Below are 144,179 nucleotides of genomic sequence, written 5' to 3'. Positions count from 1 at the left end.
TGTATGTGTGGCCACTCCCAGCCTTGGGAGTACACCGGAGCCATTCAAGACTAGTGCACTCCTGAGGCTGGGAGCCCCAGGCAGCTGATCTGTGCTCTGTTGGGATCATGTCTTTGTTATAATGCCTTTTGCTATAATCCCATCATGCCTTTACCATGATGTCTGTCAGTGGCCTTACTGAACCTGATCTAAAGCATGTTCATGGAAACAGGAGCCTCTCTATTGACTCCAGTGGGATTTGGCTGAGGAGCGCAGTGAATTTATGCCTTGAAAAAGAACATGATATAAGGACATTAGTGTAGTCAGTACATGGGGGTTCCTCATTTTGCCTCATTAGTGTGTGCACTGGACCACAAGTAGGCAAGGCATTCTTTTTAAGAGTAGAGTAGACATGAAATTACATTTGAAGATTTCAGGATCTGCCCACTTAGATTTACAAAATGGTTCTGCTGGAAGCCAGGTCTTTTCTCATGTGTCAAGCTTCCCAAGGACACTGCACTTCCCATAAGGCTAGATTTTCAGACATTTTGGAAATTCCTTCTGTCCCAAGTGAGAATTAAAGTAAAAATTTCATGCAAAATGAAACTACTTAGCATTTTTGTTATGGAAATGTCCAAATTATGTTATCAAAGCACATTTTTAGTCAGGGTTCACACAGTTCCTTTCAGCACTATCATTTTGACTTGTACAGTACAGTAACACATACTACATAATACACAAAATGACAAACTTGAGCTTATGAAACCAAATGTTTAAGCATTTTTTCTATTCAGACATCAATGGAGTCAATGCATGCTTGTGAAACACATTGATTTACTTGAATTGGCATCTTCTAATCACAAGCTACCCCATCATAAAATGACTGCTTCTTCCAACTGCACCTTTCCACACTAATGTCCAGTGTGTACTCTCTCTGGTAAAGAAGCCAAGGGGCCAAATCCAGCTCCTGAGTGTATGCAGCAGATCCTCTCTTCTGCACTGAGCCAGATCCTCAGCTCCTCCCTGCTCACCATGTGCTGCTCATGCAGAAAGAGCAGGGATTGCTTCTTCCTCCTCAGGCTGCTCTCACCTGCTTCCAGGGTTGGGTCCAGGCAGAGATCCTGAGACCTGTAACAGGTGTCCTGTCGGCTCTCTGCTCTACTTCACCCAGGATAAGCCACATGCAGCAGATTATTTGGGCCAATATTTTCTGAACATGGGTGGATGTGCCATGGACACAGAGAGGAGCTCTTGAGATCTTGTCAGGTGCTGCAGGGAGAAAGGAAGACTGGAACTGGCATCCATGCATCAGAATGAGAGATGAAATCCACCCTCCCTGTTGATAAATCACCAAGACGTGTGTGTGTGTGTGTGTGTGTGTGCGCGCGCGCGCACACATGTAAACTTATATAAGAGTGAGTTATAGTCCAGTGTGCCCAACCTTGTTCCCTTTTCAATCCATGGAGAGAGTTCATTCAGCACGAACTCGCACCAGTCCTTAGAAGCTATTTATAACATGCCTGTTTAGCCACATACCTTCAGCTTGCCTGCTTTCAAAAGGCTCAGGTATAGCATATCAAAAATGCTATCAAATCACACCATTTTTCCTGAATTCTTGATGGTGGGATTACATAGTGCCAATCTCAGCATTGTTCATACTTCAGAAACAATTCTTGACGTTTCTCTCTGTAGCTGAGCCGCTTTCAATATGGGTTTGCTCTACCACTCTAGAATCTGGTGTGTTTTATCAGCATTATTCACATAACAGGCTCACCTCTGGAAGTGGTAAAACCCAGGCAGCCACTCCCAGAGCTTCGGGGCCCGGATTTTGAAATTCCCCGGTAGACAGCTCTGGGCTGTCTGCAGTCTGCTGCAAAATAGTGGCACAGATTAATACTCCCTTTTGTAATGGCCACAGACATTTGTGGGCATTTGTGGTGTGACAAAGGGTACAGGTGTCTGTTTGCTTTTGTTTTGTGCCACCATGACCATTTTTATGGTGGCGAAAAGGTGACACGTGTCTACAGCAGTGGTGGCCCAAACTCAGACTGAAGTCTGATTTTCCTCGGCATTGTAATAAAGACTGTTCCTGCCCCACAATTTCAGTGTATAACGAGATAAGAGGGACAAAGGACAGGCAAAAGAGAAGATTTTTATCCTGTTTATAGCTAGGACCCGGAGGCCTAGATAGTTTAACTCCCTGATCCTCAAAGGTATTTAATGTCTGGCCACCTTTGAAGATCTGGGCCTAAGGAACTTGTCTGAGGTTGGACACCCGTTCTGCAGCAGACTCAGGGGTTGAAACCAGGTGTCCCAGGTGAGTGTATAGCAAATTGTTTATATGTCAATAATACACTGTGCTGTATACTGACACCTATTAGACAGACACCAAAGATAAAACAGGCAGATAACCTGACCCCGCATGGAACAACACTGCTCTCCTGGGTATCAGATTGGCTCTGTGGGTTCTTGCCTTTTGAATCTAAACACTAGGGTATCTTGGCAGCTATCAAAGGTAGCACTGAAGGTTGTGGGGGTATGATGTAATGCAACATTTGAAGAGAAGCAGAGAGACGTTTTCACTGGTGGCCTGGGGTGGCAAGGGCCAAGCTGATGCTTCAGATCAGGGGAAAATGGTCTTAGAGACGGTGGGTTGATAACCAAAAACATGATGGAGGTACTTCAGGCTCAACGTGAAGGCCTTAGTGTGGCTTACAGAGGTAGTCAAGTTGTCACAGAGTTTTAGGTCAGTGGGGCCGTCTTAAAAGAGAGGCTCTGATAGCCACTGAAAGCCTTTTGGTTTAAGAAAGAGCCTTCAAGATAGGAGATGCTCTCAGGTTGTTCAGTCCTGGACAGGCAGAAAGTAAGGGGTGTTGAAGGGGCATTCAGTGGATAGCACAGCATTTTAGAGAGGGGATAGGAAACACTTGGCCAGGAAAATTGATCTCAGGGCTGTTGATTTCACCTTGTCTTGTGAATACATGATATAGAGATATAAACTGTCACCTGGTTCTCCCCTCCCCCCCCCTTCTGCCTGCATTGCCTCAGTAGTAATTTGGAGTTAGTTTGCATTTGCTGTATTTTCTCACTGTTTAAATTACATCTTTCTTCAGCAAGAAGCATTTGGGCATCATGAGGCAGTGCAACTAACTACTACCCCATCAAGGTGTTCCTTTGTACATCCATACATCCTCTTCTGCTAGTTGCAGATCAGTCAAGAAAAGTGCTGGGGTGGACTACATCTAAGGTAGAAGTGCCTTTTAATATTGCCTTAAATAGAAAGAGATTGGCTTTGAAAGAACTACATGAGGATTTAGCAGTGGAGGCAGAGAGGAAAGGTACTGTAGTTATGGATCGTGTGCACATTACAGAGCGGAGACATTAACAGCAACCCAGTAATGGAGAGTTTACTGCTCTGCCCCCATCTAGCTTCATTAAAAAATGATAGACTTTCCTTAAACCTTTTCTATCCACTGTGCCAGCTTCTAAATGGATCACTCCTAAGACTGCAAGCTACGCGTTCTGCAATTCTGGCTTTTATAGCTTCACTGAAAGTGTATAAGCAATACGGGGTCAGTTCATGAAAAATAGGATTTTATACTCTGCCTATTTAGAACACATGCTCAGCAGTTGCGGTAAGTGACGAGGCATCTTCTGCAATTAAACTCTGATGTTTTTCAACAGCGTCTCATCTGACTCTGGTTGGCTCTATTACCAGTACTGTGTGTGCTGCACGGGTCTAGCCAAGGGGTTTGGAACAGGTTGCATGTCTAGCCAGGCTTTCTATAGCTCTTCTCTCAAACTATGTCTTGAATCCCCAAGGGTCTGCATAACTTTTCCTGGTAGGTCACAAGCAGTGGTTCTCAAGGCACCTTTTGTTAGATTTGAGACACCCCTCAGAAAATGCCAGCTCTTAGCTTTTACTTGTTTCTTGATTATGGAGAAATAATAGAGCAATTCTTTTATTGCAAACAATTCAGAACTTAGCTGGATTCCTATTTGAAATCTCTGGGTTTGTCTTGTGAACCAGGTGTAGGTGTTGGCTGCGGCACCCTGACTGAGCATCTTTGGTGCAGACGATAGAGATTAACCCATCCTGCACTGGCAGCTGGAGGAAGAGTACGACAGACAGGAGATCTCTCATACAGAAATCCAAGGGATTGGAATGAATGGCAAGGAGAGCCAATGATATTCAGGTGCTTCTGGTTAACTCTCATTCATCCTAGAATAAGATGAGTTTGCACTTCTTGAGAGGAAGGAGGCTCTTGTGGATAAAGTACTCTATGGATGTTTGCAAAATCTGGGCTCGATGCCTACCTTTGTTTCATGTGACCCTGGCATGTCAGTCAACCGCTCTTTGCCTCAGTTCCCCATCTGTAAGATAAGGTGAGCAGTATTTTTTCCCCCTGTGCATCTGATTCTCCATTTTATGCTGGAATAAATTAGGAAGAACACAACTGGAGTTAATGGAGGTACACTGGCAAAAGTATGTATAAGGGTGGGAAGCATAAACTCTGTTAGCCCCTTGGGAATCTATGTAGATTGTAAGACCCTCAAGGCATGGAGTGCCTCTTCCTAAAGCACGTGTGTACAGCATCTAGCATGGTGGCATGCTGGATTACAACGGTATCACTAGACGTTACCATGCTGTAATAATAGTTGTCCTGCTCAATGTTGTCTAAGGATAAGATCCAAGGAGGCAACTGAGGAGGCTCCAACTGAGGCAGTACAATGTCTGTCTTCAGCTTACTGATTCAGGGGGACAAAGTTAGGACCCTAGGATCAACTGTACAGTCGATGGGGAGAGTTGAGGATCTCAGAGAGCTGATCTGTTAAGTGCCATGTGCTGAGCGGGGAGCTGCCTACAGTTATACTGAGAGGAAATGCTGAGCTCAGAAGCATGCTGCAACTCCTGTGCTTCTGGAGCTCAGACTAGGACTGCACATTAAGTGCAATGTCTGCTTGGGACTCAGAGGCTGGAGCCTTCTCCGGAGAGTAAGTACCTAACTGAGCAGCATTTTCTGTTTGTGCAATATTTGATGGGGCCCCTATTGTCACTTCCCAATGTATTGCAGTCTAGTGGTTGGAGTACTCCCCAGGAAATGGGAGATTTGTGTTCTCCTGCCCTGAGAGGATTTGAACCCACGCCTCTCATGAGCCTGGTTTAACCCCCAGGATGTTGAAGGAGGCTCCCCCTGTCCTTCCTGTTTAAGCTGGGGCAGCGCGTGGCCATGAATGCAAGATTCTTGGGGAGACTTTATACACAGAGCATTAGACAATCATTAGATAAAAGCAGACACACTCAAGGCTGGGCATCTAACGTGGTTTGCAGTCACCAGAGTAGAAGTTTCCTGGCCCCCTTTTTTTTTTCAAACTTAGGCAACTACATATGCTATCTACAACTTATTTTTAAGCATATAACTCACCTCTCTGGATCTCATCCTAAAAACTTGACATGCAGATTCATTATGGGATATGTTTTGAGACATTAAGTATCATCTCAATTAACACCTGTGCTACACTCATACTTAAAAGGCCACGTGCTCCCAGCATAATGTCTGTAGACTGAAAACACTTTCCCGTGTGTTGTCTTTCATGCAAGAGAATGAGAAAACATTGACAGTTGTCTGTGAATTCCTGCCCAAGGCATTGTTAAAACCTTTAATATTTGAGCATTTTGAAGTGAGTCACCAAAACCTGCATTTCATCTGAGCATCTATTTTTCCCATAATTTGCTTTTGTTGGGGCTTTTAGATGTCTCTTTCCCTGGAGACTGCTATTTGGATGGCTGGAAAGGAGCACGGTCAGTCAGCTTAATTTTTCAGCTTCCACAGTAAATGTCTGTGGCAAAGGTCTGGGGTGTTATTCAGTTATAACAGTGATGTCCTCTGGCCTGGTAATACATGCTAAAAGGGCAGAATTCTTCTATTGGAGGATTTTTAATGTTCATCAAATTCTATTTCAAAACCAGAGAGGAAAAATTAGGCTTGGAGTCACGCATCAAAATGCCAGGGCCTGTGATATCCAAAGAGGGTTCAACTTTTACAGAAACGGTTGTACCACTGAGGTGTTTTTAGGGATTTTTTCCACTTATTTTTGCATTTATCTTACTGGATGCATGACTAGACTGCAAAACCTTGCTTCTTAGCAGTATATTAAATATAGCTGCCATCACCTGAATACTAACACTGGTGCTACATGAATGCTGCGGGCAGATACTGACCTATAAATAAGCATCCAAAATAACTGCACATGGGGGCTAATGTCCCAGCAGAGTGCATTTGAAGAATACTAAGCTTTTAGATCAACTTTAGTTGGTGACCTAATTAAGAAGGAGCAGGATGAAGTTACTCTTCTCTTTTAATATTGTATTTCATCGTTACTTCACAGTGTCCATAATTAATTCATCTTTTAAAAAGATGTGAGCAATGAATCTTTACCAAAAAGAAATCTCCCTCTGAACAAACTTGCTTCCCAGCCATTAGTCTCTGCTGTGATTGTCAACATGTTGCATCACACCAAAAGCATTCTGGAGACCACTGCTGATGTGTGGTCCCCAGCCTGGGAAGCACTGTTACAACAATATTTCTTCCTTACAGCAAATATCACTTTACAGCTTCAGAGCCTTGGTTAAATGTTAGCTCATGATCCCCATGATGTAGCTGAACACTGTTATTCCTATTTTAAAAGAGCAGGAAAGAGATATGTCTGCCTGGGGCATGGAGAATAAGTACTACAAACAATCACATTATGTGCTAAGTTATTGTACCAGTTAAAAAATGTAAATCTGACTTAAAACGAACATAACATCAGTTTCACTCCTATATTTGAAACTGTTGAGAAGTTTCAGGGCTGTTGCATGCTGTATCCTTTACACATCTGCTTCAAGAGCTCTATTTAAACAGTAGGGACCTGATAAAGAATCCACATAACAACAATGCTGAGAATGCATTACTTCCCACCCATTTTATTCCAAAAAGTACAAAATAAACTTGCCTGGAAGCCTGGTTCAGAGCCACAAGCTTTTGTAGGCAATAATCTATTTCCTCAAATGACACAGCAAAATGTTACTATGGTTTAGGACAGCCTGGGCCTTGCTTTTAAAAGTGCTGGACACCAGCATCTCCAAATGAAGTCAGAGGGATCTGCAAATGCACTGGCCCTCTGCTTCTCAAACTGGTGCAGCAGATTTACTTCTTGAGTTCTGAATGAGTCCTGGGCTTGAGATTCTGCAATTCCGATTGGTGGAGCCCATCCACCAATCGGAAGCAAGCCAGGAAAAGCAAGGCCGTGCCCTTTCCCCAAAGGGAGGGAGCGAGGAGCAGTTTGGACCTGGTTTGAGACTGCGCCCAGCCAGGTCCAGCGAACTTTGGGGGTGGAGCCCCTGAAGCATAGAAAAGGGGAGCGTGCTCGGCATGCAGGAGAGAGAGACACGATAAGGGATGGCGAGGAGAGACGAACTCCGGAGACGACCGTCCTCGGGACCCCACCTGAGCCTTGACGGTGTGCGCATCAGTGCATGGTGATCAGGCTCTAGGAGCCGCTCGAGGCGGCTTGAGCCTGCGAACTCGGCGAGCAGCTGGGTAGTCGGTGTGTGGATCAGCACATGGAGAGTCAGCCCTGGGAGCAGCTCAAGGCTACTCAGGGCCCAACAGTGTGCAGATTGGCACACGGAGAGCCAGTCCTTGGGAGCAGCTCGAGGCTGCTTGGGTCCCACCTGGTGTATGGATCGGCACATGGGGAGCCAGCCCTGGGAGCAGCTCGAGGCCGAGTAACAGGAGCCCCACAGTGTGGCTCCACATTAAACTAAAAGAGCCCCGGTGCCCAGAGCAGGGCCCGGGAAAGGGAAGGACCCCTGGTGTGAGGCCGGGTACCGGAGCCAGTAAGGGCTCAGCTCCCGTGGGAGTGCCCTGGGTGCCCAACGCAGGGCACCAGGCCATTGAGAGGAGCCAGAGAGAGGCCCTTGCAGGACTGGCCACCAGGGGATGAGCCTTGGCTGCTTCAGAGCGGGAGTGTGAGTTACTGAGGAAACGGGTCCCGCGGGGGAGGTGGGCTCGGGAAAGGAGGGCCTCCATTGTGGGAGGCGACGCGTCCACATCCCGGGGCCCTAAAGGGGAGGGGCTCCAAGAAACACCCCATGAGGTGCTGAGTGCACCCCACATTTTGTGATCGTTGTTGTTTCATATTGTAGAGGTTAATATAGTTATGGGTACTCCTTAGGGGAATTTATATGGGTTTATCTGTTTATATTGTCTATACGTGTCTATTGCCTATTATTGGAACATACCTGTCTCGTTGCCTATGTACGTTTATGGTGTTGCTATCTCAACTTACCTGGGTTATTTAAGTTGATCCTCATATGTGTTTATTGTGTTGATGCCTTGATTACCTGTTCCAATGCGTTAATGCTTGTTTCGTGCAGGAGGGGTTAATTATTGTAGATGCTGTGAGCCACCCGGTTTATGGTTTTATAGTCCCTAAAAGTGGTACAATATGTTGATTGCAGGTTATTATATATGGTGTCGCATGTTAATTTTACTGTAAATATTTAATGTTCCTTATTTATATTTTAGCAATACATTTGTATATAGTTAAATGCTTGGTCCTGGCCTGGCTCTGTAGAGAAGAGAGGGAACTGCTCCCAGGTGGCAGGCCCCTCTGTGTACCCGTACTCCACTGGGCATCCAGAACCAGTGGCTGCTTGGCAAGTCACCTCTGTGTGCCCTGGTTGCCTCCTATCTAAACTGGGATCTGCCACAGGAGTAGTATGAAGCTTAATCCACTGTTGTGTGCAACCTATTTAAAATCCTTGGGGTGAAGGTGCTGTGAGAATGATCAGCTGAGGAGAGGCTGCCAGGCAGGAGGTAAAACAAGGATCTCAAGGATGCTGTTCATAAAGCTCATGGTTTGTATTAGTCCATATCACCTATCCACTATAAAGAGAAACAACCTCTATGATAAAACAGACTGAACAGAAGAAAAAATGACCTTTGTACATACTTTAATTAATAGGAAATAATGCTTAATAAAACCACAAATATTAATTTTTGCAGAAGAATCCATGCAACCATTAATAATAGGTCAACTAGCAATAGCCACAAAGGAAGATATAGGGATCTGCTTCTCCTCTGTCTTATGCTATGGTATATCAGGAGTAACTCAGGCTGTGGACAGACATAAAATTGCATCCTGTGGACAGACAGACAAAAGCCTGCATCAACAGAACTGATGGAACGTTGTTGGTCTCTTCCTACACCTGTAGAAGTAGAGCTAAGCCCTCATACTGCTAAACGTGAATTTATACTGGTATAAGAGTGGACAAATGAAACAGGTGAGAGTGAGCTCAGTGAACATGCTTAATTTAAAGCTGGTATTATTGTTTTTTCTGTCCAGACCTGCAGTAGGAATCACCAGTGTTGTAGTGGTGCAAAGGACATGTAAATGAGCAGAGAAACAGGTGCAATAAACTATTAGTCTCCAGCAAAGCACAGCACTCGATTCCTAGCCCTGCCTATATGCTGTGTTCTGCATGTGCCATTAAGCCTGACAGGATGTAATGCTCTATTTGTTACAAGGAAAGTTTCGATAATTTCCCACCTGCTTTGCCTGCATCTTCCTCTATCACAGCCTAACCTGAGGGAACCCAGAAAGCTGGGCTGGAAGCACCCACAAATGAGTTTGGCACTGAACTTTTACTTGTGTTGAGATACAGGAGACTTGGGTTCTGTTCTTGGGTACCAGGGGACCTTGGGCAAAGCACATCCCTACTCTGTGCTTCCCTGTTGGGCAGGGAGTGCGTGCGTGGACTGGGGAGGAGGGGTATGGACAGCGTCTAACACAAGGGGGCCACAATCCCAACTGAAGCTAGTAAAAACTCCCGAAAACAAACACACGCTTGTGCAACTTCCCTCTGTTTCTTTGTTCTCAGTCCTGTCCCCTCTGAAATCAATGGCAGAACTCCAGAGCAGTTCCATTGTCTTGGATGTTTTAAATAAAAAGTCCTGCTCTGATGTTTATGTATTCAGATGTGAGGTGTGACCTTCCAGAGGGGGAAATGGAGGGCAGGAAGAGTGGAGCTTGCAGAGCTGCAAGCCTTTTTCTCACTCCTCAGGCCCATTAGCCATGTCATTTGTAGGCCTAATTAATCAATTAAGCCAAGACATTCAAGCCACAGTCAGATTTTCCAGCTGTGCACAATAACTGTGGATACTCTGCTAATCTCTCCAGCCGGGACTGTGTTTTCAGCAAGCTTTTCCTTTTAAAGGCTTTGAAACTTTAAAGTTGGCAGGTGAAAAGAACAGTCCTTACAACAGTCCTGCAGCAAAAAGAATTCTTCACTGGACCTGGTGCTGGATCCAGCCCATATTATCCTCCTTCAGCAGCTCAAGCCTGTCAAAGAGGCCTCCCAAAGTCAGCTGCCACCGCACACGAGTCCAAACATGTGCTTGGATGAATCAGTTTGCTGCTGAGGTTTTCATTCAGTTCCAAGCCTCCTGAGTGAGAGTCAAGCAGGGCTTAATGGCTCGGGGGTCCAGACAGTAGGAATGCTAGTTGTAGGGGAGCAACTTCAAAAGGTGACATGTGCTGGCAGGGCAGAGGTGTGGCTGGGGTAGGCTGGGAGTGTGCCAATACAACCAGACCATGCTCAGTATAGTAGGTCTGGAGCACTTTGGGTAAATCTGATATCTTTTATCAGACCAACTCAAATAGTTGGAAAAATTCTTTGAGAGCTTTTGGGTACAAATACCGTTCATCAGGCTGAGGAAGCACCTGCAGTCGGTCTGTGCTCTTCCTGGACGGAGCGAATAGTAAAGAAGACAGAGGCTAGTATGCATGCAAGAAAGCCCCAGCATGGTGGCACCTGCAAAGGATACTCAGTACTGGGTGCCCTCTAGGATGACTACCAGCCCCTTTGGCATAGAGAGGTGAAAATGACACCAGCCAGAACCAGCTTTGCCAAGTTTGGCCTGACACGCTGTACTTATTGTTAAGGAAAGAATTCCAGGATCTCCGGCTTTTCACAATCCTTTGGCCACAAAATTATTCCTTGCACAAAGAAACTGTTCAGTGCTGCCTCTGCTTTGAATTTGACAGCGGGGCAGGACTTGCAAAACCACAGCTAGGTGTGGCTCTGTGTGTGGTATGCAGAGGAGGGCAGCTCAGGGAGAGCACCAGCAGTCCAGGAGGCTTTTGCACTGTAACTTGTGGAAATACAATGGCCAGGGGAGGAAAAAAACATGCAGGCAGCATATGCTGCAAGGAGTTCAAGGGCACCGGGGCTGAAAGCAGAACTACAATGCTCTGTGGTTAAGTCAGGGGTGAGAGAGGGAAGACAGCCGTGGGGTGGAGTGTATGAACAGCAATCGCAGACAACTGGGCTGGCAGAACTAGGTTCCCAGTTAGCTGACACTTCTGTTCTCGTTCATTTTCCTGTGCTGGGGGATTAGCTTTAAGTAGTCAAACAGACAAGCTCTGGCATATACACTGACTTATATTTTTGCTGGGAGGAGACTAAGATATGGAAAGCTTTACACATTTCAGGTGACAGTCCTCTACCTAAGGTGGGGGACAGGGTACTCGGGCCCCCACATACTCGGCACCTCTGATTTCTGGGCACCTCTGTTCTCCGGGTGCTGCTGTTTGTAACCTAGAGGTGGGATGCTTTTTTTTGGCTCAACCTGATATGGTATCACCTGTCCAGGACATTCCTGCCTTCTGGCTCATGCATTCGCTTGCATGGTGAGAGCACCTTGCTTTCCTACCTGACGGGGTTTAGTGCCAAGCTAAGTTTAGGGTTTAATAATAGGGAGGAATGAGAATCTGTGTATAATATTATACGTGTAATTACAAGTGGGATGCAGGGACACAGCTGTTTTTAATATGCTATGGCTTTCTAAAGCCTAAGCAACACTAAGGGAGGATCCAATTCTGGCAATCTCCCGTCTGTATTTCGAACCAGCAAGCCAGTTCCTGCACTGTAGCCATGTTGTGCCAGGGCAGAATGACCCCACAGCCAATATCACTGCTGCTAGGGGAAAGACAAGACCCCCAAATAAAAGAAATTATATTGATGGGAGTGTGAAAGAGGGTGAATGTTACAAGTGATTTGCAAGTACCAAAATCAACACTCTACTGAAGTGGGGAGTTGGGGGATATTGGTGCTGATCTCTGGCAAATAGGCTAAGAGGGGTTCCCATGACACAGCAGCTAAGAATGACTCAATAATTCATATTGTGTCTTATAACTTTTGGGGGAGCTGGTTTCTGTACCAGTGTGTGCCCAGCATGCTGTGACATCACAGCCCAGACATCACTGGGGCCTGTCCCCAAGGTTCATATAGGGGCCACTTTGCAAATGTTGCCATATGTGGCTATGGTGGAGCACCTTTGGGGTGCTCGCCACGTGGCAGGGGGCTGCAGTAGGCTGGGGCCGAGCCCAGGAGGGAAGGCAGCCAAGCGAAGCCCCCAAATCTCATTCTAAGGGGGGAGGTGTGTGGCAGAGCACCTTTGGGGTGCTCACCACTTGAGGGCTCTCATGGGCTCCGAGGAGAGCCTGCTTTGGAGGAGCAGCAGGGGAAACCTCCACCAGGTACCATTTTAGGGGGGGAAGATGTGTGGCAGGACACTAGGTGCCTGCCACTTTAAGACTGGAGCTAAGCAGCCAGCAGGTGCTTGATTAAGGCAGCAGTTTTAGATCTCTGGCTGTCTATATAAAGAGCTCAGTTCCCTGCTGGCTAGGCAGGTAGTAACATTGTCTGGCTATACAGCTCTATAACATCCTGGAAGGTAAGGGAGGAGCTGCAGGGGATGGATTGGAGGCTCCTGGTCCTGGGCATGACCTAAAACTGCACCCTGCTGGGAGTGGGTGGCCTGGTGGGGCTCCCAGTGGTGTGGGAGCCCCCAGGAAATGCCAGGCCAGTTATCACCCCAGTGAAAGGTGGGTAGGGGTGCCTTAACCCCAGCCCTTACCTTTGGGTGGGTTAAGCAACACCGGAGGTAGTTGAGGGCCAGGCACGGTTGAGGCCACCTGAGCCCTGTGGGGTGTGAGACCCCCGAGGAGGGAGAGTGGGGCCAAGCATGGCTACAGCCACCTGAGCCCACTGGGGAGTGAGTCCCTGTGGAGCCTCAGTGAGGGGCTGGTGTGGAGCCCCAGTGAGGGGGGCAGAGATGAGTAGCCCCAAGAGGGGGTGGTGTGGAGCCCCAGTGAGGGGATAAGAATGCCCTGGTGAGGGGTGGCCCCAGAAAGGGGTGGAGGTGAAGAGCCCCAGTGGAGGGGGAAGGAAAACCAGAGGGCTGAATGCCCAGTGTGTTTAGGTATATAGAGTTGCGCCTGGAAGGGGCTAGAGCAAGCTTAGACCCAGTTGGGTAATTGGCTGGCCACTAACCTGGTGAGGGTTGCGGGACAGGCCCAAAAGATGGTACGTCTGCCACCCAAGGGATGGACTAGCTAAGCCTATGGCCTAAGGGGCCCGCTCCAAGAGGGAGCAAGGCAGGATGAGTTATTGATGTATGAAAGAGACCCTGTGAGAGAGGCCCTAGTGAGAGGAGAGCGGTATGAATGTGTGTGTAACTGAGGCCTGATGGTGCGGCCTAAGCTTGGTACAGCTGTAGGCCTGGAGCACTATAACATCTGGATGCCATCTGCGAGGCATGGGCTGTGGTTTAGGGGAGGTACGGAGCCGCAGATAGTGCCCCCTGGCATCGGGGCATGAATGGGCAGCCTCCTGCCTCAATTAACATTAATTAATTAAGAACAAGGCATGGCAGGTGAGTCAGGTGGGGAGCGTGCCCAAAAGCAAGTGGGGAACCTGAGCACTGTGGCTAGGCGAGGAGTCCCACTTCGCCACAGTGGCCAAGCACCTTTACAAACCAGCACAATGATGTGCTGGTCCTCCAGGAGAGCTAAAACATGATAGCAGAGTAATCTGGAGACCCCAAAGCAGAATGGAAACAAGAACACTGACTGTGCCAGCCCCTAAAAAAAATATAAGGTAGCTTCTAATCCTGGTGGTAATCACCCAGCAAATCCATAATACACTCCTACAGTCACTTGCAAATTTGAGTGCCAAAAACTGGACTTCTCATTGGATTCAAACCCCAGAATAAGTGGCTGGATTTTCATAGATACTAGGCAGCCAGTTTCCACTGGAGTCAATAGAATAGGTGCTTAAATTTAAGTTATCAGTGGCCTTAGGATCATAGGAAAGTAAGGCTATGTGGGTCCTCACAAGGTCATGTAGCCCAGTCTCCTTGGATCAAGGCAGGATCATCCCTGACTAAACCACTCCAGCCAAGTGTCTGTGTAACCTGCTTTTGAAAGCTTCCAGGGGTAGAGATTCCATAATTTCTCCAAGTAGCCTGAACACCCTCATAGTCAGAAAGTTTCTCCTAGACTCCAGCCTAAATTTCCCCTGCTGCAATTTGAAGCTGTTGCTCCTAGCCCTGCCCTCTGCAGTGTGTGTGTGTGTGTGTGTGTGTGTGTGTGTGTGTGTACACGCTGATATAATTTTGTTTTAATTCACCGCTTACCTTTGCAATTATCCAGCTCTTCCAAATTAGCTCCCAACTGCAGTAATGTAATCCTGATGGTAGACCCACCCCTCTGCTTTTGAATTTCCAAGTGGTAAAGGAGCATAAAGGCTGTTGGAAAGAAATCAATTGCTTGAGGACAGGAGGGATATAGAAAGATAAGAACAACAAGCTCATACTAGTATGAGCTTCTGCAAGGAGGGGGGTGGTCAACTTGTCTCACTACACAAGTGTTGCTTTATGATACCGCCCTAATTCGGAATGTTAATTTAGCACTCACTCCCTTTTATCCAGTTCCTGTTTCTGCGAGACTCTCTTTCACACAGCCAAAAGGGACTCCCATTACTGCATTTCTGTTTCTCCAGGCACTTTCACATCATTTCTTCCTCCAAAGATGTCATTTATTATTGGATTTAATATCACTTCTTTAGCATACCTCACCCTCGAGATATGAACTGCATTCAAAATTATTTTCCCCTAGAGAAAAGTAAGGCAACTGAAGAAATAATGGTAATAATACCTTACCTTGACTGAGCTCCTTTGATCCTGAAAGATCTCAAGGAGTTTTTAAATTGCCGGCTCCCAAAGCAATCAAATGATGGGAGCAGTCCTATCCAAGTCATGGCACCAACCTTGCAAGTCAGGTTCCAAGGACTAGGTTGAATGTTTCTTGGGAATTTCCTTCCACAAAAATGATATTAGCTCTTTAACATTGCACGGCTTTCCTGCCTGATACTTTCACAGAGGAAGGGGGGAACATAAGCGGACAGAATATAGCTATGAGACCTGGAATTCAGCCAGGACAACAGGACATTTGTGAAGAGTCATCTAGAGTCTAAAGGGCTTCATCCTGCAAGGTTTTGGGCCAGTGGAGTGCTTTAGCCTATGTTTAACTGTAAGTGTATGAGCAGGTCCTCAGACACTGGTGATAGCTGTGGTTTAAGCCCACTGGTCTTCATTTACTGGGCAAGAATGAGAAGTAGTCTGTATCCTGCTGGTTGGGGCACTCAGCTGGGAGTAGGGAGACCTGGGTTCTCTTGGCTATCTATGTTAGTGTTTTATAGAGAGTGGAATGGCTTCAGCAGGAGAGGCCGCACATACTTCCCCGCAGCCTGCTGGTTAGGGCACAGGGGATCTGGGTTCCACCAGGAAGCGGGATTTGAACCTAAGTCTTCCACATCTCGGGTAACTGCTCTAACTTTTGGCCCATTGGATAAATGTGGGGGCGGGAGACATTAGGAAGAACTTCTTCAGTTATTAGACTAGACATCAGGAAGAACTTCTTCACCGTTAGAGTGGCCAAGGTCTGGAATGGGCTACCAAGGGAGGTGGTGCTCTCCCTTACCCTGGGGGTCTTCAAGAGGAGGTTAGATAGGCATCTAGCTGGGGTCATCTAGACCCAGCGCTCTTTCCTGCCTATGCAGGGGGTCGGACTTGATGAACTATTGGGGTCCCTTCCAACCCTAGCATCTATGAATCTTTTGTGTAGGGTTCAGAAAATATCTCCACACATGAACATCGTGTGCCCCCGGAGGCTGGGGGGGCATGGCGACTGCCTGCAGGCAGTGGCAGCAGTGTTGGTGGCAGGGGCATGGCGGCAGCAAGCAGGGAGCTCCTGCAGGTGGTGGCAGCGGTGCGAGGGGAGAGGGGTGGCGAGCACCAACCAGCGGTTGGCAACCACCCACAGATGCTGCCGGTAGTGTCAGTAGCAGCCAGTGGCGATTTGGGGACTGCCTGCAGACACTGCCAGGGGTATTGGCAGTTGCGGGGCGGAGGGGTGAGCAGGGACCACAATGGTTTTTGCAGGGGTTGTGCCCGCATGCACCCCCTATGTGTCACTAATGTCTCCATAGGACGTGCTATTAAATACCAGCAGTATGAATGTCCAAGGTGCAGGCATCAGCTAAATGTCTTGCTGCTCAAGGCTGTCAAGATTTAGACAGCTGCACACAAGCCCAGTGCCTGAAGTGTGTCTGCTTATGCTTAGGGCTATATAGGGCTACAAGGTGAGTTGCCCTAAATGTACAAGGTGGTGCCAAAGTTTTAGGCTTGAGTGCCTAAGGTAAGTCTACATAACACAACACACTACTGTCCAAGCTATTGGCAAACACACTAGCTCACACATTGATGTCTACACAGCATAAGGCAGTGTTGTGCAGAGATACCCACATAAGCTTTCTTCTCACTAGCTCTAGAGCTGGTAGTGCAATGCCACACCCAGGCTAATAATCCCTGCCTTTCAGATGAGCTAATTATCTGGCATGCAACACTCGACTATGACTACACTGCTTTGGGTTCTGGAGATGGTGTGTGCAGTGAGCTCAAGCATCTGTCTTGTGCAGACTCATACTACATGCACAGACCCTAAAATTCCCTTCTGAATCTGGCTCTGTCTTCTCTAAAGGATGATGGATACCTGCTTTCTAACCTAGTAATATGAGCACAGAAAGCCGGTTCTAACCGTAATGCTTCTCAGATGAGTCTAGGAAGTGCCTGCTAGATTGGTCCATCCACAAAACAGAATGTCTCCCTTTTAGGAGGGTGAAATATAACACACAGGGGGGTGGTTAGTACAAAAACGTGAAGGTATCTGCCTTTTCTTACCAAATGAAATGAATACATCAAGCCTGTGTGTGTACAACACAGCCCACACCGACATAAGCATCTTTGGTAGACTCCATAACAGTCTTGTTTATTGGAAAAGGTAAGTGATAATGTCTATGTTACTAGACTTAAAAAAAAGGAATGCTGTATAAAAACCTCTGCCCTTCGGAGAACCGTAGCCCTAAGCTGTTCCTCTCCTCTTACACTGTTTGCATGGAAAATTTTACTTCTCATTCCAAACTTCCAGCCAATTTTCTTTCTTTTTTTAAACCCCTTTACTATATTGCTCCTAGGTAGTTCTAATTGCTGCAGCACCATTTCCTGAACAGGCTGGCTCCTGGGTGGAAATTCAAGTGCAAAAGGAACTACAAGTAAATAAGGCTGTCTGTTCAGTTTGTGCTTTTTAGATGCTAGCAATTTATTTCACAGGCTCTAATAGAGGCATCTTTCTGAAAATCTGTTTTCATAAGTGGCCTGACTCTCAAATCAGCCATCCTCCGAGTCCAAGAGGTTGGGCTGGCAGTGTGACAGGCTCTTATAACTGAGGCTTCTGTAAATCAGATGACTCTCCAAGTCATTTGATGCTTACAGCCAGAGTCTGCTGAGTCACACGGATGGAGGTTACATAGCGTCAAGTTAATCAGGCAAAATGAATTACAGATGAAATGTGACACAGGCACGGATAGGGAAGGAGTGCTCATCAGCTCTCAGAAAGGAAACATACCTTTAAAACAAAATAACCTGGGTGTTAATGGGGTTGCACTAGTAAGAAGAGTCGTAGCCCTCCCCTGTGCTACTGTCTGTACCAGTTCACTCCATATATGCATTGCTTCAGGCAACCTATTATTACTAGTATTATTATTTGTACTGTCACCAGACAAATAGGCCTGGACTGAGTTTGGGACTCTATTTTGCTAGTGATGATTCAGAAACTAAGACTGGAAGGGAGCATTGTGAGCATCAGGTCTGAGCCTCTGCCAAACGCGTGGACCCAGTGATTCCTGCATCAAGCCCAATCACTGATGGCTGAGTGAGAGCAGATCACGCCAAAGATTTCCAGGCTAGATTTCAGGATTTCAAGGAATGGAGAATCTGCCACATCCCTTGCTCAGCTGCCCCAATACTTAATTCCCCTCACTGGAAACACACTGTACTTTATTTCTAGTTGAAGTTACCTAGTTACTTCCTCTCACCATCCTGGATCCTGCTATGAGAACAAATTAAAGAGCTCTTCAGTAACACACAGTACCTGCCCCATAGGGCACCTATACCTGTGCCAGATCTCTGCTCACATGGGTACTAATTTGCATGCCTTGGAGCAGACTCAATTAATCAAGTTTGCTGGAGCATGCTAATTAGCATGCTTCAGCAGCCTCTGCAGCCCATGTATTCAGTGTCCGCACGCTTCAAAATGGTGGTGAGGCACTTTAACTAAAGCTCGTTGAACCAGCTTTAGGTAAAGTGCCCCACTGCCATTTTGAAGCGCAGGATGCTGAATACATGTGATGCTCTTACAGCCGCTCTAATTAAAGTGCCCCCCGCTCCACCCCGGAGCACGTGTAAAGACGTCCATAGAATTTACAGTATAAAATACAGAGGGAGTAGGTTTTCCCCTACAAAAGCTTATGGCTCTCTCACCCAGTTAGTCTCTAAGACTGTGATTTTCAACCCTATAGTGCCAAGAGATCCCTTTAAGAGTGCTCGGAGGTGCCAGACACTGTCAGCCCTGCAAACGCCTACACACAATTCACAAAATAAACCCAGAGATTTCAAATAGGAATCCAGAGTGTCAAAACCATTCAGACCTGTTGTAATCTTCCTGAGTTATATGCAATAGAAAAACTTCTCTATTATTTTTCTATAATCAAGAAATGAGTGAAAGCTAGGAGCTGGCATTTTCCAAGGAGTGCCTTGAGCCTAATGAGGGATGACTTGGGTCTAGCAAGGGGAGCCACCAGTCCTGCCTTCTGCCAATATAAAACAGGCAAGACAGGCAGAGTGGAGGAACAGCCATATTATTAGCACTGTTTAGAGCATTTTAGAGTTCAGGAATGAGATCATTCATTCCAACCTTTGTCTTGTACTGTAACAAAGTCAAAGTAAAACAGAGAAAGTCAAAATGAAATGGTTCAACCTCCTAGGAAAAAAAAATTGATATGATCATTTTGGAACCATCATAGTGAATTATTTAGTAACTTGCATTTCACAGTACAGTTTGAAACTTCAACTTTGAGGTGAAAAGAAAATTGGAAGAGAAGGAATTGCTGGTAGAAAAAGAATTCTATTTTCCAGCTGGCGTAAGTTACTAAGGCCCTCTCTACACATTACAGGTATTGCACAATTAACTGGTTAATTGCACAGTTACCTTATGACCAGCTATAGGTGCAAATACCTATCAAATGATTAAACACCTTTGATTCTGTTTCCCACAAGATTCTGTCAACTAAACTGGAGGGTTCTGGGCTGGACCAGTCTACAGTGAGGTGGGTGGACAACTGGCTTAAAAGCCAATCTTAGAGAGTTGTAATTGATGGGATGGCCTTATCTGTCTCCAGTGGTGTCCCCCAGGGATCAGTGCTTGGACCCGTGCTCTTTAACATATTTTTCAATGACTTGGATGAGGGGGTGGGAAGCTCAATGATTAAGTTTGCAGATGATACTAAGCTGTGGGGAAATGTGAGCACATCAGAGGATAGGGTAAAGATCCAGGATGACTTTGACAGACTGGTTTTGTGGGTGGAACAGAATCGGATGAGGTTTAACAGGGAGAAGTGCAAGGTTCTTCACCTGAGTAGGAGGAACCTTCATTATAACTACATGATAGCTGGTGGTACGCTGGCTGGCACAGCATCTGAACAGGACCTGGGGGTCACCATCTATCAGAAGATGAACATGAGCCAACAGTGCGATGAGGTTGCCAGTAGGGCAAATAGAACTGCTCCCTCTGGGGGCAAACAACCCTCAGCATACGTATAGGCTTGGTGGCAACAACTTGACTTGCACCACAGCCAAATGGGACCTAGGGGTAATGATTGACCACTATATGAATATGAGCCGTCAGTGTGAGGCAGTGATCAGCAGGGCAAAAAACACTCTGGCATGCATCAACTGATTTCTTTGCATCGGTGTTCCTGGACACGGATACAAGCATGCATCCCAATGGGACTTTAGGTAAGCGCAAGATAGATACCAACCCACCAACTAGTAGCGCTTACCTAGCAAAGTGACACTTAGTTGGATGTATTTAAGTCAACAGGCCCTGATGATCTTCATTGTAGGGTACTTGGGGAATTAGCTGGAGTCATAACAGGACCACTGGTGCAACCATTTGAGCACTTGTGGTGCTCAGGTCCTGGAGGACTGAAAAAGGGCTAATGTGATCCCTATTTTCAAGAAGGGGAGAAAGGAGAAACCAGGTAACTACAGGCTGGTTAGCCTCACCTGTATCCTTGGCAAGACCTTTGAGAAAATTGTTAAGGATTACATTTGTGGGGGACCAGTGGGTAAAATAATGCTAAGCGGCAACCAATACGGGTTCATAACAGGTAGGTCCTGCCTGACTAACCTGGTTTCTTTTTACAACCGGGTCACAAAATGCTTGGATGAAGGAATTAGAGGTAGATGTTATTTACCTAGATTTTAAAAAGGGTGCGACATTGTGTCAAAGGCTAATTCTTATAAATAAACTAAACAGTTGCAGTGTAAATTATTACACAGTCTGGTGGGTGGAAAATTGGCTTATGGGATGCACCTAGAGAGTGGTGGTGGATGGGTTGGTTTCTGCCTGGAGAAATGTGGACAGCGGAGTCCCCCAAGACTCTGTCCTGGGACTGGTACTGTTCAATATCTTCATTAGTGACTTGGATGAGGGAGTAGAAAGTAGGGGTGTGCGAAGTGGGTCCTATTTGATTTGGATTCAGCCTGAATCAGGGACAGTGATTTGATTTGTTTATTCGGGTCACTGTCCCTGATTCGATTCAGCCAAATCCGAATCTGAAGATTCGATGCTGATTCGGACATAGACACAGCTTTAAAACATTTTTCTACATACCTTGAGGTAGCAGGCATGGCTAATGATCGCTGTGATGCTTGGCACATGGAGCATCCCACAGGAGTGCAGGGGGGCCCTCCATGTGCTCGGAGGTGAACCCAGAAGCGCACCGAAAGTACTTCTGGTCCACTTCTGGGTCTGCCGGGGAGCATACTGGAGGGCACCCCACACCTCCACAGCTTGGCGATCAGCCACAGGAGGATCCTGGGTGCCCCCCTCCAGACCCAGGAGGCACCAGTCACTGAGCTGGAGGGGGTGTGGGGGGGGATCCCCCCTGGTGCACTCCCCAGCGGACCCAGAAGTGGACTGGAAGTGCTTCTGGTCCACTTCTGGGTCTGCTGCTGAGCGCTCTGGGGAGCCCCCGAGCTTCTGTGGGACATTCCATGCACCCCAGTATCGCAGCGTTCATGAGCCACCTGCTACCTAGAGATATATAGAAAAAACATTTAAAGCTGTCTCGATGTCTGAGTCAACAAATCTATTTGGAGAGATTAAAGGGTCCTCTGATTTGATTCAGATTCAGAGATTCAATCAGCTAATCGGACCGAATCTCTGCTGAATCAAATCAGGGACCAAAGCTTCACACAGCCCTAGTAGAAAGAACTCTGTCCAAATTTTCAGATGACAGCAAACTATGGAGTGAGGTAAACAAACTAGACGGCAGGGAGCAAATCCAGGTGGGTTTGGACAGGTTGCGGAAGTGGGTGTAACATAATAGGTTGCAGTTTAACAAAGGTCCCTCTGCATCCTAGACCTACCCCCTAGTGTATCTACTACTCCCTCAAGCTTGGTGTCATCTGCAGACTTTCTGAGGGTGCACTCTGTGCCATCTTCCAAGTTATTGATGAAGACATTGAACAAAACTGGCCCCAGGAGCAACCCCTGGGGCCCTAGACTGACCCCTGGGGCACTCCACTTGATACTGGCTGCCAACTAGACATTGAGCCATTGATTACTACCTATTCAGCCCAACAATCCAGTCAGCTTTTTGTCCACCATATAGTCTATTCATCCAACCCATACTTCCTCAGCTTGCTTGCAAGAATGCTGTGGGAGACCATATCAAAAGCTTTGCTAAAGTCAAGGGGCATGTGTAGATTAAATGGGGGCCCTAAACTGAAGTGGTGGGTTCATAAACCTACCGCTTCAATTTAGGATGAAGTAAGGTGATCCTCCCCCTCTATGCAACACTGGTCAGGCCGCAGTTGGAGTACTGCGTCCAGTTCTGGGCGCCGCACTTCAGGAGGGATGTGGACAACATGGAGAGGGCCCAGAGGAGGGCCACTCACATGATCAGGGGGCAGCAGGGCAGGCCCTACGAGGAGAGGCTACAGGACCTGAACCTGTTCAGCCTTCACAAGAGAAGGCTGAGAGTGGATCTGGTGGCCATCTACAAACTGGACAAGGGAGACCAGCAGGCAACGGGAGAGTTCCTGTTCCCCCGAGCACTACTGGGAGTAACAAGGAATAATGGCCATAAGTTGACAGAGAGTAGATTCAAGCTAGATATCAGGAGGCGCTACTTCACTGTCAGGGCAGCTAGGATCTGGAACCAACTTCCAAGGGAAGTGGTGCTCGCTGCTACCCTGGGGGTCTTCAAAAGGGGACTAGACAGACACCTTGTTGGGGTCGCTTGACCCCAGCATCCTTTCCTGCCATACCAGGGGGTTGGACTTGATCTGCTCAGGTCCCTTCCGACCCTACCAACTATGAAACTATGACAGATAAGTGCCATGTGTTGCACCTAGGGAGAAAGAATCATCAACGCACCTATAGCCTGGGAGGTACCATTCTAAGTAGCACAACTGCGGAAAGGGATCTTGGAGTTGCAGTTGACTCCAAAATAAACATGAGTCGCCAATGTGATGAAGTAATAATTAAAGTTAACTGCACTTTTTCTTGCATAAATAGGTGTATCACGAACAGGTCTAGGAAAATGATACTTTCTCCCTATGCAGCATTGGTCAGGCCACAGCTGGAGTACTGTGTCCAGTTCTGGGCGTAGTACTTCAAGAGGGATGCGGATAATCTGGAAAGGGTTCAGAGGAAGGCCACCCATCTGGTTAAAGGCCTACAGGAAAAACCCTATGAGGACCGACTGAGGGAACTGAATCTCTTCAGCCTCCGCAAGAGAAGGCTGAGAGGTAACCTTGTGACCATCTACAAACTCATCGGCGGGGAAGCAGGATATAGGGGATATGATGTTTACCAGGGTGCCCATCGGGGTAGCTAGAAATAATGGCCACAGACTGAAGGAGAACAAATTTAGATTGGACATCAGGAAAAAATTCTTTACAGTGAGGATTTCCAAAATATGGAATACGCTTCCAAGGGAGGTGGTGCTGTCCCCTGCCTTGGAGGTTTTAAAGAAGAGACTGAATAAACACCTGACTGGGGTCATTTGACCCCAGCACTATTTCCTGTCCAGGGCAGAGGGTCGGACTCGATGATCTAATAGGCCCCTTCTGACTCTAAAATTTATGAAATCTAGATGACCTCCTGAGGTCCCTTCCAACCCTCATTTTATGATTCTACAATTGCAAATTAGATCCCATCACCCTTTTACCTGCACATGTAGGGCATGTGTAGATGAAACAGGGGCCCTAAACTGAAGCGGTGGTTTTCAAAAAACACCACTTCAATTTAGGGCTGATTAAACCCCTGTGTCATGCACACACCCCACTGACTTACCTGCCTCTCTGGCGGGGAGGGGAGGGTGAGCCGCCGGTGGGCAGAGCAGTCCCTGGGCTGTGGGGGTGGGGCTGGTGCTTCCTTCCATGGCACCTGCGGCCCCCGGCAGCACCCGTCCGCAGGCACTTGGCTTGGGCAGTCCCGGGGGACATGGCAGTTCCAGAGCGAAGCACCAGGTCCCCATGCAGCTCAGCCAGGCAGGTAGTCTCTGGGGGGGTGGAGATTGAGCTTGCCACTTTTCTTGGGTGAAACTGCTTTCCCAGGCTGCTGCCAGGCTGCCTGCAGGGCTTCCTACAGAGCTGCGGAGCTGCACGGAGCCCGGTGCTTCATTCCACGGCTGTAGGGGCAGCAAACTAAAACTCTTTCAGTTTTAGTTTGCCGCGCCCCAAGTCATTTAAGGCTCATTACACCACCAAATTTCCTACAGCAGCTGGAATTAATACGCAATACGCCGCCAAGGCGTGCAAATGTCAACACTGTTAAAGCAGTGCAAAAGCATTTAGCCTGCTTTAAAGTGTCATGCACACACGACTCTTGTTTCATCTACACACAGCCGTTGAGGGGGATTAAGTATTTCAGATTAGTTTTATATAGAACTGCATCAAGATTGGAAAACTGAATGATCATGGTGTCTAACCTGGTTAAAAAAATCTCAACGAACACAAAGGAAATACTAAATACTAATATTATGTGTAACAAGCTTAAAAAACATTGGAGAGGCAGACTGGTAAATCTCCCACGCATAGAGGGTTCTCAGCAGTCTCTGTGTCTATTAAAAGCGCGTGTGTAACCAGTCTTTATAGGCAACATTGGCTAAAGCACATTTGTCACAGAGCCCGATTCTGATTCACTGAAGTGCTGTCAAGGGTCTTTGATTCCGTCTGTTCCAGCATGTCCTCATTCAGAATCATCCATTAACATTTGATTTGTGAAACCTACATTATGCAGTTGGTTCCAATAAAGGGTAGATGATAATCCTGAGCACTCAGTGCCTCCCCTGTGCCATCAGCAAGCATATACAACAGCTGATGGGAAGTTATGGAGAATTATTTCAAGATGGATGTCTCTTATTTGCTGGGGGCAAGTGCATGTGACCTAGCTTTGAGCTGCAATGCAGGTGAGGAGATTACGTGCTGGGGTCAAAGTGCTGATGAATCGCCATATGCTAGACTGACTGTGACAGCCATAGGGGAGCCTAGTACGGACCTCACCCCTGGACCAGGATGGAAGGTTTATTTCTGGTGGGGAGGTATGCCCAAGCAAATGCCATGTTCTTGTGAGTGACATTACACTCCCCAGATTTCCCAAGTGCCTGGGCCCTAAAGCATACACAGTTCCTCCTCTAATTTGCTGCTGCCCAGCTACTCTGGGCAAGGTGGGAGAATGGGCTGCCCTCAGGAGCAGACACAGGCCCAGGGATCAGCAATCAGTGAAAGAGCAGCAGGCCTCCTCTGAGGCATCTCTGGAAATAATGGACACTTATAGACATGCTTCGGGTGGGGGCGGGGGTTAAATTAATTCTGTCCTTAGCATTTCCTGCTCATTCGGCCAATCCGGAGGCGCACGTCTCCCTACACACAGTGGTGGGAGCAGGGCATCTATTACAGAGCTCTGGATTCAAGCGGGGGGGAGGAGGCACCTGAGTCTTTTAGCCCTGAATACCTGAGGGCAGGTGTCCAGCAGTCTCAAAGGGTGAACCATGCCTGAGTAGGCAATGGGCATGGGGGACATCGTCCACATTCCTGGCTGCGAGGACTAACTTACCTTTCAATTCATGTAGCGGTCTTGTAAAGGTAGGAAAGCAACGCCTTTTTTATCTCTCTCTTACTGGAATCCAGGATCATGTCACCAGGCAGCTCTTCACAGACCACCAGTTCATGTGCCACGCTCTGCTTTAGGGCTTCATAATCTCTCAGACATGGGCCTGCATGTGAGGCGGTGCAAAAATGCAGTGTCTGGTGGGGGGCTCCAGGAAGGATGATTTCTTCAGCCGGCCCCTGGAGCTCCCTAGCACGCAGGTGCTGTATCTGCCTCTCCTTGCCTGCTCAGCCCTCCCACAGCCAGAGACGTATCATGATGATCTGGCTGTTTTGGTGTCAAGAATGGTTTGCTAGCTGTGGGCTTGCTGCCACGTGCAGCGTTGCTGTAGGGAATTGGTGAAGTGAATGAAATGCACTTTGTTGTTTTGTCCCCTTCCCTTGGAAAGTGGCACTGGCAGCCTGGAAAAATTTGTCCAGCTCAGAGGAACATCCAAGGCAGGAGGACTGCATACAGCAGGCCCCAGCAGAGAAAAAGCCTTCTGTTCCCAGCGGGGCTGGAAGTCTCCCAAAGGTTTATGGCAGGCATTGAATAATAGCTTCAGCTGACTCTGCACTCATATGTTCTAGCAAAATTAATGTTCTTTTCCTTGTTCCTGCTTTAAGTGGTGGATTTCTTGGGGCACTTACCAGGTCTCTGGCTGTGTGGGTACAGCTTGTACAACACCATTGGCACTGAGCATATAATGACAGGGCTATTCCCTCCACATGGTAATAGTTGCATCGGAGGGTAAAAACCTGATGTACCTACTATGGACCAGACCCTGGCAGATGACACCCACCTTTTTAGGGGGAAAATAAACTGTTAGGTTCCTTTCATGACATTCCCTCCAGTATCACCTGTTTGAGAGGAAGGGCTTGCCTTCCTCCTGGAAAAAGCAGCATCTCTGGTCCCCAGCAAGCCCCACTGATACCCCCCCAAAGTTTAGACAGAGGTCAGAGTTTGTCAGAGGCCAGGGCCATCCATATGCACACCCTATGATGTTTTGCTGTCTTCCAGATATCTTTAAGCAGCTGCTCCCGGGTCCTCGACAGTGTGTCACCATAGAGATAATGCTTCAGGCCTCTTCCCACTGTTGGGTGTCCCTGATATCTCCCTCCGGAGGATGCTTACACTGAATGTGGGCTGTATCACCTCAGTGGCTAAGCACCTACTGGATCTGAGGCTGGTAAGAAATGCCTGTTCTCCTTGGTCCCCACTTTTTTTCTATCCACTCTCCACTGGTGAAGCTGTAGGACCTGCAGGGGTGCTCTACTGGGTTTAAGGAAATGGAAAGTGGTCCTGGCTCCTACCCTGGGGGTCTTTAAGAGGAGGCTAGATGAACACCTTGCTGGGGTCGTTTGACCCCAGTACTCTTTCCTGCCATGGCAGGGGGTTGGACTTGATGATCTGCTCAGGCCCCTTCTGACTGTACAAACTATGAACTATGAGAGGGTCAAGTCCACAACAAACAGCTCTGGTTTGTCTGCAGGAATGCTGAGCTGCATGCATAGAGGGTCCTTTCTATGCATAGATCTACAAAAGGGATTTTGCTTTCCTAGCTGCTGAAGGAGGGCAAACGCTCATAAATAGCAAGTAGCGTAATGCCAGAGATAAGGCTGAGTAAAACAATGTAAAGACTTCAGGGCTTTGACCCACATCCTTTTATGGGTCTAACAATAAGAATTACATTGTTCACACTTTGCAGGGCACTTTCCAAACATTCAAGAGGGGCATTACCTTTCCCAGAGAGTGAGAGACAATACTGTGGATCCCCAAGTCAATAAACTCTAAGCGGGTAAGTCTGGTAATATAGAAAAGCACTACAATGAAAATATATGGACACATGCACATGTACGTGTACACACACACACACACAGTCTGAAATCAGTCACAAAACTCCTCTGCAGCAAAAATTCTGGTGGGAAGCCAGCAAAAGGTGCACCGTGCTTTGAATATCTGATGCCAGGTGAGTCATCGCCCTCACCAGCATGAAATGGAATATGCAAAAAGCACCACACAAGATGAATTTGCAACTGCTCCTCAGATAACTTCATCTAATGAGAACAAACAACAGTTTCTCACTCTGATGTAGCCCCAAAGAGGCATGGGGCATGGACAGCTATTGTACAACTCAACTGTGTTCAGGTTTGGGGTAAACACCTTGTGAAACGTGATCTCTTGAGGATAACTAATTATAATGTCTTCTGCCTTTGTCTTTTGGGACCAGAGATACATTTCTTGGCAGCAATTACATGTTTTTCAAGACAGATTTCCTGCATAGATTCAGGCATAGGCTGTCAGCCACGAATGTGGTGGAGATAAATTTACTTATTCAGGAAATGATAAAAAGGACAAAGCAAATGATTTTGTTCGTGGAGCAGAATACCGTAGGGAGCTGTACAACCCAACCGAAAGATAAGGTAAGTTTCAGTTCTGTAATAAAGAGGGGAGGAACATGGTAACGAGGCCAACTTTTCCCCAGTATTATAAGCAGCTCCCACGGGAGTCGCTAGGCATTTGAGTGCATGTGCAGAATTACTGTGAAAAGCTCTAGGTGTGGCGGCAGCAGTATTGACTTACATGAGACTGGAGGATTAAGCAGCTCCACCTCCCTCTTATACTATCCCCAACTTTCCTAGGTCAAAACTCAGTGCTGACAGCATCCTCCCATTGCCTTCAGTCAGAGATACCCACTCTCCACAGGTCAAGACTGACGTTGATGCCAAAAAGACACGCCTGGGCCTATGTTGTTACAGCTCTTGGTTGGCAGATTAGTGCAATTGCATTTTGCTGCTCTAACAGCATGAACTGTCAGTAGAGCAGTGGTTCTCAACCCTTTTAGACTTGAGATCTCCTCCATAACTTTTCAAATTGAGCAGCACCCCACTGGGAAAACAAATTCATTTATTATAACGCTTCCCTGCTTGAATAGGGGCTCGGAAGAAGGATGAGCAGTCGGCAGGGAAAAGCCTACCCTGCTGTGAGTGGGGGTGGAGAAGGAGAAACTGGAAGCACAGAGCCTGCACCTGTCTCCTCACTGGAGCCTGCCCTTATCTTGTCCCTCCTCATGGCACCCTTCAAAGACTGTCACGGCACCCCAGGGTGCTGCAGCACCCTGCCCTGATTAAGAATCACCGCAGTAGAGACTGAGACCAGAACCAAAGCCCACTGGAGTGAATAGAAAAAACCCAAATGACTTCTGTAAGCTTACAACCAACCCCCCAAAAATCAGAGTGAAGGTCTAGCACTATAAGATGGTAGCAGTAGCAGAGGCTTCTCCTCTCAATCAGTGGTCACCAACCTGTGGATCTTGATCCACCGGTAGAGCCTCTTGGAGTCGATCCAAGGCTGGGGGTGAGGGGCTGAGTGCCATGTGCATGCACACGCATGCCCCAGCGCAGCATGTCAGTCCATGGGGGAGGAAAGGGGTGGGTGCTAGATCAAGGCCCCCATGGCGAGGGGACAGTGCTGCGGAGGCAGAAGCAGGGGTAAGTTGAGTGGGGCCCCGGCTGGGTGGGACTTACCTTCTAGAGAGATACGCCCCCAAATAATTTTTTCTCCCTCTGCCTTGATCTGCTCCCCCCACCTTTCCTCCCCACAGACTTACCTACGGGGGGGGGCAGAGGGGGTGTCAGTGGCACATGGTAGATCTTGGGTTACTTTTAAATGCCTTAAAAAAGGTTGGAGACCACTGCTCCAAATAGACTAACCTATAGGTAGGGACATCATGCACTAGCAGTCATGTGAGAAGGAATTCACTTCTGGTAATTTGCAACAAAGAAAACTGGTGTTAGATATTGAGAGACTCTTTCAAACCAGGAGCACAGTAGAGCAATGGAACAGGCTGCCTAGGGAGCTAGTAAAAACTCATCACTGGAGGTTTCTATCGACAGGTTAGGCACATACTGGGCAGGGATAGTCTAGTTATCCTTGCATCATCTTAGTGCTTGGAGACAGACTATTGTTCTCTTGACATCCTACCAGCCCTGTCCTGTGATATATCGGAGACCTATATCCACTTAGCTCTGTTTTCTCATTCACCCAAAACCATAGCTTATACCGCCATTTATTTCACTGCAGACTTGTGGAGAGTTGTTTTTCCCCTATATGAGTCTCACTTTAAAAGGGAAACCATTAACCCCTGGGGTGGTTTATGGGATTGACAGTTTACATACGCTTTCTAGCATTTTGTTCTAGCTTTCTTTATTGTGCTGTCCTGACACAAACTTGTCAGCCTATTGATAGCTCCACTCCCTGCCTCCTGTCACCTGATAGGCCTGCACCAGGCATACAATTAAAGCAAAGCAAAACAAAACTATCAGTCTTTCCTGTCTGGTCACTGAGGAATTACCAAGCTGCACAAACTCGGCACACACAGCAGGCCCTGGAAGTGCAGCCATCCGGCAGCATTCGGCAGGGTTGTAGCCCATTATCTCATGCTTAGCTATACCCCGGGGGTTCAGATTGATGGGAAAAGGGGGAGAGAAGAGGCATGATCTATGGTTGTGGATTCACTAGCAATAAAAATATAGCATGTTTACATTAAAAAACCACCCTCAGCAGATAAGATGAATGAGGCTGGGGGGAAGAAGGGTGGGAGAGAGGACTGGTTAGCATTAAAAAACATGACAGGCAAAACTGAGGAATACCTGGCAGTACTTGGGGAGGAGAGGCCCCAGTATCAAACACATGGGATAGGGGCAGACATTCAAAAAGCCTGAGCCTGAATTGATTTAATCTTTGAAGGTTAGTCTGACCTGCCTAGGTTGAACCAGTTTGCAACTGTCCAGGCATTCCCTCTGGACTAAAGAAATGCAGGCCTGCAGTGGCTCATGCTAGAAGTTGGGGGGCGCTAGAGCAGTCCTTCCTTCCCTTCCATAATGCTGAGCTGAGGGCGGGGGGTGTGGCTGGGCCCCGGCAGGATGCTCTGATTAGGGAGGGTTGTAAACCCCCACCCTGCCTGCATGGTCCCAGGCTTTTCCCCGCTTGCTGCTCAAGGGGTGGGAGTGTTGCCAAACCCCAGCCCCAGGCTAGCACTCTGAGGCAAAGTGGGAGTGTGCAGTGCATGCATCTGTTGATGATACTGAGCTTTTCAATCTCCCTCTCCCTGCTTCTTCATACTGTCTGTAACCTGATTGGAGAGGGAGCCAGCAGGGAGCTGATAATACAGCATTTATCAGCCCATCATCAAAACAAAAACCTCTCTCATTAGTTTAAGCTCTTCTTAAACAGCTCTTTCCAAGGAAGGAATGGAGGAACGTACCCAGCTGACCTGCTGATTAGCTTCAAAAAGCCCTAAGTGGACACTGTTCTGTCTGCCTGTCTCAGTGAAATTGGAGACACACAGACACTTCTCAGCATTAGCTAGCATACCACATTCCTGAGCTACATGGGGCTGGAGTCCATGCTGTGGGATATGGGAGCAGGGCAGGGGGCATCTCTGCTTCAGAAGCAAGCAGCAAGGTGGGGGGAGCCAGCTAGACCCTGTTGTGTCTGCAGTCTTCGCTGGAGCTCTGGCTAGGGAGCAGAGGGGTAGGGCCAGCCCTGTTCTCTGGAGCACAGAGCCCAGCCCAACCCAGTCCAGGGCTGAAAAGCATCTGGGATGCTGGGGCACTCTGGTTTAACTGAAACCAAGAAGGGGTCTGGGACAGACATTGCATAAACCGCTTTGACCCAAATCAGTTAAGTCTGATACAACATTCAACCAGGTTTATCTTAAACCAGTTTCAGCCATTTTGAAACTGCTTGATGTGCACTGAACTTATGTTCTGTTTCAGGTTTAAACCAGTTTTTGATCACTTAAATCAGTTTATGTGTAACTTCTGTCCCTAGCCTTATAGAGCAGAGCAAGCCATGCAAATATCCTGTGGGACCTACAGCCTAAGAGGTCTACCTCAAACCTGGGCCCTGCTGAATTCACAAGCCACTTACCACCTCTGTGGAGCCCAATCCAAAGCAGGCCACTCTCAAAACACAAGCAGATGAGGGGGAGATGCATCACTTCATACCACATAGCGTGGTGAATAGAGCACTCACTCCGGATGTGGGGAGCCCTCATTCACATCCCTCCACTGCCTCAGTGGACTTGAATTCACATGTCCCAGGTGAATATCCTAAGTATCAGCTATCAAGATTCTAGTGTAGGACACTCAATCTCGCCTGTGGAAGCTGGAAACTATCCATTGGGCCACAGGGAGACAGAATGGGAGAAAGACTGTGTAGCCTTACCGTTATGGCATTCACTTGGAAAGTAGAAGATGTGTCTTCAAGTCTCCTCAAGAAGACTCAGGGGGAGGTGAACACAACCCCTGCACACCCAAGATGATCGCTGTAACCACTGGCTGTTGGAAATAAGTGGAGGAAAGCTACTTTCTCAAGCTGTGTTGTGTGAGAAAAAGCTGCCTTGAACACGTAACTCCAGGACAGAGTCCTTGGCTGTGAAACCAAAAATGAAAGAAGAGCCTCCTCATTGGAACATAAGTCTCTTTGAATGTCCTTGCCCCTCTCCTTGGCATTTTGTAGCTTCCACTGGCTAGTGTAAGTGGCTCCCTGCTCAGCTTGCTGGCTTCTGGATATCCTGTTCCTAAGTGACTAGTTCTCCCTGGCACTGAATGGGAAGCCTGGAGTCTGAATTCAGGGCTGAAGGTGCCATGGAACAGCAGGACACCAGCTGTGTCCGGTATTCAAGTGCTCAACAAAGTAGCACTTAATTCTTTATTTTTGGAGGCAACGCCTTATCTCCTGTTTGAGGGATGTTGCCTGTGACACCAATTGATCTGTTTTTATTGGCTGATTAATGGAGAACCACTAATATTACAATTAGAAAAGGGAAGGAGTGTCTGTGATAGTATTTGCTCTGCCACTGAGAAGAGGAGTTTGGCTGTGGAAAACTGGCTGGCATCAAAACAACAGTGCAGGCTTTTCCCAGGCTCAGCACCCCTCTCCAGCACCCTAAGCAACATGGTAATTAAGCATTCTGCCTAATGAGGAGGAAGTAGGTTTATGTAATTGATTTTTCTGGTGAGCAAAGAGGTGAAGTAGAAAGAGAAAGGCAGATTCTGTATGTAAGCAGGCAGAACAGGTCAGTGCATACTAGTAGTTCTTTTGAAACTGAACCAAAATGGGTTTGATCTGTTTTTCTTAAGACTCTGAGAAACCTGTTAATGAAGCAGTCTGAGGTTTTTTAATTGAATGATGCCAATCCTGACTTCAGGATTACAGGTTGTCTAATCTACATTTGAAAATATGATTAGGATTTTTTCCAGTTGTTTCTATTATTATTATTATTATTTCATGGGGATCCAAGAAAATAAACCCAAGGACTGGATTAATCAATTAGTCTAAGGCTTTTCTGAGAGTTAGTATGGTAAAACGTTGTCCTTGCACAAGTCTCAGGCTCTGCCTAGCATGGCTGATAATGAGGCAGGTACATCACAAGGAATGGAGGGGGGTGCTTCTGGTCACTGGACATAGTCACCAAGCCAGGAGTAGAGCAGGGAATCTGCACAATGATATTATGAGTGATTCTAGAAATGCCCTACATTTCTATGTACAGGCTGTTCATGTACAGCAGGCCCAGTTGTATCTCCTGCATTACACTCACACATTACATGCACATGCATACACACGCACTTCCACTTGTACATACACGCATAGAGTTTGTATGTGTATGTGCACACACAGACACGTGTGTGTGTATATGTGTGTGTGTATACATATATATATATGTGTCTATATATATACACACACACACACACAAAATGTATGCATAAGTGTGTGAATATTATCCATAGATTGGAAGGGACCTCAGAAGATCATTGTGTTCAGCCCCCTGCACCAGGCAGGAAAGACAGCTGGGGTCAGATGACCCTAGTGAGGTGACCGTCCAGTCTTCTCTTGAAGATTTCCAGAATAGGTGATTGTACCACCTCTGGAAGGAGTTTAGTCCACAGTCTGGACACCCTGACTGTGAAGAAGTTGTTCCTAATGTTAAGCCTGAAATGGTCTTCCAGAAGTTTGTGGCCATTACTCCTGGTTTTACCCAAGGGTGCGCTGGTGAGCAGTTGCTCACAGAGCCCTTGATGTACTCCCCTGATGTAGCAGTAAGCAGCTACCAAGTCCCCTCTCAGCCTTCTCTTTTTCAAACTGAAGAGTCCCAGGTCCCTCAGCCTTCCCTCCTATGGCTTGCCTTGCAAGTCTGTCATGATATAGGTGTCCCTTCTCTGGATTCTCTCAAGCTTTATTACATCCTTGTTAAAGTGTGATGCCCAAAACTGGATGCAGTACTCCAGCTGCGGTTTCACCAATGTTGAGTAGAGTGGAAGAATCACTTTCTTGGTTTTGCTGAAGATGCATTGATTGATGCATGCCAGAGTATTATTTGCCCTGCTGGCTACAGTGTTGCACTGCCAACTCATATTCATACTGTAGTCAATTATTACCCCCAGGTCCCTTTCATTTGTGGCACTGGTTAGTTTGGCACCGCCAGGCCTGTAGGTGTATAGGGGATTGTTCATCCCCAGGCGGAGCACTTTACATTTCTCGATGTTGAGCTTCATCTGGTTCCGATCCACCCAACTTGCTAGCCTGTCTAAGTTATATAATATAATATAATATAATATAATATAATATAATATAATATAATATATCACAAACTTGCACATTCTTGGCCCAAGGAGATAGATTAGATTAGATGACCTCTTGAGAAAACTTCTAGCCTTGTATTCCTGTGTTATCTATGATCTACATCCACTGGCTGAATAGTGAATTCAGAATATGGGTTATATCCTTATCTATTTCACTCACACATTATATACACATACGTACACACACATCCACTTGCACATAAGCACATGCATGTACACACACACATACATACATACATTTATATATATATATATATATATTAGTAAAAGCCATGTTATCCGGCTCCTTACAAACCAGTATGCTCTACTAACTGGCTTTCCAGTCGACGTGGGAAAAGCGAAACCGGAAGTGCCCACTGTGGCACTTCCAGTTTCGCCGAGCCCCCACGGCCCGGGGCAAAGCAGCCTGTGCTGCTGAGCCCCCATGTCCCAGGGCATATCAGCCTTTCCCCAGTGTGCCCAGGGCCCCCCTCCCTGTCCCCCGGCACACTGACATGGTGGGAGGGGTGGTGGCGCACCGGACGGGACAGGAGGGGCAGCGGCCTGAACAGGCAAAGACACCTGTTTGGGCCTTTCAGGTAACTAGCATAATTGGTTATCTGGCACCCCCCATTTCCCATGGGTGCCAGATAACAAAGCTTTTGCTGTATATAGATACATATATATCTCTATATACAGATATATATATATATATTTTTTTATTAATACAATGTATATCTTTTTATTAACAGATGTAGCTTGCCCAGCTAATCCCAGGTATGTATGTGTATATTATAAGTGCTATGAACAGTTGGATGGCAAACATAAATGTATGTGCTAGCCCCCAAACTGGCATACTATATAATGCACATGCACAGGTCACGTATTTGGAGAAGGGCACCTGCACTTTAAAAAATCTGGGACATATTAGAAACCATGTTGAATGAATCTCTTTAACTGCCACCAAACAAAAGTAGTTAGCCTCTAAGGACACATCCCAATGAGCATATATGTGCAGAGGTGTGTGTTTCCCATGGGACAAATATCAATGGCACATAGTCGTGCCACTGCTATTTGTCCCTGGGCATGCCCTTGCATGTGTGCTCCAGTGTGCAGCAAAGTGACCTGGTGGGAAGGGGAGGCTGGAGGCAGCAGCCTTACCTGGGGTCGTGGGAGGTCTCCTGGGGTAGCAGTGGGGCTCAAAATATAGTGTAGTCATTTCTGCATCTAGATTTGCATGCAGAAGTATCTGCTGGGCATGCCGGTAAATATTGGAGGTGCATTTTCAGAGAGGTGTGGAAAACTTGCTTCTAAATTTTCCATTCATTTTCACACTAAAGCTCTAAACACTCACAGTAGGATTGAAATGCAAGACGTCCACTTGGCTCCAATGGACTCTATTGCTTCTACTGTGAAAAGGAATTTGTGCCAGAACAGGATGGTGCATATGCTTTCCAGAATAGCAATCGGAGCAGATTCTACCTGAGGAATGCTACTGGCTTGATATTACCTACGTAGGAAAATGTGCAAGGAAGCAAATCCCAAATCACAGCATGGATGACAGCTGGAGTCTTTGTAAGAAAATGAATCTGTCCATGACACATGGAAAATGGAATAAAACTACCTTAAAAAACTGAGAACAAGGGTAGCAAAGCATCAGTCCCAATTCAATCAATTCATAATCCAGTGGGCATTACAGCACCAGTCATAATGCCTGCCAATAATTTTGGAAATTGAGTAGCTGAATTCTTAATACTTGCCAGAACACAAGTCTAAGCAAAAATGAGGATGCTGATCATAAAGAAAAAGATTCACAAGCAGAAAGATACAGGCAAACTGAAGAAAATTCAGAGAAGGGCAAGAAATGTGATTAAGGGACTGGCCAGTTTGATTTACATAGAAGAGGGATTAAACTACAAAGCACCGCTGGGTACCTTGGGTTTGGCCTTTTGTAGTGAGGGATGAAGGGTGCTGAGAAGATGCAAGAGGCAGTCCTGTTTTTGTCCTCCTCTGGGAAGTGTCTGGGCACTGCTGCAGTCGCCACTGCTCTCCCAACTGCAAGGGCTGCTTCCTGCTAGCACCCTGGTTTTTCCTCAGTTTTCAAATTCCCCCAGAATGTGGGGGCACCACAGGAAAGCTGCAAGGCTGATGAGGGGGTGTACATTGTACCCAGCTTACCTAAGGCAGCGCAGCTCCACACTGTCCTTCAGGGGCTTTAATGGCACAATATGACTCCACACATTCAGCTTGGCCAAGAGACAATAAAAACTACAGCCTTGTCTACACTAGCCTGCTTCAGCCGCTGGAAATTCTGGCAGCCTGTTTGTGACAAAGTTTCCTTCAAGACCCACTATGTCTGACATAGGCAAGCAGCACGCTGACACATAAACTGGGAAATTGAAGACACGAACAGTGTACCCAAACAGAGATATGGGACTCTGCAGCATTGGCACCAGGTCACAGTGCCCACTGCAGAGCCCTTGGGATTTCCAGTTTTGGGAAACAGATCAAATGAGGAGGACACCAGAGAGAACCAAATTAAGATGTGTGCCTTGGTGGGTTTGTGAAACAAAGGAATACATTGACGGGACAGAATGTGGACAACTATGACGACCACGGGGAAACCAATCAACGATGCCCAGGTTTGAAGAGTCATCAGAAGGGAAAAAGAATACAAAAAACGGGATTTCAGAGCAGCAAAGAGTCCCCAAGAGGGGTAACTAGGGCTGCCATGGACAGAGGGCACATCACCAGCCCATTTCACCCACCGCACTGGGGGCAGGGAGCATGTGGGCCTCAGCTTCTAACCTCCAGGGTGTTTACATCTGATGACAGCCTTAGTACTGGTAGATATAGAACTGTTTGCATTATTCTTATCTGCTATCACTGTGTATCAATAAAGTTTGCCTATTATTGAATAGAGAGGTCATGGTTGGTCTGAGGGTTTGGGTCCACCCAGAACAGGGTATCTGGGTTATAAATCAAATGCCAGCACAGAGTAGCTGCTCTTAGAAAACAAAACTTTAAAAACTGATTTGAACGTGAAATTGCAGAATAAGAAATCACCAACAGATTGGACTGTGCTAAACATGGGCTCCACAGGGATGCTGGATTCTTGTTTCATTACCTGGACCAGTTGTTAACTCCAGCTGTTCCCACTAATGTCCTTGAAGGTATTAACTGCCTGGTTTATCCCTATAGATCTAATCTACCCATGGTTTGCCTCTCTCAGCAATGTCCCCTCCCCCTGGCCCTGTCCATTTTATTTAATCACCTTCCTTTCTGCAAGTCTATTCATAGTACCTGATGAAGTATTCTGTTGCCTACAAAATTTCATTCCTCTCTGAACCAGCTTGTCTCTAAGGTGTCAACCTGCCCTGCCTTCTGCCAGCAAAAGGAAGGGATTGTGTCACCACGGAGCATCTCTGACTGCAGACATTGACAGTGCTGCGGGCAGAAATTGAGTGTAGCACAAACCAGGCCTATGAAGGAAGAAGAATGGTTCAAGGTAGTAAAAGTGAGTCTAACTGGAGCTACTTATGGAATTGCTTGAAGGAAAATGTAGAGAGTTTCAGAACAAGCTTGGCAGAAGTGACATCCATTAGATCGGGGTGTCAAACTCACTCCAGGCTCCGTGTCAGATCCAGACCACTTGTCTCCTTTCAAGACAGATCCATGGGGTAAGTAGTGGCTTTGGCAGGGTCAGGGGTGGAGGCCATGGTTGTGGGCCAAGCAGCAGTGGAGAAAGAGGCAGTGGTGGTGGAGCAAGAGCCTACAGGCCAAGCAGAAGGGTAAACAGTAGTAGGTCAATTAGATGCAGGCCCTAGCTTGCTCCCCGCCCCCCCGTTCACTGCCAACAGCCATGTCCAATGGGGCCCCATAGTCCTGGATGCTGTGCCAGGCTCCTTCCTCACCAGCTATGTCTTCAAATCCCTGGTCCACCAACAGGAGCCCTGTTGGCTGGCTGGAGTGCCTCTCTGGGCTTGAGCTAGCCTGTAGGCCTTATGTTTGACATCCCTGCCTTAAATAGTAAAGTGGTGAAATCCCTTAAATAGTGAAAGGGATTTCCTCAATTCTCCAGAAAAAAATTAAGACTAGAGTATATAAAGAACTAAAAAAATATCCTGCAAGAGTCAATCTGCACAGACATATTGGGAGTGGACTAAAGTAGCCTTTCAGTTCTCTTTCATCTCTGAATTTAACATACTATATCCATTCCCACGTCATTCCAGGTACTGCAATGACATTATGTCGGAGACAGATCTGTGATGCGAGTCTTTTCAGTTGTAGGAAAGTGACAAGGTAAGGTAATTGTTGGACTACATTTTCTCTACAGCACAGTTAACATGCTGTGCCATGGGAAAGATAACATTCAGACACAGTCATCAGTTCAAGTAAATATAGTTAGGACACAGTGAGGTCCGACCCAGCTGAAATCACAGCCCGTGAAGAGGTCAGTTGTAACACTTCCAGGAAGCAGATTTCTAGCCCCAACACTGCACTGGTATTTTTATTTTAAATAGGAGTTTGGCATCACTGATAAACTTTGCAGCCACTGGCTTCAATACAAAATTGTGTGTGTTACACCTGTATACAACGAAGCTGACATTCTTTGCTGTGATCTCACCCTGCCATTGTGCTACTGCATATGGTGCCCTGTTGAAAACAATGTGGACAGAACACGGTGTGCAGGGACAAAGCTATAAATCAGAATGGAAGAGCCGTGCCTCCCAAAGAACGACATAGGGCAAGTGGCTTTAGAAATAGGTGTCTACCAAGGACATACAGTTAATACCACCATCTGAGACCTGGATAAAGCATATATATTTATGTTGTAGCTTTCTAGCATCACCAGATACCCTGTTCCGGGTGGATCCAAACCCTCAGACCAGCCACGATCTCTCCGTTCCTTTTGTCTTCTCTCTCTATCCACCAGACGTTCCATCTAGCCTTCCACCATCAGAGTACAACCCACTAATCTGTACACTGGACAAGAAGGAAGCCCTTAATATCAAATGGGAGATGGAAGAGAGATTAAAATTCCTCTGTAAATATAGGTAGAAACTGAGGGACTTGGATTTGGATCCAAACTTCCACAAAGAGCAAGGTGCAAATGCTATTTTGTGTTCTAGTTTTGCACCTGTTACTATCTGCAATAGGTGGTAACCCTTTTGCCAGGTGCCAGTAGCAGGAACAAGGACTGGGGTCTGTCTGCCTAAGGGTCTCTTTCAAAGTAAAGAAAACAGTGGTTTGAGCTTGCATCTAGAGCCCTGTTCTCACTTCTGGCTCCAGGAAATTAAAATAGAGACTCCCTTTACAAGTCACTTTTACACATGGTTCTTTCTATTTGCAGGCCCTCAGCAGTGTTGAGTAATATGGAACTATAAGTATTTCTTGTTTCAGAAAAAGGGAAAACAAATTAGAAGTAAAACAATAGCTCAGTTCTTTCTATACATACATATTAGGAATCAGGAATGTGGCCAACATTGCAATTCAAATGTATTGATTGTCCAACTTGATGTGAGCAAGAGCCCTTAGTCACCCACCCATCTACCTAACTTCACTCATGGATCCTGTTAGACTTACCCTGTTGGAGACTGTCCTGAGAATGCCACGTCACTGGGCCCTCCCTGATGTGCAGCTGCTTGGACCAACTCTATGACACTATTTCAGCTGATCTGGTCAGGTCTGGCTGGAAGTCAGCTTTGTGCCACCTTCCTGCCAATTCAGTCTAGCCTGGTGAAATCACTGGATCAAGTTCAGACTCTCCAGGTAAGGAATCCAGAACAAGTCAGAGCAGAGTCCTAGAAGAGACCTCCCTGTCTTTTTGAACCAATCCTCTGCCCTTCTCCCAAAACAGAGTCCACTACCTGTGACTCATTCATTCCAGGGTATATTTTGCAGAATGCAGAAGCAGAGTCACAGCAGTGGTCTGTTAGTATTATATAAACAGAGCATAAACAAATTCCAGCCAAAGTAGCAGAAGGTAACCTGAGGAGTGGAGAGTTGGCAATATGTAACACACACAGGCAAGGCTGGGCCAAGCTGGCTTTTCCCCTTTTCCTCTATGGCTAGGGACAGACATTACACATAAACTGGTTTAAGTTATCAGAAACTGGTTTAAACCTATAACAGAACAGAAGTTGAGTGCACATAAATCAGTTTCAAAATGTCCGAAACTGGTTTAAGATAAACCTGGTTGAATGTAGTATCAGACTAAACTGATTTGGGTCAAAACAGTTTATGCAATGTCTGTCCCAGACCCCTTGCTGATATAAGATAAATCACACTTCCCCAGCATCCTGGCATGCTCTCTGGGCTGGGCTGGGCGGGGCTCTCTGCTCCACACCAGGGCTGGACCCTCCCCTTTGCTCCGTGGCTGCAGCTCCAGCAGGGACCACAGGCTGCTCCCCCTCCTTCCCCCGATAAGTAAGAATTCCCCACTCCCTCTGCCTTGCTGAGGAGGTGTCTGTATATTAGCTAGCAGACCACATGCTAGCTATAATTAGTACTGAATCAACAGGCAGAATCAACAGATAGCTGGTAATGTCCCTTTGTTGTTTTCTTAATAGGGTGATAAACACTGAGTTAGGGGTGATAAACAATGTTATCAATTCCCTGCTGGGCTAATCAGAGCCAGGGCCAGGGCCTGGCCACCTCCCCCCCGCTCTCTGCTCAGTAGTGTGCAAGGGAAGGGAGGGCTGCTCTAATGCCCTGCAGCTTGTAGCCTGAGCCACTGCAGGCATGTGCTGGCATTTCTGGGATGTCTTTGCAGTTACAAAGTGATTTAGCCTAGCCAGGTTAGACTAACCTGCAAAGATTGAATCAATTCAGGCTCAGGTTTTTTGAATGTTTGTCCTTAGGCCATAGGAGCAGAGTTTCATCCCTCTAAGTAACCTTCCCCTTCCTACACCTCCCAAAACACACATCTCTTTGGGGTCTACAACAGATTGAAGAATTGCTGGTAGTGCCACCTTTGTTGTATTCTTGTAAGGAAGCCTGACCAAATATTGACATGTCTTTTCCCTGCTCATTTGTCCTCTGTCAATTTTGGCATGATGCAGGTGCTCCAAAGGCTTCAGAACCCAAGGGTTCTTCTGGGTCTGCTCCCCAGCTGAGGATGCGAGTGCGTAGGGCTGATAGGAAAGGGAGGTTCTCAGAGGGGATGGCAAGCTGAGATCTCAGAGGAAGTGGGGTGCTCATGTTATTACAAAATTAATTCTGTATCTTTGTTCACAGGTCAAGTGTTCCCTTGATAATGGAGGACTGTAGAAAGGCCAGAATGGACTAGAAAACAGCAGCTCTATTTATAGGACCTGTGTAGCTCAGCTACTGAATCTTCCTCTCCTGTTCTGTAGGAACCCTGAGCACATTACTAACAATCTGGCTGCGAATTGCTGGCAAATACAAATGTAATGCCCCTGTGTCCTGTACATGCAGTGCTGTATGTGCAAGGCTGTTTCCAAGTCCAGCTCCCCTTCATCATTACCTCAGCTGAGTGCATATTCCAGCAACTGCTGCCACTATCCCATGCAGTGACTTTGCACTGGCTCAAAGCATTGTCTCCAGCTGCAGTGGTTCCCCACTGCCTCTTATGGCCACATTTTCAAAAGCACTGCACCTAACATACTGGATGCTTTCAAAGTCCTGCTCATGTAAGTAAGTGCTTCATTGGGAGAACTCAACCTTTTGAAAAGCTGGCCTTAATCATGGGTGTTGAACCTCTACAGTTAGTTCTTTCCCCCCATCCCACCAAAGATAAGCCTTTACCAAATCTCTAGATCTCAACTTGCTCTGAATTCAGGGGAAGTTTAGTCCCTGATTTAGTTTTGAGCACTGGGGCTGGAGCTCCAGAATTTTTATCCTACCTCTGCCACTGACATACAATATAGCCTTGGGCAGATCATCTGGCTTTCTGTTTTAGTGTCTTCATCTCTAAAGGGAGAAAATAGTAGTCTTCTTCCTCTGGATCTGGTTGTCCAGATCTATAACCCGTGACATGCTCAAGGCATTGAGTTCTGTTGCTATCAGAACTCCCTCAAACTGAAGAAACTCGGATCTGTCGAAGAACATTGCATCTTGGGCCCATCTGGAATATATGCTTGTGCATTGACAGGTAGTAACTGCTTAGTCACTCCAGCCCTAGAACCTTTAAGTTCCAGTCTCATTATCTTTTTGTATTGGATGGTTATATAGTGGGTCATTATATCTCAAACTTGTCATGCTCTATTTAGAGCTATTTGGGATCCTGAGACACAAAAATGAAAAAAACTAAAAGGAGCTTCCACCAAACCAATAATTCAGTGCTGGGATTAAAAGATGTGGTTGAAATGAGTAAATAAGGAGAGCCTTTCACCAGAGTGGCCTTCCTGCCTGCACTTGTTCTGCAACAGTTGCCACCTTTGCTAAATGTTTTAGCCTGTTAAGCTCAAAAGCAAATTTTGTGAATATTGTTCACAATAGGAAACAGCACGTGGATTCCTCTTCCCCTTCTGAACTAAGAATAGCTCAGTTGTCAAATGCCACGTGCCTGATGCTCACACTCTTTCTAATCAGCCAACTCTGCAAATACAGTGGAATTGGATCACACGCAATGAGGAGATCCTTGTGAGTCACTTTATTTTCTGATTCGTCATAAAGATAAACCTGGCTGTAAAGTTCTTAAAGGAGGGGGGCATTGGACAGATCATTTTACTGTAAGCAGAACTCAGGGAGGCCTCGGTGGCAGAGAGATAGAGACGCCTCTTGCCACCAACAGGTTCAGATGCCTCATCGGGTCTGGATTCTGGCCCCTGCTGGGCAATGTAAAGCTGTGTGAATGTAATGTACTGGCAAAGTAGATGTTGCACCCTCATCTAGCAGCTGGTCAACTGGAGGATAATAGCCTACTACTGCTTCTAGTATAGGAGTTAGGCTTAAGAGGCAGAGGTCTGTGTTGTGGTGTTGAATAGCTTGGGTTGAAGCCCTGCTAGTTGTAGGGGAGTGCTTGAACAGTCGGGGTAGTTACGTTGCACCCACCCCCTGTAGCAAGATAGGCTCAGCTCTGCTCTATCACAGTCATCAGTCCAGAGCCCACACATGTGTGACTATGGGCTGTTGTCTTTTATAAAGGCCTGGTTCCCTTTCCTCAGGTCTTATTTAAAAAGCAGCCTACGCCTTGCTGGCCTCCACACACCTATTTTACTTTCAAATATCCACGGTCCCCACTGAGCTTTTCCAGCTGACAGCAGGTGAGTTACGTGCCTTAAGCTGAACATAGTCCTTACGTCTTGTGCTCTGCAGTTGGTTGTCATCAGCACTTCAGATGTGATGGCGCAAGCCTCCGCATGCCATAGCAATATTAACAAGCCTGCTGTAGGGTTGCCCTGTCTGGACGCTGACCTGGGAAGCTGAAGTCCACCCTCCTCAACTTCCCCCAGTTTTGGAGCACTGTACACATTCAGAGCTCAGCCTCCATCACAGTCTCACCGAAACTGGTGAAACGAGTCTCACTGGTTCTGGGAAAGTAGGATCAAGCAGAGATGAATTGTTTTGCCAGAGACGTGGCTGCATATCTGGTAGGCAATGAGACCTCTACACATTTTGCCTGAGGGTGTGAAATCCAAGTGGCTGAAATTTACTGCAGACTTGGAAGAGCACTGTTACTGCTCCAACATATTAAGGGGCTTCATTTAATTTATACTCTACTGTCTTTCATTCTTGAGGGCTGTAAAATGAGTTCTCATAAGGCCTTTCTTCTTCCTTTGCTGAGATGCAGGGATTTAAACAAGTCATACTTTAAGTCCAAGGACCTGACCTAGTGCCCAGGAAAGCCAATGGCAGCTTTTCCACTGAATTTAGCAGGGTTTTTGGATCTCACAGTAAACAAAGGCACCATTTTGGGGTGCCCTCCTCCTTTATCAGCAATGAGTGCCAGTTCCTGCTGGTCTCAGTGCCAGGATGCAGTGTGCATCACTCATGCTGGCACCCTGCATCCTGGCACTAAGACCAGCAGGAGCTGGCACTGGCTTTTATAAATCACCTTCTCCACTGCTGGATCTGCCCTGCCTCTCAGGAGCTGCTGCACACTCCGGAGTCAGTGTTGCCCTCTCAACTTCAACTACAGGAGAGCAGTAGCCAATCCGGGGAGCGAAGCAGACTTGGTGTCTTCCATCAATTTCCCTAAGTGTCTCTGGTCCCTGCTAGGAGTAGCTACATCACTCCCTCTTCTTTCTCTGCAATGACCTGAAGCACCAGCTCTGCAAGCTGTGATCAGTCGGGCATAATGCAATGCAGGGCAGCCCAGAATTTGGTGAGCATCCAAGGATGTATATTTACTGATGGGCTCAGGAGTGTGTCAGCATTTAGTTTCAGTCTAGCTGCACCTTTCCTGCACCACCGAATCACAAAGTCTCTGTCTCTGCATCTGGATTGGGACTGATTCTACCCTGGGATTCTCTGAAAAGACAAGAGCATTCTCTTCTCCTTACTGCTGTGCCGCAGAAATCCACCAAGATGTGCGACTGCTTTCATCTAGTTCTTCCTACCTGGCCAGGATCTCCAGCCAGTGGTGGGCTTACTTTTTCTATACTTTCCTGTATTGTGCTTCTGCTTTCTGTGCTCAGCTAGCTGCAAATCCACCTCTGAAGCAAACCCTGCAGCTTGCAGGGTGTGGCTTTCTCTGATGCTGCATGAATCAGATACAGAGGAATAGAGTTAAGAGAAGCCTGTAGTGATTCAGCCTAAACTTTCCTCAATGCCTGCATTATGCTAAAGCCAAGTGCAAAGGAACCCTCCAGCATTGTGTATAATTAAGTGAAATTCTTTCTAATTTAGCTCTTTTCAGAATGCATGTTTTCAGAAGGTTGCCCTTAATTTCTCATAGCAAACAGAAAGTAACCAGCAGTATGCCCTGCATAACACCACTGAGCCCGCTTTACCTAGAGCTAAGATGCATTGTATAGTATGAATTGAATTTGTTTATTTTAAAGTGGACTGAGCTTTATATTGAATCTCATGAGCAAGCAACATAGTCCCCTAAAAAGTTCCTCTTGGTCTTTTCCTCCTGTCAGCAGAGAGAAGTCAGAAATGTAAACTTCTTTTAAAATGGAGAAAAATACATACTCTTTAGTGGGAGATATTGTTGCAAGAGAACAGCAGATGACTTAGTTGAAAGATGTTAAAGTATATAGAAAAATAAAAAACCTAATTCTCAGTTGTCAAAAGCCTGTTGAAATATTAGAAGCTCTCCTCTAATTCATGAACAGGTTTGATCAGGATTAAGATATGCAACTAGTAGTGATAAGGTTCTATATTTCTCCCTATGTTCTGAAATTTCTAGAGTACCTCCTTTTTTCTCAAAGCAAAAATGTCCTGCATTTACCTACCTACTTCATTAAAATTGTCCTTAATTCCCTGGGGAAAAAGTCATAATCTAAAGCCTACTGTCTGTAAAAGTTTTGTAGTGATAAAAAGGGAGGCGTTTAAATGTGTTTAACTATTTCTGCTTTCTCTTTTGGAATTATTTTAGGATTCTGTTTTCTATAGCGCTAGAAAGGGGTAACTTGTTATTGTTGTACTCATATCAGTAGCACATAACTCCATGATTTCATTGCATTGAAATCATTTGGGACAGCTCAATGAAAAAAAAAAGTTACTTCTCAATGTGAATAGCAATGCAACCTTATATTTACTTCTTGTTGTTTTGTTCAGATGGCTGAATCAATAAGAGATTTCCATTTCTGTTGTAAAACAATACATAAGCACTCATCTAATGGGGTGAACTTAAAATATACCTTACTTGTGCTTCCAGAATATGGCTTGATGACTTTTTTAGGTTGATTTTCTTTTTGTGAACATGACTTTTTTTAAACCATGTATGAAGGGCAAGGATTTTTAGGATGGTACCTTTTATTGGAACAACTGCATAGTTGGGACAGTTAGACAAGCTTTCGAATGCAAGACATCCTATGCTGTGCTTGGCTTGCACTGGTCAGACCTGATGAAGAATGTCTTGCATTTGAAAGCTTATCCCAGCTACGTAGTAGGTCCGGTAAAACATAGCACTCTAAAAAAACCTTGCCTCTCCCATATTTTCTGGACCGTCATGGCTACATCACCACTCTTACGCTTCCTTTTTCAAACCATAACATTCTGCTGATATTTGCTAATGTATTTTTCTTCTTGGGCAGGGTCATAATTTTAAACAAAGGCATCACCTTTGTGGGTATTAATAATTTTCCATCTGTCCAAACAGTACAGACTGGAGTCTCAAGGTACTGCTAAAAATCCAATAAATAAATAATTACACAAATGAAGGAGTCGCACTGCACCACTCATGCTTCCCCACCACTGATGCTTTCCACACTCACTCTCCTAAGTACTTTTGCGCCAGCAAAACAATTATTTGTTTCATTATGCCAATAATGTGGTTTCTATATACAGTTAGGGTTAATGTTTCTTGCATATGAACCACCATCCATGCACAGGAGCATAGACTGGAAGGGGCCACCTGGGCCATGCAGTCCGATGCACCAGGAGGTCTCATCTTCTGCATGCCTCAGCTTTACGTGTCAAATACATAGATCTGTCTTGGTCAAATGATACTAATCAAAGTTTGTCAACTAAAGGAAGGAGGAAGGAAACAGTGCAATGATGGGGTGGGTCCATGTTCATGGACTGGGGAATCTCAGAACATGAGTTGTGCCATGAACAGCATGCTATCCATATTCTTTTCCTCTGCACAATAGTGTGTGTGTGTGGGGTGGGGAGGGGGGGATTATGAAACAGACCTATATTTAACCAAGCCCCTATACTAATAGGATTCTCCTGCACTTAGTTTATTGGATCCTTACCCCGATGGCAAATAGACAAGCACTGGTTGGCATGTCTCCTATATCAGAAAGAAAGGCACAAGATTGCCCCAGTGGTCCAATGTGCGGGGGAGGTCTGGAAGCATGCACCAGAGGAACATTGCAGTTGTTGATGAGAACCAACGCTGGGCTTTCCATGGATTGACTTTCCCCCTTAAGTTTAAACAAATGAACAGATCCCCAAATTCAATCCTTAAAGGCCTTTTCAGCAGAAATGTTCTCTAACTTTAACAATCCTGGTATATCATTTGAAGGCTGATCTAAGCCTGTTAAGCCAGTGAAAGTCTTTCTGGGCCTTTATTTAGCAACGCATTTAAGCACATGTTTAACCCCTGTAGAAGTCCCATTGATTTCCATAGGATTTAGCATGTATCTAATTGCTTTGCTGAGGGCTTTGGCCCTGCTTCTCAACTACCAACTGCATCTTTGCACCATGCAAAAAATAACTGGATTTTCAGGCACACAGAGGATTGATGATGTCAGCAGCCAATCTGAGCAGCCCTAGAGACAAAACTAAACACCAATGAATGTCAAATAAAACCAGGCATCCCCTTTCCTTTTAGGCAAAATCTTTGCTCCAACGCATAACATCATTAACCCACTGCATGCTGGGATGTCCACTAGCAATGGAAACTACTGAATATGGGACACTGAACTGCAGACCTAAAATACAACATATACTGTGGACTGCTGATCAGCTCTGCAGTGCTCTCTGAGGATGTCTTCCCATGAGAGGAAGCACTTTAATTACATCTCTCCCAACCCAGCCAGGGGGTAAAAATAATCCCCCCCCAAAAAAGCTGGGCCCTCAGTTGGTGTCAACTGGGATAAATCCATTGACTTCAACCAACTGAGGTTATGGCCTTGTAAGCCATAATATTTCGCTACTTCTTGTTAAACAACACTGAGCAATTACTCTTTCAGCAGAAACATTCTCAAATCTCAATTTATCTGATGCAAAGCCTCACCAGCACATGCGCAGCCGTATTCACGGTTACACTGAAAGGACTGTGGTTCCAGTACAGGCTAAGAAGGACTCTGATTCATTCTGGGTTGTAATAGGGCAATGCTTGCCAGCTCAGTGAAGCAAGCTTATTAAATGACCTTCTCTCCTTCTACGGTCACCTCACCAGCTTGTATTTTGGGCAAATGATTTGACGTCTGTGTTTCCATTGGACGAGCTTAGAGGTCTGTTGGTATATTGGTAAATGCATCAGTGCCATGTGAGGAAGAAACCTCAGTCCTAGAGAAGCCCATAATCGACAATGCTCTCTTTGTCCATCCCTGCTGTGAAGTAAACAGTATAACTCTCTTGTAGCTAATTGGGAAAAACAAGGTCGGTATGTACTTCTGAATGGAGTAATACACTGTTGCTGCCAATGTTTCTGATTCATAAGGGAAATGGGCTTGACTTAAGAAAGCTCAAGAACTGCGATTCCTCTGGGCACTTTGTCTAGAAATGCTAAGAAGGACAATTCCTAGAGAACCCAGGAGGTAGAAGTTTCTTCCTTGGAAAGAGTGTATTTGTAAGGGCCAAGGCACGATGGCCCATGCACCATCTGTTCCTGTGTCACCTGCCCAGGGTAGGACACTGTCGTTTTAAGGACTGTTGGTCCTGTGCAAGGAGTCTCTGTTAGCAAGAAGAGAGCCACAGTTAGTGTTCATCACCTGAAGCCTCAGAGGCTGGAGCTATTGCTGTTGGTGGTGATGAAATCTTGTTGTCAGATAACTGGCACGCTCCATTCCCTGTGACAACTCACTGCCGAGACAAACAGGGCTTGTCTGCACCAAGGTGCTGCAAAGAAAGGGCGTGAATTTACTGCACACCGGCTACTCCACGACTGTGTGGAAGCTTCTGTGCTTACAGCATGCAAAGTGACTCCATACAGCAGTGTTTCTCAACCCGTGGGTCATGAACCAAAAGTGAGTCTCAGGCATGGGCGACTGGTACCACCTTAGTCAGGGGCACGTGCCCCCCCAGTGACCAGTCAGCAACCGGGGGGAGGGGGCGGTCTCCCCGTGGTCAGTCTTGCCAACCGGGGGGATCCCTCTGCAACCAATCACACCAACCGAGAAATGACTGCGGCTCTCCTGGAAGTGGCTGCGGCGCTTCATCTGGTGCTCCCACTCCCCAGCCAGTGCTTGCAGGGGGGGCACCAGCGCTCCTGCCTGCCCCCCTGCCTAAGCAGGGAGTGCTGCCTGTCAGGGGGTGCATCAGCATGCATGCACCCCTGTGCACCCCCTACATGTTGCCATTGGTCTCCGGAATATATGAAAGGATTGCAAACAAATGTTAAAAATGGATCAACAATCTTTAAAAATGGATTCTTCTTTAAAGGAGAAAAACATAGGAAACCATGGTTTTCCTTTGCAGGTTGGCAGAGCTCCAGCTGCAAGGGGCTGCTTGGAGCCCCCCATGCCCCACCCACACTAAGGGGCTGGGGCCTGGGGGCAAGAGACAGAGGGTTGGGAGTGAGGGGAACTGGGTTGGGACTGGCCATCGGTGTTTACAAGTGGGTTCTGGTTCAAACAATGTTGAGAACTACTGCTTTAGAGGACCTCATGAAAACCCTCTGCCGTGAATAGGGGGTCTTTCCAGTAAGGTGTTAGATCAGGCTCTCTAAAATTATACCAATACTACTACAGTGGGATAAATAATATACTAGCTCAGTTATGCTGGTAATATTTCTCTGTGTCGACAAGCCCTAAGAAACAAATGCCTGAGGTCATAACAAGGAGGCTCTCATTGGCACGTAACACCACAGCCACAGAACACATAAGGGAAAATAAAAGTAAGCCACCCAGCTGTTCTCTGTTACAGTGGGGCTTTCTGTCTCACCTCTCAATAGATTTCTAAAACATGTACTTTTTGTGTGGGATGCTTTATTGATGGCTCAGCTACACTGCACACACACACACACACACACACACACACACACACACACATATGACAAGATGTGCCAATACAGAATACAGTCATGCTGCAGTAAAAGAAAATGAGGTAGAGGAGCCCAGTCACCTTCATCATCCTCTGAGGTATAAATCTGAGGTGGCAGATGCACTGTATAATCTGGGAAGTTTTCCAGATTCATCTTTAAAAAAATAAAAAAAAGAGCTTGACACAAGCCGCATTAAACAGAGTGCTTTAGTCTACAGCAGCATCTTGCAGCACTGGAGATGTGCTCTGAATGTGGATGACTATGGAAGACTGCTTGTCCGAGGTGGCCATATTCAAGATCGCCATTTCCATGGCACAAAGGCCCTCCCTACCACATGGAGACATTTTGGCATGAAAATAGTTCACTACCAAATCCAGGTAGATGCATCTTGCCAGAAAATTTGTGCCTTCTTCTGGGATCAGCCAAAACTATTTTTATTCAGTGTCGTTGGCTGCATCACAGAGGGTGCATTAGGATTTTGCTGCAGCCCTGGTTCTGCCGGCTGCCGGCGTGTGGGAGTTGGGTATTGTATTGCATTGGAACAAACAACTGGGAGTCAAGACTGCTGAATTCTACTGATGACTGCTACAGAGCATGAGCCTGTCGTGCTCCTAGTAAAATCAGTGAGAGTATTACTAATGAGAGCAGGGCTAGGGCCTTTCTTTGGAAATACCACCCACCTTTTTCTGACTGCCTGTTCTGATCCTTGATTAATGGTTGTAAAGCTCTGGACAACCTTAGACAACAGATATTATGTAACTGCAATGTACAATTGTTAATAGCATCATGCCAAGGTTACTGTCTTTCTGGGATGTTGAGACAAAAGTGACAAGAAGGAGGATGTGGAGGATGGCACTGTTGCTTGGCTTCAAAGAATTTGCTTATGCAGGCAATCCATCTCACAGATTTTGTTATGGGCCTAATTCAGCTCTCGGGTTGCACCAGTGGATTTCCACTGATAGAACTGAGGGAAGAATCTGGCCAACAGGTGGAGATGAAATGAACAGTTAGGAATAAAAAGATGATTGACTAGTCAAAGCAGAAAGAGCTGTAAGTAGCCAAGTCATCATCTGGGATGGCTTGCTTACTCCATGAGCTACGTCACTGTAAGGCTAGGGACAGAAGTTACACATAAACTGAGTTAAGTGCTCAGAAACGGATTTAAACGTGTAACAGAACAGAAGTTCAGTGCATGTAAACCACTTTCAAAATGGCTGACACTGGTTTAAGATAAACCTGGTTGAATGTAGTACCAGACTTAACTGATTTGGGTCAAACCAATTTATGAACCTTCTGTCCCAGACCCCTTCCTGGTTCAAGTTAAATCACAGCCCACAGCATACTTTGCAGCCCTGAGCTGGCTGTGCTGTCTGCTCCATAGAACAGAGCTCTGCTCCCTAGCTGGAGCAGTGAGGGCTGGCTGGCAAGGGTATGGCAGAGGGCAAGCCCAGCTGGGGATGCTGCCCCCTGCCAGGTAAACCCTGACTGGGGGCAGGGAGGGGGGTTAAACACTCTTTCCCCCACTCAAACTAACTGCTGGCTGCAACTGTGGACTACAAATCCTAGAGGCACTTGGAAGCAAGAAGAGGAAGTGATAAGCAACGCTGCAGAATCCCATTGTTGTGATTTTGGACTGCAGATCCCAGAGACTTTTGGGGGGCAGGGGTGGCAGCACGAAGAAGTGAACACACAGCCCATGCTGGCTACATGCCAGAGAGCTGTGCTCTAGTGTCCCTTGGCTTCTGGCCTGAGCCACTGCAGGCATGTGGCTGCGTTTCCTGAATCAAAGGTAAATGTCTGTTCACTTCTGTTTCAATTTAATCTGTGCATTTTAGACTAACCTGCAAAGACTGAATTGATTCAGCCTTGGACTTTTTGACTGTCTGTACTTAGCCTAAGGGAGTGGAGTACCTAATTCAGTGCATTACAGTTACGGGTCTTCAACAGTGCACTGCAGTTATGTCAGGGGCCTGTATTCCAGAGAAGAGCAGAAAAATCTGTGCAGCAAGGGAGCAAGGGGTACAACCTGGTCATCAGCACAAGGGATGAGGAAGGATGAGAGAAACCATGAGACGGACTCCTCTGCACATAAGATTGTGAAAAAGAGAACAGCAGGAAAAAAAGATTAAGAAAAGAAATCCCAGGAAAGTTCCCCCTATGGTTCATTACGCAACTATATGCCAATGCATTTTTTAAAAATCTGAATAAAGAGAAAGAGGGCAACTACAGCAATGACAAGATAAAACAAGCCTTTACCATCTCCCTGTCCCACTCCCAGCCCTGTTCTGTCTTGGCTCTGAATCATACTAGTACAGCAATACAAGGATGCTCCAGTGCCACCTAGCCAGTACCCCAGTAACTGCTCTTTACATTACCATTACCATTACCATTACCATTGCTTCCATCTCTCCTGCCATATCTGTACTGTGCATCCCCTCATGTTCTGCTGTGGATCCTGTGCAACAGCAGTAGGTAGAAAAGAAAGGAAGAACTTCACACCTGTCCCAGCTAATTTGGGCAACAATGGAGGAGAAGATGGCCCAATGTGTTTGCTTTATAAATGAAACAAGAAGAAAGAAACTGCTTGAATTGGGCAGAGCTGCATCTTGGTAATACGGTTTGCCAAACTCATTTGCCCATTGCTGGGATTAAGGAGCAGCATTGAGAGAGCCAGGATACACTAGAGACAGGGACGGAGCACACAGCTAAAATGTCTGAATACTAGACCTTGCCCTCTCCATGACAACAGTGTGACCATATGCAAGTCACTTGATCTTTTGCTGTGCCCACCTTTAATACAGGGATGATATGATGGGTATGACTACGCAGCAAAATTAAGATGTGATTGTGGCACATACCAGTCACATTACTAGCTTAAGTTTGCTAGCATGGCTAATAAGGCAATGAAGATACAGCATTACAGGCTTTAGCTTATGCTAGCGATCAGCGTGCATAAACTGGGTCCCTGGGGCATTATCCTTTGGTTGCCAGCTCAGGTTAAAGTCCTTGTCACTATGGCATCATTGTCACTGTCATCCCAGTGAGGAAACCCAGGTAAACTTGCACACGCTACAATCACATTTTCATTTTGCTGTGTAGAGGAGGCTAGATATGCATTTGATAGGGATACGTTAGGAATAACATTGCTGTATCTGTGCAGGGGGTTGAACTAGATGAGCCTCAAGGGTCCATTCCAACCCTGATTCTACATACCCAACATTTACCTGGCCTACTGGGTGGTTAGCTAATATTTGCACAGTACCTGAAAACATATGCTGTTAAGCCTTATCACTCATTAACTGGAAACTATTCAGGAAGATGCAAAGGACACTTGAAAAAGAAGAGGGAAATAAAGCCCTGGCTTTTGGTCAGAGATAAGACAGAGAGACCAATGCTCTGGCACCTGCTGTTGTGCAGAAGGAAAACCCACTAAGCCCTAACAGCTTAAAGAAAAAAAAAAGTACAAACTGAGAGGGCTTGAGAACCCTGCTCAGTGAGAACCGGTTCATATGATGCAGGGTGTGGCTTTTAGACTAAAACCTCCCCACCCAGGCTTCCCTTCGGGCCATTGCAGAGGAATGGTCCAAAGCACCCAACCCACTGCAGTAGGAACATCTTGCCCTGTGCAGAGAGAAAACCGCCTCTCATCCAAGGTAGGTGATCTGTTTTCTCCCGCAAGTGGGTGCACTCTTGTGAACAGGTTTCACGTGCTAGCTAGGCTGTCTTCACTGTTGTACATAGAGTGACTGGGAGGAGCCAGTAGTTTTTGAGACATGCCATTTCATGCTGCCAGGCTTTGCATGTTTTGCTTGGTAACGTGGCTAGCTTGTGAACTGGTTTAGTTTCTTTTTTCCCCTCTTGATGACATTGCTGGAGGCCATGGGAAGGATAGTCCCGCTGTTGATAGACAGAATCTTCTCCTTGCTGTGGCATGTAAATGTACTTTCTTAAAAGAAATGTTGTTAGAGGAAGTGGAGAGGAGCTCCTTCGTATATTTATGCATCATTGGATCTATCCAGCATTGAACCGTGTGCCCAAATGCCAACACATAGCTTTTGAAAGACAGTTTCTGCATTGCAGTGCAAAGATACAAGGGACAGTTTTCACCAGCCCTGTCCTCTGTCTATTCACAAGCCAAATGCATACCTGAATCTAAGCATTTCTAAGAAAGACAAAAGGAAGCTGAAACTACTGTGGCTCACACTGTCTTCTGCTCCCGTCTGGGAGATACTACTTAAATGAAAACTCACTCTGGACTTGAATAGGCCGACTCTGTTTTAATTATTTCTTTAGTGGAAATTAGGTCTCACTGTGCAAAATTAGACCCATTTTTTTACCTTTCTCTATGTCCCTGGAAGGTAGGTTGCACCAATTCTGTCTCATTACATGGCAGCAAGGAATGTCTGAATAACTGTGAGGGATTCTACTTGAATGCAAGCGCCCACCTTAGCATAAGGGTGCTAAGCATCATACACTTACAGGTGTTTCTGATCATTTATCTTGCCCCCCAGTACCAGATGAAGGCTGATTCTCGGGTCACCAGTCCCATGCTCTCCTAGGCATGGCCAGCACAGCATGGCCAGCACAGCGAATCTGGGAAAGATCTAAGCGTAGCCCTCTTTTATGTGGTAGAGCTTCGTAAGGATCCCATCGACACAATCACGTGTGACTGTGCTCGTCTTTGAGGGGAACGCCTATTTTGTGATTTCATCAGGGAACAAAGATAAGGATGAGAAAGGCTAGTGGATTGCTTCAAGCAGAAGGACAGAGTTTGGAAGTAACTTTGGTCATCTTGCTGGATGTGCTAGATTTCTTCTTTGTCACAGGACAGAGAAAGTGTGGGTGCAGACTGCATCACAGTATCATTAGTCCACTCCTCTAATTTGGCTTATTTAGAGTGAGTTACATGTCACACTCAGACCATGCTAAATTTGTGGACTGTTAAGTGGTGTTAAAACATAGGGGTAGGCAACGTTTTTTGGCCTGAGTGCCAAAACACCCACTATGACTACCTTGGAAGGTGCCGGAGTGCCGGTATGCCAGAAAAATAAATAAAACTTCTGATACTACCTTTGATCTAGTGTATTTGTTTTGTGCAGGTCCCCCCACAACAGTCCCCTAGCCCTGCTTGTGCCCCTTGCCCCCCATCCAAAGCCCCTGCCCCGCAACCTTGCTTGTGCCCTTGCCCCCACCCAAAGCCCCTGCCCCTCAGCCCTGTTCGTGCCCCTTGCTCCCCACCCAAAGCCCCTGCCCCCAAGCCCTGCCGGAGGGGTCCGCCAGCTGCCAGGACCATGGGGCCAGGGACCCAGGCCCGCAGCTCCCTGCTCCCAACAGAAGGCAGTGGCTGCTGCAGCAGGAGCAGGAGCCGGCTCCCCCACTGCTGCTGCCTGCTGTGGGCTCGGGCAGGGTGTGGGGCCGGCTTCCAACAGCAGTGTGCACCCCTGGGGGTACGGGGGGACCTTTGCCCCCCAGATCTGTGTGAGGGGCAGGGGCTGGGCAGGTGCACACTGTGGGCTCGTGCTTCCTGCTGTGCTGCCCTGCCCCATCACCTCTGCAGAGCAGCATGTGGGACCCAGCTGGCAGGGCACAGCAGCGGGTGCAGAGAGCTGCCTGCCACTCCAAGCTCCCCGCTGCCCTGGCCACACTTCCCCTGCAGGCGGGGGCAGCAGCAAGGGGCACAACTCTGCGTTGCTGCCTGCACTGCCCCCATGCACACAGGGGAAATATGACCAGGGCAGTGCGGGACTTGCAGCAGCAGGCAGCTTCCCTGTGCGGCCCCTTTGTGCGCTGCCACTCTGGGTTGCACAAGCTACGCTCCAGAGGACCGGGGCAGCAGGGCTGGAAGCACAGCATGTGTGACCCAGAGCAGCAGCGCACAGACAGGGAAGCTGCCTGCCACTGCAAGCCTTGCACAGCCCTGGTCATACATCCCCTGTGTACACGGGGGCAGCGTGGGCAGCAGTGCAGAGTTGCGCTCCTTGTTGCTGCCCTCGCCTGCAGGGGAAGTGTGCCCAGGGCAGCGGGGAGCTCGGAGCGGCAGGCAGCTTTCGTGCACCTCCCCGCTGTGCCCTGCCACACCGGGTTCCACACCCTGCCCTGCAGAGGCGGCAGCAAGGGCAGCAGAGTGGGGAATATCGCCGGTATCTGCTGCCTCCCCGGAGCCGGGTCTGGGCCTGGAAGGCAGCTGGGGCCAGGGCTCGGGCTGGGGCCGGGGCCAGGGCTGGGGCCGGGAGGCAGCAGCTGTTTGCAGCCACCCCAGGCTCTGGGCAGCCTGGGCTCCATGGCTATCAGCAGCTACCCAGAACCTGGGCAGGCTGCAGCCGGGAGGCTGCAAACAGCTGCTGCCTCCCACCCCTGCCCTGGATGTCTCCTGGCTCTGGGCTCCGGGAAGACAGCAGGTGCTAGCACTGTGCCTGTCGTGGGCAGTGGCGGGGAGGCTGGCAGTGGCATGCTGAGCAAAATGGCACGCGTGCTGGGGGTTGCCAACCCGGAGTTAAAACGTGCTGGGAGAAGCTGCATGTTAAGTGTTAATATTGTTTCTTGCCAGCACAGCTCTGACTTGCCACTACAGGACTGGCAAGCAGGGGCATGACTAGGAGCCATGGTACCTAGGCTTGATTCCTGCTCTGTGTAGAGGGTATTGAGGGGCTGGGTGCGGTACATCCTGGGATACGGGAAGACTGCAAATTGCTCATTTTATCCCTTTAGAGCAGACCAAAGTTACGCCATGGCTCACAGCTCTAACCTGACTTGGAGTAACTTTGATACATTTAGCAGAAGTTAATTAGCTTTAACATATGGATGCTTGCATTTTAAGTGCCCTTAGTATGGTTTAAGTGTAATGTGTCATTTCACCCTTAGTGACACAATCATTTGCTTCACAGGACACAATATATTCTATCTGCTATGCGGTCAGTATCAAGAGATGGTCAAAATTGGTAGCGATTAATATTTTAACTGTTCTTATTGGTGAATGTTTTCAGCCTTTTTACTGGTGAATTGCCAGGAAGGCATTGAAGCTGCTCAGTGCATTCATGAGTCAAAATTAGTTGCTGAATAATGTCTACAAACAGGCTGTGATTTCCAACCACGCAGGGGAGCAAGATTTGTATCGTCTATTAATGGCAATGCCCTAGACTGCTTAGAATATTGCAACTGGATTTGTTCTGCATAGGCCTTTCATGAGTCTCATTGTGAATATTCAATACACAAAATCAGAAGTTTGTTGGTTAGCTATAATTGGAGACCTAGACCACCTAGTCAATTTTTCTTTCTTGATTGGAAGAATCTCTTACCATCAGGGTACTGCTGTAATTATTCTTATTTGCAAGTTCCGCATTTTCTTTTCGCAGGTATTCTCCAATATTGACATTCCTCAAAGCGCTGCTGCCAACAAGCTCATTTACTTGAATACTTGTAGAAAGCAATTGGGAGGGAGAAAAAAACACGCTCAAGGCAAATCCAAATAAAAAATATGAATATATTTTTTAATGAACTCATTTGTTGTTTTCACCCAGTTCAAATAAAGAAGTCCATATAAGCAGGAATGGGGCAACAGTACCATAGGATGTATGAGATAGGAAAACCTATTAGCCTTCAGAGCAAAGAAAGAATGTTTTGTTTATAGCTTTGATGGAGACAACATTCATTAAATTAACCCAAAATCTCATGATACAAAACAAAGAGGACATGTGTTTCTGACAGTCCAGCTCCCTGAGTTCCTTTCACTCTTTGGTATGGTGCAAGCTCTTAATGGCAAATGTTGCTTTGCAAGCATGTTCCTTTGCTCACTGTTCTCTCTAGTGGGTTATGGAATAGAGAAAATCCCACACAATTTACCGATTCGTTTGATGCACTGGCTGGGGAGATTTTTAGCTACTTGCACGATTTCACAATGATTACACATTTAATTCATACAACACAATTTTATTTTAAAATTCTTTGCTACGCATATAACACTGCTTAGCTTTAAGAAATACCACAAACATTAAGAACACAATAACTACATATATCAGAAACAATGCTCGAAATGCACTTCCTTAAAACAATTACAATTACAACTAAAAGTTAAATTTGAATCAATACTATTATTTTCATAATATACTTACAATCCTAGAATTCCGAGAAGTCAAATCCCCAGGTATACCTTCATTCTTTAGTTATGGTTTTAGGGTTGGTCTCAGCAGTGATAGGAATGAGTCCCCTTCGGGCGCTCCTAGGCTTCAGCGTGAACTAAGATTCGTGTTCACGGAGAGGGTGGTTCAGGTGATCAGTCTGATCCGGCCTACACTTGCGATTCTTCCTTCATTGTTCTGCAAGTGAGGTTACCTCCAAACTGGGACAGTAGGTTACAGTTTTTATTGAGTGAGTTGCCGTCTTGGGCCCCTCCTATCCAAACCTGTCACTACTCCCAAATTTGGGCTCTTACTCAACAGATTCTTTTGCTTGGTAATCAGTTTATTTTCTTGACCATTTTAATTTCTTTGGGGAACTTCCACACCACTGCAGTGACCTTTTCTTTCCAATTTTTTCAAAGGCCCTAGGGTTTGATCTCTCGGGATGTTTACTTAAGGGTCATTTTTAGGTTAACTTTGTTAAAGGCCTCTAAAGATAAAATTCAAGAGTTAAGACTTTGAGCAAAGTCAGGACCTTCCGCACGTAGGCCAAAACAATGGCCTAGATAAGAAGATGAATCTTGTCTTTTTCCTAAACTGGCTAATGGGCAACTATTACAAACATTCAAATATTACATTCAATATGACAACTGTGCTACTCGGAAGTCCGCTGCTGGTCTTAGGATCCTCCTTCCAGTAGCCTACAGCTCTGCCAGCAACTGGGCCAACCCTCTGCTGCCCTTAAGATCACTCCATACCCACACATGCCCAGACCTAGGTTGTCTCCCTCTTCTATCCCGCTCTGCACATGTGCCAACTGACTAGTCCCAGCCTATGCGGCATGCAACCAATTCCACATCCCCACTTGTGAAAGGCAAGTGGTATTTCCCTCCTTCAGGAGAAATGGCTTGGCTGGAAGGGGTCCATATGGGGTTTCCTCCCAGTCCTCTCACTTCCCGGGGCTCTGGGGATGATTTCCAACTCTTCCTACCACTGAATTAGGGCTTTTGTGGGTAGGACCAGCGCTATAATACAGTAGAGTGAGGGCTTTTCATTCTCATTGTAGGCTATGCTCTTCCTCAACGAACAGGGGCACTGACAGAAGCACTGAAGGGCTTCACGTGTCTCCACGTGGGAGGAATAAAGCTCACAACCTAAGAAAGGAAATTAGATTTGCTTTATGCTCAAGGAAAGAAAGATGTTGATTAACTTATGAACTGGATTGGTTATTTTAATGTCTTTTAGTTTTTTAGGTTAATTTTTTTTTTGTTAAATAGAATGACCTGAATTCCCTTCAGCAGAGCCAGAGGATGTTTAGGAGCAGGAGCTGCAGTCTTTCTTCTGTGATTTCTTGACCAATTGGGACTCTTGAAATATCCATAGGCAGGACAAGACTAAGCCTAGATCAATGTTATGGATCTAGGTTTCTGGAATTAGCTTTGGAACCAGAAGCTCTGGAAACAGAATTAAAAGTTGTTTCTGTGCGGGCCAGGAGCGATCCGAGGCCCTCGGGGGCGCACGGCAGGCTGTGGCCAGCAGCCCTGGCACGCGGTCAGGGAATGAATGCAGGCCGGCGGACTAGAATTAGGCACAGACGCGTAGCGGTTGATTAAAGATTATTTTACTTACACCGTAGATGGTCGCGGTGCAGGCAGGAAAACTTGCTTGAGTTGCACTTACAGACAGGAAAGAAGAGAAGCGGACAAGAGTTCTAAACTCGCGAACTCTAGCCCAATCCGGCTGAAGGCTCTAAAAACGCGAGCCCGTCGTGTCAACCGAAGAAAACAACTCGGAGAAGAGCTCTGGATACACTCACACGAAGTTTGCTAGGCTTTGTGGAACTTGCGCACAGGGAAGGGGTTCGTTGAGGGATCGCTCGGCGACGGGGAGAGGCCAGAGGTTGATCAGACCCCTATAGCCTTCTTAGGGTACATGCTGGGTCCGTTAGACTCCGCAGCGCTTAGAGTTCTTCACGAGACATGAAGTCCTCCTCCTCCAGATGGTTGTGGAGTCCTCCCTTGTGGGGTTCTCCTTGGAGTTCTCCAACTTGGGCGGAAACCGCTCAAGCCTCTTATACGGCTAGCAAGCCAATCACTAGCTGCCACGTGGGAATAATTTAGAACTGGCCGATAGTGGGACACAAATTTGCATGCGGGTGGCGGGAACTCCTTTGCACCGGGGTTTTCTCTTTGCAACTGAGAAATGCACCTTGCAAAGAAAGCTCCTCATGGCAGGAAATAATTTAGCAGTGCCGAAGCGCACACACACAAAATCACACCCTTGGGTTGTGACAGTTTCATAATTATTAGGGTTGGAAGGGACCTGAGCAGATCATCAAGTCCGACCCCCTGCCACGGGCAGGAAAGGATGCTGGGTCAAGTGATCCTGGCAAGGTGTTTATCTAGCTTTAAAGACCCCAAGGGTAGGAGTGAGCACCACTTCCCTTGGAAGCTGGTTCCAGACCCTAGCCTCCATGACAGTGAAGTACCGCCTCCTGAAGTCTAGTCTGAATCTATCCTTGGTCAACTTATGGCCATTATGCCTTGTTACTCCTAGTAGCGCTCGGGGGAACAGGGACTCTCCCATTGCCTGCTGGTCTCCCTTGGCCAGTTTGTAAATGGCCACCAGATCCCCTCTCAGCCTTCTCTTGTGGAGGCTGAACAGATTTAGGTCTTGTAGCCTCTCCTCATAGGGCCTGCCCTGCTGCCCCCTGATCATGTGAGTGGCCTTCCTCTGGGCCCTCTCCATGCTGTCCACATCCCTCCTGAAGTGCAGCGCCCAGAACTGGACACAGTACTCCAACTGTGGCCTGACCAGTGTCATATAGAGGGGGGGAGGATCACCTCCTTGGCCCTGCTCGTGATGCAGAATGCTGTCTCCCAGGGCTGCATCCTGAAACGGTCTGAGGACAGCTTAGAACAGGACTGTCCAATTTATAAGAGACTGGAGCTGCGTGCCACGTGGGCTGCACCAGAGCAAGCCACAAGCCCCCCATCTACATGACATGTGGGCGCCCCTCCACCCACTGCACTATGCATGTTTGGCACCCCCCCAGCTGCACCACAGACCATACCACCCCAACCCTGCCACCCCAATCCCTATGGCTGGGATAGGAGATAGAAGCTGGAGGAGGGAGGGGGAGCTCAGAGCCCCTGGCTGTTCTTCAGCAGGAGTGATAGAGGGGGCAGCAGCCAGTGGGAAGCTGAGGGCCACGTATAACTCCCTCATGGGCCGCATGTGGCCTGGGCTGATGGTTGGATAGCCCTGGTGTAGAAAGTACTTAGCATCTTTTTCTCCTATTTGAGCCAGTGGGATTATGGATGGTGGTAGCCTTCTAAGAGGACAGGTCAAGCTCTAAATGAGCAAATATTTCACGCTCAAAAGACACTTTCCCAAACGGGACAGCATTACAAGGGGAAGCCCAGGAGCAATCCATCCTGACAGAGCAAGGAAGGTAGAACTTCGCTTCATCAGGGTGCTGCACTTGGGCAGTAGTAACCGGCAGCACACTTATAAGATGGGAAACTCCCTTCTTGAGAGCACGGAGGCAGAAAGGGATCTTGGGGGTCATCATTGACTCCAAGATGAACATGGGCCAACAATGCGAGGTCACGGTTGGCAGGGCTAACCGGACCTTATCGTGTAGCCACAGGTGCATCTCAAGAAGGGCCAAGGAGGTGATCCTCCCCCTCTACGTGACACTGGTCAGGCCACAGGTGGAGTACTGTGTCCAGTTCTGGGCACCCCACTTCAAGAGGGATGTGGACAACATTGAGAGGGTCCAGAGGAGGGCCACCCGCATGATCCGGGGACAGCAGGGCAGGCCCTACAATGAGAGGTTACGGGACCTGAACCTGTTCAGCCTTCACAAGAGAAGGCTGAGAGAGGACCTGGTGACCATCTATAAACTCACTAGGGGGGACCAGAAGGGTTTGGGGGAGACCTTGTTTCATCTAGTGCCCCCTGGGATAACAAGGAATAACGGCCACAAGTTGTTGGAGAGTAGGTTTAGATTAGACATCTGTAGGAACTACTTCAGTTAGGGCGGCTAGGATCTGGAACCAACTTCCAAGGGAAGTGGTGCTGGCTCCTACCCTGGGGGTCTTTAAGAAGCGGCTTGATGCCTACATGACTGGGGTCATTTGAGCCCAGTTTTCTTCCTGCCCAGGCAGGGGGTCGGACCTGAAGATCTACAAGGTCCCTTCCGACCCGACTTCTTTGATTCTATCAAAAATATTAGGGCTACTGATGCTGGTTTCACTCCATTCAATCTAGTCAGCCAGTTTACAGAGCAGACACACCCATCTGTAATTAATCAGATGGTTCCCATTAATCAGTGGTTCCCTCTAATAGGAACCTCCGCAGAAAGCCACAGCCTATTTCTGCAAAGAACACAGAAGGGGGCACCAGCAACTTCATCCCATGAGACCATTTCAAGAAATGGTTATCTACCACTCTCTTACCTGGCAGTGGCTGGGTCAACAAGTAGAGCTCTGTGGTAGAAGAGATCCTGTAATTCATGCCCCATGATGACCCACGATAACAGCTATAGATGCAAGACAGCTTCAGACATGCATTTAGCATATGAAGAGCTCAGTGGACTCAACAACTAAGTAATGGCATGGATAACTTCACTGAAATCAGAATAAATGAACACCTGGGGTATAGCTTTGTTCTGCTGTGTCAGGGATTGACACTTCTGCTCATACTTGAAAATAGTTCTGTTGACTCCTGTGGGACTTTGGGTAGTCAGAAACATATGCAGGAGTAAGTCCTAACCACTCATGTGGCAGGCTGATTGAGAGGACTGCTATAATAGACACTGCTAAGTTCAACACCACCAATATCTTTCCTGTGTGTTGTTTTAACTATGATTTATCTCTTTATGCACGAGTCATGTTACAACAGTTTGTGGGATCATGATTAATTCTTAATCACTCAAAAAGAACTCTAGTTTATTTGTCCTACCTTTTCAATAAATAAGACAGCAAATGTATGGAAAGGAGAAATGTTATTGGGGGAAAAGAATATTTAGAAAAAAATGTTTTCATTAAGGCACAAGCATTTCATGTAACCTGAGAGATTTTTATTTAAAGTCTTAAGGATTGCTTTTGGAAATGTATAGTCCACTCCTGCCAAATCTTGCAATAGCAGACCAAGAACAAAATGGGAAGCATTAGCAGAAATGTTTTAAAATGTCTTTATCTCTGAAGTTGTTAATGGAGCTCATAAATATAGGCTCTTTTCTGCAGATGTGTCTGCCTAGTCAGACTCCGGTATCTATGTAAAGTTTACTAGGCTCTGTCCGACTGCAGAGGCCAGTTTTGTGGATCTGATTGCATGACCAAGTAGCAGTTGGGAACATTCGGGTTAGTAAATCAATAAGCAACTGCAGTGATTAAAAGAAAAATCTGAACGCTTCCAAGTAAAATGTTATCTTGTCTGCTTATCAAGTGGAAAAACTTCATTTTATATTATTTTTTATTAAATGCATATTGATATTTTTATTTTATTTTAAATACTTGAACTTTCCACTTTCATTTTTTAAACCAATGTTTATTTTTAAGTGTGTAGTCCTGAAAAAAATGCAATCATGAACTGAAACCAATCAACCGTGGGCTACTCAGGAGCAAAGCAAAATATATTTATAAAAATTATTTCCCTATTTTTGCTTTGCTTTGTGTTTGGTCAACTTAGCCAAAAGGAGGAGAGACTAGAAATAAAAGAAAGCTTGTTACTTTGAAAACAATTAAAACACCAGAAAATATGCTAAATTTAAACATCTAAATACATTGTAGGAAACATTTTTGCAAAGAATTTATGAAAATATTTAGAAAAAAACCATAATAATTGTATCTCCAAACCGATGTAATAAAAAGGCATTTGGGGGGGGAAAAGCTAAAAAATTCCAAGCTTTTCTGCAAAAAATAGATTAGGGAACAAACCAAACCCAAATAATGGACTCAGAATCAGTACTAGAAATGAAACATCTCACTGTGTTTCCAGTTCATGTGGTATAAGATCCTCTCCTTTGCAAACTAAGAAAATCTAATTTGGTTTTAACTTTTAGACCCTTTATGGTACTGGCATCCTTCCAAATACCTCCATGTTTTCCAAATACCTCCAAATACTTCCATGCACACTAAAGTGCACTGTGACAATTAAACATTAACTGAATATGCCACTACTACATATTATCAAATTATGCGCTGTTAATTATTAGCTCCTGGGTGTGTTCCTGCTTGGATAACGGTGTCCATTGGAAATTTATTTAGAAGCAGTGGCTAATAAACATACTAAAATGCATCCATGCAGAATTTTTTTTAATAGATCAAAGAACTTATTAAAAAAAAAGTGACAAGGAAAGAAAAAAATTAAATAGTCCCTTCCCTTATTGTCCATCCAAGACACAGATAGCACCATTCTTGAGACCCACTTCAAAAATAATGGGGATTCAGCACAATCAAACTAACACCATGGTTCGTGTGTGGCTGTGACAAATATGCCATAATCATGTCTTACTGCTTGCCTTATAAGCAGAGTGTGAACATCTACCCACAGTGTTCAAAATAATTTTCCCTGGCAACACCTAAAGCAAATGGATTTGACTTATGGATGTCTGTGTTGGAACCAGATGTGCTTTAATGCTCATCCCAGTAAGAATATTTTACACTTGCACTGCACTTTCCTCTTGAAGAATATACTTTAAAAACCTCAAGGAAGTAGGTAGCTAATCCCTACTGTTCTGTTAGAGAAACCAAGGCATTGCAAGATAAGTAGACCAGTTTCACATCATTGAAATGAAGAGCAAAACTCTTGTTAGATGTCAGGATGGCAGTAGATATGGGATCCTATGGCCTGGTCTTAGAAGGTACTGACCCTGTCCTACCCATGATCCTGTGTAGGATTAGCCAGGCCAGGTGAATCAAATTACGTAAAATTCAGAAGGCCATTGAATGTACAGTTTCCTATTCACCTGCACAGGGCTCTGTTACTTAGTTTATTTCTCAGTGAGTTCGTTTCTAGTAGGATCTCACAGGCACTGCATGGTTTATTTGGCGTGTGAAATGCACCCCAGTACAAGGCTGATGCTCAAATAAGCCTATTTTGAGAATGCGTATGGGATTTCAGTAGGGTAGATGGAATTTCATTCCATTTGTATATACCATTTGTATATACATTTCAGCTTTTTAAGATATCAGTGGACGTAAAATCTTCAAATGTAATTAAAGGACCTCATTACCCACATATCATGGATACAATATGCAGAGAGCAGAGCTATCTGTGAGATATATTGCTAAGACATCAAGTTCCACTGACACTTCACCTGGCTAAAGGGATAACTGGCAGATATTTGACACTTTTAGGCCGTGTGTAGACAAAATGAGGGGCATGTGCGCATGACACTTTAAAGTGGGTTAAATGCTTTTGCACCACTTTAACGGTGTTGGTGTTTGCACGCTTTGGTGGTGTATTGTCCAGTAATTCCAGCCACTGTAGCAAATTTGGTGGCATAATGCACCTTAAATGACTCAGGGCACAGCAAACTAAAACTCTGCCAAGGAGCAGTAGCCCAAGAAAAGTGGTGAGCCTGATCTTTTTTTCTTCCCCCTGGAGCCTGCCTGGGCTGCGCTGGGGCCTGGTGCTTCCCTCCATAGCTGCAGTGCCCCCTGGGACTGCCCAAGCCAGGTGCCTGCAGGTGGGTGCCACCTGGGGGGGGGGCGCTACTGCTGTAGAGGGAAGCACCAGCCCCTCCCCCTAGCCCAGGGACCGCTCCACTTGCCAGCAGCTCACCCTCCCCTCCCCACTGCCGGAGAGGCAGGTAAGTTGGGTGTGTGCACGACAAGAGGGTTTAAAGGGCCCTAAATGGAAGCTGTGTTTTTAAAAACCCACCGCTTCAATTTAGGGCCCCTGTTTCGTCTACACATGCCCATTAGGGCTAGGAACAGAAGTTACACATAGACCAGTTTAAGTCATCAGAAACTGGTTTAAACCTGTAACAGAACAGAAGTTCAGTGCACATAAACCAGTTTCAAAATTGTTGAAACTGGTTTAAGATAAACCTGGTTGAATGTAGTATCAGACTTAACTAAGTTGGGTCAAATTGGTTTATGAATCTTCTGTCCCAGATCCTTTCCTGGTTCAAGTTAAAGTCTTGGTCCCCCAGCATCCCAGCATGCTTTCCAACCCTGGCCTGGGCTGTGCTGTCTGTTCCAGCAGAGAAGGGTTGGGGGCGAGGGGAAGGCAGAGACTTACCATCCCCATACCCAAGCAAACCCCAGCTGGGGTCTGGGGCCAGGGAGTGGGGTTAAACCCCTTGTCCCCTGAGTACTGAGCTGCCTTGCCCTGCTAAACTTATTGCTGGCTGCGACTGTGGGCTACAAATCCCAGAGGCACCTGGAAGCAGGAAGAGGAAGTGATGAGCAACCCTGCACAGTCCTGCTGCTATGAATCTGGACTGCAAATCTCAGAGACCTCAGGGTAAGCAGGAAGAGGAATCAAACCAGCCCATGTGGCTATAGGCATGAGCCACTGCAGGCATGTGGCTGCAAAAAGTAAATGTGTGTTCAGTTGTTAGTTTAATCCCTGCAGTTTAGACTGATCTGCAAAGACTGAATCAATTCAGCCTCGGGCTTTTTGACTGTCTGTACTTAGCCTTGGTGAGTCATTTCATTAATTAATTCCTACTTCAACTTCTAACCACAGAAAGAGAACAGTTAATCCTATTGTCATCTCCTGAGTCTTCATACCCTCCTGGTCCACTAATAGCTCAAAAGGATAAGATAGAATGGGAAAACACTTGGAGTCTCCTTTCCAGTATGGTATATGCTAACCAATGGGAGAACCCTAAAGCAAACAGTCCATCAGGGAAGTGCCCTATGTAGCACAAGGCCTCCCTGAGTGTGCACCTGCACAATACTGCTAAGTCAAACCAGGCCCATCCCTTTTATTGAGGGAGCCTGTGGGAAGTCCAGCCTAGACCTAGGGAAAAGGAGTTTTTGGGTCAAGCTGTTAGTTAGAAGCTGCCCCTTTCATCTCCTTCATTTCTGAGCAGCTAAACCTTTTCTGGTCACCAGCCGCTGAGTCGGCCAATTACCAGAGCAAAACTGTGACTGTTAGTGATCCAGCAATGAGGGACTGGTGAAGGTACTACCTCTTTTTGGGTCTGTGCTAAAATTACGTCACTTGGTAGCAACTGGATAAAATTTCCTGTTGTACACAGGTCACCACTTAAGAGTCATGAAAGTCCTATTTTGAATGAGATTTGGGTGGTGTCTGGCCTGTTATTAGCTCTCTGAGACCTTCATACCCATTCCATTTCTAAAGCCATACGTTGTTCTAACCAAGGGGTCATCTAAACATCTCATTCTCCATCTCTTCACGGTTACTCCCTTGCCAGTGTTTGCTCTGCAGACTCTATGGGTGCCCATGGGTGAAATCTGAAAGGATGACAGGTTTAGGGAAAGGCCTCATGAAGGGTTTGTTTTGAATCACTTCCTCAACTGGGTATAGTCTTTGTCAAGTGAGTGATACACTCACAGCACTTACAGCTATCTTGACCTGTAAAAACAGCAAAAGGTTTAACTCTTTGTAAAGCCCTCCATTGCATCCCAGCAACATTTATCTGGGATGGCTTAGACAGGGGTAATCCTCCTTGAACAGTGGGTATACACTGCTTAGTAATCGGAGCATTTGGGTGAATAACAGTTAAAATAATATCACTGGCATCAAAAACATGCTGGGTTTTCTCTTTTTTTTAGTTGGAACCAGATGTGCTTTAATGCTCATCCCAGTAAGAATATTTTACTCTTGCACTGCACTTTCCTCTTGAAGGATATACTTTAAAAATCTCAAGGAAGTAGGTAGCTAATCCCTGATGTTCTTAAAGAACTTCTTAATGTTCATTTCCCTTTTCCAACAAAGAATATAATTGCTATTGCATGAAATACTTGTGGTTTTACTTCACTTGTAGTATAAGGATTAGAGCAGGGAGCATTTACAAAGTCCAGATACAGATTTTCACCTTTTTTCAAAGATACCTAGGCTAGGGGCAGACATTCAAAAAGCACAAGCCTCAATTGATTCAACCTTTGCAGGTTAGTTTAACTTGTAGAGATTGAACTGATTTGCAAGTAGACAGACATCCACATTTTGTTCCTGAAAAGCAGGCACATGCCTGCAGTGGATAAGGACAGAAACCCAGGAGCACAAGAGCAGCCCTCACTTCCACAGGGAAGCTGAGCTGGGGACATGGCCAGGCCCCAGCAGGCCTGAGTATGACTGAGGGTGGGTTTAAACCCCCACCTTGGCCTGCGGGGTTCGAAGGGTGGGGGAAAGGGGAGCTTGGCCACACAGGGGCATGACCAGTAGGGCTATGCAAGGCTTCGGACCGTGCTTTGGATCCGGAGAAACTTTGGATGTTTCAGTGTCCAAAGCAGCATGTCCAGATTGAAGTGCTGGCTTCTTTAAGCTTTCTGAAGTGGTTTGGAGCTTCTGAACCGCTTCCGAAAAGCTTGAGCCACCTCGGAGATCTGACCATAGGGTATAATGGGGAATCAATGACATATCTATAACTTTGTTGTTTTTTGTATGATTTGGATGAAACTTGCAGGGATGGTAGCCTCTGCTGAGAGTGTGAACCTGCCACGTTTCAAGAAGATTGGTGCAGGGGTCGAGGGGAACTGCACCCCAAATTCTTGAAAGCAAAACTCATGTTTCTTGTATGTGTTACACCACAGGGGGTGAAAACTGCAGGGATGGTAGCCCCTGGTGAGGCCACAAAGCCTGCCAAGTTTCAAGGTGATCAGTGCAGGGGTTTGGGGGAACTGCACCTCAAGCTGCTGACAGGCAGAACTTGTGACATAGCCGACCCTGTGCGTGTTAAGGGAGCCCCTGCTGCGGCCACAAAGGCTGCCAGCTGTCGAGGAGATCGGTGCAGGGGGACTCTGGGGCCCTGCACCCCTAGCTGCTGACAGACAAAACTCGTGACATGGGTGCTTGTGCAACTGACTGTCTCTGTCTTGGGGCAGCTGATTGTCTGTGTTGATTCTTTCCTCTCCTTAGTCTGTGGTTTTATAGGTGTTAATCATTGCTAATTAACTAATTATCTAGTAGCTACTTGTAGCTAGCTACTGTGTATTGAGCTGGTCCCTGAGTGACTCATGATTGATTGGTAACTGGTAACACAGTAGTTTAGCAGTCAGGCCTGCAGTAGTTCATCCCCCCCCGGGTGCCCCAAGACAGATACAGTCGCACAAGCACCCATGACATGAGTTTTGCTTGTCCACAACGTGAGGTGCAGTTCCCCCCAAACCCCTGCACCTATCTCCTTGAAACTTGGAAGGCTTTGTGGCATCATCAGGGGCCACCATCCCTGCAGTTTTCAGTCTGATGCGCCTTAACATACACAGTGACATGAGTTTTGCTTTCATAGATTCATAGATGTAGGGTCAGAAGGGACCTTGTAGATCTTCTAGTCTGACCCCCTGCCTGGGCAGGAGAGAAAACTGGGCTCAAATGACCCCAGCTAGGTAATCATCGAGCCTCCTCTTAAAGACCCCCAGGGTAGGAGCCATCACTACTTCCCTTGGAAGTTGGTTTCAGATCCTAGCCACCCTGACAGTGAAGTAGTGCCTCCTGATGTCTAGTCTAAACCTACTCTCTAGCAACCTATGGCCGTTATTCCTTGTTACTCCGGGAGGCGCTGGGGGGAACAAGGTCTCTCCAAATCCCCACTGGTCCCCCCCAGTAAGTTTATAGATGGCCACCAGGTCCCTCCTCAGCCTTCTCTTGCAAAGGCTGAACAGGTTAAGGTCCTGTAGCCTCTCCTCATAGGGTCTGCCCTGCTGTCCCCGGATCATGCAGGTGGCCCTCCTCTGGGCCCTCTTGATGCTGTCCACCTCCCTCCTGAAGTGCAGTGCCCAGCTTTCAAGAAGTTGGGGTGAAGTTCCCCCTGAACTCCTGCACTGATCTTCTTGAAACTTGACAGGCCTCATGCCCTTAGCAGAGGCTACCACCTCTGCAAGTTTCATCTAAATCAGACAAAAAACAACAAAGTTATAGATAGTTCATTCATTCCCCATTATACCCTATGGCCAGATGTCCGAGGCGGCTCCGAAGCTTTGGAGCCACTTCAGCCGGATCAAAGCGGCAACTCGGTCTGGAGGTCCGGATCGGCTCGCTGGCATCTGAAGCGGCTGGATCTGAAGCCAGATCAAATAGCTGCCTACTCGCACAGGTAATGGCCAGACCCCTGTGGTGGGGCAGGAGGAGGAAGGGGAGAGCCCTGCCCGCAGCAGTAGCTCCCTGACAGCCAGGAGCAATCCGGGCGCACAGCTGCACTTCCCGGCCCTGGAGGGAGACTTTTCCCCCTCCTCTTCCTCCCTCTTTCCCACTGCTGCAGGATGGGGAGTGGGGCTCTGTGCAGCGCTGCCCAGCCCCAGAGGAGGACTCTTCAACTTCCTCTCCCCCACTTCCACCATGGGGCAGGGAAGGGGGCTCTGTGCAGTGCTGAGGGGGACTCTTCCTCCTCCTCCTCCAGCCTGGGCATGGGGATCAGCTGTCACGGAGGCACAGCTGCTGGGCATGGCCCTGCCCCACGGCCCAGCCCTGCCCCGCTCCACCTCAGCCAAGGCAGCCTTGTGCGCCTGGGCCAGGCCACAGGGGCAGGACCCTCCCCATCAGCTGCAGCTCAGACAGGGAAGCTGAGCCCTGTCAGGGAGTACAGCCTATCTGGCGTGTACAGGCAGTGGCTGGCCAAGCAGCGGGCTACCTGGGCCAGCTCAGAGTGGGACAGGGAAGGGAGAGGGGGAAATAAACCCTCTCCTCCCCTCTTCTTGTTGCCTCAGTGGTGGGGACGTGGCCAGATGCCATCCCAGCATGGCCCCATTAAGGCAGAGGGGGCAGGGCGGGGGTTAATTCCTCCCTCTTTCCCTTCTGCCCCCTGGGACTGCAGCTGGGGTTTGCCAGCCCCAGCCCCCGCCTCCGCCTCCCCAGCTGCAGGCAGACCCTCACTGCACTGGAGGGGAAGAAGGAAAGAATTAACCCCCTCTCCGTCCACTTTGCCTTAATGGGGTCATGCCAAGATGCGTCTACCCATGCCCCCACCCCTGCCTGGGCTAGAGAGCAGAGGGGCAGGTCCAGTCCTGCTCTGTGGAGCAGAGAACGTAGCCCAGCTCAGGGATCCAGAACATGCTGGAGGATTCTGGTTTAACTTGAACCAGGAAGGGGTCTAGGACAGAAGTTACCCCAAATCAGTTAAGTCTGATACTACATTAAACCAGGTTTATCTTAAACCAGTTTTGGCCATTTTGAAACTGGTTTACATGCACTGAACTTATGGGCATTTATACACGTACTTTTGTCTGCTCTGATGCGCCGGAGATCCAGTGCATCGGAGGAAACTCGATTAATCAAGTCTGCTCCGCATGCAAGCTGACATGCCCAGCACTGCGTCGCATACATTTGTATAAATGGCAAAATTCACATCAGTGCTAAGAAAATAGCAGCGGTGCACTTTTGAACTAAAACACCTTCGATGTGTTTTAGTTCAAAAGCATGCTGCTGGCATTTTCTCAGTGCTGATGTGCATTTTGCTGTTTATACAAATGCACGTGCCACAGCGCCTAGTGCTGCAGCGCAAGCATGTGTACAAATGCCCTATGTTCTGTTACAGATTTAAATAAATTTCTGATCACATAAACTGATTTATGTGTAACTTCTGTCCCTAGCCCCATAGTGCAGAGGACACTCGGAACAGGGGACAAGATGCATAAATTTGAGGAGATTCAAAATCAGACTCATATCTTGGTTACACCAACATCATTGCAATTGCACCCATTAACTGCACTGGAATTACTCCACACTTACATTAGATTCTAGTACTTGATCTCCAGTGCTAAGAGTTCTTGAGAGAGGCAATGTTGAAACCTCACTTGCTGTACATGTGGACACCTCATTTGTGAAAGTATATGCCTTGCATGCAGTCCGGTTAGTTTTACACAGGTGTTCTTGAACAGAACAAGCTAAGTTAATAGCTGGTCATGAATTTCAAAGGTAAAAAGCACAAGGGAAGTGTGGGTGGACATCATTTTGGTGACTGAGAGTGATGCTATTCTACCTTAAGTCTCTGAAAAACAGCTGACACACAGGTTGAAGGTTGCTGTAAATGTTTCCTATATAGAGAGAGCTGAGACACCTGCTGAAGAAACTCAACCTGTCTAGGCTACAGTCAGAGGGAAGGCAGGACATTATATAAAGACAGGTATGCATATTAGGGCTGTGCGAAGCTTCGGTCCCTGATTCAATTTGGCGGAGATTTGGCCCGATTCAGTGGCCAAATCTCCAAATCGAATGAGAGGACCCTTTAATCTCTCCAAATCGAATTGGAACCTTCTAAATCAATTTGCAGAGATTCAGAAAGATTTGTTGATTCGGACATAGAGGCAGCTTTAAATGTTTTTTCTACATACCTCTAGGTAGCAGGGGCTCATGAGTGCTGTGATGCTGGAGTGCATGGAGCATCCCACAGAACTGGACGGCTCCCCAACGCACTCAGCAACAGACCCGGAGGTCCACCAGGGAGCACGCAGGGGGGCCCCCCTGCACCCCACCAGCTCGGGTCTGGGGGGGCACCTGGGGTCCCCCTGTGGCTGATCACTGAGCTGGAGGGCACAGGCCCCCCTCGGCTCTCCAGCAGACTCAGAAGTGAACCAGAAGTACTTCCAGTTCACTTCTGGGTTTGCTGCTGAGCATGTGGAGGCCCCCCCCACCACTCCTGCAGGATGCTCCATGCGCCCCAGCATCTCACCGTTCACAAGGTGCACTGCTACCTAGAGGCATGTATAAAAAACTTTTAAAGCTGTGTCTATGTCAGAATCGCTGATTCTCCAAATCGGCATCGAGTCTTCAGATTCAGATTCAGCCAAATCGAATCAGGGACAGTGATCCAAATCAATGAGGCATGCTAGATTGATTTTTTATTAGTTTGCAGATTAGTTTGCCGTCTAATCTGTATTTTAAGCTGTTTGTTCAAAGCTTTATCGTTGAGTTGAAGCTGGTGAGCCACCTGGTTGGCTGTGTGTGATGTTATAGTATTGCTATACTTTCTTTGGGTTATTACTCAGCTTTCAAATGGTTAACCATGCGTTCCTGCTAGTGTGGGTCATTTATTCCTTCAATCAATTCTTCCCATTTCCATTGCCTTTCTTCTTGGAGCTTGTTAGTTAGGGCTACCCCTGCTGCAATAGTGTCTTGTGAGAAAGGATCTCTTTGAAACGTTTTCTGGTATTTTTTGTATTTGGTTGCTAGCATGGGAGTAAACACTGGTATGCACTCAGTTCTGGTCCTCGAGTTATGTGCCTCTTGGAGGTTTTGCGCAGTGCATTCACAAAGGGGTGGTAGTTATCTGAGACTGGTTTGATGTGTGTCACTTTTTTCTCAAGGCTTTCAGAAAAAAACCGCCTCTCTGTCTAACTGAGACAACATACAAATGGTTCTGTGCCAGTGTAATACAGATATATAGACGTTGGATACATCGGCCACCAGCGCAAATTTGCGATAAAGCAGTTGAAGTCAGTGCTGAGAACTACAGATACAAGATCTGGATTTATCTTTTTAGTGCTGAGATGAACTTATTAAAGAGAAACTGACCAAAAAGCAGTGTCTCACCACCCTGCAATCGAGAATACAGTTTTATATATGTATTCACCTGGAACTTGTGTTTGCAGAAGCAGGCAGCCTGCCAACAAAACAGTCAAAACTTTTTTTCTCGTGTGTGCCTGACATACTTTAAAACAAAATCAAAATATTTAACAAAACAGTTCGAATAAATTGTGGAATGAAAAATCAGTCATGCTGCTGGTTTTACATGTGCAACCAAGTCCTGCTCAACCACTCTGTGTGTATATATACACACAAGCGTATATGCATAGTGACTGGCTAAACTTTTGAATCTACTTGAGCTTTCTTTGAGCTGTTCAATGCAGTCAGCTTCTGCTTCCTGGATTTGGATGTCTAGTGCTAAAAATATTTGTCTCCATAACATGATCCCGACTGCCTATTCCAGAAGGCTGCACCATGTTGGATTTTAATATTTCAAATAGGAAATGTCAAGGTCTGAGATGTTCAACCCAGCCTATGATACCTGCACATAGCCATGTAACCCTTTAGATTATTAGGGGGTGAGTCACATTAGGTGTGGATGGTTTCCAGACAAAGCTTTCATTGAAATGGGCCTGTGTCACCCTTCAGACCCTGGTTTAGGATCTTCAAGTTTGCTTGCAGAGGATGTGTGGGGAACCCTTATGAACTATCAAGGAGCTCTCTCCTGCCCCATCTCTTATCTTCAGTTCCCTGTTTTTACTTCATGTTAATACAGCTCACCAAACCTGAGTCCTTCCATGGTTTTTTCCTTCCCTTTCAGGTCTCTGTATCTAAGACCTTCTTCATAATTTTGTAAAACATTTTGTAATGTTGCAAAACTCATAAAACCTACTGAGTTTTATATGTCCTATGTATATCATATTCCTGAAAAAGCAGATAACCTTCCTCTTGTCCTCTTGTTTTCAAAACCTTCCTACACTTGCTACCTCCATCTCTGTAATCTTCTGTTTTCTCTTGATTTAGCAGGTAATCTGGCTAGAAGAGGGACTGCGTCTTTATATGAATGGTAGAGAGGCACATTCCCTTCTGGTGTGATTTTCATCATGTACAGCTGGTTTCATACTATAAACATTTTATTATTTAAGACCTGGTTCTCAAGTGAGGTCTGTACTAGTGCATGCAAAATAGAAACACAATTATGTGCCTACTTTTCAATAGCAAATGCCTGTTTTCCATATGCCAGTGCAGCAAGTGGAAATGCAAATTACTGTATTCATTCGTACGTTCTCCCAGGTGTTTTTAGACTTGGGTCCTAAGGATATTTAATGTGCAGAATTTCAGATATTCAAAACATCATTAAAATTGATTGTATAATACTGCATAAGCAATGCATACAACATTTGCCCTGCCACAGAATCATTTCTTCTGCAAGCACGATCATTTCCTCGTCACTAGCCTATTTTTCACCTGTTCTTGTTCTGCTCTGGTGTGTTGGCAAAACAGCTGGCTGCACTACAGGACACTCCCAAGTTCCTGTTTCTTTCTAGTTTGCATTTTGCTGCCTCCCCTGGGCTCCTGCCTGCTTCACAAAATACAAAGGCCAGTAAAATGTCTGGATGGAACAAACAACAGCCCATTGCGTTGCCTTTGCGCCGATGGCTCACAGCTTGCTTTTTTCTTGTCAGGTTATCAGAAGTCTTGCCTTTGCAAATGGGGGAACAAAAGGAGGGGCCATGAACTTGAATAGACTAGTTTCTGCCAATGCTAAGCACCTTCCCTCATTTATTACACCAGGATCAGGATGCTTTGCCAAGGCAGTGTGAATGCGACTGACACTCCCTGGCTTTAAATCCTAGTAACACTTCAGTGGTGCAAGTGAAGGATACAGTCAGGTCGGCTAATGCCAGCATTCAATTTTTTGATGCTATGAAGAACTGACAGTAAAAACCTGAACAGAGCAGCCTTGAAGTGCATGTGTGAACCCTAGTGTTGTGATAAGCGACATGTACCTAGTACATACACGTCTGTTGGTATATCTGTATGGTTGGTGACTCGCTCATCCCCCAACGCGAGGCTGGGAAAGAATCTCAGGAAGAGAGGGGTTTGTTTTGCACTTTCCTATCCCATGTATTTGCGGTCACAAGGAAACTGCACTGGATCTCTCCCTGGATGCATCCTAGTGCTCGGCGCTGTGAGCAAACTGCACGCTGAAGGCCATGTATCATCTCCCTCTCTATGTCGATCCTAGCATGCAACAAGTACGGCCTCTCTCTGCAGAGCCTGCCCTAACTGAAGCAGCACAGCAGCTCCTTAGTACAGAAGGGATTGGGTTTCACAGGCGGTGTGATCTGTGACTGCACTCTTTGGCTTAGGCTATGGCAACAAGCCTCATTGGGGCTTAGCCTTTCCCTCTCTGACTGTAGAGGAACGCCCCAGTCTACATAGAAGGAAAATTGTTTTGCTGCATTTCTGCACAGCCCTCACTCCAAATGCAGTAGAGAGAGAGAGAGAGAGAGATTGGGGGCAGGCTCTGGACTGGTGTTCTGGGCTATTTCAACTTCAGGGCAACTTTAGAGAACTTCAGTTATTTTGGGTAAGTTTGTTTAAATCTCTCTCTCTCTCTCTCTCTCTCTCCCTCTCTCTCTGCCTCCTTTTTCTGCAATGCATTTCGCACAACTTTGCAGTAAATTAAAGGGATTTTTAAACAAGGAACTTTAGCCCTGGGTGTCCTTTGGTGTAATAACTTGTCAGATTATAACTGTCATGCCAGCCGCTACCACCCTCGAGGAGTGAAGCATACATCTACATGCGCACCCCACCCCACCCCTTCTAGAGAAACCTAATGAGGAAAGATTTAAAGTAAGGTACTTTACACAGAGCTAAAACTTCTGTATCTGATATGCATTTTTGTCTAGGTCTCCTGCTGAGAGAGAAACAGATTTATGAGAGATTAGTGAGTTTAACACATGCTTGACAGCGTTCTGATGTGGTTTCCTGAGACGGGAGATTTAGCACTTGTGCATAAACTTCACATGCTTTCAGGGAAGGATCTGCTTGGAGTCCTGTGCATTTCGCACCGTTCAGCAATCTCTATTCAATCATACATGTTGCTTTCCCTCTTCCCCACTCTTTGCACTGCACAGGAGAACCCAAACGCAGGCATTGTGAAACTCTGTTTAAAGGAAATTAAAGTCACAGCCCTAAACTGCTTCAGTGCATTGCAGCGTGCACACAGCTGTTTGATTGCAGTAACATTGATTTATAAATGTAAAGGAATCTCGTGTGAGTGCTTTGCGTTAAATATGTACATTGGTATTTTTACGGTGGATTTATTACAAGAGGAATGCTGTATGTATGCATATTACATATCAATAAATACCGGTTACAATATATATAGCATCTTGGAATGTGTGGTTGGCACCAAAATGCTGTATTTTGGTAGTTTATGAGATAAGGATCAATCTCTCAAACGTTTAAAAGAGATATACAAATGAGATCCCACGTATCTTTCCTATAGGTAGTAGGACTACTCTAGAAAAACCTGATAGTAATTAAGATTGGTCTCTCTGACTAAATTCTAATAATCCCATCATTCGACCCAATGCCATTAATGCTAACTTCATACCCAAATTATTTGCAGCAGGGCTTTTGCATTGAGTTTCTAGCTAGCCTGTGCATAGAATGAGAAATAGCTAGCATCTTTGACAGGCAAGAAGAAAAACATTCCCGGAGAGGGAACAGTTCAGATATGAAATTTATAAAGCAAGAAACTCTGAAGGTTTAGCGTATTCAGTGACTGCCACATACCCTGTTCTGATCATTGCTACCTGTTATGTACAGAATGCTGGCTTCAACCTAACTGTAATTATTGCTTAAGTTATACACCTTGTTATGCCAAAGAGTGAGTAACTAAGAAAAGTGCCAGCTCCAAAAGAGATTAAGCCAGAGATATTTTTTCTTTTTTGCAAATGAGCTTCTTCCCACACTTGCTGCTAATGTACTTGTATAAACAGTGCAGAAAAACCCTGCAGTTTAATTAGCATCATGAAATGCATCATGTTTCAGAGCTTTATTGGGCTGCTGCATTTGTTATTTTTGAAGTTGTTATTTGTACAACCTTAAAAGTTAAATGCTAAAACTGTACTAGTTCTGCTTGAGTGCTTGCAAGTCCCACGCTAGCTTTCGGGTTGTTTTTTTTTATGAGTTACTAGAGATTTGTCAGCTGAAATCGCATTTTACTATTTTTGGTGTGGCCCTCTCATAAAGTAAACTCAACTATTAGGTTACAAGGTTTGTGTAAATCTTCTTCAGCTAATGTTGGTTTGACCATACTCAGGCCTTACAAGTAATTCATTGAAGATGGCTAAACTCCAATCTACTGTAAAGCTGTTTTTAGCATGAAAAATGTTAAGTTTGTTTAGTCAGAAGTGGTGTCAGTAATTTCTTAGTGTTGATTACCCAATGATTTGGGAAGAGTGATTGTTTTAATTTATTAATCATCTTGGAAGGTCAGTCTGCATACTTGGCTGTGCGGTCAACTTGCCTTTATTCACTTATAGTGGGAGTTGGAGCTCATCCCCGAAGTGAAATCCAGCAGTCAGTGTAGAATATACAGCCAGGGAAATAAACCTTTAAAGGCCTGATACTGCCCCCATTGACTTCAGGGAGCTGAGAATCAGAGGTAAGGGCCAAATTCTTCTACTCTTCCTTGAGATTTTACTATCTTGGCCAGTTTTCCAAGGCATTGTGAAGAGCATGGAGTTAGCTGAAGCAGAATCTGGCCTTTAACAACTTCTTCAGAGAAATATTCTACCTTCCACATAGCTGTCAGAATTTATGCTCCTTGGTTTGAGTCTTTAAAGAATCACAAAACTTCTTTGTCTGGAATATACTGGCTTTGAAAAAAGCCAGTTGTCCTGTGTTGAAATAGGGAGTCTCTGGGATTCTTCACATCGTCACCATAATGGACTAATCAGTCAGGAAATAAAATAGATGCATTTTAAAGATGAGAAAGTAACGTACAATTGATCACATAATTTTATATGGAGCTATTTTTGCGTGTTGTAATCCCTTCTATATCATAGAGCCAAGAAAACTTGAATGGAAGAGTCAGAGCTGCCACCCACCCCACCCCACCCCACCCCACCCCACCCCTTCGAGTACTTAGGGACATCCAGCTGCAGGTTCAATCTTACACTCTTTCAACAATGACTCTATAATGCCACAAGTATAGATTCAGCTCTGCCTGAAGTGCGGGGACCTGCCATTCTGTACAGTAAGGGATGGCTCTGTGTACCAGGAAGACCAAGACTTCCCCTGGGGCAGTGACTTGATACTTCTGTTTTGTTTCTTCTCTAAGTCCTCTTGCTCTTACTGACCACCCTGTTTTCCTTTTCAGCTGGCTACTCTACTTCCTGCCATCCCCTAGCAGTAGGTTAGAGCACACACTCTCCTAAATTGAGGCTCTAGACGAGCCAGGACTGAATGACTGTCTAGGAACTGCCGCCCTCAGCATGTTCTGGCTGAGATAGGTGCACTCAGCCTGGAAGCCAGGAGGCTGATGTATCTCCTCCACCGTCGTGCCAGGAATATGTAAGGAGGACACTTTTCTTGTAAGGAGGAATATTTCTTGTGTAAACTGCAACCAGGCCTTGGAGGAGTGGAGGTGCAGCTGGGGAGGGCCTCTGATCCATTAGGCAGGAACAACACTCCTCCTCTTGGGAGTTCAAAACTCAGAATCTGTTGTCAATTTAAGCTTAGTTACCCATAGTAGGTGAATTGAGTACAGGTAAGTGGACAAGTGCAAGTGGATAAAGAAAAGAAAGAACTAGGAAAATGCTCTTGAGGTGAACAGCATCTATGCTGGCAGGAACTACCAACACGCATGATCTGATGCATAGGGGCCAAGGAAACATGATTTATGGCTGAGAAAAGGTTGGAAGAACTGGAATTCTTGTACAGAAGATTTGGGGGGTTGACCAGTCTTCAACTACCTGAAGGGCAGTGATAAAAAGCATGGTGACCAACTATTCTCTGTGCCTGCAGAGGACACAACTAGAAGTAACGGTCTTATACTGCAGCAAGGGGAATTTAGGCCGGGTGCTAAACAGAACTTTCTAATGCAGATGTTGGTGAAGGATTGGAAGAGATTACCTAGAGAGGTTGGGGACAGGGGACGTGTGTAGACAAAATGGGGGCCCTACATTGAAGCGCTGGGTTGTTAAACCTACTGCTTCAATTTAGGGCAAAGTGAACCCCCATGTCGTGCACACACCTCACACTTACCTGCCTCTCCAGTGGTGGGGAGGGGAGGGTGAGGGCAGGCGGAGCGGTCCCTGGGCTGGGGGGGGCGGTCCGGACTGCTGCTTCCCTCCACGGCAGCGGCAGCACCTGCCTGCAGGCATCCGGCTCAGGCGGTCCTGGGGGGCACTGCAGCCCTGGAGAGAAGCACCAGGCCCCCGCGCAGCTCAAGCAGACTCCAGGGGGGGAAATAAAAAATCAGGCTCAACGCTTTTCTTGCGCAAAACTGCTTTCCTGAGCTGGTACTAGGATGCCTGCAGGGCTTCCTGGAGAGCCGCGGAGCTGCACAGAGCCTGGTGCTTCGCTGCACGGCTTTAGGGGCAAACGACTTTAGGGGCATAATGCGCCTTAAACGACTGTGCCCCAAGTCATTTAAGGCGCATTATGCTGCTGAATTTCCTACAGTGGCTGGAATTATCGTGCAATACATCACCAAGGCGTGCAAACACTGACACAATTAAAGCAGTGCAAAAGCATTTAGCCCGCTTTAAAGTGTCAGGGGCACACACGTCCCACATAGATACTATCTCCATCCTTGGGAGTTTTTAAAAGCAAGTTAGGCAAACACTTGCATGAGACTCTTTACACGGGGAAGATCCTGTCTTGAGCCGGAGGTTGGACGAAGTGACCTCTCGAGGGCCCTTCCAGTCCCACTGTTTTATGATTCTTGACTGAGGGGAAGCGATGCGAGTAAAAAGCTCTCAGACAATGGAAGTATTGCAGGATGCCGACTGCACAGAAGCAATAGGAGGACGTAACAAAGGGGGCTCCCCTTTAGGCCCAAGGTCTGAACTCCCCCTGGCTCTCAGGGGAGCAGGTTCAGACCTATAGGAATAGTGCTCAGTCACAAATGAAAACTTAAGGGAGCAGAAAAAACAAACCTAGTTATAAAATTAACATCATTTTCAAGCTGGCTGATAAGCATTTAAGATCAGAAAAGGGTACCCTAAGAGGGTACCCTAAGAGGGTAGTAACTGCAGCGCTCATCTGCTAGCTTTGCTGGTACCCACACAGCAGAATGAAGACACACTCCACTTCCCGGTGGCAGATGGAGCTGTCACTTTATAATACAAACAGAGCTGTGGTGGCCATGCCATCCTTGCAGCCATTCGAATCTGAAGTCACACAGTGCCCTCCTGCCCTTGCCCCACTTTCTCAGAGCTAAGGATCCAGTCCAAGTCCAAAGGAGGGACTTGCTAAAGGGGCTAAGTGCCAAAGTTTGAGCTTGGGCTTCAGCCATTTACAAGGGGGGGACCCACCTGCTGCATTTCCCCCTGCTCAGTACCTGGAGCAATCATGCAACTCTCACTACCTCAGTTTGCTTCATGAGAATGGCAGTGACTGTGGCCACAGCCATTATCTGTTATGTAGGAAGTCTTTCCAGAGGGCTGCAGTCATAGGTCCAGAAAAATGACATATTCAACCACTTCAGTCATCCACATTCCCTCCCACTTCTTACCCCGTGTTTTGTCACCAAAGGACAGCTTCAGTCTTTAAGAATCTCCTTATTCATTCTCTTCCCATATATTTAGCCCAGTTCCCTTTGCACCATGGCCTAGCAACCTGAAGTCTGTGCCATTCTTCCTGTGGGTAGATGCTCAGTCTCTCCTATGCTCCTGCCTTATCTGCTGGTCATGATATTCCTGCCAGCCAGTCCTAGCAAAACTATTTAGAGGGCAGTGGTGAAAGATGTGAGATTTGGAGTAAAATGATTGCTCTAAATATACACATGCTCTGGGACAGGACCTGAAGTCTGGCAGGGGAAGGCAACAGGAGCTTACTGGTGTTGATACCTACACAGTGCTCTGAAGAGGAGAAGTGAATTAAAAGTTGTATTAGGCATTACTAAACATTGCTCCTGTCAGAAATGTGGTTAAAGCTATATTCAAAGCAAACCTCATAAAAGTTTGGATTTTCTGTTTGGCTTAGATAGCAATCCTAAAGCTTGGTGACTTAATTATAATTAATTCAAGCTTATCAGAAAGTCTATAATCTAGAATAAAAGAAGTTGGGGCGTGGAATCAGGCTAGGAATCTCTACAGCCACCGGCATTCTCGGGAGATTGCTAATCTTTCCTGGTGCTGGCTGAGCTTTTCCTGTACAATTTGTGCTTCTAATATCTGCAAATCTTGAAATCAAGACAGGAAGCTTTTCTAGGAGAGATGCACTCATTCAACCTCAGCTACTGGTGCTGAGGCAGAAATGAACTCAGTAAATGCTATGGTGTGCGTCATTAGAAGAGGAGAGATTAGATGACAGCGGTGATCCCTTTTGGCTTTAAATGAATCTGTTTTGCAGCCAGTAGCAGGTAAGGCATATGACAGATCCAGTCATGAGTAGGTATTGTCATTGACTATGTCTGTACAGGGCTTTCCCGATCTGGCTAAGGCACTGAGAAATGGCTGCACATGTCCAAAAGACAGAATACTAACAATTTGGGAGGGAATTTTACAGCAAAGTATCAAGTAGTGGCAGAGAAGCTTCTGGGAGGCAGATGTACGTGCTAGGGTGGACTGCTGGCATGCACTAGTATGCCACTGGCAGGAAGCAAGAATGCATGTGCACTCTGCAGGTATAGCCTAGACAGCTGGAACTGGGGGGTAACAATGAAGTGGATGAGCCTTGATAAATGATTAGGTGTACCTGAGAGGCAAGGCTTTGGGACAAAAACCTAGGAAGAACTCATTCTGTTTTTGCAATTGCTTATGAAGCATATGTCAAATTCCTGCAGCATCTGCAAAGAAAAAAATGTGTATTATAAGTCCGATCATGCAAGTCCCCTGCAGGCAGAACTCCTGGCATTATCACTGAGGGCACGCTGCATTGCAGTCTGCAGTAGAGTATGGAGATACCTGGGCCAGCTTTAAACAAGCTGCACTCTAGACCATGCAGAGCCACACGCTGCTGCAGCCCAGTGGCTCCGAGCCCTGAAATCATTTAAAACAAGCCCATGTGCCTGTACAACACTGGGCTTGTTTTATGCACGGCCCTGGTCCAAGTCAAAGACAACTTGCTATAGCGCAGTTACTAAAGCATAAGGCAGGAAACTGTAATGAAGGAAATACGACAGGAATGTTTATTGCCCCTATTAAAAGTGGGAGTGTTAGATTTCAAAAAGCAAAGTGTGTGGTATGCTCCATGGGTAGCAACCAAGCCATCCTCGCTAGGGTCACATGTCATAACCACTTCTGAGGAGCAGTCCTGCAACAAGAACGGGAAAAAACAGAAGAAAACCAGTAAGGACTCTACTGCCTGGCTTCCTTGTTTAGGACCTGGGAATGTGCCCGACAAGAGCAACACAGGAGTCACCCGGTCACCAACAAGGACAAATAACACATGGACCAAACCAGCTACAGGCAGCAGATCCAGCTTGGCACCTAGACTTTTGGCAAGGACAGGAACCGTTTGGGGAAGTGGCGATGTGATCAGAAGGCTGTTTAGGCTCGTAAGCCACATGTGATGGCACATGACCACATCACCAAACACATGACCAAAACAAGCCTCTCATTAGTCAGAGCCCTGAAAACGACTTGGTCTGACCTCTACACCCAGCAGCTTCGTTTGTACTTTCTGCTAACTGGTTTGTGTCTGGGGCCATGGGAGTCAGGAGACACTGACCCCCGCCTTGTGACCCCTCCATAGTGCTCTTGGGTCAGATGACTGGCACCGGGCAACAAAGATCAGTCTCTCACAGCATTCCCATGTGTGGGGCACCACAGGTAATCTCGGGGGCTGCATAAAACATAAGTTAATAAGTAGATAGTAGATTCAAGGCACAGCATAGAAGGTAGATAGGTGGACACAAGCCCCTGTGAGAGTTCCTAGGAGCAGACCTAATAATCCCCAGGTGACAGAGCAGAGTGGAGGGTATTTAGTATTTCCTGTGCTTCTGGGTATTGCTAGTTGCCATATGGGGCCAGGAAGGATTTTTTCTCCTGCCTTCTGTTGCTATAGGTGTCAGGGTGGTTGTTTCCCTCTTCCTCAAAAGCATAGGGGTTGGCTGCAGCCAAGGCTGGGGATTGTGACTGGGGTGTGCCAGTGCTGCTGGGACTAAAACTTGGAGGTTCCTGGCTAGAGAGACTTTCCCCTCTGCTCAGGGTCAGACCTATCACCATATCAGGAGGGAATTTTACCCCAGGGTCTGACTGGTACATACTGTGTGGACTTTGCTTTCCTCTGTAGCAGGGGGGCATGGATCTCTTGGATCTCTCAAATGTACATTAGCAAGTTTCACAGCAGCAGGACATTGGTCACTGTTGTCCTCCTGCTTTATCTGTGGCAGGTAATGGTGCTATGTTTTGTAGTTGTGCAACAGAGTTGATGTAATGGATAAGACAAGGATTTGTATGGAACAGTTTGGATAAGACAGTGCCTCAGACCGAGGTTTGGAGTAGATGCAATCTTCAGAGGTCCCTACTTTTAGGAGTCTAATGTGTTTACCCTCATGCAAAGAGGATGGAGGATGGATACAGAAAGGCACATTATTACGATAAACATTATTCCCTGCACTTTCTTTTCTTTCTAAAATGTATAAATGCTAGTTCAAGCCTACCACTCCCTCACCTAACGTGGGCTGTCTCACAGGCCAACATCAACGACAATGAGAAAAACAAGAAGGCTGTGCTGATCTCTGTTCTCACGAAGAGATAGGAGATGGACAGAGATAAGGTTTTGGCTGTCTGATAGCTGGAGGCTTGTGGGTCTGGTCCATTTCAAGCGCAGCCAGCTCAAACAACAGAAGTTGGGACATCCTGAGTTGGCACTAATTGAGCCGATCTAAGAGTTGGGCCCTTAATATGACTGTAGAGGGCATATGACATTTTATAGTGTGTAGGGACACACTTAAAAAAAACCTGAGCCTGAATTGATTCACTCTTTGCAGGTTAGTCTAACCTGCAGAGATTGAACCGATTTGCAAGTGGATAGACATTCACTTTTGATTTAAGAAATACAGGCACATGGTTGCAGTGCAGGAAGAACAGCCCTTCCTCCCCTTCAACAGTGCTGAGCTGAGGGGGGACATGGCTTGGCCCCTGCAGGATGCTATGATTAGGGAGGGATTTAACTCCCCACCCTGGCTTGCACAGTCCCCAACTGGGGTGTGCTTGGAGGGGGAGAGGGAAGCAGCCCCTGCCAGGCTTCCCCCCTCCCCCACCTTGCTGTTCAAGGGGTAGGGACAAAGTGTTGTTCAAGTGTTTTCAAACCCTGGGCCCCAGCTATCACTCTGGGACAAGAGGGATGGGGAGGGAGGACTGCTTGTGTGGACTGCATGCATCTGTTGATGATACTGAGCTTTTCAGTCTCCCTCTGAAAAGCTTTTTGCAAAGTGTTTTTAAGGAAGAATGGAGGGACATTACCAGCTGACCTGTTGGTTAGCTCCAAAAAGCCCTAAGTGGACACTGATCTGTCTGCCTTTGTCCCAGTGAAATTGGAGATGCACACACATAGACAGCTCTCAGAATTAATTAGCATGGGGGTGGTGTGACTGTGATCAGATGCTGGCTGAGGTCCATGGCACTGGGGTTTGTGCAGTGGGAGGGAGGGGGATCCCAGCTTGAGCAGGGAACACTGAAGGGGGTGGCCAGGGAGAAGCCAGGCAGACATTGCTGTCTCCTGGCTGCAGTCTCTACCTCTTTCTCAGCCAGCCAGACTGGCTAGGGTGGAGAGGGGTGGAGCCAGCCCTGCTTTCTGGAGCAGACAGTCCAGTTCAGACCAGTCCAAGGCTGAAAAGCATGCTGGGATGCTGGTGGACTCTGATTTAACTTAAACCAGGAAGGGGTCTGGGACAGAAGTTCCATAAACTGGTTTGACCCAAATCAGTTCAGTCTGATACTACATTCTACCAGGTTTATCTTAAACCAGATTCGGCCATTTTGAAACTGATTTATGTGCACTCAACTTCCGTTCTGTTATAGGTTTAAACCCATTTCTGATCACTTAAACCAGTTTATGTGTAACTTCTGTCCCTAGCCCTGTTGTTTAAGAAAGGTGTAGAGCTATTCTCTCAGAAAGAGACACTTCTAAATAGAAATTATTTCATGAGGAAGGAAAACTGAAACGTAGGCTTAGCATTTCATAAAAAAAGCAAGAGGTTCTTACTGAATCTTCCTGCTATTACTATTTAATTGCCACAGTGTGATGACACCTAGGAACTCCAAACAACACTCAGGCCCCAAGGTTTTAGGTGCTGCACAGATAGGTAACAAAAAGACAGGCCTGCCTTACAGAAATGGGTCTGAAAGTTAAGACAGGTGGACAAGACAGACACATGGGGTAGTGGTGATGGCTGTAACAGTTATGTCTTTTAGGGGAAACAGAAGAGTTTTGGTAGTGCTCTCATTTGTTTTGCTGTCTACGAGTTTCCAGGAATTCATAGGATTGCAGTTGTTCAACATGTTACTTAGGGAAAATTTTCCCTTGCCAAACTGCATAGCGGTAGCTGGGTTGTATATCTGTTGTTGCTAGATGCACGGTTCCCATGCAGGAAAGCAGGATATCCAAGCAGAGGGCTGCCTTTACAGATCTGAATTCAACCTTCCATTCTAAAGATATGGTGAATTTATTTGTCCTCTGAGAGGCAAGGATTTCTTAGGGTGATACCTTTTATTGGGCCAGGGAGCATCCATTATCGTCAGCAGCCAGAAGGCAGAGCATTGGACAGTCAAGTTATAGCAATAGCAGCACAAAACATGTATTCCTTAGTGCTTAAAGTAATTAGCAGGGAAAATTAAGTGATGTTTGCTCTGAAAGGAGGAAGGGTAGTCAAGTAATAGTGTATTACAGCCAATAATACACCTACCTAGGCTCAGCCAGACATGAATACATTGAGGTTCTTTTTGCTAAGATGAAGTAGCAATAGAGGCTTCATGCACTTATGAAAATATGTAGCATCTCAAAAGTACATAATTGGCTCTCTGGACAGTGTTGAAAACTACCCCTCAAAAGGCTAGGAGGATCCATTCAGGAAATCCATTCAGGTTATTGCATGTGAAATCAATGCTAATGGTGTCATCTGATTTTAAGCAGATCTTTTCACTGAGGTTGATGCCAGTATCATGCTGCACTGCCCTACCTTCTCCCTCCTGTACAGTACAAACTTACTGAGGATTATTTGTTACTGCCTATAATTATATGTATATAATTACATAGCCATGATTCAGTATGATATAAGATGAGCCCAAGAGCAATCCATTGATTGTACAGTTACCTTCCCACAATAATGTTTTCAAAATTACTCTTTCAGCAAATACATCATCAGTTAATTCTTAATTGTTATGTATGTGTCAGATATGAATATGCATGTATATTTATTTCAATACAGCAGATTAGAGGAATCTTGCGTCAACAGGGTAGCTGGCAAAGGCATTATTCTTCACTGCCTGCTAGGGCTGGATTCAATAGAAATGCTGACTGGCTTCCTTGCAAGCCCTAGGAATAACTGAGTTTTCCTTTGTCAGTAGAAACTAGGGATCTGCACCTCACAAGCCTTGAAGAGGAGAGAAAATAGGTAAGGGCAAGTGTAAAACATTTTCTTTCACCACATAGCTAAGAGAGGCAGCATGGTCCAATAGAGACAACGGGGCCCAAGACATCCAGGTTCTGTTTATTCCTGGCCGTGCCACTGACTTCTTATTTGAGTTGGGCAAATCATCTCACTTTGCTGCCTTCACTTCTGTACAAGGATAATGATATCAACCTTCATCTGTACAGCACTTTAAGCTCTGTGGGTGAACAGGGCTATATCAGATCTAAGTAATGAAGAGAACTTTAGGCCAGTCACCACCTCTCTCTCAATACAGGGCAGAAAGCAAAGCAGAACAAGTGCATCTTGTCAGCTACTGCTCCCCCATTCACAACTAGGAGGCCCAGGTCTCTGGGCACTGGATCACTCAGATAGCCTCCCATCCTACTCACTAAAACGCTGGGCTGGAAGGGACCTCAAAGGTCACCACTCCAACCCCCAGTACAGATACAGGCTGTGTTATTCCTAAACCACCCCTTCAACACACAAACTCCTTGTGGCACTGATTTATCCATAAATACAACTACTATAATATTAGCTACTGTATTTTCTAGTGTCTAAGATTCACCTTCCTCCCCTACCCCCAAGATAAAACTGCGAAGGGGAAAAAATTAAAAACATAAATTTGCTTGAATTTTGGCTGACTTTTTATAGTAATTCAATCACTGTGCCTAAGATGCACCTTCATTTTAGACCACCTTTTTCACAGGGGCGGGGTGCATCTTATATACTGGAAAATGCGGTTGATCTCTAACAGTTCTGCTGGATCCAGTATCAGTGGTTAACTGGCTTTGAATTTCTGTTCCTATCATGGAAACAGTGAAGCTGGCGTGTTTTCCTTTTCTTTTGTTTTTAGTTCCTTTTTCAGACTGACGTGCAAGTTTAAGGAGCAAGGAGACAGACAGCATCACATGACCAACCAGATCTCCACAGACCACTAGCAATTACTCTGCAGAGCAGTGGTAATCTGTAGGCCATCATTCGAAAGCCACTACCCTAAATCTATTTACTAGGGGTGCACCGATAGAGACTTTTTGGTCCGATGCTGATGGCCAATTTTTAAAAAACCCATACCAGCCAATACCGATCTGATTGCCAATATGCAGCCCAGCAGCATGGACAGCAGCATTAGGCTATGTTGGTGGGGAAGGGTTCGGAGGAAGGAAGGGGCATGGGGGGGCAGATCGAGGCCCCCACAGTGAGGGAGAGAGTGGGGCTGGGGCTGAGCCAGGGGCAGGTGCTGCCCAGCCAGGGAAGGGCAGGACATGAAACAGAGCCATGCAGCTCATTCGTGGGGTGTGGGGAAGGGGTTGGCTGCTGCTGCTATGCACACCCTGGGAGAGAATGGGGGAGCCAGTGCCCCTGGATCTGCACGTGGGGTGAGGGCTGACTGCCACTGAGGGCTGGGGCTGGGACAGTGCTGGGGTCTTCCCAGCAGGAGGGCTGAGCAAGACTGCACTTGGGGTGGGCGGTGGCAGTGCTGGCAGGGGGCCTATGGGGTGGGCTGCAGCCCCCCAAAATTTGCCGTACCCATCCCCCATAGCCTCCTCCTCCCAGTGCCTCTGCCACCCACCTCAAGCACAGACCCAGCCCAGCCCCCCCGCCGGGAAGAGCTCGGCACAGCCTCAGCCCCAGCCTGCAGTGGCAGCCTGCCCTTGCCCCACACGCTGATCTGGGGGCACACCCCCCCACGCCCTCCCAGGGTGCATGCAGTGGCAGGAGCTGCCCCTCTTCCCCACACTCCCCAGATGAGCCACTCGTGGCTCCACCCCACTCCACTCTGGCTGGACAGCGCCTGCCCCTGCCCCATCCCCACTCCTTCCCTCACTATGGGGGGACCTCAATCTGCCCCCTCATGACTCTTCCCCCACAACAGATTTAGCAGCCACGTGCTGCTCTCCATGCTGCCGGGCTGTGCTCCTGGCTGCCTGCATGCTGTGCTGCCGCTGCGTGCATGCACGGGGCGTTTATTGGCCACATCAGCCAAACAAAACCAATTGCCAGTACTGTCAATTTTCCTTATATTGGTGCTGAGCCAGTACAGGGCTGTTGTACTGGTGCACTTCTACTATTAACATGTGGTCCTTATTTTGCATAGAGCTCAGAAACCTCATGTTAGCTGTCCTATTCGTGGATTCAACAAATAGATAAGCTACAAAGTACTGGCATGTTTTGTGAAAATATTTACAGTGAAAGAGATACAGAAAATGTATTCCCATGGATTACACTACATTTTGCAGGATGGAAATGATTATGTAGTTTAGCTTTTTGGTATTTAGCTTGTCAGAGTATCAGTTCCCCTGTCAGTCCCCTGAGGCTTTGCAGGATGAAATCTGAGTATTCCAGGATTTGGTCCAAGGTAATGAAGTGGTTGACAGGTACCATCTAAGTCTCGTGAAACATTCACACTTCAGTGGGGTGAAGGGTAGTGCTATTCACTCATATATCAAGTCTTCAACCATGAAGTAAAGATGTTTCCAAATGTCTGTTGAATGAAACTTGTGGCAGAGTGCTATAACCTGCTGTTGAGATCACTACAGATTGATAAAGCTTGGAAAACAGTTTTGATGATGGGAAAGTTACCAAGAAAGTCCAGGATCAGGACATCTAATGACAATATGAAATGCTGAATTTACTTTAGAATATAACAACCACCATTTACTGGGCTGGACCATAGGTCCATCTTTCCCAGTATCCTATGTTACACGGGGCAGAGAGTGGATGCTGAAAGGGGGCATATCCCCACACGTGGGGGCGTGCATTTGCCGCAGAAAAAATAGCAGCAGCACAAATGTGTGCTGCTGCTTTTTGCTGCTGCGTATGCCTCTGCACGTGGGGCTTGGTGTGGGGCAAAATGCCCCGCTTCAGGAAAGTGGCTGTTTCCCAGCTTCTCCCAGCTCCTGATGTGCTGGAGGAGCTGGGTGACAACTACAGGAGGCGAGATGCTTTGAGTAGCAGCCAGAACATCCCCCTGGAGGACCCATTTCCTGGAGTTCCCGGGATCAAATTTTGGAATGGCTGCATATGCGCTGCGGGTGGTTTGCGGCATCTCAGACAGCTTAGAGGTGCCACAAACTGTACATGTGGACTTGTCTGGATGCACCCAAGGGAGAGTGAACTGGGTCTGACCAGGGGTTTAGGTTTTAGCCATGTTGGTCTAAGGACATAGGCAGACAAGGTTCCTTGGCTGAATTTGATATCTTTTAGTAGACCAACCCAAATAGTTGGAGAATATTTATTAAGCAAGCTTTCGGGTTCAAAAACCCTTCGTCAGGCTAAGGAAGTGTCAGCAGTTGCTGCGTGCTCTTCCTGGATGGGATGAAAAGTAAAGAAGCCAGGGGCTGGGCTGGGCTGGGCAGTCAGTTGCCAGGCAGATTATAATGTATCAAAAATCCAATGTCTATGTTTAGTCCATGATCTCTAGTATCCAGCAGGTTGATGAAATGGAGCTCATAGGCTCCTCTCTGGGTCTGACCAGGTTTTTTTCCACTGTTCTTCTCCCACTTGCAGTCTCCATGTATACTATGTAATAATACCTCATTCTGATACTTTTATAGACCAGGGTCAAGGAAAAAAAAGTATTAAAAATGATTCAGCAACAGTAACATAGACCTTGCCTGACTTGGGCCATGTCCAGACAAGCCAACATGTGCCCGTTATGGCATCTCAGAGCAGTTTGAGATGCTGCAAGAGGCATGCTGGGAATTTAAAAATGTTCCTTGTGCTGCATATTTGCAGCACAGACTCTAAATTTGATACTGAGAAATCCCGATATAAAAAAAAAAAAACAACCAAAAATAACCCCCCCCCCCACTGAAAAAAGCGGTGCAAGGCACACTCCTGGAGCATGCCTTGAGGCAACCGGAGGCTGGGTCCTCCAGAGAGACACTCTAGCACCCAAACAGAGAGTCTCTATGCCTCTCGCATGTCCTTGCTGCTCCAGCATGCTGCCTCAGTGTGCTGGAGCAAATAGAAGTGGGGCAAGGCTGGCAGTAGTGTCTTGGATCCAGGCTCTGACCCCAGTAAGTAGGGACATGGGGGTGGAGGGGGCACTATGTGGATCGTGTGGGTCCCCTGCCTGCCCCACCCCCCACACGGTACACAATCTCCCCTGCAGCATCAGGCCGTCGAGGCATTCGTGGTCAGCTCCTGGCACAGCACCCACTATCCCTGCCACAAACCCCCACGCCCCTGCCCAAGCCCCACACCATCCCCACAAACTCTACACCAACCTAAACCCCTTACCCCACATCCCCCCTGCAGATCTCACGCCCTACATGCCTAGCTGCCAGATGAGGTGGGAGCTGCAGGGGCAACTGCCACACTGCAGCCCTACCCCATGCCTACACCAGTACTGGGACAAGTGATCACAGGAACCACTTGAAGGGTGTGATGGGCTGGGGGTAGGGATGGAGGTGGCAGCAGTGGTGTGTGTGAGAGAGATGGGGGTTGGGGATGGGGTAGAGCTCCAGGTAGGAGACAGCTGGGCTTAGAGCTCCCCTGCTTCCCTAGAGCAGCCTTCAGTGGAAGGGGCTTGCCCAGCCCAGTTGAGGGCTTCCCAGGAACATCATAAGGAGCGCTGGGGCCTGGGCACAGGGAGCAGAACAGCGAGGGCTGGCACTGCTCAAAGCCACAAAGCGGAGGGTGGGACAGCTGCAGCTGGACTCGTGTCCTGGTGCTGGGATGGAGCTGCTGCTGGAAGGGAGCTAGTGGGGGAGGCAGGGGCTGCAGGTCAGGAGTGAGGGGCACTGTGTGGGCTGTGGGTTGGGAGTGAGGGTCAAGGGCAGGGGCAGGGCACTGGCATCCCAGGGCTGTTCAGTGCCTCATATTGTGGTGACCAAAGGGGTCAGGGGCAGCTCTGACGTTTTTATGGTAAAAAAACCAAAAGCAAACACCAAAGTGTATAGATATTTAGAATTAATTTTATTATGATGATAGAGGCACTGGTAGGCTTCCAAGTTGCTTTAAACTTGTAAATATATCAATAAAACAGTGCCCAACTGATATCTGTATATATAGTGGCATTTCATTTTAATCACAGAAGAACATGGATTTGGGGTATTTTTAATGAGAGAATTTGGGGTTTTTTTAATCAGAGAATTTGCAATTTGAAACAGGGAACACCAGGATTCCTGCTAGTGAGCCAAGTGGTGGGACCCACAGAGGAGCCTGCCCAGAGCCAGCACCAGAGACCCAGATGGTGGCCATTTGGGGCCAGGAAGACATGCTTCAACAGTTCAAAGTGGGCCACCGCAACAAGCACATCTTCCAAGCAATAGCTGCCCAGATAGCAGGGTGGGGGCACTAGAAGATATGGCAGCAGTGCCGCAAGAAGACCAACTGTGCAGCCATGGCCCACTGGCAGCTGGCCCAGAGGTGCAGGAGGCTCTGCTGCAGTGCCCAGGTGGTCCCCATCTGGGTCTGGCAGGCATGCTGCCATGGGGGCAGATGCCATTGCAGATGGTAGCAGGTCACAGCCAGGCAGCAGCCCCCAGTGCCAAACTGCTACAGTGGGTAGAAGGTGCAGGGGCCACTCTAGGTTAGGGCTGCTTCAGCAGTTAAGCTGGCACAAGAGACTAGTGTCCCCAGATACCAACTGGCTGGACCTCTGAAGCTCCCCGAGTTGCTCACCAGGGCAGCTGTTTATACTGCTGGGGACAGATCCAGGAGGAGCTGGGCAGGGTCAGTTTGCCCCAAGTGGCACAATTTGACCCACACCAGAGTGCATGTTCAGGCACATGTGCTGAGGCACAAATCCCCAGCACAAATTTGCGCTACTGGTATTTGAGCTGTTGCAAGCACACGTGCCTGCATGTATGGCTGTGCCCATAATGTGCATTAAGCGATTGTCATTTAGGAATCTTCTGATCTTTTTTCAGGAAACTTTCTAGTAGACAAGGGGAAGAGAATTACTTTCTTCTTGAGTCAAGAAGTGAAGCACCCTGATCTGGAGCCTGGGGCACCAAACTGGGTTGCAGGACACTTGGGTTCAGTTCTTGACTCTGCCAGGGGCCTGCACTGTGATACAAGTAACATCACTTCACTGCCTCTCTGTTGACCCTCCTCACTTTGTCGGTCTTGTCCAGGCAAGTTCTTCGGGGCAGGCAGAACCTCGCATTATGTGTCTGCGCAACACCTAGCACAACAGGGCATTGCTTCAGGTTTCAGTGCTGCCCAAATGTTAACAGCACCAACAATTGGCAAAATTGCAACCAGCCTCCTGCATGTCACTGACTCTCAGGTTAACGGTTCTGAACATGGCAGGGTCTGATCCCAAACTGTCACCGACTCGGGACACTCCACAACCTTTCCTCAATGCCTCACCTGGCCTTCTTGCCTGTACAATACTGCACGTAAAGAGGAGAACTCACTGCATTTAGTTTTTTTAAAGGGAAGTTATGTTTGATTCACTGTAGGTCAAAGTCAACCCAGTTCCAAGCTCCCATTTCCTAATGTTTTCCACTCTCCGTGTTCTTCTTTTTAATGTTCCTGGTGACCCATGCCAAAAAAGGTGTTTCCTATCACAATCTCCTCATATTGTTTTTTTTTATTCCATTTTGCAGTCCCCAGACAGCTACGGTTCGGCATAAACATGCTTTTGGCTATCAGATTTGTGGGTTGTTCTCTATAGCAACAAACAAAAGCATTAGTCAGATGCTGGCATGGACCTATAAACACATATTTTTAGTGATATTACCCAGAGTTAGCTTAATTTATGTGGTGTGCTCTCGCCACACAACTGCATCCTACTTGGGCTGTTTATGCTTGCATGAGAGCCTGGTAGAAAATTGACAAAACTGATCAGGGCAAAATAAAAAGGTCATTTAACTGATGCTGTCATTAGAAGAACACAGGGCACACTTGACTGCCAGGCTGATAGAAACCCAGCCGGCCCCACCAAAATCTAAATTTACAGGGCAGAATTTGACCCTGTGTTCACTGAACAACAAGAAATGTATAGACAAGCAAACAAAAGACCCCCCTTTTGCTGTATTGGTCCTCATAATTTTACTGCAGCCAAGTGATTAGTTGTGTTCACATTTTGCTGTGGTTTGAAAATGGCACTGGAAGCATTACAGAGGTAGAGTGAACTATTGCTTATGCTGCAATCCAGAGGTGTGGTTGAGACCCATGTGTTTGCTAGCTACACTGAGTAGCTGCAGAGCTGTGCTGTTAGCCACCGAGTATTTCTGGGTCATGTGCACAGTTAGTCATTGCAAGTCAGCTCAGATGTCTGTATTATTTGCCATTACACCTGTGGGCTGCAGCACGGACAAGCCCCTCGTGAATGCTGCAGCCCCATTATTTGGAAATTCTGGAATCTGAGCCCTTATGCTTTTCCTGACAGCTTCACGTAATGTGAAAAAAGACATGCATGTAAAACGTGTCTTTCAGTAACCTCAGGCTGGCATTGCTCAGCGGGGAAATCTTCATTTTTCCTGGGGGCTGGATGGATAACTTGTGATCCGTATGTTGTGAAAATATACGTGTAGGTACATGCGTGCTCACTTTGCCAAGTAGACAATGCTGCATATATTTCTGATGGCTTAACAGTACGTTTGTTGATGAGTGAGAATTTGCATTTCCAAGCCACTCCAAAAAACTTGCTTGCATCTGCATGAAGCTGTGGAAAGCCCAGGTGCTAGCATTTGAGTTGTGTGCAGGATTCTCCACGTGCCAAGTCTGAGCATGTGTGGGCACCGCATGCAGTTTGCCCCAAGAAGCCTCCACTAGAGAGTCTGCCCCTAAAAGTCCAGCCACTGAAAATGAAATCTATTACTAAGCTAGGGCCAGAAAATCTGTTTAAAAAGCAGTCAGCTCTCTCCTCAAACTGAATCCAGCAACAGCACTGAGCAAAGGACTGCGATTCAAAGAATGCCGAGTCCTAGCCCCAGCTTTGTTCCTCACTGAAATTCTGCTGTTTTCCTTAAACTCTAACCCCTCTGAGCTCATATTAAGAGGCCTAAATACTCACTACTTGCCCTGGAGGGACGGTGAGCCCTGGGTACTTGGCTTCTCCAAATGTCAGTTTATTCCCTTCTGTGTCTAGTTCTCCATTGGTAAAATGGGCAGATAGCTTGTTTGATCTAGGCTGTAAAGATGAAAGCCCAAATTCTATCCTCAGTTTCACTAGGGTAAATCTTGGAGTTCAAACTAAGGGCCTTGTTACACATTAATTTTACACAGCTCCTGGAGCTCTTAACCCCTGGATTGTCCACACATTAAACACCTAAATTTGAAGCACATTTTAGGCAGCTTAAAATTACACCACTCCAAGACAGGTTTCTCTGATCCATGTTACCCAGCTTATGTTCCATCAATGCGTGGCCACTCCCCACAGGCGAGCCACCCAAGCTGCAATCCTCCAGCATCCCAGGATGCAGAGTCCACTTCCCCGCTCTCCTGTTCTGTGTGGACATGCTTTCCATCCGCTGAACTCTACTACCCAGGGGGTGGTTCTGGCACCAGGCCAACACCCTCTCCCACCCTCCAGGGGTGTGACCTTCCCACCCCCAGCAGTGCAACCCCGTGCAAACAGGCTGCAGAGCACATGCTGGCTAGCTGGGTCCAGGAATGGGGTAAGGTAGGTGGCCGAATCGGGTCCCCATGAGCAGGGGCTTCCTTCCCAGGACAGGGGCAGTACTTCCAAAAGCACCTTCCTCACTGCTCCCACCTCCCAACCACCCTGGGAAGCACAACCAGCACCTCCAACATCCCAACCCCAAGTCCCAATTTACTAACACATGAGACCGTCTTTCATTTACTTCCTCTTTATTTCTTTTTTGCTTTGTACTTTATGCTTCAGTGGCTCACTTGCTTCACTTCACTACCCTTCCCCCACCCCCATTTGTTTCTACCTCCCATGTCATTATCCACCCCCATCCTATTGACACGTCACTGCCCAATTGCACCCCACCCCATATTTCACCCTCCACCCCCTCCTCACCCCCCACAAAAGCAGGGATAGACACCTGTCCTGGCTCACCAGCCCTATAGTGGCAAGTCACAGCTGTAGTTCCTAGCCAGGCCCCTGCTCACCTAGTCCTAGTGGCAAGTCACAGCTGTGTAAGTGGGGGGACAGTCAGAGAAGGCTTTTAGCCTTAAGGTGCAACTGATCCAGACTCAACCCAGCACTGACACATCAACATTTGAGCAGCTCAGAGTGCAACATTTAATAAGGCCCTATTTAATCTGACTCTCAAAGCACCATATAGATCTAGAATATTTTAATTACCAGGATACAGAATAAATTGCTATGGGAATCAGAGTTAATAGGAAAAATCCTGAAGCTTGTATGTTGAGATGCAATAATGGTCCAGGCTTCAATAGTTATTTTTTTGTGGACTAAAGAGACAGAGAATAAAATTTTGGCCTTATGAAAAGCAGACTGGATAAGATAAAGCCAAGTGGTGCAGTCATCCTCTCTGTTGGTTTTATTGACTGTAGTCCCACTTTGCAAGCTGTTGCTACTGGGCAGAGTGCTTTATATTGGTCGTAACCACAGTAAAGTCAGTGAGGCGCCTCATTACTCAGTAGCAAAGGTTTGCCAGATCCAGCCTATTTTTCTGACCAATTTTTGGAACAAGGAAGAGAGCCATTAATTTGTTTCTGCTCACCACCAAGCAGAAAGCCTTGGACACTTAGGAACCCAGAGCTATACTACCCAAGAAGCAAGAGTGGAAGTCTCTTTAGGACCATGTTCAGTCATGCCCTTCCTCATTCCCACTTTCAGACTGCTCCTCCTTCACTTGCTTACAGAGATAATGCTCTGCAGTCCTTGCTATGTGGAGTGCTGTTCCCCCTTACTGGTGTGTTTGTGCAGTGCTGCAAGATGAAACCCAAAGCATACTTAGCACACTTCACACTAATTCCTTCTGCTATTTGTGGTGGCTCCACCAGGCTGGAGAAGGAGAGGAGAGGAGTGATACTGGCTATAAGGGAGCTTCCCAGGCATCCAGGTACAGGATGTTAGGGAAGAGATCTACTGTACCTTGCTGCTCCTATAGGCAAGAACAGACAACTACGAGAGGTCATGACCATCCATTGTTGGAGCCGTTGAGTGAGGTAGAGGTACAAGCTTAAAGAAGCCTTGTGTGTACTTAGCAGCCTCTGCCAGAAATGCTGGCAGCAGACAGAAGCTGCCACTGCCCGGTTTCCAGAGTACATACAAATCCATACACTTCCAGAGGCTTTAAGCCAGGGGGAGGCAACTTCTGGCTGTGGGCTCAAATGATCCACCCTGGATCCCATCCCAGGCAATGAGCTACTGCTTGTTTCCACGGTGGCACAGGAAGAGCATCCACAGCTGGTGGGCTGTCCCCGTCCCTCTGACAGCATGAGGAGAGTGCCCACAGCTGAAGCCCCACACTGTTGAAGCCTCATGTCCATGGGCCAGATCCAGCCTGGGGGCAGCAGGTTGCCAACCTCTGCTCGGTGAAGATCCTCTGTAGCAGCTGCATAGCACAGTTGGTGCACTCTGGAAAGGCACCAGCTGTTGAAGGAACCACTACCACTGGCAGAAAGGGGAGGAAAGGTCTCCACATCTTCTGCCAGCTGCCTTGGCCTGCTTGGAAGAAGAGGTGTAACTCCACCAGCAGAAAGAGGGGTTCTGGTGCTGCAGAGAGGTTTGAGTGTGGGTGTGCTTTGTAGTGTGGGCTAGGTCTGTAAGTGCAGATGATTTGCACTTTTGCTGGGTTTGTACTGGTATAACTCTGGTTAACTCAGTGGAGTTATTACTGATGTATATTGTTGCAAGACCAGAATCAGGGCAGGGAGTTTCATTTACACTCCTTTATGCCTCACCTCTGATCATGGAACTAATATTCTTCACAGGGCAAAGTCTGGTACTGTAAATCTGGAAAGAACGTACTCTGATGTACTGCATTTCACAAAATGCGGTTAGCTTTGCAGTGTCAGTAGGCCTCCATGATAACAAACCTGTGGCCCTCTTTACATTTAATCATGCCTTAAGTTGTGGCCCAGCTACCAATTCAACCAAGGAATGGCATGATAAAACAAGCAGTAAGCTACCAAACTTTTTTGTTATTACACCAAAAGAAGTGTAGCGACAGTTTGTTTTAATCACGCTGGTAAATGAACGTGTGTCAAATGTTCCCTTGTGGCTGGGAGTCCCATCAACGCACCACCCACTGCCCGCCCCAGAGCTAACAAGGCTCGCAGTGGGGCAATGTTTCCGGTCTTGTAAAGTGCTGGGTAAATAGCTGCAAACGCTTCTGCCACTGCGAGCCTTGTCGGCTGCAGGGCGCTCACCAGGGCATTGTCATAGGCTTGCAGCAGGTGCAATGGGGAGAGTGCTGCCACCTCTGTGAGCCCTGCGTCTCACAAGACACATGGTGGCAGAAGTGTTGTCCCTGCTGTGAGCCCTGCACCTCCTGAGGTCCACAGCAGCAGCAGTGTTCCTGGCACTGCCCTGCTGGGAGCCCCGCAGCCCACACTGGCTGTGGGGCTTGCAGTGGGGCTACAGGGAATGCTGTCCCCACTGTGAGCCCCATTGGCTGTGGGGCTCGCAGTTGTGGGAACTGGTACAGGAGGAACCCAGGATCACAATCCAGGTCCCCCCTGCACAGGGGGATCTCATGTGCGATCCCACAGTCGTGCCTCCAGCCATGCACATGCGGCATAGCAGGAGGCTCAAATCACACATTAGATCCCATTGCACCTTTACTTGCACTTGTAGAGGGGCCCGGTTACATATTCCCAGAAAGACACCACTCTGCTAGTTAGCAAAACTGCTTTGTCTGTTTGGAATCAGCACCAGGATTAGTAACGCAAAGCAAGAAACACTATTTTTAGATCCTTACAAACAGTTCCCTCCCTTTGCAAATCATTCACCGCCTATTAGCTGTCAAAACTGAAATGCAGTTATTTTTCCATAATTTAAGATAAAAGGAAATCCAGGACATGAACCAGAGGTACGTTATCCAGTTTTCCCCTCACTGTGAAACTTAAAACTGAACTCTGCTTGGTTGTTTTTTTGTTTTGGATTTAACTGAACTGTATTTTCCTCTGTTACCCCCAAATAACAAATCAATGTGAGTGTATATTTGGTGCTGTCAGTTCAGCCCTAAGAGGGGCAAAAAAAAGAGCACCACAAATCAATTAAAAATCATAGATTGTTGCAAAATCCATTTGAATCGTCATCTAAGTCAGACAGGTCAAGTTTATCATCTGTTTTTCTGTAACCACTAGTATCCAATTATGCTAAATTAACTTTTCAGTCAATTGAAGAGAATTCTGTAAATTTCAAGCAACACAACTGCAGATTCACAATAGAGGGATTATTTGGATATAAAAATATTACACATACATATAACATAATTTGTATTGTATCTGATATATAAAAATAATCCCTCTATTGTGAATCTGCAGTTGTGTTACTTGAAATTCACTTAATTCTCTTTGAGTGATAGAAAAGTTAATTTAGCATAATTATGTCATAGTGGTTACAGAGAAACAGATAATAAACTTGACTCGTCTGACTTAGATTGCTGCAATATATACAAGTTGTTTTTCAAACCATATCGTCACATGTTTAGGACTCACTGGGACAAATCCATCCACAGTGCAACTCCCTTGCTGAAGAGATCAGCTCCTATTTAAAAGAAGCAGTGAAGATTTTTCCCAAGGGTGTGGTGTGTTGATTGCCAGCCGTTTTGGGAGCCTGGCCAGTGTCACAATGGAAGTTGCTCTTTTGAAAACTTGGCTGCTTTTTATGTGTGCTTAAGTAAGAAGTGAGCTGATTTGACAGTCTGGTCCCAACCCTTCTCCTGAAGACTTGGAAAAATCTGGCCCTTAAAGTCAACCCAATCAAATACCAATTTTGGGAAACTCGGTGGAGTTGCACCCAGGATGAATTCATCTGCAAAACTAGCTTTCACGTGCACCCTTCTTTGAACCCAAAGCTTACAAATTCCAGAAACTCTCTCTGCATTTTAAAGGCTTCCTCCACATTGAAGCACATACAAATAAAGGAAGGTGTGCTGTGCCAAATATTATTTGCTGCCAAAAATATACCTCCATTGTCTCTCCACAGAAACAATTTTTATTTAATTAAACTTAGGTAACTAGCTGCATTAACATTGCTGTAAAATATTTTCCCAGGGTCAATTACTGCTGTTTACCGCTCTCCCTTTAATTGCATACAACTTACATTGAAAAAAGTTTTTTCTTCTGTGATGTTTTATGTCAAAAGAATCTGGCCTAAGTAAGCCTACCTCTTCCTCAAATTGCAAAGCTATTCTCAAGAGTAACTATGTATACAAAGAGCTGTACAAAAGCTGCATGATTTTCGTTTCACTCCTATTTTGCAAGGGAATATTTGAGGCAGTGAAGTGCAAAGTAGCATTGTTCAAGTCATTTCGATATGTATCTGCATTTGCTCTTGTACTGAATGTTACCACTGCAAGAAAGGTAAACACGAGTCTCGGTGAACAATGAGAATTCTTTACGCCACCAGATGAAGGTGGATTTTCTCTTTTTCTCAGACCACGCATACAGAGGAAAGCTGGTCTGATCAGTAGTTCAAAGCCAGAGTTATAACAGTCCTATAAAGCCCATATCACCTGTTATGTGATCACTAGGTTCAATAAGCAGAACCACACATGAATAAGACCTAACAAAAATGAACTTTATTATGGAGTGGTAGGCAACCTCTGCAGACCCGTGGTCTCTCTCTGACTAACGAACCGAGTGCTACTACCTAATTGAGGGGCCATCCCCCAATGTCCAACTCCCTCAGCCTGCTGTTAAGGAACATCTATAAATTACAACTTCTATTACTACGACCTGCATGTGATGTTATACAGAATATGGGCGGGTGGTCTCAGTTTTAATCCAGGGTAGTACAGTGTTCACAAAACACCCTCAGGACTTTTTTTCCACCCCCCGCCCTCCGCCTCCCTCTTGAGAGCACAAGGATGAATCTAATTTTCTTGCCACTTCTCCAGGCCAGTGCTGGGTTATACTGGGAGATGGTGCAAGGAAGTTAGTAGTACTGCTCATGCTGTACCTGAGCAGAGGTTAGACAGAAGACTGCTGTCTCCACGGCTGCCAATCTAGCATGCTTCACAAGCAGTACATTCATTTTTTATTTATTTACTTGATCAATTTTTTAAATCAGCACAGGGCTGAGATTTGTGGTGGAACAGGAAATTTACTGTGGGGAAGGGGCAGGCAGGCTCTTTGGCGCAGTGAGGCAGCGAGATGTAGAAATGCTGGATAGGTAATGTACTTGCAGTTTCTGGACTTTAATCACGTACTGCCCATCTGCATTTCTGGATGAGTCATGATAAGTGCTGCATGCACCACTAGCTAAAATGGAGGGCATGAAGTGAGAGAGTTTGGGGTCTACAGGAATAGTCCAACATATTCGGATTAACACAGTAATTCTCCACCGGGGCGCCCTGAGATCTTTTCAAAGGTGCTTCAGGGTGCTACTCAGTGTTAGCATTGATAGGGTGCAAACACAATTGACAAGGTAAACCCAGAGGCCGCGTCCAGATGAACGTGGCCATGCGGCATGTGGCGCCACAGACACGTCTGCAGTGCCACATACTGCACAGTCTCTGCACTGCGAGGGAGCAGCGTGGGGATTTTTTTGAGATGGGATATCCAGGGGTCAGATAAACCAGTTAAAAAAAAAGGCAGAGTGGCGCATGTCAGGGCAGCACACGCCACTCAAGGCCAGAGCCTGGATGGCCAGAACCAGGCTGCTGGCCAAGCTCCGAGCAGCAGGACCACCACAGCTGCAGCCCCAGGAAGCCCCCAGGATGCCTGGTAAGGCTGCGGGGGCCATCTCAGTACTGACCCCAGCCTCCCCTACCCCACCCGGGGTAACCTGTCACATGCCAGGGGGTGCATGGCACAGGCACAAGATGTCCCCCTGCTAGTTGTCTCAGGAGAGCCAAAGGTCCATGCTCATGTGACACGGCCAGAGATTGCAAGAAAGAATCCATAATGTCAAAACCATTCTGACTTGCTGTGGCTTTTCTGAGTTCTTTGCTACTGAAGAATTGCTCTATTTTTTCTGTAGTCAAAAAACACAAGTGAAAACTAATAGGTGGCATTTTCTGAGGGGTGCCTCGAGTCTATTGTGGGGTGGCTCGAGTCTAAAGAGGTTGAGAACAACTGGATTAGACTAATGAGGGCCAAGTTTATTATGGGAAAGAGGCTGCAATATGATTGCCTGGAGCAACATATCTGGATCGGTTTTGACAACGGCTACTTTGTGATTCTGGAATTTGGAAAGTCTGAGAGTTAAGTCCTCTACTAGGTGCATAGTTTCAAGGTCCCATTAAAATCCAATACACCCAATGGGCCAACATGATCCTTGGAAGCATTGCCTGGACAACAGCATAACGATGAATGTAGGCTTTAGTCAAGCAAGCAGTGAGCTCCCCACCACCACCCATGATGGCAGACTGCGAAGGGTCACTGAGGACTGCTCATGAATTCTGAGCATTTTCAAGCACATGCTTTGTTTGGGCACTAATGCCTGAACCCACTTCTGCCCCTTCAGATTTCAGCAAGAACATTTTGGAGGAGTCCAGAAGTTGTGACAAATCTACTGAAACTGAAATAGAAGCGTCATAGACCTTGGGGGAAAAAAAAACCTTTACCAATGGTAACTCAACTTATTAGAAGACTGTTCTAATATCCAGAGATTTTCACCACAATTATGACACACTCTGGGACATTCAGTAAATACATCCAGAAAGGAAAACACATGTCAGTGTCCCATCCTACCGCATCAAAATATGGAGACAGAAAAATTCCTGCCAGCCCAAGCCAAGAAAATATAAAAGTCTATTTATCCAGAAAAATTATGCTTCCTTTCTCCAACAAAGGAAAATTCAGAACAAAGCCAAGCAACATGACACAGTCATCTCCAAAACCACTGAGTGGAGTGACATGGGAACAGACTTTTTGAATCTCAAACCAAAGTTTTGTAGCCTTAAGACCATACTTCTTTCCCAACCTGAAGAGACAAAAATAAAGACAGGCACTTAGCATTACTCCTGGGTATTCTTGATGTCCCTTTGGCTGTCAACCTTTGGTGATAGCTTTATGTCAATATTTCCTTGATAGACATCTGCTGAAGGATTTGCTGCCAACTACTGCACCTCCCCTGGAAAACATTTTTGTTGGGTGTTAGCCTGAATGCACTCTATTCATAACAATGATTGTATCCTGGCACACACAGGAGGTTTGTGGGCCCCACCAAACCACACTTCTTATGTAGGTCAGGAGAAAGGGCATAAACACTCTTCCGTATCCCTCAGTCAAGCATCTCTAAAAATGGTAGTTCAGTGAAACTCATTTACTTGGGAGCTGGGAAACTTCACTCTGACAAGTGGGAACCGAAGGTGTGGAAAGAAACCCCTTCATATACAGCTCTTGTCTAAAACATAACTGAAGTGGAGAAAGCCTCCAACTTCTGTTAAATTTGTCTCAAAAGGTATGTTAGAAACATGTCACCATTCCCTATGTCCTATTGGTGAGCAGTTGTGCCCTTCATAGGGGTTTTATGTCTGAGCAGCACACAACAAGAAACACCTGATCTTCAGTAGTCACCTGCCCTTTCCCACACCTGTGGCTCATTCAGCACCCCTGTCAGGAGGAGCTCTGCTTGGATAGTACTGGTTTTCATCCTCACCTTTCACTGGCAGTTGCTTTACTCAAGGGAAATGTTCCATAAAATCTCACAGAGCTGAGTCTAGTCTTTCAGAAACCCCATTTCTCTCTCCATGCTGGTGCGCTTTGCATTTGTTTGCATACAGGCTTCCAAACTGACCACAAAGTACCTGGAAGAGTTTGCACCTGCTACAGTGCCTGTTGAAATCAGTGGCACCATTTTCCTGGAGTCCAGTGGAAACAGGAGGGGATGCCAACTCCCTGTACAGCTGCACTGCAGGAATACAAGCTGTACATGTACAGGGCAGGGCAGGCAGAGCAGAGGGGCAGGCTGATCTGCTGCAGGAAAGTGCTTTGTGTGTCTGGGCAGCTGAAGGCTGGTAGCTGTCTACAGAGTGGTTAATCTGGTAGAGCTACTCCACTAGTTCACTCAGGCAGGAGGCCCTGCTTTTAGATATGGAGGCCGTGATCTAAATTCCTCATAGAGCCATTCACTGGCAGAATGCAGCGGTCATGGATCATTAAAGCACAAGCGGTGACAAAGCCCTGGAGGTTTAACACAGGTCTAACCAGCCTGGATGTACAACCAGTAAGAACAGGAATGACACCAGTAATAATCAGGAAGTTTTCTAGGTTGCTCTTTTAAGGGAAGTATCCCACTGGGAAGAAGAAAACATAAAGGGCAGGCACCGAGTCACCTTGCTTTTCTTCTGTAGTCTCAGATGGTATTGTTTGTGTTCCTGTGTTCAGTTAAGATAAAAAAAGCCCTGGCACCTTGAATCTGAGCTAACATCTTTTTACTATCCATCAAATCAGATGTTCTAATCCGTCATGTCAAATCAAGACTGCACTCTTGAACGGGAGGTCCACTGTGGTTTTCTTTTGTAGCTATACATCTTGCAGCTTACAGAAGTGCTGGGCTTTTTACTCTAATGTAGCATTAGGTCATCACTTCCATTTGTAACTTGAGCTGTACAAAGAGACCTCTAGAGAAAAGCCAGGGGAATATTGGAATATTTTAGGCTGGTGATGACATTGGGTAGAATAACTATTTTTATGCTGGACATACCATTTGCATAACACATGGGCTGGCAAACGCTGAGTAGCTGAGTGAAATGGTACAGCTAGGAAAAAGAAAGTGGTTCCGCTTATAGTGGTAACTCTTTATCACAGTAGCTTCTGCAGTGTGCCAATAAAATAAACGAATGTGCAGAGAGTCATTTATATATTGCAGATTCGTGCTTCTGGGCAGAAAATGGTGAGTGGAAAGAGAAAAGGGCGTTGGTGTGTTTCACTCTAGTCATAACTTTGTTCTGGTTTATCTATGATGGCTTTTAATGAAATGAAAAGCTTAAATTCCCCTTTATGAGAATGTGAAGCAGAACAAACCCCAAAAGTCATAGAGTCCAGCTGTTGATACTGACCCTCCCACGTTGTGTTGTGATTGGCTGGGTATTTCTTTGGTAGGATATCGCAGTTACTGACCAATCCTCAAAGATGCAGTCTGCTGAGTTCTCACTCCTACCACACACACACACACACACACACACACACACACACAGAGCCAATTCAAGTAACAGACTCTAATAATCCAAACATAACAGAAGGCCAAGTAGAGGTAGACCTTATAGACCGAATCAGAGATGTATAAGCTTTTGGGAGCCAGATCTCACTTCATCAGATCCTACCTCTACCCTGCCCAGCTTCAGACTAACATGTCTAACTACCTCTATCTAAATATAATTGCAAAAGTTGACAGAGACAGTGGAGGAAGGGAGTGGAAAGAGACTGGGGGAAGAGGAACAGTGAGGGTATAAAGGAAAAAAAGAACAAGGTTGAAGTGCCCTCACCATCACCAGGAAATACAACACAGCTATTCCAGCCACACAATGAGTAGACTTTTCATCAGTCCTGCTGTTGCACAAACCAAAGCCTGATTCAGGAAAGGTTGCCCATTCAGGAAGGAGGAGCACATGCTGAACTTCTAGCACATGCTTAAGTTTAATTGGAGTCAGTGGGATTTGAGCATGTGCTGAATTGTGTCCATGAAGAACCTCAACTGCAAATTTGCATAGTCAAAATTTAGCATTTTGAGAGAAAGTGAATTGCAAGTGGCTGGTGGTTACAAATGGCAGCTGTCAGAGCAGCTGTGTTCCTAAGGGCAAGGAGGATGAGAGGAGGAGCCCGGATAGTCAGGATGCCTTGAAGAGAGAAAGGATGGGCTAGGAAAAAATAACTAATGATGCATGTATTGAAAAGAGCAAGGAAATGTCTTGGAAACAATGAACTGTTTTCTCCTGTGCTCTTTGTACAGATTGCTTCTTACAGTGGAGGAATATGTTGTGCAGCCTGCAGCAGTACTGTGCCTTATAAAAAAGGGGGTTTAAGATAAAAAAAATATGTAGGCTCATGAAGTTGTTCACTAGCTACCATCAGTCACACAAGGGTACAAGTGAATAGGCACATATCTGGAGTCACTAAAGACATGAAGCTAAATACAAGGTATATTCCAGTGGGATCCAGTACAGCCAACAATTGCTTTATTCTTATAGGTGCTAGTTTAAAATCCTCCAAGATGCTAATTTTGCAGGCCCTCACATATGCTGCACCCTGCACAGTTATTTCTATGCTCTGAGTCAGTCCAGCTGAGGATGTGTCCCCAGTACTTTATAACTCCAGTCCTAGAAAAATGTTCTATTTCTCTCTGGGTGGAATATTTCTAGTGGAGCCAATTTACATTTATGATTATTGCACAATTTGCAAAATGGCCAAAAAAACCTATTACCACCCGCACAAAATTCTTACGTGCCCAAGTTGTGATACAGCTGTGATACAGCCTGTCCAGATGTGGGTCTGCTTTAATTTCTGACTAGTCCTGCAAACACTTATGGATGCATCTACATGAGAAGAATAGGTATGTACTCCCCTTGTGGCAGCTAATGAGGCAACAAACACAAGTCAACAATCCTAGTGAAGACAACACTTGTAGTTTTAACACCTATTAGCAGGTCTATGCAAGTCCTATGCTTTGTTTGCAAGATTTCAGGTATGGCCTTGTCTGTACCAGGGGAAAATATATTTTTAACCCATGTACCCTAGTCCATATTAAATAGCCATATAAAAATCCTAGTAAAGATAAGGTACATCTTATACATTAGTTGTTTCACAGTAAAAATAAAACAAATGAACAAATAAATAAGCAAATTTGGCAATAAGGAGCCGGTCTAAGAGGGTCATTCTATAAAAATGTAAACACTTTAAACCTGTACATAGACATAAATTAAACTACCTAAATGAGCAAATTGCTCACATGCAAATAAATATGTTTGCATGTTGGGCCCAACAGGGAACATTCAGGCTGGGATTGAGTGAGGGCATACAATTAACAAGCACAGCAGCTAGGATTAGATTGCCCTAGCACACTTTAATTTTTCATGAAAATGTCTCAACTGGAGCTTTTTAGCAATTGTCATTTGTTGTAATGTTGGCACTGCTTAGGCCCTCAAACCAGGCAAATTGAGCTGGCCACATTGGAGAGACATGATCAGCAAAATTTTATTTGAACACACTAACACGGTTTTGAATCATATGATCTGCCATTGTTCCATTCTGTATAATACCCACTGCTTACTGTCAAATAATTCCCTTGTTCTAAAATCAGTCCAGTGGCTCTGAGATGTGGTTACGGATGTAAATTCCTGCTTGTTTATGAAAACATTTTGGACAAAGCTTTGATTGTCCAGGATTTATGAAAGAGTTTTAAAACCTATGAAATGTTGGCATTATGGCTGTTTGGAGCATGAAAATGACATGCACATGAATCACAGTTTCTTGGCTCAATTGTTTGTGTAAAGAGAACGAAAGCTTTGCTTAAAATGGAATTCATTGGCGTGGTTCTTATTTTTATGGGTTTGTTTCTAGTATCTTGTGAAATTCAAAAAATTCAGGCCAAATTCAGGCCCAGGTTTCAGTGGTAGTAATGGGGATATTTGTCTGAGATGGCTGCATAAGGAGGTTGAACAGAGGCCTGGCTAGTCTAGAGAGCAGCTGGCCTGTGCATAGGCTGGGAAGTTGGGACAGCCTCATGTTCCTTCAGTGGCACGACAGAGCTCCTTGAAGGGTAAGTAGCTGGCACAAATGGCCACACCTTAACACTACCCCAATCACTTCTGTATAAATCCTGGATAGGGGCTTGGGTTCTTAATTTCTCAGGAAGAAATGGTCCTGCCATAAAGGGAGATGGCCATTTAGAAATGGTGCACAGGAATACCGTCTTCCATACTACTCAGAACTTAGAGAGTAGGGGCCTTTGCAGTTGTGGATAGATTTGCTTCTTAAACTGAACATAACTGCATTTCTGTATATCTTTTGGAGGACCTCTAGGCACATTTAGAGTGGGCAGCGTCAGATTTATAATATCCCTAAAAAAGAAGAGTAAGTAATACCTAATTGTGAGGGCTGTGCAAACCTTCGGATCATGATTCAGATTCGGAGATGATTCGGATGATTTGGAGGCCAAATCTATGAATCCAAATTGAATTGCTGGAAGTTTTAGGTTTTCTGAATCGATTTGGAAAAGATTCGGAAAAGATTGGGAGATTCAGCCATAGGGTATAATTAAGAATCAATGAAATATCTATAACTTTGTTGTCTTTTGACTGATTCACATGAAACTTTCAGGGATGGTAGCCTCTGCTACCTTTCAGGGATGGTAGCCTTGAGCATGATGTGTGCCAAGTTTCAAGGTGATAGGTGCAGGGGTTTGGGGGGAACTGCACCTCACGCTGCGGACAAGCGCAATTTGTGACATGGGTGACACTGTGTGTGTTAAGGCACAGCAGGGTGAAAGCTGCAGGCCTGCTAGCCCCTGCTGAGGCCACAAAGTCTGTCAGCTGTCAAGGAGATCGGTGCAGGGGCTTCTGGGTTGTGGGGCCCTGCACCCCTAGCTGCTGACAGGCAAAGCTCATGTCATGGGTGCTTGTGCAACTGTGTTTGTCTTGAGGCATGGGAGGGGGAACTACTGTAGGCCTGGCTGCTAAGCTACTGTGTTACCAATCAATCATGATTCACTCAGGGACCACCTCAATAGTCAACACACAGTAGCTAGCTACTAGATAATAAGTTAATGAGCAAAGATTAACACCTACAAAACCACAGACTAAGGAGAGGAAAGAATACAGACAATCAACTGCCCCGAGACAGAGACAGTCAGCTGCACAAGCACCCATGTCATGAGTTTTGCCTGTCAGCAGCTAGGGGTGCAGGGCCCCAGAGCCCCCCTGCACCCATCTCCTTAACAGCTGGCAGCCTTTGTGGCCACAGCAGGGCCTAGCAGCCAGTCCTGCAGTAGTTCCCTCATGCCCCCGCCATGCCCCAAGACAGACACAGTTGCACAAGCACCGATGACATAAGTTTTGCCTGTCAGCAGCTACAGGTGCAGAGCCCCAGAACCCAGAAACCCCTGCACCGATCTCCTTGATAGCTGGCAGGGGGTCGGACTCGATGAGGGGGTTGGACTCGATGATCTATTGAGGTCCCTTCCGACCCTAACATCTATGAATCTATGGCCGCAGCAGGGGCTAGCAGGCCTGCAGCTTTCACCCTGCTGTGCCTTAATGCACACAGTGTCACCCATGTCATGAGTTTTGCTTGTCCACAGCTTGAGGTGCACTTTCCCTCAAACCCCTGCACTGATCTCCTTGAAACTTGGCAGGCTGTGTGGCCTCAGCAGGAGCTAGCGTGCCTGCAGTTTTGACCCCACTGTGGCTTAACAGTTAACACATACACGTGACATGAGTTTTGCTTTCAAGAATTTGGGGTGCAGTTTCCCCCAAACCCCTGCACCTATCTCTTTGAAACATGGCAGGCCTTGTGGCCTCAGCAGGGGCTACCACTCCTGCAGTTTTCACCCCACTGTAGCTTAACACACACGTGTGACATGAGTTTTGCTTTCAGAATTTTGGGTGCAGTTTCCCAGAAACCCCTGCACCTATCACCTTGAAACTTAGCATTTGTCATGCCCTCAGTAGAGGCTACCATCTCTGCAGGTTTCATCTGAATCAGCCAAAAGACAACACAGTTATAGATATTTTATTGATTCCCCATTATACTGTATGGCTGAATCTCCAAATCAGCTCCGAATCTTTTCCAAAGCAATTTGGCCGAATCGAATCGGAAAAACAATTCTGATCTCCAAATCAAATCTCTGGCATCCAAATCGGCCGGATCCGAATTTAATAGTTCCCTATTCTCACAGGCCTACTAATTTGCAGTACATTGTTGGGCATCTTTTCACTTATGATGAAAAGCAACTGTTATTTTATTCACAGCAGTTCAGTTTATCTATGCTTGCCCTGAAGAACCCATATCCTGAGAATCCCGCCACATACGTAGACAGGAATAGCATTAGGAACAGCAGGATCAGCCGGGGTTTTCAAAGGGGCATATGAAGAATAGGCTGCCATCTTTAACTAAAAGTTAATAAGAGCTGGATGCTTAATTCCCATAGATCTTAGTAGCCAAGTCAGATGGCTTGTGTTTGAACTGCAGGTGCTGGATACATACCATACTTATTGGGCTCCTGAGTTCAATGTATTTTGTTTGAAATGTTTCTTGTAGTTTCACTGAATCTTAACCAGAACTCCCCTGGTAACTGGTGTCAATTCAGGAGAAAAAATGCAGGCCTCCTGAAGAGCTAAGTAAGTCAGTCGTCTGCAGTATATTGAGCCGTTCTGGTTTTGAAAATAGAAGCCCTGAGTCACTCATGCTTTGCTCCTGTTTCAGGCGGGGGAAACTTCATTCAAATCAGTAACACCGATGCAAACCAGGAGCCCGGAGGTGAATCAGCCCCTAGAACCTTTATTGATAATTCTTTCCTTTCTGCCTTCCAGTGGCTACATTATTCCCAGAAACTTGCACTCAGTGCTATAATTAACCTAGGAGGACTAGGACTTCAAGTCCTGCATTTCATGTCTTGGTGAATAAGCAACTTAATGGATCCAAATGATTGTGACTTAAGTCATTCTGCTGAGCTGCAGTGTCTGTATATGAGTATTTTCCCCCGGTGAATACCCAATATTACCCTAAACTGTGCCTGTTTTGGTTTTTGCAGCTGAATAAAAAGTCTCCTGGTTTCTGCAGTATCACTCCACTCAGTTCAGCAGCAATCTGGGAATTCCTTGGCAGAGTCAAATACAATTCAAACACTGTGGCTTTAATTGAATTATTATTCCAAAGATAAAGCAATCAGCATAATATTAGCTGGGCAAATTATTTTTCATAATTAATATGATGATCAATAACTTCAATTTATTACTTTAACTTATTTTAAATTTTGAGTACACTGCAAGTTTGTTTTGGTAGTAGCAGTTTAGGTGAAAAGGGGCTTGTAATGCTCAAAAAACTATAGCAGCACCTCTGAGCTTTACTACCAAAGCAGTAGTTTAATCTTTTAGCAGTAGGGAAAATATGAACATACAAAGGCAGATGTGCCTTGATGAGCCGAGCACTTCTCCTACCCCAGTAACCCGCATCTCCCAGTCGCGGTACTAAGCCATTGTAGATCAGTAATTTGCATTAGATCCTTGTGCTAAAAAAACCTACGTTAAATAGTTAATGTTCATATTTAAATGCATCATTACACATCAGGGTTAACACCATGCTAACCAGGACTGTGAATACGTCTAAAAAATTATTACTGTATTTTCTTTCATAAAGCATGCGAAAGCCCCCCCCACCCAACCAGTCAGGGGAGACTGCCTTGTGCATTATTATTTGGTGGCAGGGAAGCAGTGGCAGCATTACTTGCTGTGGCTCCTAGAGTGGCACAAGGAGCCATAGCAATTATGGTAACTCCCCTACCAATGTCCCACTCCCAAATCTTTGGACCCTTGGCGAACCCTGCTGCCGAATGATATTGCCCCACATGCTGGATCAGGCTGGCAGGTGGGTTCAAATCCACAGCTGAACCTGGCATGCAACCTCAGACCCAGCATGCTGAACTGGTCCCCCTGCGCAACCTCAAAACCAGTGCCCAACCTTAAGCCTGGTTGGCTGAATCAGGCTGGCAGGCCGCGTTGGTCTATGAGCCCCATCCGGTGGATAGGGCTGGCAGGAGGCTAGTTTCTCTACCTGCTGCTATTCAGTTACTTAGAAGAACATTTTTCTGTGCGGTGCCTTTCAAAAAGAGGGTGCACATCATATTCAGGGGTATTCTCTGTTCGAGAAAACATGGTATTTCAGGCTATATAATTACAGGTGCAGAAAAACAGGAACACATAAACAGAGCATCCCTTGGGTAGGGCGAATCAGGGTGATTGCCCTGGGCCCTGCACTTTGTGGGGCTCCGCGGAGCCAGGCGAAGTGGCCGTGGGGCCCACCTGGAGCTGGTGCCTCAGCCCTGCACCACGGAAGAAGTGTCCACCTGTTCACCGCCCCCCACTGCACGCCTCTGGCTTCGCATCCGCGGAAGAGCGGCCCGTCCGGGGCACATGGGATCTGCTTGGCCCTGGGCACCAAATTTCATTGCTACGGCACTGCCGTACCCTGCCTTTGCGGGGGTCCCATGGCCCCACACAGTGTTAAAGGGGCCCCACACAGGCTCATTTGCTCCGCAACCCGCTAGGGTCGGCTCTGCGCGTAGACCACAGGATCAGTCAACTGAATAACTTGGACCAGAGCACTGAGATCCTGATGCTCAGTCCCTGTCTCATCATCAGGCCACAACCCTTCCTGTAATTCAGACTGTTTGCGCCAGTTCCTAATATACTTTTTCAGGATCAGGTTTTCTTGCCTTCATTTTTACCACAATATTTGTATCTGTGGACACCTGAATATTTTTTGTATCTCGGGGGAGACCAGCATGGTGCTATTTGAGAAACCTTGACATAAAGGTTGGATTTAAATGACTGGAAATCAGACTCTGAACACTTTCCATAACTATATTGCTCTGTAAATCTGGCTCTTAGTAAAACTCACTGTCCTGTACACTCTGTTAGGGGCACAGGTGTTGATGGCTTTTATGTTGTTTCCAGCTTCTGGCAGACAGCTGAGACCAGCAGAGTCTGATGCGGATGTGGATGCTGATGCTGACGCTGATGCAGAAGAAGATGATTCTGTGAGTTATGTTACCATTAGGTCCTGAAAGCATAAGTAATTGTTTAATTTATTGATTCTTTTTTTTTTTTTAAACAAAGATGCTGCTATTAGTATTTCTGTTTTGGGAGATGTTCTGAGAGCCAGATCTACCTTTTGATCTTCAGAAATACAGAATCCTATAGGACAGAACTTGGAATACTGTAATTTGGCAGTAAAAGTGGAATTCTGAGGTCTAGCATTTTCTTCTTTATGATTTTTTGCTTAAAGCACAATTTATATGGCTTTTCTCCATACTTGAGGTCATTAGAGGGACAAAAATTAGCACTTAAAAAAAGGTGTGAAGCAAGTCATCATATCCTCTTTTAATTATTAATACCTACCTATTTTGACTGAATTTCTAAAGCATTAAATCAAAAGTTTCCTGTATTCCAAAATTAAAGAAGTTGTAAAAGTGTTATCTCTGTCTTCAATGTTCTCCTTTGTTGCTTTCATCCCATTTGTTTGCTTACGGAGGAAAGAATGAATGGCCATTCTGTATCTGCTGATACCTGCCAAGAAATTTGGATAACTGTTGCTTAACAATGAAGAGCCCTTGTCCCTCATCCCTTCCATTTCTTTCCTGCAGGTCAATGAAGTGACAATAGAAGACATACGACCAAGGCCACAAGGATCCTCTCCAGTTTATGAATATTCCATAGAAGAAGACTATTTTAACAAAAAGGCAAGACATGCGCCCGAGGGCTACCTGTTATCCTTGGTTCATTTTTGGTGGAAGTTTCATCAGTTTAGAGTCACTAGCAAAAACCCCATGCTCTTAGACTGGGATTTGAACTTACTGTATATAGAATTTACCAACTAGGGTGTCTCATTTTATTTATGAACAAGAGAGCTTTAGGTTAGTTCTGAAATTTCATTGTGAAGAAAGAGGTATGATAAGCAATTGCAGTAAGAAACATGTTTATTTTGCTATTCAGCTATACTCATTAAGCATTAAAAGTTTGTTTTCCCCTATTTTGTTCCTGATTGGAGCTAGGATAGAGAATTTCATGACAGTCATAATTTTCTGGGAGATATAAATGTTAAAAAAAAAAAGTCTGTCAAGTTTGAGTTTACATATTATAAAGGTTGTAACAAGCTGCAGGTCCTTGCAGGTTGGAACACAGGTTGTAAGGGGACCGATTTGAAGGGTGACACCAGGAAGCTCAACGTGCTTGGAAAATTTCAAATGGCTCTAAAGCAGGGACGGGCAATTATTTCGGGCAGAGGGCCGCTTACTGAGTTGCGGCAAGCCATCGAGGGCCGCATGACAGGCAGCCTGGAGCAGATAAATATTAATTTTCTAAATTTTTTAGGGGCCCTGAGGGCCAGATGGAATGGCCGGCGGGCCGCATCCAGCCCAGGGGCCACATTTTGCACACCCCTGCTCTAAGCGCACACTGCACCACATGGCTGCAGGCAGCAGCACTGAGCACTTGGCTCTAATAAAGAGACAAGTTCTTGCAGCCCAACTGGAGTCCCTTTAATATTGCACAGAGCTCTGTACATGAAAAGCACATTAAAATTATCCTGATCTTCTGATTAACAAAGAAATAAACATGTATGTTTGAATACATAGTCAGCAGAATAAGGCTCATTGTAAAGTAAGATGTATGTTAATCATAGATATGAAAGCATGATGACTCCACAATGTGATGGACCTAAAGAAAGGCTTCCACATCATGAAACAGACATTCCTTGATTGAGGATCTAGCTCTAAATTTTCTTCACAGTACTCAGATGTCCTGGGTACTTAGTTCCTATTAATGTTAATGAAAGTATGTGACTAAATCCATACACCCCATGCTGAAATGAACTCTCTTGACTGTATGGAAATATTCTCTACTGGCACTTAAGACAGTCTCTGCTTTCAGTGTGAATCATGAATTGTAGTTGCCCACAAAAAAATTCAGCCAAGGACCTGATTTTGTACAAGATAGCAGCCATATAAACGCCCTGTGCCTTTTATAACAACCTCGTATCTGAGTGCTCAATAATTACAATTTCTTTTTCAGCTTCAAGAAGATCTAGAGAACAAAAAATATTCTAGAGACAAAGAAAAACTGGCTCACCCAGAGGTAAATTTGAAAGCAACTGATATTTACTTTGCAGGCACCCCTTCTGCACAAAAGCCAGGTTGGTTACAATGTGCAAATTGTGGCTGGGCAGAAGAGATTCGGACATGTTGCACAAGCTGCCTTTTAAATAATCACTTCATGGTGGGTCCCTTCATATGAGCTACTGTCCTCTTCAGCTTCCTTTGGTCCATATAAGTTGTGGTCCATATAAGTTGTTTCCTGGCATCAGCTTCTCTGGCGTCAGTTTTGAACATGCACTCCGTCATGTACTCTGCTCCTTCATGGAAACAGGATCGTGCAGCCCAGCTGATGTAGGCCTGCCAGGGTCAGTGCTGACCTGCCCAGATTCCTTCATAGCTTAAGCTCACCCTTCTTTGGAGCTGCTCTGGGTGTGCAGGGACATGTGATGGCTGAAGCAAACAGATACACAAATGCTGTAAGGGTTCAAGACCTTGGTCACTCTTTAATTCAGCTCAGGGCTGTCCAACAGGTGACCTGTACATCATATCCATCCGCCAAGGCCTGTGGCCCTTGGACTCCCTGGTCCAGGTGCTGTTCTCTCTATGGCTCCAGCTGCCACTGCTGGAATCTGCTCCTTCCTCCTCTGGCTTCCTGTCTGCATTTGCTTCTTGGAGCTAAAATAGGCAATAATTTCAGTTAGAGGGCTGTTTAATGAGTGTTGGTGAGCTATCAAGGGCCGTAAGGTTAGCTCCAACGCTTGACAGATGACCTGCCCCCTGGCTGCTAGGTCTGTATGAAGCAGCTAGTATTTGCTTCAGATTCGGATTCAGCTGATTTGGGGGACAGTGATTTGATTCGGTGATTCGAATCACTCTCCTGAATTGATTCGGCTGAATCCGATTCAGAGATTCGGCTGCTGCACTGTGCAACGTGGCATAGAGATAAGGGAAACATGGAGGGCTTGCACAAGGTACAGCAAGGGCGAAGCGCTGACCTGGCCCCAATCTAGTATAGCGTTTAATCATGTGACCTTTTTTTAATACTTACATGGTCCCATTAGAATTAAGGTGCTTGACACCTTTATGGATTGAGCCCACGTATGAGTCCATATTCAAAACAAGCTTTCTTGTGTGAGCTATGGTCAGTATATTGGGAAATGCTCTCTTCCCCAGAGACCAAATGCTATATAGCAGGGATATCAAATATCCAGCCTCCATAATTCTAGGGTATGGAGCTCCTGATGCTCATCTCACTGCTAGCATGTCCAGATGTGGTCTGTAAGGAGCCTGAAGGGGGCTGAGTTTGACATCCCTGATGTAATAGCCTCAATGGTCTATATAAATTAAAACTGATTTTAACGTGATACCTTTCTTGCATCTAGAAGACCATGGAAGTGACCCTGACAACAGAAGTGGAGTCTGGGGCTAGTGGTTTCAGTGTGACTGGAGGAGGAAATGAAGGAATATTTATAAAACAAGTACTCAAGGAATCCCCTGCTTCAAAATTATTCAGTATGAGAGAAGGTACAGTCTGATCTTCCAAACTGTTTTTTTTTAAATTTTAATTAAATTATTGAGGAATTTGATATAATATTAAATCCCAAAGTATGTGTACCTATAAATATACACACAGTATAGCCTATTATCAAATAGCAGCAAAAAAAATCCCAGTTCAGCAAACTGTATGCATTTAACTTTACATTATCTGCTGCATTTAACTTTACATTTGCTTTATATTATCTATGCATGTAACTTTACTCTCCCATGAGGAGTTTTGCAGGATGGGTACCTTAAATGGTGATGAAATGTAGTCTCTTTGAATCCTGACATACTAATTTCCACTGGAGCTATAATATTTCTTTTCAAAAGAAATATAATAATAAGGAATATGAATTCTTTAAACTGCAAAGGTAAAAATAGCTTCCTATTAGAATGGGGAAGAATCTGCTCCAGTGTATGGTGAAGTTTTAAACATTGTTAAGTGGATGAATACACACTGATACAAGAAAAATATGATTTAAGCAGGAACCATACCCCCATGCATAAATATTTCAATAACTGAATACATGTTTTGCCTGATCATCAGTTGGTTAATTATTGTGTATACATTGTTAAGTACAATTAACTTTTTAAAATCATGCAATAGAGCAAGCTCATATTTTAAAATAAAATGTATGGTGCCAATTTCAGGTGATCAGCTTCTCAGTGCCACAATATTTTTTGATAATATCAAATATGAAGATGCACTCAAGATTCTTCAATATTCTGAGCCATATAAAGTCCAATTCAGCCTCAAAAGAAAGCTTGTTGAGAAAGAAGAGTTAGAACAATTTCATTCAACAACACAGTACAAGAAAGAAAAAATAATTCAGGTAAAGTTATCTGATCATGCAGCAAAGAATAGAGTAATATGTTAATAATTCACAACATAGCAGTATGTATTTAGAAAAAAATATATTATTGTTCATTATTCTAGGAGTCTGCTTCTGGTCCAAAATCCAGTAAATAATAGTTATATTCACATTTTTCAGTGTTTTTTATATTTCTCAGAAATTCATTAAAAAATGACCCTCTACTTTTGACCCCTTCTAATCAATATGCTCATTGTCCTCTTGGAGGCCAGAACTTGGTTATAATTCTCCATCTGCTTAAAATGCATCTTACTTATGTACTTGTAAATTAAGGACTCCCTTAAATATATACATTTGGATTTTCCACTGAACAAAAGCTAAAACATGCTATATGGAATCTAAAGTTTGATCTTTATATGCATTTAAAGTATTCATAGAATAATTTCATGCCATGTAACTTTTAACTTAATTTTCAGCTTGTTTTTTCTCTAAGGGGAGACAAATTTTAAACAAAAAAGACCAAAATTGTATTTATTTCTTAGAAACATTCACTAGAATTGCCTTCTTCTTTAGGGAAAAGAACAAAGGGAATATATTCCTGAAGAAACAATGCAAATTTCAGAAAAGACAATCTCAGAAGAAGACCAAGAAAAGTTAATTGTAAAACAAAGAGTGGGAAGAACAAAGCGACCCAAAAAAGAGAGACTGTCGTGGCCAAAATTCCAGTCAATTAAAAATAAAAAGATCTTGGGGCACAGAAGATCTCATAGTACATCAGATGCATATGAGCACACCCTACAGGATATTTCCCCAACAAGCACTGATACCGAGTCTCAATTTCAACAAGAAAAAATCCAAAAAAAAGGAAGCCAAAAGAAACTGAAGTTCCCTAACATTGGATTCAAGATGCATAAAACAAAAACAGACATTGAAGACAAGCAGAGATCAGAAATAAAAAGTGTGATACATCCTGGAAAGGATAAAAAACAGAGAGAAGATATCAGCATGGAGACACCAGAAATATTAACCGTTGAGTACACTACTTCTCCGCTTGAAATACAAACAGGTGAAATACATGGCAGCATCAAAAAAGACATGGAAAATGGTTTACCGATCCATACAAAAAAATGCCCTGAAGTTGAAATTAGCATCAGAAAACAAAAAGGCCAGAAAGCAACATCAAAGCACATTGATATACAACAAGAAGTACCTGTTATAAAAACACAGATAGAAAAAACAATTTCAGAAACACCAAGCAAACAAATACCTCAGGCTTTACCAAGAACACGAAAGAAGAAACAAAAAGGTTCTTCTGAACAAATACAAATTCAAAAACCAACCAAAATAGAACTACAACCTGAAGGAGCAGGCCTAATACAAAGAGAGATTAAAGGCCATACACCTCCGAGTTCAATTCACGTAAAGGGACTAGAAATAGGAATAGCAAAGACAGAACAAAGCAAAACACCACAAGAAGCAGATTCAAAAGAAAGGCAGGCGGAGGATGAGACTCAAATATCAAAACAACAAAAAGCAAAGGTTGGATTAGCAATTCCAAAAGGGAAAGGACCAGAAAGTGAAATCACTTTAATAAAATTAGAAACTGACATTCCAAAGACAACACAGAAAACTGAAGAGGTTGGAATAAAAATGGAAGCAACAAAAAATGAAGTAAAATCAGATATCATGGAACTAATGCCGGAAGACTCAGCATGGAAAATGCAAATGCCATCCCTGAAAATGACCCAAAAACCTGAAATGGACCTTAAAGTCACGAAGGCAGACATCAGCATCCCATCAACGGAGATTTCAGTGAAAAAGTCACAAATGGCATCTAAATTCCCACCTGATGAAGATAAAATTATACATCTTGAAAGTGAGGTAAAAATAATAGAAAAAGATACAGAAGGAAAAGAGAGCAAATTCAAAATGCCAAAGCTCAGATTACCTACATTTACTTGGTCTACTACAAAAGATACAAGTGCAGAAGTAGCTGGTGAGGCACAACTCAAAACAGCACACATGTCTATACCAACAGCTAGAGCAGAAGGAGACATAACACTGAAAGGAACTGACATACAGGCTCCAAGTCTGGACCTCGACATTGGGCAAGTGCAGGTCACTGTGTCGAAGGAAGAGCCAGAACTTTCACTGCCAAAGACCCAGGCTCAAATGAAAAAGGAAGATTTAGCAGTAAAAGCCCTAGAGCTGGAAGCCAGCACTGAGATAACTACAGGAAAAACTGAGGGAAAAAGCATGAAAATCCATAAGAAGAAAGTAAAGATGCCAAAAATGGGATTTCCCAAACCGGATATAAAAGCACCAAACGTAGACGTCACCCTACCCACCTGCATGGTCAGTATTCCCCAAGTGGACATGAAACAAGGACCAGTGGCCATTGAAGTTGACATCACTGAGCCGGATGAAAAAGCTCCAGATCTCGGGGAAAGCACGGACATAAAGGGAATACAAAGAGACTCAAAAGTAAAGCTGGAGGGTGAAGGTGAAATCAAAGCAGGTGACAAAGAGACCAAAGTCAAGGACAGCAAGTTCAAAATGCCCAAATTCGGCATGCCTTCCTTTGGCTGGTCCAGCTCCAAAGAGGCCCGGGTGGGAGCAGCTGATGTGCAGGTGAGCCTTACCGGGCCCCAGGTGACCTTGCCAGCAGCCACCGTGGAAGGAGAGGTCAGCGTGCCTGCCGCTGAGATCCAGGCTCCCGGTGTGGACCTCGACATTGGGGTGTCTGCCAGCAAAGAGGGGGAGAAGGGGAAAATGAAGATGCCAAGCGAAACGCTTCCCAAGGTGAAGATGCCACACGTGCAGGTCAGCCTGCCAAAGGCTGAGGCTGATGTTTCACTTCCCGACACCCAAGCTGAAATGAAAGGGGGAGACTTAGCAGTGAAGGTCCCAGCTGCAGAAGGCAGCATCGACATCCCTGCAGGCAAAGCCGAGGGCACGGGAATGAAAATGCACATGCCAAAAGTCAAGATGCCTAGTATCGGATTCTCCAAACCCGACATCAAAGCGCCCAAACTAGACGTGGACGTCACCTTACCCAAAGTAGACGTCACCCTGCCCACCTGTGAGGTCAGCCTTCCCCAAGGGGACCTGAAGACGAGCCCTGTGGACGGCGATATCAGCATCACTGCGCCAGATGTGAAGGCTCCTGCACTGGAAGGCAGCCTGGATGTGAAGACGCCCAAGATTGGTGCCGAAGCACCATCTGCCCAGATTGCATTCGGTGGTGCCGAGCTGGACACTGGAGGCATGAAAGAGAAGATTAAGATGCCAAAATTTGACAAGCCAAAGTTTGGAGTTTCCCTCCCCAAAGTTCACATGCCAGAAGGCAAGATCAGCCTGCCTATGGTGGAAGGGGACCTTCCCCAGACCAAAGTGACAGCTGAGGGGGCGGTCATGTCGCTGGAGACCCCTGAGGTCCAGGTAAAAGCAGAGGTGCCAGACACCGAAGCCGACGTCTCCAGCTGCAAAGTGCAAATGCCATCCCTGAAAATGCCCCAAATGCCAAAAGCTGACATTAAAGGCCCGAAGATGGACGTCAGCCTGTCATCGGTGGAGGTCAGTCTGCCAAAAGTCGATGTGGAGGTTGGAGGGCTGGAAGTTGCTGCTGGGAAGATGGAGGTCGAAGGTGAAATGAAAATGGGTAAGAAAGAGGCCAAAGGCAAAGACAGCAAGTTCAAAATGCCCAAATTCAGCATGCCTTCCTTTGGCTGGTCCAGCTCCAAAGAGGCCCGGGTGGGAGCAGCCGATGTGGAGGTGAGCCTCACGGGGCCCCAGGTGACCTTGCTGACAGCCAGCGTGGAAGGAGAGGTCAGCGCGCCTGCCGCTGAGATCCAGGCTCCCGGTGTGGACCTCGACATTGGGGTGTCTGCCAGCGAAGAGGGGGAGAAGGGGAAAATGAAGATGCAAAGTGTGACGCTTCCCAAGGTGAAGATGCCACACGTGCAGGTCAGCCTACCTAAGGGCGAGGCTGATGTTTCACTTCCCGACACCCAAGCTGAAATGCCTAGTATGGGATTCTCCAAACCCGACATCAAAGTGCCCAAACTCGACGTGGATGTCACCTTACCCAAAGTTGACATCACCCTGCCCACCTGCGAGGTCAGCCTTCCCCAAGCGGACCTGAAGGCAGGCCCTGTGGCCGGGGACATCAGCATCACTGAACTGGATGTGAAGGCTCCTGCGCTGGAAGGCAGCCTGGATGTGAAGACACCCCAGATTGATGCCGAAGCGCCATCTGCCCAGATTGCATTGGGCGGTGCCGAGCTGGACACTGGGGGCCTGAAAGGGAAGATTAAGAAGCCTAAATTTGACAAGCCAAAGTTTGGAGTTTCCCTCCCCAAAGGGCCTGTGCCAGCAGGCAAGATAAGCCTGCCTATGGTGGAAGGGGACCTTCCTCAGGCCAAAGCGACAGCAGAGGGGGCGGTCATGTCACTGGAGACCCCCAAGGTCCAGGTAAAAGCAGAGGTGCCCGACACCGAAGCCGACATCTCCAGCTGGAAAGTGCAAATGCCATCCCTGAAAATGCCCAAAATGCCAAAAGCTGAACTCAAAGGCCCGAAGATGGACGTCAGCCTGCCATCTGTGGACGTCAGTCTGCCAAAAGTCGAAGTGGAGGTTGGAGGACTGGAAGTTGCTGCTGGGAAGATGGAGGTCGAAGGTGAAATCAAAGGGGGCGAGAAAGAGGCCAAAGGCAAAGATAGCAAGTTCAAAATGCCCAAATTTGGCATGCCTTCCTTTGGGTGGTCCAGCTCCAAAGAGGCCCGGGTGGGAGCAGCCGATGCGGAGGTGAGCCTTACCGGGCCCCACGTGACCATACCGGCAGCCAGTGTGGAAGGAGAGGTCAGCGCGCCTGCCGCTGAGATCCAGGCTCCCGGTGTGGACCTTGAAATTGGGGTGTCTGCCATCAAAGAGGGGGAGAAGGGGAAAATGAAGATGCCAAGCGTGATGCTTCCCAAGGTGAAGATGCCAGACATGCAGGTCAGCCTGCCAAAGGCTGAGGCTGATGTTTCACTTCCCGACACCCAAGCTGAAATGAAAGGGGGAGACTTAGCATTGAAGGTCCCAGCTGCAGAGGGCAGCATCGACATCCCTGCAAGCAAAGCCGAGGGCACGGAGATGAAAATGCACATGCCAAAAGTCAAGATGCCTAGTATGGGATTCTCGAAACCTGACATCAAAGTGCCCAAACTCGACGTGGACGTCACCTTCCCCAAACTCGACGTCACCCTGCCCACCTCCGAGGTCAGCCTTCCCCAAGCAGACCTGAAGGCAGGACCTGTGGACGGAGATATAAGCATCACAACGCCGGACGTGAAGGCTCCTGCACTGGAAGGCAGCCTGGATGTGAAGACACCCCAGATTCATGCCAAAGCACCACCTGCCCAGATTGCATTGGGCGGTGCTGAGCTGGACACCGGCGGCTTGAAAGAGAAGATTAAGAAGCCAAAATTTGACAAGCCAAAGTTTGGAGTTTCCCTCCCCAAAGGGCACGTGCCAGAAGGCAAGATCAGCCTGCCTGTGGTGGAAGGGGACCTTCCCCAGGCCAAAGTGACAGCTGAGGGGGTGGTTATGTCACTGGAGACTCCCGAGGTCCAGGTGAAAGCAGAGGTGCCAGACACCGAAGCTGACATCTCCAGCTGGAAAGTTCAAATGCCATCCCTGAAAATGCCCCAAATGCCAAAAGCTGACATCAAAGGCCAGAAGATGGATGTCAGCCTGCCATCGGTGGATGTCAGCCAGCCAAAAGTCGATGTGGAGGTTGGAGGGATGGAAGTTGCTGCTGGGAAGATGGAGGTCGAAGGTGCAATCAAAGCGAGCGAAAAAGAGGCCAAAGGCAAAGACAGCAAGTTCAAAATGCCCAAATTCGGCATGCCTTCATTTGGCTGGTCCAGCTCCAAAGAGGCCCGGGTAGGAGCAGCCGATGTGGAGGTAAGCGTCACCGGGCCCCAGGTGACCTTGCCGGCAGCCAGCATGGAAGGAGAGGTCAGCGCGCTTGCCGCTGAGATCCAGGCTCCCAGTGTGGACCTCGACATTGGGGTGTTTGCCAGCAAAGAGGGGGAGAAGGGGAAAATGAAGATGCCAAGCGTGACGCTTCCCAAGGTGAAGATGCCGCATGTGCAGGTCAGCCTGCCGAAGACTGAGGCTGATGTTTCACTTCCCGACACCCAAGCTGAAATGAAAGGGGGAGACTTAGCAGTGAAGGTCCCAGCTCCAGAGGGCAGCATCGACATGCCTGCAGGCAAAGCTGAGGGCACAGGAATGAAAATGCACATGCCAAAAGTCAAGATGCCTAGTATGGGATTCTCCAAACCTGACATCAAAGCACCCAAACTAGACGTGGACATCACCTTACCCAAAATAGACGTCACCCTGCCCACCTGTGAGGTCAGCCTTCCCGAAGCAGACCTGAAGGCGGGCCCTGTGGACGGTGATATGAGCATCACTGCACCGGATGTGAAGGCTCCTGCACTGGAAGGCAGCCTGGATGTGAAGACGCCCCAGATTGATGCCGAAGCGCTATCTGCCCAAATAGCAGTGGGTGGCACTGAGCTGGACACAGGAGGCCTGAAAGAGAAGATTAAGATGCCAAAATTTGACAAGCCAAAGTTTGGAGTTTCCCTCCCCAAAGTGCAGATGCCAGAAGACAAGATCAGCCTGCCTATGGTGGAAGGGGACTTTCCCCAGGCCAAAGTAACAGCCGAGGGGGCGGTCATGTCGCTGGAGACCCCCGAGGTCCAGGTGAAACCCAAAGTGCCAGACACCGAAGTCGACGGCTCCAGCTGGAAAGTGCAAATGCCATCCCTGAAAATGCCCCAAATGCCAAAAGCTGACATCAAAGGCCTGAAGATGGATGTCAGCCTGCCATCGGTTGACGTCAGTCTGCCAAACGTCGATGTGGAGGTTGGAGGGCTGGAAGTTGCTGCTGGGAAGATGGAGGTCGAAGGTGAAATCAAAGCAGGCAAGAAAGAGACCAAAGGCAAGGACAGCAAGTTCAAAATGCCCAAATTCGGCATGCCTTCCTTTGGCTGGTCCAGCTCCAAAGAGGCCCGGGTGGGAGCAGCCGATGTGGAGGTGAGCCTCACCGGGCCCCAGGTGACCTTGGCAGCAGCCAGCGTGGAAGGAGAGGTCAGCACGCCTGCTGCTGAGATCCAGGCTCCCAGTGTGGACCTCGACATTGCCAGCAAAGAGGGGGAGAAGGGGAAAATGAAGATGCCAAGCGTGACGCTTCCCAAGGTGAAGATGCCACACGTGGAGGTCAGCCTCCCTAAGTCCGAGGCTGATGTTTCACTTCCCGACACCCAAGCTGAGATGAAAGGCGGAGACTTAGCAGTGAAGGTCTCAGCTGCAGAAGGCAGGATCGACATGCCTGCAGTTAAAGCCGAGGGCACAGGGATAAAAATGCACATGCCAAAAGCCAAGATGCCTAGTATGGGATTCTCCAAACCTGACATCAAAGCGCCCAAACTCGACGTGGATGTCACCTTACCTAAAGTCGACATCACCCTGCCCAAATGCGAGGTCAGCCTTCCAAAAGCAGACCTGAAGGCGAGCCCTGTGGACGGTGATATGAGCATCACTGCACCGGATGTGAAGGCTCCTGCACTGGAAGGCAGCCTGGATGTGAAGACGCCCCAGATTGATGCCGAAGCGCCGTCTGCCCAAATTGCGTTGGGTGGTGCTGAGCTGGACACTGGGGGCCTGAAAGGAAAGATTAAGAAGCAAAAACTTGACAAGCCAAAGTTTGGAGTTTCCCTCCCCAAAGGGCCTATGCCAGAAGGCAAGATCAGCCTGCCTACGGTGGAAGGGGACCTTCCCCAGGCCAAAGTGACAGCTGAGGGGGCGGTCGTTTCACTGGAGACCCCCGAGGTCCAGGTGAAAGCTGAGGTGCCAGACACCGAAACCGACGTCTCCAGCTGGAAAGTGCAAATGCCATCCCTGAAAATGCCCAAAATGCCAAAAGCTGACATCAAAGGCCCGAAGATGGACGTCAGCCTGCCATCGGGGGACGTCAGTCTGCCAAAAGTCGATGTGGAGGTTGGAGGGCTGGAAGTTGCTGCTGGGAAGATGGAGGTAGAAAGTGAAATCAAAGGGGGTGAGAAAGAGGCCAAAGGCAAAGACAGCAAGTTCAAAATGCCCAAATTCGGCATGCCTTCCTTTGGGTGGTCCAGCTCCAAAGAGGCCCGGGTGGGAGCAGCCGATGTGGAGGTGAGCCTCACTGGGCCCCAGGTGACCTTGCCAGCAGCCAGTGTGGAAGGAGAGGTCAGCGCGCCTCCCATTGAGATCCAGGCTCCTGGTGTGGACCTCGACATTGGGGTGTCTGCCAGCAAAGAGGAGGAGAAGGGGAAAATGAAGATGCCAAGCGTGACGCTTTCCAAGGTGAAGATGCCACATGTGCAGGTCAGCCTGCCGAAGGCCGAGGCTGATGTTTCAGTTCCTGACACCCAAGCTGAAATGAAAGGCGGAGACTTGGCAGTGAAGGTCCCAGCTGCAGAGGGCAGCATCGACATGCCTGAAGGCAAAGCCAAGGGAACGAGAATGAAAATCCACATGCCAGAAGTCAAGATGCCTAGTATGGGATTCTCCAAACCTGACATCAAAGCGCCCAAACTCGACATGGACATCACCTTCCCCAAAGTCGACATCACCCTGCCCTCCTGTGAGGTCAGCCTTCCCCAAGCAGACCTGGAGGCGAGCCCTGTGGTCGGCAACATCAGCATCACCACGCCAGATGTGAAGGCTCCTGCACTGGAAGGCAGCCTGGATGTGAAGACACCCCAGATTCATGCCGAAGCACCATCTGCCCAGATTGCAGTGGGCGGTGCCGCGCTGGACACCGGCAGCTTGAAAGGGAAGATTAAGAAGCCAAAATTTGACAAACCTAAGTTTGGAGTTTCCCTTCCTAAAGAGCACATGCCAGAAGGCAAGATCAGCCTGCCTATGGTGGAAGGGGATCTTCCCCAGGCCAAAGTGACAGCCGAGGGGGCGGTCGTGTCACTGGAGACCCCAGCGGTCCAGGTGAAAGCCAAAGTGCCAGACACCGAAGCCAACATCTCCAGCTGGAATGTGGAAATGCCATCCCTGAAAATGCCCAAAATGCCAAAAGCTGACCTCAAAGACCCGAAGATGGATGTCAGCCTGCCACCGGAGGATGTCAGTTTGCCAAAAGTCGACATGGAGGTTGGAGGGCTGGAAGTTGCTGCTGGGAAGATGGACGTCGAAGGTGAATTTAAAGCAGGCGAGAAAGAGGCCAAAGGCAAAGACAGCAAGTTCAAAATGCCCAAATTCGGCATGCCTTCCTTTGGGTGGTCCAGCTCCAAAGAGGCCCGGGTGGGAGCAGCCAATGTGGAGGTGAGCCTCACCGGGCCCCAGGTGACCTTGCCGACATCCAGCGTGGAAGAAGAGGTCAGCGCGCCTGCCGCTGAGATCCAGGCTCCCAGTGTGGACCTCAACATTGGGGTGTCTGCCAGCAAAGAGGGGGAGAAGGCGAAAATGAAGATGCCAAGCATGACGCTTCCCAAGGTGAAGATGCCACACGTGCAGGTCACCCTACCTACGGCCAAGGCTGATGTTTCACTTCCCGACACCCAAGCTGATATCAAAGGCGGAGACTTAGCAGTCAAGATCTCAACTGCAGAAGGCAGGATCGACATGCCTGCAGTTAAAGCCGAGGGCACAGGGATAAAAATGCACATGCCAAAAGTCAAGATGCCTAGTATGGGATTCTCCAAACCTGACATCAAAGCGCCCAAACTCGACGTGGATGTCACCTTACCCAAAGCCGAAGTTACCCTGCCCAAATGCGAGGTCAGCCTTCCCGAAGCAGACCTGAAGGCGGGCCCTGTGGACGGTGATATGAGCATCACTGCATCAGATGTGAAGGCTCCTGCACTGGAAGGCAGCCTGGATGTGAAGACGCCCCAGATTGATGCCGAAGCGCCATCTGCCCAGATTGCATTGGGCGGTGCTGAGCTGGACACTGGGGGCCTGAAAGGGAAGATTAAGAAGCAAAAACTTGACAAGCCAAAGTTTGGAGTTTCCCTCCCCAAAGGGCCTATGCCAGAAGGCAAGATCAGCCTGCCTACGGTGGAAGGGGACCTTCCCCAGGCCAAAGTGACAGCTGAGGGGGCGGTCGTGTCACTGGAGACCCCCGAGGTCCAAGTGAAAGCTGAGGTTCCAGACACTGAAGCTGACGTCTCCAGCTGGAAAGTGCAAATGCCATCCCTAAAAATGCCCCAAATGCCAAAAGCTGACATCAAAGGCCCGAAGATGGACGTCAGCCTGCCATCGGTGGACGTCAGTCTGCCAAAAGTCGATGTGGAGGTTGGAGGGCTGGAAGTTGCTGCTGGGAAGATGGAGGTAGAAAGTGAAATCAAAGGGGGTGAGAAAGAGACTAAAGGCAAAGACAGCAAGTTCAAAATGCCCAAATTCGGCATGCCTTCCTTTGGCTGGTCCAGCTCCAAAGAGGCCCGGGTGGGAGCAGTCGATGTGGAGGTGAGTGTCACCGGGACCCAGGTGACCTTGCCAGCAGCCAGCGTGGAAGGAGAGGCCAGTACGCCTCCCGCTGAGATCCAGGTTCCGGGTGTGGACCTCGACATTGGGGTGTCTGCCAGCAAAGAGGGGGAGAAGGGGAAAATGAAGATGCCAAGCGTGACGCTTCCCAAGGTGAAGATGCCACACATGCAGGTCAGCCTGCCGAAGGCCGAGGCTGATGTTTCACTTCCCGACACCCAAGCTGAAATGAGAGGGGGAGACTTAGCAGTGAAGGTCCCAGCTGCAGAGGGCAGCATCGACATGCCTGCAGTCAAAGCCGAGGGAACGGGAATGAAAATCCACATGCCAAAAGTCAAGATGCCTAGTATTGGATTCTCCAAACCTGACATCAAAGCGCCCAAACTCGACATGGACGTCACCTTCCCCAAAGTCGACGTCACCCTGCCCTCCTGTGAGGTCAGCCTTCCCCAAGCGGACCTGAAGGCAGGCCCTGTGGTCTGCGACATCAGCATCACCACGCCAGATGTGAAGGCTCCTGCACTGGAAGGCAGCCTGGATGTGAAGACACCCCAGATTGATGCCGAAGCACCATCTGCCCAGATTGCAGTGGGCGGTGCCGCGCTGGACACCGGCGGCTTGAAAGGGAAGATTAAGAAGCCAAAATTTGACATACCAAAGAGTGGAGTTTCCCTCCACAAAGAACACATGCCAGAAGGCAAGATCAGCCTGCCTGTGGTGGAAGGGGATCTTCCCCAGGCCAAAGTGACAGCTGAGGGGGCAGTCGTGTCACTGGATACCCCGAAGGTCCAGGTGAAAGCAAAAGTGCCAGACACCGAAGCCGACATCTCCAGCTGGAAAGTGGAAATGCCATCCCTGAAAATGCCCCAAATGCCAAAAGCTGACCTCAAAGACCCGAAGATGGATGTCAGCCTGCCACTGGAGGATGTCAGTTTGCCAAAAGTCGACGTGGAGGTTGGAGGGCTGGAAGTTGCTGCTGGGAAGATGGAGGTCGAAGGTGAAATCATTGGGGGCGAGAAAGAGGCCAAAGGCAAAGACAGCAAGTTCAAAATGCCCAAATTCGGCATGCCTTCCTTTGGGTGGTCCAGCTCCAAAGAGGCCCGGGTGGGAGTAGCCAATGTGGAGGTGAGCCTCACCGGGCCCCAGGTGACCTTGCCGGCAGCCAGCGTGGAAGGAGAGGTCAGCACTTCTGCCGCTGAGATCCATGCTCCCAGTGTGGACCTCGACATTGCCATCAAAGAGGGGGAGAAGGGGAAAATGAAGATGCCAAGCGTGACGCTTCCCAAGGTGAAGATGCCACACATGCAGGTCAGCCTGCCGAAGGCCGAGGCTGATGTTACAATTCCCGACACCCAAGCTGAAATGAAAGGCGGAGACATAGCAGTGAAGTTCCCAGCTGCAGAAGGCAGCATCGACATGCCTGCAGGCAAAGCCAAGGGAACAGGAATAGAAATCCACATGCCAAAAGTCAAGATGCCTAGTATGGGATTCTCCAAACCCGACGTCAAAGCGCCCAAACTCGATGTGGATGTCACCTTACCCAAAGTCGACGTCTCCCTGCCCACCTGTGAGGTCAGCCTTCCCCAAGCGGACCTGAAGGCAGGCCCTGTGGTCGGCGACATAAGCATCACCACGCCAGATGTGAAGGTTCCTGCACTGGAAGGCAGCCTGGATGTTAAGACGCCCCAGATTGATGCTGAAGCGCCATCTGCCCAGATTGCAGTGGGTGGTGTTGACCTGGACACCGGGGGCCTGAAAGGCAAGATTAAGATGGCAAAATTTGACAAGCCAAAGTTTGGAGTTTCCCTCCACAAAGGGCACGTGAAAGAAGGCAAGATCAGCCTGTCTATGGTGGAAGGGGACCTTCCCCAGGCCAAAGTGACAGCCGAGGTCGCGGTCGTGTCGCTGGAGACCCCTCATGTCCAGGTGAAAGCCGAGGTGCCAGACACCGAAGCCGATGTCTCCAGTTGGAAACTGCAAATGCCATCCCTGAAAATGCCCCAAATACCAAAAGCTGACCTCAAAGGCCCTAAGATGGACATTAGCCTGCCTTCGGTGGATGTCAGTATGCCAAAAGTCGATGTGGAGGTTGGTGGGCTGGAAGTTGCTGCTGGGAAGATGGAGGTCGAAGGTGAAATCAATGCAGGGGAGAAAGAGACCAAAGGCAAAGACAGCAAGTTCAAAATGCCCAAATTCGGCATGCCTTCCTTTGGCTGGTCCAGCTCCAAAGAGGCCCGGGTGGGAGCAGCTGATGTGCAGGTGAGCCTCACCGGGCCCCAAGTGACCTTGCCAGCAGCCAGCGTGGAAGGAGAGGTCAGCGTGCCTGCCGCTGAGATCCAGGCTCCAGGTGTGGACCTCGACATTGGGGTGTCTGCCAGAAAAGATGGGGAGAAGGGGAAAATGAAGATGCCAAGCGTGACGCTTCCCAAGGTGAAAATGCCACACGTGCAGGTCAGCCTGCCGAAGGCCGAGGCTGATGTTTCACTTTCTGACACCCAAGGTGAAATGAGAGGAAGAGACTTAGCAGTGAAGGTCCCAGCTGCACAGGGCAGAATTGACATGCCTGTAGGCAAAGCAGAGGGAGCGGGAATGAAAATCCACATGCCAAAAGTCAAGATGCCTAGTATGGGATTCTCTAAACCCGACATCAAAGCACCCGAACTCGACGTGGATGTCACCTTACCCAAAGTCCAAATCACCCTGCCCACCTGTGAGGTCAGCCTTCCCCAAGCGGACCTGAAGGCAGGCCCTGTGGATGGTGATATCAGCATCACCACACCGGATGTGAAGGCTCCTCCACTCGAAGGCAGCCTGGATGTGAAGATGCCCCAGATTGATGCCGAAGCGCCATCTGCCCAGATTGCATTGGGCGGTGCCGAGCTGGACACTGGGGGCCTGACAGAGAATATTAAGATGCCAAAATTTGACAAGCCAAAGTTTGGAGTTTCTGTCCCCAAAAAGCCTGTGCCAGAAGGCAAGATCAGCCTGCCTATGGTGGAAGGGGACCTTTCCCAGGCCAAAGTGACAGCCGAGGGGGCGGTCATGTCACTGGAGACCCCCGAGGTCCAGGTGAAAGTGGAGGTTCCAGACACCGAAGCCGACGTCTCCAGCTGCAAAGTGCAAATGCCATCCCTGAAAATGCCCAAAATGCCAAAAGCTGAACTCAAAGGCCCAAAGATGGACGTCAGCCTGCCATCGGGGGACGTTAGTCTGCCAAAAGTGGATGTAGAGTTTGGAGGGCTGGAAGTTGCTGCTGGGAAGATGGAGGTCGAAGGTGAAATCAAAGTGGGCGAGAAAGAGGCCAAAGGCAAAGACAGCAAGTTCAAAATGCCCAAATTCGGCATGCCTTCCTTTGGGTGGTCCAGCTCCAAAGAGGCCCGGGTGGGAGCAGCCGATGTGGAGGTGAGCCTCACGGGGCCCCAGGTGACCTTGCCGGAAGCCAGCGTGGAAGGAGAGGCCAGTACGCCTCACGCTGAGATCCAGGCTCCGGGTGTGGACCTCGACATTGCCACCAAAGAGGGGGAGAAGGGGAAAATGAAGGTGCCAAGAGTGACGCTTCCCAAGGTGAAGATGCCACCTGTGCAGGTCAGCCTGCCGAAGGCTGAGGCTGATGTTTCACTTCCCGACACCCAAGCTGAAATGAAAGGGGGAGACTTAGAGGTTAAGGTCCCAGCTCCAGAGGGCAGCATTGACATGCCTGCTGGCAAAGCTGAGGGCATGGGAATGAAAATGCACATGCCAAAAGTCAAGATGCCTAGTATGGGATTCTCAAAACCTGACATCAAAGCGCCCAAACTCGACGTGGACGTCACCTTCCCCAAACTCGACGTCACCCTGCCCACCTCCGAGGTCAGCCTTCCCCAAGCAGACCTGAAGGCAGGACCTGTGGACGGAGATATAAGCATCACAACGCCAGACGTGAAGGCTCCTGCACTGGAAGGCAGCCTGGATGTGAAGACACCCCAGATTCATGCCAAAGCACCACCTGCCCAGATTGCATTGGGCGGTGCTGAGCTGGACACCGGCGGCATGAAAGAGAAGATTAAGAAGCCAAAATTTGACAAGCCAAAGTTGGGAGTTTCCCTCCCCAAAGGGCACGTGCCAGAAGGCAAGATCAGCCTGCCTATGGTGGAAGGGGACCTTCCCCAGGCCAAAGTGACAGCTGAGGGGGCGGTTATGTCACTGGAGACTCCCGAGGTCCAGGTGAAAGCAGAGGTGCCAGACACCGAAGCTGACATCTCCAGCTGGAAAGTTCAAATCCCATCCCTGAAAATGCCCCAAATGCCAAAAGCTGACATCAAAGGCCGGAAGATGGATGTCAGCCTGCCATCGGTGGACGTCAGCCAGCCAAAAGTCGATGTGGAGGTTGGAGGGATGGAAGTTGCTGCTGGGAAGATGGAGGTCGAAGGTGCAATCAAAGCGAGCGAAAAAGAGGCCAAAGGCAAAGACAGCAAGTTCAAAATGCCCAAATTCGGCATGCCTTCATTTGGCTGGTCCAGCTCCAAAGAGGCCTGGGTAGGAGCAGCCGATGTGGAGGTAAGCGTCACCGGGCCCCAGGTGACCTTGCCGGCAGCCAGCATGGAAGGAGAGGTCAGCGTGCCTGCCGCTGAGATCCGGGCTCCCAGTGTGGACCTCGACATTGGGGTGTTTGCCAGCAAAGAAGGGGAGAAGGGGAAAATGAAGATGCCAAGCGTGACGCTTCCCAAGGTGAAGATGCCACACGTGCAGGTCAGCCTGCCGAAGACTGAGGCTGATGTTTCATTTCCCGACACCCAAGCTGAAATGAAAGGGGGAGACTTAGCAGTGAAGGTCCCAGCTCCAGAGGGCAGCATCGACATGCCTGCAGGCAAAGCTGAGGGCACGGGAATGAAAATGCACATGCCAAAAGTCAAGATGCCTAGTATGGGATTCTCCAAACCTGACATCAAAGCACCCAAACTAGACGTGGACATCACCTTACCCAAAATAGACGTCACCCTGCCCACCTGTGAGGTCAGCCTTCCCGAAGCAGACCTGAAGGCGGGCCCTGTGGACGGTGATATGAGCATCACTGCACCGGATGTGAAGGCTCCTGCACTGGAAGGCAGCCTGGATGTGAAGACGCCCCAGATTGATGCCGAAGCGCTATCTGCCCAAATTGCAGTGGGTGGCACTGAGCTGGACACAGGAGGCCTGAAAGAGAAGATTAAGATGCCAAAATTTGACAAGCCAAAGTTTGGAGTTTCCCTCCCCAAAGTGCACATGCCAGAAGACAAGATCAGCCTGCCTATGGTGGAAGGGGACTTTCCCCAGGCCAAAGTAACAGCCGAGGGGGCGGTCATGTCGCTGGAGACCCCCGAGGTCCAGGTGAAACCCAAAGTGCCAGACACCGAAGTCGACGGCTCCAGCTGGAAAGTGCAAATGCCATCCCTGAAAATGCCCCAAATGCCAAAAGCTGACATCAAAGGCCTGAAGATGGATGTCAGCCTGCCATCGGTGGACGTCAGTCTGCCAAACGTCGATGTGGAGGTTGGAGGGCTGGAAGTTGCTGCTGGGAAGATGGAGGTCGAAGGTGAAATCAAAGCAGGCAAGAAAGAGACCAAAGGCAAGGACAGCAAGTTCAAAATGCCCAAATTCGGCATGCCTTCCTTTGGCTGGTCCAGCTCCAAAGAGGCCCGGGTGGGAGCAGCCGATGTGGAGGTGAGCCTCACCGGGCCCCAGGTGACCTTGGCAGCAGCCAGCGTGGAAGGAGAGGTCAGCGCGCCTGCTGCTGAGATCCAGGCTCCCGGTGTGGACCTCGACATTGCAAGCAAAGAAGGGGGGAAGGGGAAAATGAAGATGCCAAGCATGATGCTTCCCAAGGTGAAGATGCCACACGTGCAGATCAGCCTGCCGAAGGCCGAGGCTGACGTTTCAATTCTCGACACCCAAGCTGAAATGAGAGGGGGAGACATAGCAGTGAAGGTCCCAGCTGCAGAAGGCAGCATCGACATGCCTGCAGGCAAAGCCAAGGGAACGGGAATGAAAATGCACATGCCAAAAGTCAAGATGCCTAGTATGGGATTCTCCAAACCCGACGTCAAAGCGCCCAAACTCGACGTGGACGTCACCTTACCCAAAGTCGACGTCACCCTGCCCACCTGTGAAGTCAGCCTTCCCCAAGCGGACCTGAAGGCAGGCCCTGTGGTCGGCGACATCAGCATCACCTCGCCAGATGTGAAGGCTCCTGCACTGGAAGGCAGCCTGGATTTGAAGACGCCCCAGATTGATGCCAAAGCGCCATCTGCCCAGATTGCATTGGGCGGTGCTGAGCTGGACACCGGTGGCTTGAAAGGGATAATTAGGAAGCCAAAATTTGACAAGCCAAAGTTTGGAGTTTCCCTCCCCAAAGGGCCTATGCCAGAAGGCAAGATCAGCCTGCCTACGGTGGAAGGGGACCTTCCCCAGGCCAAAGTGACAGCTGAGGGGATGGTCGTGTCGCTGGAGACCCCCGAGGTCCAGGTAAAAGCAGAGGTTCCAGACACTGAAGCCGACGTCTCCAGCTGGAAAGTGCAAATGCCATCCCTGAAAATGCCCAAAATGCCTAAATCTGACATCAAAGGCCCGAAGATGGACGTCAGCCTGCCATCGGTGGACGTCAGTCTGCCAAAAATCGATGTGGGGGTTGGAGGGCTTGAAGTTGCTGCTGGGAAGATGGACGTCGAAGGTGAAGTTAAAGCAGGCGAGAAAGAGGCCAAAGGCAAAGACAGCAAGTTCAAAATGCCCAAATTCGGCATACCTTCCTTTGGGTGGTCCAGCTCCAAAGAGGCCCAGGTGGGAGCAGCCCTTGTGGAGGTAAGCGTCACCGGGCCCCAGGTGACCTTGCCAGCAGCCAGCGTGGAAGGAGACGTTAGCGCGCCTGCCGCTGAGATTCAGGCTCCCGTTGTGGACCTCGACATTGGGGTGTCTGCCAGCAAAGAGGGGGAGAAGGGGAAAATGAAGATGCCAAGCGTGACGCTTCCCAAGGTGAAGATGCCACACGTGCAGGTCAGCCTGCCGAAGGCTGAGGCTGATGTTTCACTTCCCGACACCCAAGCTGAAATGAAAGAGGGAGACTTAGCAGTGAAGGTCCCAGCTGCAGAAGGCAGCATCGACATCCCTGCAGGCAAAGCTGAGGGCATGGGAATGAAAATGCGCGTGCCAAAAGTCAAGATGCCTAGTATGGGATTCTCCAAACCCGACATCAAAGCGCCCAAACTCGACGTGGACGTCACCTTACCCAAAGTCGATGTCACCCTGCCTACCTGTGAGGTCAGCCTTCCCCAAGCGGACCTGAAGGCGGGCCCTGTGCACGGCGATATCAGCATCACCACGCCAGATGTGAAGGCTCCTGCACTGGAAGGCAGCCTGGATGTGAAGACGCCCCTGATTGATGCCAAAGCGCCATCTGCCCAGATTGCATTGGGTGGTGTCGAGCTGGACACTGGGGGCCTGAAAGGGAAGATTAAGAAGCAAAAACTTGACAAGCCAAAGTTTGGAGTCTCCCTCCCCAAAGGGCCTATGCCAGAAGGCAAGATCAGCCTGCCTACGGTGGAAGGGGACCTTCCCCAGGCCAAAGTGACAGCCGAGGGGGCGGTCATTTCACTGGAGACCCCCGAGGTCCAGGTGAAAGCCGAGATGCCAGACACCGAAGCCGACATCTCCAGCTGGAAAGTGCAAATGCCATCCCTGAAAATGCCCAAAATGCCAAAAGCTGAACTCAAAGGCCCGAAGATGGATGTCAACCTACCAAAGGTTGAGGTGGAGGTTGAAAGGTTGGAAGTTGCTGCTGGGAAGATGGAGGTCGAAGGTGAAATCAAAGTGGGCAAGAAGGAGGCCAAAGGCAAAGACAGCAAGTTCAAAATGCCCAAATTCGGCATGCCTTCCTTTGGCTGGTCCAGCTCCAAAGAGGCCCAGATTGGAGCAGCCGATGTGGAGGTGAGCCTCACCGGGCCCCAGGTGACCTTGCCGACAGCCAGCGTGGAAGGAGAGGTCAGTGCACCTGCCGCTGAGATCCAGGCTCCCGGTGTGGACCTCGACATTGGGGTGTCTGCCAGCAAAGAGGGGGAGAAGGTGAAAATGAAGATGCCAAGCGTGACGCTTCCCAAGGTGAAGATGCCACATGTGCAGGTCAGCCCGCCCAAGGCCGAGGCTGATGTTTCACTTCCCGACACCCAAGCTGAAATGAGAGGGGGAGACTTAGCAGTGAAGGTCCCAGCTCCAGAGGGCAGCATCGACATGCCTGCAGGGAAAGCCGAGGGTACAGGGATGAAAATACACATGCCAAAAGTCAAGATGCCTAGTATTGGATTCTCCAAACCCGACATCAAAGCACCCAAACTAGACGTGGACATCACCTTCCCCAAAGTCGACGTCACCCTTCCCACCTGTGAGGTCAGCCTTCCCCAAGCGGACCTGAAGGTGGACCCCTTGGATGGTGATATCAGCATCACCATGCCAGATGTGAAGGCTCCTGCACTGGAAGAGAGCTTGGATGTGAAGATGCCCCATACTGATGCCGAAGCACCATCTGCCCAGATTGCATTGGGCGGTGCCGAGCTGGACACTGGGGGCCTGAAAGGGAAGATTAAGAAGCCTAAATTTGACAAGCCAAAGTTTAGAGTTTCCCTCCCCAAAGGGAATGTGCCAGAAGGCAAGATCAACCTACCTATGGTGGAAGGGGATCTTCCCCAGGCCAAAGTGACAGCCGAGGGGGCGGTCCTGTCACTGGAGACCCCCGATGTCCAGGTGAAAGCCGAGCTTCCAGACACTGAAACCGACATCTCCAGCTGGAAAGTGCAAATGCCATCCCTGAAAATGCCCCAAATGCCAAAAGCTGACATTAAAGGCCCGAAGATGGACGTCAGCCTTCCATCGGTGGACATCTGTCTGCCAAAAGTCGATGTGGAGGTTGGTGGGCTGGAAGTTGCTGCTGGGAAGATGGAGGTTGAAGGTGAAATCAAAGCGGGTCAGAAAGAGGCCAAAGGCAAAGACAGCAAGTTCAAAATGCCCAAATTTGGCATGCCTTCTTTTGGCTGGTCCAGCTCCAAAGAGGCCCGGGTGGGAGCAGCCGATGTGGAGGTGAGCCTCACCGGGCCCCAAGTGACCTTGCCAGCAGCCAGCGTGGAAGGAGAGGCCAGCGCGCTTGCCGCTGAGATCCAGGCTCCTGGTATGGACCTTGACATTGGGGTGTCTGCCAGCAAAGAGGGGGAGAAGGGGAAAATGAAGATGCCTCATTTTAGAATGCCTAAGGTATCACTTTCAAAAATTTCCAAAATGCCAGGGAGTCATCCCAAATTAGAAGAAGAGATTTCTGAATCTAAAGTGGATCCTGATATAATTGTGGAAGGAGAGCCAATCCTGATTTCGAGTGCAGGAAGCAGTGCTGATGTTCCTGATGTGAAAGGAGATCTTGGCGGTGTTAATATTAATTTACCTAAATTTAGGATTCCTAGTTTGGGCTTTTCTAAGCTTGATATTAGTTCCCTAAAGTCGGACCAGGAATCCAGTTTACCAAGTGTTGATGTTATGCTTACTAAGTATCAAGTGAGTGTTGAAGTCCCTGAGATCAAATCTGACACTGCCATTAGTGACGTAACGCTTTCTCAGGGTGAAACTCAAGTTGCAGCAACACAAAGTTCTGGTGAGCTGAAGAATGCAGAAGTGGATGCTGATATTTCTGTGGATGATACAGATGTTAATGTTGAAGGTTTGGAAGGGAAGGTTAAAAAACCCAAGTTTCATAAACCTAAAATTGGTTTTTCTCTGAGTCAGGGTAAAGTCGGGAAGACAGATCTCAACTTAACTGAAACAGAGACCGAGACTCCTGTAGCAAAGTTGGCAGCTGATGTCACCAGCATATCAATTGATACTCCATCTTTTGATATTAAATCTAAAGTATCTAGTTCAGAAATTGAAGTGTCAGACTTAATATTGCCAATGCCAATGCTCAAAATGCCTCATAAGCCTAAAGCTGAAGGGAAAGCACCAAGTGTGGACATCAGTCTCCCATTAGATGATGTTAAAATGTCAAAGGCAGAGATGGACATTCATGGACCAGATTTGGAAAGTAAAGCAGTAAAGGGAGAGAGTGAAGTTAAATTAGAAGAAAAAGACCCTGAAGGCAAGGAAAGCAAGTTCAAAATGCCCAAATTTAAACTGCCCTCTTTCAGTTGGTCACCAAAGAAAGAAGCCATTGTTCAATCTGATATTGAAGGAACCCTGGAGGGGCGTATCTTGACCTCACCATCCGGAGAAACAGAATCATTTGAAATAATACAAACTGCCCCTGAAAGTCAGGGACTAAGTGTGGAACTGGATAGTGAGGTATCTTTAGGAAAGGATGGTGAAAAGGGCAAAATGAAAAAGCCTCAGTTTATCATGCCAAAGATCTCACTTCCTAAGATGAAGGGTCACAAAGTCAAAATAGACACTGATACTAGTGGCTCAACACTAGAAACAGAAGGAGATGGTTTGCTACAGATGTCAGGGAAAGGAAGCAGTGGAGATAAAGCCGGAGTAGGCATAAAAATGCCAAAAGTTAAGATCCCTACTTTGGAATTTTCCAAACCAGAAATCAAAGCCACCAGACAGGACCTGGACATCAGCTCCCCTAAAACTGATGTTGCAGTTCCTACTTGTGATGTAAGCCTTCAAGAAGCTGACCTGAAATTGAGGTCTACTGACGATGGTATCGGCCTGTCAGCCTCCGATATCAAAATTCCAACAGCAAAAGGCTCCATACAGGTGAAGGGTCCAGAAACAGGATTTGCAGGACCATCAGCTGGTATTGGTGAGGGTGGAGTAGAAATAAAAGTTGAAGACCTTGAAGGGAAGACCAAAATGACCAAATTGCAAAAGCCAAAGTTTGGCATTTCACATTCTAAAGGGAAAGTGATGGAGGCTGAATCGGGAGCTGAGGTTCCTCACCTGAAAGTGATGACTGATATTACTGAAATTGCTGTGGAAGCACCAACTTTAGAAGTTAAGTCTGTCATCCCTGGTGCAGAAACAGAAGCTGCAAGCTATAAAATCAAAATGCATCAAATGTCTGAAACTGAGTTTAAAGCAGCAAAGGTTGACGTTAGGCTTCCATCAGTTGATGTTTCTATTCCCAAGGCCGAGATTCAAGATTCTGATATGGCAGTAAAGCCTGAAGGAGAAATCAAACCTGGAGATGCAGATGGAGATGAGAAAGAAGGGCATTTCAAACTGCCAAAATTTAAACTACCATCATTTAATTGGTCACCAAAGAAGGAAACAACTGTTAAAGCTGATTCAGAAGCACTGGAAGAATGTGAAATTACTGTAGCTCCAGGCAAAATAGACCCCAAGCTAACAGTAATTCCAGCTGAGGATCAGGGTTCTAGTGTAGATCCTGATATTAAAGTATCAACTGGAAAAGAAGAACAAAAAAGTCAAATGAAAAAGCCTCAGTTTGCCATGCCTAAAATATCACTCTCTAAAATAAAGGTTCCGAAATCTCAGGTTAATCTGCCAAAAGGGGAAGCTGATAGAGATGACTCAGTACAGATACCCGATATAGAAAGCAGTCGTAGCGAAAGCATGGACGAGGGGACACAAATAAGCATAAAACCATCAAAAGTGAAAATCCCTACTTTAGAATTTTCCAAACCAGAGATCAAACCCCCGAAAGTAGACATAGATGTTAGCTTATCAAAGGCTGACACCACTCTTCCTGCACTTGATGCGGGCGTCTATCAAGCTGACCTGATATTAGGGTCTGGCAGTGAAGATATCAGTCTGAAAACAGATATTAAGCTTCCTGAAAAAGAAGCATCCATTAAGCTGAAGAGTCCAGAATCTGATGTTGAAGGACCGTCAGCTGTGGATGGAGCAGAGGCGAAAGTGGAAGATCTTGAAGGGAAAATTAAAATGCCTGGATTCCAGAAGCCGAAGTTTGGAATCTCCCTTACAAAAGGGAAAGGGCCTGAGATGGAGATCAGTTTACCCAAAATGGAAGCTGAGGTTCCTCAGCTTAAATTGACAACAGATATTACTGATCTTGCAATGGACACTTCAGTACCAAAAGTTAAATCTGATGTTTCTGGTGAAGGACTAGAGGCTTCAGCTGAAAAAATCAAAACGGGTCCATTGCCTGCAGCTGACATTAAGGCTCCAAAGGTGGACATTAGTCTCCCATCGGTTTCTGACTCAACGGCAGAGGTGGCAATTCTAAGCCCCGAGGGGAAAGATATAAAAATGGAAGGAGAACATGAAACAAAGTCTGGAGAAATTCAGACTGGAGAACATCAGGGCTGGTTTAAAATGCCCAAATTCAGAATGCCAACATTTGGTCGTTCATCTTCAAAGGAAAAAAAAAGTGACGTTGACTTTGAAGGAAGTCTGGAAAAGGCTCAAATAAGTGTTCCTTCTGTGGAAATACAAGGTGAAATAAGTGCTCCTGAAAATGCAAACTTGTTGCCACAGGTAGATGCTGAATCTGCTGCTGGAAAAGCTGTTTTGGAAAGCACAATGAAATCTGTTCAAGAAGAGATTCCAAAATTGGGAGTTTCAGTACCCAAAATAAAGAGTTCTGATGTCAGTTTGTCAAAGTTTGAAGCAGATGTTTCACTAACTGCAGAAAAATCAGGCATTGACATGAGTTTTCCAAAAACTGAAACTTATGCTGATGTAGTTAAGCGCAGTGCTGACGGACAAAAATTACAAGTTCACGTGCCAAAAACTGCAGGTCCTCAGGTAGAACTCACAGCATCAGAAATTAGTGCTTCGAAAACCATTACGCTTCCCAGATACGATCTGACCCTTCAAGAACACAAAGCCAAATCAGAGTGTGTAGAGGTCCCGTCAGCAGAATGTCACATTGAAGTGAAGAGTCCAGACACAGGAGTCAGAGCAGCACCGGGTGAAATTACCGTGGATGGAACACAAGGGAAATCAGACTTTGCTTTTCCAAAGGCAGAACTGGACATTCAAGGCCTAACTACGTCAGTTAAAACTGAAAAGGGAAAGGGTGAGATCAAATCTGCAGGAAAGGACGTCCAAGGAAAAGAAAGTAAATTCAAAATCCCCAAATTCAGTGTACCTTCACTTGGGTGGTCTGCAACAAAGGAAACAGGAGATGTTTCACTGCCTGAAACTGAAATAGGTATAGCAGAAATCCAGTTTCAAAAAGAGGAAGGATCCATTGATCTGAAAGGTCCAAAGACAGAACTTAAGGAACCATCAACCAGAATGTCAGTGGACAGTACAGACCAACAACGTGAGCCAGAGATCAATGTTAAAATTCCCAAATTGAGAATACCAAGTTTCACTTACAGTGCACTCCCTCCTGAAGTTGATGTTTCAACATCCAAAATGACAATAGATGCCAAAGGAGCTGCTGTTGACACTGAAGCACAAATACTAGAAGTGGGAAGTGCAGTCCCTCCAGAAATACTAGAGGCTGTAGGTGGGACTATACAAAGGTCAACAGCCATCTTTCCACCATCAACTGAGCTTGATATTAAAACAACACAGGTAGAAATGATGTTGCCTGCCGCAGAGTTTTGTATTCCAAAAGCAGCACTAGACAGTCCAAGGTCGCATGTAGAGAGCAAACAAATAAAGACTGAGGGTGATGTTGAATCTGGACGTATTGACATTGAAAAACATGAAACTTACTCCACTCAGATAGTGAAAGAATCTGAGATTCTTCCATCAGAAATTAAAACTGCTGCTTTTGGCTTTTCACTTCTCAAAGCGAAGATTCCTGAATCGCAGATTAACTTAGATATACCGGTCAAACAGCAGTCATATACAGAATATAAAAGTGCTGAGTTTGAGAGTGAAGTTCACCAAGTTAAACAGTCTGATGACAGTTCAGGAACAGCAATGGAAAGGACTGATACTGCTGAGCATGAATTACTTGATAAGCCACAGTGCGAGACTGAAGTATCTGGTATGGCAGTGTCTGTCAACGTTAGTTTGCCAGAACTGAAAAGCTTTGCGGTTGAAGTACAGCCTTCCAGCAAATTGGAAGAAGGTCCTCTTGATAAGCAACCAGAAGAAGTAACTGTATCTCCTCTTTCTAAAGACAGTGAAGTAGCTGAAGTACCAGAAGATGAAAAAAAAGATATGAAGGATCAAAAAGAAAAACCTGATAGTAAAAGATCTCCTGGAAGATTCAAGTTTTGGCTTCCAAGCATTGGATTTTCTTCCTCTGTTGATGACACAAGCTTGGATTCCAAAACCGAAGTAAAAAAACCAGAAGAAACACAACCTGCTGATACATCAACGTCAGATACTGACTCTTCGAAGCAGACTGAAAAAACCGGATGGTTTAGATTCCCCAAACTAGGTTTTACATCTCCATCAAAAAAGGCCAAGATGGTTGACAAGGAAGAGACAAATCTAAAAGAAAGGAAAAGTTCAGATGAAGAAAGTCCCTCAGAGACTCATGATACATTTTTTGATGCAAAAGAAAGCTTATCGCCTAAAGAAGCAACAACAAAAAGTGAAGACAACGAAACAGGGACCTCATCAGATGTTCAAGATTCTGGTGCTATAGTTACATCTTCAGCAAGAACAGAACTAATATTGTTGGAAGAGGAAAGAGCTAGTCAATAAAATATTCCTAAAGATGAAACCAAATGAGGATTTCTTTTCTTGACTGAAACACATATTGGAAATTTGGAAGCAGACTGTATTAGAAAAAAAGACACGCAGAAATATGTTACCTTCTCCAAGAGTTTTCAACGAACTGAAAATGGAACTGAAATGTATCGAGTCTAAAGAATATTCTTCACTACAGTTGCATTTCCAAGTACATAAATGTGTCATATAGTAGCTCCTGTTAAAGATATTTGTTTCTAGGATTTGCTCCAGAAGAAACAACGACTAAGGAAAATGAGGTGTTCATAGTTAATTAATAAAGTTCAGTCACAATTCTCTTGATCATGCAAAATAAACCATCGAATGGAGCAAAGACACTAAAAAGACTGATTCATTCTAGATGTCTAAAACATGCCAATTATGTTTAGGCTGTAGATTATTTGCCGAAAAGAGTATGAAGCTACTGCTACGAGGACTTGAAACATATTTACCTGTTTCGATTGTATTTTAAAATGTATTTCCATCCTGAAATTGCTTTTTTAAATATATTTTCTTTATGTCAGATAGAATTATATGTGTATTCCACGGTCATTTTAAAATGTAGAACAAACAGAAATAATAGCTAGGGCAATACTTTTTTCCTTTTTTTTTTTTTTTTGGTTAATAGGGTGGTTACTGTTTAGTCTTAAAAGCCAAAAAAAACTGTTGTGAAAAGCTATATAGTTGATTTGTATCAAAATGCTAAAATAAAGGATGGCAACTGAGGAGAGTAACAAAAATTGGGGGTAATAAGGTTCATGATGTATATACAAATATACCAAATGAGTTAATGCACAGAATGAAGCATATGATCTATAGCACTTCAGTGGAATCACTCCAAAGCTTTTCTAGAAAAATAAGATGTATATAGTTATATACTTTTTTGTTTATATTAAAGCCTCTCTCAAGTGCACAACCAAACAAAAAGGTACATACCTGATAGCATTCACTGTACATGTATTATTACAATGTCAAATATATTCGCAATTCACAGTAAATTCACTGTATGGATAATAAATGCGGTAACATTATTGTTGTGATCAGTCTTTTTTTCTGGAAACTGCAGTGCAGAGTATTTCAGACATTGCTTACAGACCTAAGGAAAGGTTGGGGTAAGTGTAATTCTCTGCTGAACCTGGTCATATATGCTCTGGGAGTCGGGGGGGCGCTTTATTTAAAGTGCCTGGAGCGTCTCATGTATCAGTGTCCCTGGGCTTAGAAATCGCAGCAGGGTTGCTTTAAATAAAGTTCAGTGAGCT

General features: G+C 46.9%; 1 protein-coding gene across 2 annotated transcripts; it reads left to right on the top strand.

Moving 5' to 3' along the window:
- Positions 1-76,185: 76,185 nt before the first annotated feature.
- On the top strand, positions 76,186-143,951 carry LOC102575423 (protein AHNAK2). Of its 2 annotated transcripts, none has more exons than XM_059723294.1 (7): positions 76,186-76,377; positions 113,292-113,374; positions 113,981-114,076; positions 115,407-115,469; positions 116,812-116,953; positions 117,620-117,801; positions 118,354-143,951. In XM_059723294.1, the coding sequence occupies exons 5-7, from the start codon at positions 116,818-116,820 to the stop codon at positions 142,894-142,896; spliced, it is 24,861 nt and encodes an 8,286-aa protein (XP_059579277.1). In that variant the 5' UTR covers positions 76,186-76,377; positions 113,292-113,374; positions 113,981-114,076; positions 115,407-115,469; positions 116,812-116,817; the 3' UTR covers positions 142,897-143,951. The 2 variants fall into 2 exon arrangements, with proteins under 2 accessions (XP_059579277.1, XP_059579278.1); XM_059723295.1 differs by lacking the exon at positions 76,186-76,377 and adding an exon at positions 78,448-78,465.
- Positions 143,952-144,179: the final 228 nt, after the last annotated feature.

The sequence above is a fragment of the Alligator mississippiensis genome, chromosome 2 (genome assembly GCF_030867095.1).
Source record: "Alligator mississippiensis isolate rAllMis1 chromosome 2, rAllMis1, whole genome shotgun sequence".
NCBI classification, from domain to species: Eukaryota; Metazoa; Chordata; order Crocodylia; family Alligatoridae; genus Alligator; species Alligator mississippiensis.
This window is presented reverse-complemented; position numbering and strand designations above follow the sequence as displayed.

Bases quoted from the DNA above. Each gene is read 5' to 3' on its own strand.
- LOC102575423 (XM_059723294.1), top strand. From the start codon at position 116,818: ATGGAAGTGACCCTGACAACAGAAGTGGAGTCTGGGGCTAGTGGTTTC. The intron at 116,954-117,619 runs GTACAGTCTGAT...TGCCAATTTCAG, and splicing joins ATTATTCAGTATGAGAGAAG to GTGATCAGCTTCTCAGTGCC. The intron at 117,802-118,353 runs GTAAAGTTATCT...CTTCTTCTTTAG, and splicing joins AGAAAGAAAAAATAATTCAG to GGAAAAGAACAAAGGGAATA.